Source organism: Drosophila tropicalis, unplaced genomic scaffold (genome assembly GCF_018151085.1).
Source record: "Drosophila tropicalis isolate 14030-0801.00 unplaced genomic scaffold, ASM1815108v1 contig_593, whole genome shotgun sequence".
In the NCBI taxonomy this organism is placed as follows: Eukaryota; Metazoa; Arthropoda; class Insecta; order Diptera; family Drosophilidae; genus Drosophila; species Drosophila tropicalis.
Window position 1 is genome coordinate 1,308,650 of NW_027173070.1, and position 133,021 is coordinate 1,441,670.

Genomic DNA, 133,021 nt, shown 5'->3' on the forward strand with positions numbered 1-133,021 from the left:
GAACAAGGAGAAGGTAAGCAACTGCCACTTGTCTCCTCTCTCCCCTTCGCCATTCTCTCCCACATTCTCTCTGTCTTTGTCATCTCTGCCATATGCCATGTAGATGCAATTATGCGCCAGCTGTTGAAAATCCTGCGGTTGTCTGACTCCTCGCGGTATCTGCCACCAGTGACCGCAACAAAGTGAAAAATACAGAAAGAGAGGGATGAAGAAAGAGAAAGAGAGAGATCTGATTTATATAGAGACAGCGAGAATTCTCTCTTGCTTGTGACTATATAAATTTCTTAGTCGACTCAATTTGTTAACCAACATCTAAGTAGCTTTTCGTAATGGTTTCCAGTAAGACAAGTCTCCAATTGAAGCTATTCCAATGAGGGACAAATGAAGGCTCATGGAATATCACGAATTTCTTATTAATCTTCTTAATCATCTAAAGGATGATTTCTTTAAGTTTTATTTTGAAAGTGATTTTAACTGCTTAACTTTTTATTGTTATTCAAGGGAACAAGCCAACAACTAATCTGATTTCATTCCTGTTTAATTATGCATTTAATTCACGATGTTCAACTTGAAATGAATTTGGTTGAAACGCTTCGCATTTCTTTCTTTGAGTTCTGGAAAAATTTCTGAGGCACAAGGCAAACAAAGAATTAAAAAGAATCATTTTTCATATATTTTTAGCTGAGTCCTTAGTCTTGTTTTATTTGCCTTTTGCCTTTGCACAAAAACACGAATTAAATTTTCAACATTTGCTGAGGAAACATTAGAGGCTGTGTGAGTGCCACAACCATGTGTGTGGTGTGAGTGTGTGTGTGTGTGTGTGTGAAAATCACAAAAACAAATTAGTTGCGTGTAATTTAATTTGAAATGTGCTCGCGTTTATCAAACAAAATTAAAACTGTGAAATGGAGTAACACCAACAACAAACATCAACATCAACAACAACAAGGAACAGGGCCAAATACAACCACAACTTGGTGGTCTTGGGGGGTGAGAGTGCTGTGTGGGGCGAGGATCTCTTGAGTGGCAAGAAAACGCTAATTGGTTTCTGCTTTAACATGCAAAACATCAGCGTCAGCGTTCTTTCTTCTCTCTTTCGCCCCGTTTGTCGTTTTCGCCTCGCTTTGATGGCAAAGTTAATAAACATTAAAAGCAATTATGACTTCTGCTTGGTTAAGATGTCATTCGTTCATATCAAATGTTGGGAAATCTCTTAAATTTCCTAATGGTATGCAAAATATTTGATCGATTCGATTGCAGTTGACTTGTAGCTAAAGCTCTGCATAGAAATTGCACACTCAACAAGAATGTTGTCGTACTCCAAACACAAACATTTTTTAGATAATGCAATCAACAACAAGTTTCTTTTCAATGTGAAAGTTTAGTTACTCTATCTTTCTATGGAGAGTGTAGTTGTGCTTTAGTAGCAAACAGCAAGGACTCTAGCCCATTAGCTCCTGATTAAATCTAACAAATTATGGAGTTGTTACTAATTAAGTCAATGATTAACATCGGCCACATCAGCTTACTCTTTAAAGTAACTAAATATTTAAAAATTCTATAAAGATAGCTTACATTCTCATAGAGACTCTAAAAGTTTGTTGTTTTACTAAATGAAGAAAGATAAGACCTAGTAGTCCCCAGAACTTAAACATCAAGTTTTATTTAACACTTTCAGTTTCACTTAGTTCACTAGTTTCGTAAGGGTATAAAATTGTTAACCAAAGCTTGCAAGGGGGGAAAAAAAGAAGAGTTTTCTCTTTGGTCTTTCACTTTTCCAGTTATCTCTCTCTTTTCTGTTTTTTTGCTTTCGTTTGGCAAACAAATTTGTGCTAAGATTTGTTTGCGCTTATCGAGCCAAAACGGAAAACGGAAGTTGAAAGTGTCATCAACGTCGACAATGTCAAACATTTTTATGATTTATATTTGCACTTGAGCTCAGTTTCGGCTTCAATTCCGTTCTCCTTTCCCCATTTCTCTGCTGCTTTGCCCAGTTCTGTTCAGTTGAGTTAAAGTTTGAAGACAAATGACTATTTAATAGACAAACGAAGGCCAATTAAATTTGCATTTGATTTGCGCGTTTGGGTGCAAATCCGTTGACAAGTGAAACGACAGGAACAAATAAAATTCTAACAAAATGAAATAAAAAAAAGGAAATAAACAGCACGCAAAGGAGGCGGTTGGCAACGTGCACAGTGCCAAAACCACGTAACATATGAATAAATTATTCAAATTCTTGACAAGAATGAAGCAAACTATATATATATATGTATGTCTATGTGTGTATATAGACGTGGTGCGAAAACTTTGCGCATTAGCCAAACTGCCGAATGAACTTTGTCGTTGTCGCTTGTCGGCAAATGTAATTTATCAGAGCGGAAATAAGTAAATCAAAAACAATTTAAAGCCCGTCTGCCATCATCATTAGCACGGCATATAAGAAGAAGAAGAAGAAGGCCGATGCGTAGGGCAGGGAGGTGAAATGTGATTTTTGAGAGTATTTTGGAGGAGGGGAGAAGAAGGGGAACAGCAGCAGGCTTAGTCGTCAACTGTCAGAGCAGAGACTTTAACTTAATTAGTTCTCACTGCTGCTCCTCCTTGTTCCTTCCATAGAAAAGTCACGACAGCAAACATCCTACGACCCTTCCTTCCCCTTTCCCCAACTCCTGTCCCCAAAAAAAATACCGAGAAAACCCTGTAAAGTTCTCAACACACACACACAGAGCTAATGAAATTTTCAAAAATTTTCAACAGGAACCTCAAAAGCAATTAATCACCTGCATTAAAGCGCGTTAGGTGCCGACATCTGAGACTGTTTCTGTGTGTGTGTGTGTGCGAGTGTGTGTGTCTATAATGATGTTTGCTTAAAAAGGACTCTCCAACTCCAAATGCCTGGACGGAAAAGTTTGAGTGCCGAGTTTGAGTGCTTTGTGTTATTGTTTGCCTTTGGCCAAAACCCAGAACCAGAACCAACAACGGCAGCAGCAGCATCTCAGTAGTAGAAACAGCCAATTGTGTTTGCTTTTTGGTAGTTAATCCTATTAATTAGCACCATTCTATGAGTATGTGGTGTGTGTGTGAGTGCCAAAAAATAATAATAATAATGGCATTCGAAGGTGTGAGAACCAGTAGGAAAACGAAATTGTATTGAACAAAACGACAACCAATTAATTATTAAATACAAAGAATGAGTAGAAAGGGTTTCGTTGCCAGAGAACAAAGATTAATTGAGAGTGAATGTGCGGTTTGATGTTTCCTTTTTTTGTTTGCCTGGGAGAAAATGAATTACTTACTTTATAATGTGGTGAAAATTTCATTCCAGCAGTATTAAATTCACTTGGTTTATCATTGTAAAGAGATAAGATTATTATCTTATGTAATTCAACAGTCAGGGACGGATTTAGAGAGATGCTGAACAAGTACCTGTAGTACCAACTAACTACTTTTTTTATTTAGAAATTCTTAAGATAAAAGAGTAGCACTTAAGTCGAAGGTTAGATTTATAAATTTAATGGATTAAGGATTCTAGTATACATTTTTTAATCCTATAAACTAAAATGTCCTAAATAATTTGGATATCCTTATATCTTATTCGCTATTTAAACTGGAAGCAAAGACGAATAAATAACTTATTGTATTGCATTTACATAGCAATTCGAAATCAAATTTATCGTTTAACACACTTGTGTATTTGCCTTTTGTAGTTTATGATGATTTATTGGTGTTTAAGTTGATTTTCCGTGAATTATATTTTCATATTTTAGATTTGTAGGATAAATGCATATATTATTCCAAATGATTTGATTAGCCCACTTAATCAGAATTTTGGCAAAATTTTCAAAAACTTGGCAGGCAATCGCAATTCGATTTAGGCACAAACACAAATACACACACTCATACATACATACATTAAATGAATTCTGTTGAAAGATGGCAAAAGAAATAAAGAAAGCCTGGCGACAGGAACCTTCATCATCATCATCATTGTCATCATCGTCATCATCGTCATCATCATTGTGCCATCGTGTTTGCCATTTGGCAACCTGCCGTGGATTACAATGGGTCCTAAAATGTGCCTTGTGCCGCATCATGTTACTTGGAACGATTCTCGGCCGAGTGTGGAAATGGAACTTGAAGTTGTCAGACCATAATTGGCGTAATTCAAGTGTGTGTGAGTGTGTGTGTGTGTCTGGGTCAGGACAAATGAAAAATGATCTTAGGTTAAAGCTGATGTGCAAATAAATAAATAAATGTGTCAAGTGAAGTCACACACACACACACAGAGAGAACTCTCGTCTATACCATAAATAACAAATTCGAATTTGATGGGCAATTTGCTGCCATTTGGGTTCTAGAGGGTCATTATATTCAAGCCAATTAAAAAGCTAATAAGAAGTACAAAATTATGACAAGGACAGAAAAATGCATTTGCCAAAACGTTTTGGTTTTTTTTTTTTTCTTTTCTGGCTTAATTAGCATTTCGTGTATGGGGCAGAAAATGTGGCAAACAGAAATAGGTTTCGGTTTTTGGTTTTATTTCTTTTTGGTAATTTAAAACTGTCAGCACCAGACCAGAGGAGGCAGCAACAGAGCCTTTTGGTTAAGGGAATGTAGTGAGTGAAGGTCTCTATGAGTCTTTCTCTCTGTTTACGGCACATGTCCACGGCATGATATAATTTATTAGCAACAGTCACCACATAGAGCACAGAGAGCAACTTCTTCGTCTCCTCCTACTTCTGTGCCACCCCCTGGCGCCGTTCCCCCCTTGTCTTCACGCACCACTGCTATGATAAATGGCCATTACTATATATTGGGTTACACTTTTGGGCCAACAGCGTTTTGTGCCAACTAATGAAACACTTTTGCATGCCATAATTATCAGGGATACGACGACGACAGACAGACAGGCAGGAGGACAGACCCCACCGCCAGACGACGACACACCCTTCAGCACCCTTCTATATACAAATTTTGCAGTGGCACTTTGAAGCTCAACCCTTTAAAGCTGACAACAGTAATTATTCATTATAATATGACAGTTTATTTATGCATATTTCAGAAGTATTTATTTTTAGTCTATTTATTTTGGTTTTTAAATATCACTCTATATGTGCGAGATGTCGTTTTTTCTTTTTTAACTAAAGATATAAGCTTACAGAGGAGAGAACTAGTTTTGATTTGTTTTAGAATATAAGTAGACATGTTAGGAGTCAGGGAAAGATTCCTTTTATCTACTCGAAGGTTTAGTGGCGTTTAAATGATTACTTTTCCATAAAAACCTAGATACATAAATAGAGAATAGTATTTATTTAAAGTACCTAATTATACTACAGATACTATTTGATTCTTATATAATAATTGTTTGTTTAGTTCTCTTGATGCGCCCAACAAAAGTTAAACTCTACAAAAGTCTAAAAAAGTATGAAAAGTCAAATGACATGGCCAAAACTAAGTTAGCTTACCTTGATCTCACACAAACTTGAATATTGGCAAGCACTTTAATTGCCTACTCATCCTTCTTTGTGTGACAAATGCTCTTTTAAATGCCATCACAAGGAGAGATTTATGGCCTTAGGAGTCTGTGATGGCTGGAAAATCAAAATTTAGCAATAACTGACTTGTTTTCTTTCTGCTCTTGGTGCTGGTGTTAGCCACCCTTGAATTTTTTCTTTAAACTTGAAACTTTTTCGACCAGTTGTCACATGCATTGGGTCAAGTTGTCAACGCCACAGTTGCCACGTTTCGAATTACTTTGGTTTTTTTTTTCAATTTGCTTCCTTGTGTGTGAGTGTATCTCTCTCTCTGTGTGTGTGTGTGTGTGAAAGTAACCGCCCGAGCGGCAACTTGTCGCCACTTTATTAACTGTCAATCTGGGCTTGTATTTTGTTGTTGTCGCTGCTTCCACTTCCTTGGTCTTTGATAAAATAAATTTCTAGAATGAAAAAATGCCGTGTGCTAAGCCAAGAGATCGGTTTCCAAATACTCTTCTATACTAAGGCACTTTGACTTGAAACAAGACACAAACGGTCATTAATTAGGTAAAAATTAGACATCTATCTATCTTCAGATTATTTTAGTTGAATTGTACGAACTTTAGATACAAGACTCTTCAACTTCGTTGGTTTAATTAATTAAAACTTATTCAAAATGTGCAACATATGTCAAAGACTCCAAATTTCTAATATAAAAAGGACAATTCAAGTGACTTGACGGTATAGATTATATCAAAATTAGTACTTGTTTTAGATCTCTAGTAAAAGAAAGTTTCCTTTTTGGTTTGTCCTCAAAGAATCAGAATGATATACTGACTAACTCCGTCATATAGAGTAAACAAACTTCATGTTAGATTCTTCCTTTGCTTTATACAATTTTTTCCTTTTGTTGGCTACTTAAATTTGTTGTTGTTGTTGTTGTGCCTGGTGCCTTTTAATTTTATATGACAAGGCTGGGCAGCTACATGTGTATGTATATATGTATATATGAGTGTGTGTAGCGCCTCCTGATGCTTTCCCTTTCTCCCATCAAACGTTGCCTCTTCTACCTCGGTCTCGTTCTACTTTGGCTCCTCCTTTTCCTTTCTGTTGCGCTTGACAAAACATGAAATTTAATATTTGTTGTCGTGTTTTGTTGAAAAATGAACATGATAAATGTTTTCTTTTTTTCTTGCCTCAGCTACGCACATGCCAAGAAGAAGATTCTTTGCCCTCATGCCCCTTGGTTGCGAGCATTCCGAACTTCTGCCAATTCCTGTTTGCCCATGTTACATTTGGATTGTTTGGCTATGGCATGAGGCCACGTGGGTGTCGTATCGTTGCCTTTTACTCCGTGTATGATGAAGGGCACGGGGATTTGTTGAACATCACATCAGCAAACACAACAACAACAACAACAACAATATCATATCAGCAGCAGCAACATTTTGTGCCATTAACCCAGTTGTTGCAACAAACATCAAAGGCAAAACAATGCACAAGATGATGGTGCTCGAATAAAAGAACTTGAGAGGGGGGTCTGGTGAGTAGATGGGGCAGGGGTAATGTCAGCACCACTCGGCATTGGCCGTCGAGGTAAAACAAGGAATTGAAGTGCATGACACAATTGCTACCAAAACTAAAAAAACCAAAAGCAAAGTGCAACAAAATATGGCAAATAGTAAAACAAATGTTTAAATATATATATCACTATATCAGCCATGGTGGAGAAGGCGAAGACTGAATGGGAGGGGCTTGACGAGTAACATAAGAACCTTGACAGGCAACTGAAAACGAGAAACTGTTCATATTTTATATGGTAGATATATATTTATGTGTAGAACCATATTTCACATTTTGTTGTCATGCTTGTTGTTCGACATTTGATAAAGACAGCAACATTTGCCAATGTTGTCCAAACAAATATTCGACAGAGTAATGCCAAAATGGTGAATATAATAAAAGTGATAACCTTGACTCAGTTGCAATCAATTCCTAAATGGATAAAAATGCATGCCAGATACCCACGTATCCATAGCAATGTATCTGGAATGTCGATAGCCTTGAAAGCCTTTGAAAGATATTTATACCCTATTTAAAAGTGAACACATTAGTCACTAATTTGGGGCTAATCTATTAAGTTGGCTTTAAAGTAAAAATACTGAAGAATATTCTCCTCTTTGAAAAAATAAGAGCAGTCATTATGTAAGAGAGAACAAAATTGCATAAGTAATTTGTTTCCACTTTTAACTCACTCAACTTGACAGAAACAATCTTATAACTCGCCCAATTCTCAAGTTCCCCCTCCCTGCCTGCCTTCCTTCCTGCCGCCCCCTCTGACACTCATCTAACCAGCCATTTGAGGGGGGAAAAAACTATCGTGTCTAATGAGCAATTCAAAAAAGTTTTCATTTTCATTTGCTGCTGTTTTTTTCCCTGCACCCGCCTTGCCTCCTCCTTCTTCGTAGTTGCCTTGTCATCTTTGCCACTCGTAGACCTTCTTAAGTGACAACTTGAGAGGCTAAATAAAAAAAAAACGAATGAAAGAAAATAGAATGAAAAAACGAGGAGGTGGAAAAATTGCTTCCCCCACTTTAGGATCATCTGGGCTTCTAATAGGCCTTCCGTTTGCTCTTGCTCTTGGTCTTGGTCTTGGCGGTAGCGAAAATAGTTTTCTCGGGCTGCCTTCTGCTGCTGCTGCTCTGCTTCTGTTGTGTCTCGAGTGTCTGAGTGAGTGATTCACGTCAACTAAAACATAATTCTATAGAACTAAATGAGTTGTCGTTTTTAGTTCTTTTTAGTTTTTATGTTTTTTTCCCTCTCTCTCTCTTTCTTTCTCTGGCTGCCCACTTTTGGTTTCAAGTGGGAGGCAAACTGACGACAGAATGTTGCAAATGATGCACAGTGAAGACTTCAGCAATAAGAAAATGGGAAAAACTTATGGAAAATCGGAGAAAGTTTTCCAAAGAGCACTTGCACTTTCATTTCTTTTTAGTTTAACTAGTTTTCTCCTTTTCAGGAATCATAAATAAGGATCGACAAGCTATATGGCAAAACCGACTCGGCTCAGGATTAATCATCAGAATGAAGAAATATTAAGATATTTATTTCTATTTTCCTTTTCATTGTTCAAATATGTAAATTTATAGATTATTCTGGTCTAGATTTGCCTTTCCACTCTTTCAATATTTGAGTGAATACTGTAAAACATTTGAACAAAACAAAAAAAATATATATATTTATATGTATGCATATAAAAAATATAAAATTTGTATATAAATTTTTCGCTTGGCTGTTGAAAAATGAATATTAAATTTTTTCAAGTGCTACGTTTTTATGCCTTTCTGCCCTCCAATCCCCCCGCCACACCCTTTCCCACCCTCCATTGTATATGAATCCGTTCAAATATTTGTGCTTAATTTGTAGCTGTGCAACGTTTATTAAATATTTGCAATTTTATGTTATTTTTCTTCTTTTTTTGTTGTTGTTATGTTGCACCCAACGATGTCTGTTTGCTCCGCCTTTGGCCTTCCCCACCACCCTCTGCCGCACCCACACCCTCGGGTGGGGCTTCCCAAAATAACAGACAACGAGAAGAGGGGGAAATATCGTCTTCGAAATGTATTCAAAAAGTATCCTCGGCAATCGTGTAATTAGTAATTCTCCTTGCACACTTTGTACTACATGCATTTTATATTTAGCTTCTGACTCGGTTCAGTTCACTGATTCTACATACAAATTCAGTCAGATTATGCGAAAATTGTGAATTTCTTGGAATCTTATGACTTTGCTGGTGCCTCGGCAGAGAGGTGGGAGGGGGGACGGAAACGACAACTAAATTGAGCGTAAGGCAGCAGTCACCTGGTAGCAAGGGGCGACAGAAGGCACCACATGTTGTAGTGGCACAGTGATTCAAGATCCAAAAAGAGAAGCCTGCCGCCTTTTTTTGGTTGCTAAGGCCAGTTGGGCTTAAAAACATTCCTCTTCGCCTTCTGTCAACAGCAATTTTTGGATTTTAATTGCCTGACAGGCTGATTGCTACCTCCACTTAGTTCTTTCCCTTTGCCATTGCCCATTTGTATCCTGGTCTCTCTCTCTCTCTCTCTCTCTGTACCTGTCTGGATTTTAAGGAGCTTAAGGCTCAGTTTTCCCAATATTTTTGGAAAAAATAAAAAACTTTCTTACTCCTAATAATAAATGGATGACAAGTGTGTGTGTGTGTGTTAGCCCCCATCCCTCTGGTTACTGAAAAATGCTTTACCAATTTCTTTTATTGTTGTTGACTTTTTTGTAAATCTCCTCATATGGGTTCAGAGTCACGTCTGGGGCATCAGGAACAGGCGGTGCGCCTTGCAAACATTTCCAAGTTGCCAATGCGCTACAAAATGATTCCGTTTTCCTTTTTTGTTGACTTTTTTTGGGTTGGGGAGGGGGAGAGGGGTTCCTCTACAGCTACAAAAACTATTTATTGAAAATTATGGTGTAATTTGTCGAATATTGTTTGTGTGCAGGAGAATGTCACACCGAAATCCTTAATAGGTGAGTGGAAACATCGGTTTTCAGTTTTGTGACGTGTTTGTTTTTTATATGAAATTGATTGCCATTGCATATTGCCACAGAATGTTAATAAAAACTTAAATTTGTGAAAACATTTGTGAAGTTTCCCATTGGGAATTCATTCATTAATCACTGCCAAGTGGAATTTCTGTTTTCTTTCATTCTTTATACAATGTCTGTGATATATTTTCAAAAGGCCCATGAAATTTGGACTCTAAACTAAACAATTTGTTACCAAAGTAAAGCAACAGCAACAACATTTAACCATTTCAAAGGGGTATGAAGTGCCCCTTTAAAAGATACTTCATCTACGCCTCTGTCTTCCAATTAGTTTCATATATTTAGCACAAATTTATGCACATGTATACTAGTATATGTATTATCTAAAGTTTAGATCATTCATCATGCGGTTTGAGTTAATTAAAATTTCATTCGCCTAATACAACTTAATTCCAAGCAATTCGAAAATTTGCCAGAGTTTGAAGGCTTAGCGCTTTATTTATGTTGGTCAACATAAATATGTATAAATATATATGTCTCTTTACATATATATCCACTAAAGTTGTACATACATATATGCGCCTTGTGGGTGATTTTATGTTTTTACTAAAATAACTTTTGCTGTTTGTTTATGTTTATAGTTTTTGTTCTTTGGAATTTGTATTTGTATTTTACGCCACATAAACTTTGATGACGTAATACGGGAGGAAAAGTTTGTTTCCATCCATTTTAATTTGATTTAAAAACATACAACAAACCGAAACAAACCGAAAAAAAGGGAAATGGTGAGAAAGGATAACATTTATTTCACGCTGCGAAATGATTTCATTAACTGACAACTGGCTAAATCGTTGAAAATCAATTAAAAAGACAAACCAAAATCATTTTGCACTGCCAATTGCCGGACTACCCATTGATTTCACAATTGGTTGACCGCAAATTAAATAATTTCAATTATGAACGCACATTCACCCCCCACCACCCACCTCACCCCACACACACTGCAATCCCCACCATGCTAAATGGAATGCAAAACATTTTACATATATATTTTCTTTAATTACAGAGTAAGCGACCGATGCCGATGTCGATTAAAATGCATTTTGTACTAAATTTGCATCTAATTCGTTTGAGTGACAGATTTAAAAGATTCGCTTGGAAAGTTGGATTAAGAACAATTTTGTCTTATGCAGATTTCTCTTTAAAGTTAATTAATCTGCTGGATAAAGGTTATTTTCATTGGATATCTCAGGAAATATCATAGTTCAGGGATCAAACTGTTAGCATTAGGGGTGTTCTATGACTATCTCATTTACGCGCACTTGAAGTTTAGGGATTTTACTAAATTGAAAGTCTGGTAAGAATGTTTCACCCTCCCTCCATGAGTTCCCCTGGTCGGTTCTGCTGTTATTGCAGCAACAACTTAATATATGTCAGGTAATTTTCAGTGCAACAACTTTACAAACAATTTTGGATAACCGCACATGACAGAATGTTGTCCATGTTCGTGTTGTCCTTGTACCAGGGACGCCCGCTTCAATTTCAGTAACAACAACTGAAACAAACCGCGAGTGCAATAAACAAAGCCGCAAATGGGCACAAATGGTGGCCAAGAGCTAGATGGGTGGCGACAAGCTCGCTGAAAGCAAATAATTCTATTTTGGATGCCTACTTCCGCCTGCAATTTTGGGGGTCGGAAAAGTTTTTGTGTGTTTCTTCATTCAGCTGGAGATGGGTGGGTGGAGGCATTTGGCATTGTTGTTTTTCACGCTGCGCTTAATTAAAACGCAGGGTCACGTAGCCAGCCACTAACCCAATCCCATAGTCCTTGTCACTTTTTGGCCAATGCCTTTGCGTTTGCCCGTTGGCAAAAAGCTAATTTGGTTTATTTTTTCCACTCTGCTCTTATACTCTTACTCTCAGTTGGGCTTTCCTTTTTTTGCCATGCTTTCAAATTTTTATTTTTTGTGTTTTCTGCTTTTAGCACTCTTCTTCTTCAAGGGTGTCAAAGTGCATGCCAAATGCAGTGAAAAGGAAGGGAGAACGTTAAGGAATTGCATTTTCAAACATTTGCGCAACATTAATTGCATAAATTTTTCGGTTGGACCACATCCCCTGGCTGCTGCTGCTGCTGCTGCTTTTTGACGTCAAATTAAAGAGCCGTAAAAGGAAAAGTCATTAAATGTAGTCACAGCACGCACCCTTGACTCCCTCTCTCTCTCTCTCACTCACTCTCTCTGTGGCTCTTTCCCTTCAGTCATTCCTCCAATTCTGTCTGTCTGTTAGACAGTTTGTCTATCCGTCTGTCTCTCTGTCGGACCGTTATAATTTTATGCCTAACTGTGTCAGCTTCTGGCTTTCAGCTCCTGCACTTTTCGTGCTCCATGCCACCGGCAAGTGCTCATGCATAACGCATTTTTGCGCAGCTAAAATGTATGCTATGAAAATGTAACTTATACCTGTTGCCCCTCCTCCTCTACCCATCCTCGCCAAGCTATCATTTTCTACTGTGCATCTCAGGCCTTAAATCAGTCGTCATTTCATTAAAATGCACGCACAGCGCCGCTGAACGAGAGGTCGTCCAAAGAGTCAGTGAAAGAGCGCGATGAGTTCGAGCTGGGCGGTGTTGCGGGGGGCGTGGCAGAGTGGGAGTCGCGAGCTGGGTAAAACTGTTTGCGTTTACTTAGGTTTCACCTGAATTTTTGTATGCCCTTTGTACCTGTTTGTCTGTGTGTGTGGTTATTAAATTTACCGTTATTAAACATTTTTCATGCCCAACATTTCTTCGCTTTTTTATGTTTTTTTTTTCTTCCTTGGTTGACTTACAGACAAGTTAATATAGCCCATAATTATGACAAAAAAATTATTCATTTATGAGCTTAGCAAATTCAGCAGAATAAAAACTTTTACTTACATTTTAACAACATTTTCCAAAAGCAACTGAAAGTTGCCATTAATTACAAATGTTTGGTTTACTTTAAAAACAAATGAATAAATTAATCCACACAACTTTCATTGAGCTTTTTATAGACTGATTTTCCTTGTTGTTATCGAAAAAGTCAATTAACTGTCACAAAAGCAGCACAAAAAACACATCAAAAAAGGGAACACAATGAGGTTAATATATTATTTGTTTCATGCATATTTTAAAATAATTAAACAAGTTTTTTCCCTTTACAGGATAACCTTTGTGTTTTGTGACCTTGAAATGTTCAACAGTTGTTCATGGCCTTAGGACTAACTTTGCCATCAAGTAGTTGGTTGTATTATCAAGTTAAGACTTGAAAGAAATGTTGATTAACTATTCATTTAGCTTATTCAATCCAAAGGTCCTATGGCCATAATTATTAGCCCACTCGTTAAGTTCAAGTTCCCTTCCAAGACGATGAAAAGAACGTGAATTGCATTTAATTAGTTCATTATGAAATTGTTAAAAATATTGTTAAAACAAACCGTAATGCTAAAATTATAAAATGGCACACATAAATGCAGCCACACACACACGTTTATGGTAAACGGAAATGTCCTGGTTGATGTGCTTTACCTGCGGTAAAGAAGCTTTGAATACTTTTGCCATTTGCTTGTTGACATATCAGAAAGAAAAAGAGCAAATTTTGTTTCGTTAAACCTCATTTGTGAGTAAAACATATTGTTTGGGTTGTTGTTGCTGCCACATTGTGTTGTGTGTGTGTGGTTGCATTTATTTTGAGTGGTTTTATTTGATAAAGCAACAACAATAAGAAAAAGAGAAAAAGCGCTGGCAAAAACACATGCATAGTTTTTATGCAAATTTCGACGCCATTTCGTCCTATTTGAAAGGGAGGATATGCATTTATACATATGCGCCAGGACTATCAACATGATGTGGCTGCATTTTGGTTGCTTTTGCGTTTCGAACTTTCAATGAAAGCAACAACTGCAACAGCAAGAGCAGCAGCATCAGCAGCATCAGCTAGTCAGTCAGCTCAGGTGTGTAACAGATGGGGCAGGAGAGGGAGACAGTCAGTGTGTGTGTGTGTGTGTGGGTGGGTGTGTGTGGCAAGGGGTGACAGTTGCTCCTGTTTGTCTGCACGTCTGCGTTTCAGTTTTTGTATTTGGCAAATGTCAACTTTATTAGGCATTTTTGCAGACATTGAACAAATCCATATACCAAATACAGATTCATATCATTCCAATGTCTCCGAGTATTTACTGTCTTTCCCTCTCTCTTTCTCTTTCTGTCTCTCCTCTCTTCCTATATCAGGTTAATACACCTTTTGAGCATTTCGTATTTTAGCATTTTGAATGAATATTCCTAAAGAATTATTCAGGTGAGAAAATATGGGGAAATCAAGCACAGACAAGAGAGCAGAGAGAGAGAGAGGCAGAGAAAGCGCAAGAGAGTTGACACCTGCGCAGAAAAATGCTTTGCAGACCTTTCTCACTGAGAGAAAGTTTCAAGAATTTCCCTATAACATTTTCGGACTTCAAATTGTTTTTTAAATTTCTCAGCCAAATTGAATTTGAATCTGATAATAAATATTCATTAAATCAATAATCAATTTAATGCCAAAAGAATCACCTCTTACCTGCTGTTAAAATAAACTTTTAACTGTTGCCGCAAAATTAATGTCAGTTGTAAATTGTGATATAATCTACTGAGAATAAACATTATCACCTCATAAGCATAAATATTATTTGGCTGCCCCATAAAACAAAACAAAATGCTCGGAAATCTTCACTAATGGTCGAGCATTTAAGACAGACAATATAAGAGCCCCAAAGGACTCTGACTTCTGTCTAAGACAAATAGCGAATTGTCGTTTATAATTGACCACAAGTGGGCACAGACAACCTACTGGAGGGGGGGCAAACATTGTCGGTCGGTTGTGGTTGCCATTCGAGTAAATGGACAATTATTATTAACTGCAATAAATTTCACGCACGCATAATTTACATACAAAAGCACGCGAGCGTGTCGAAGGACTTGGACTCGGACTCCGACTGAGACTTGGACTCCATCAACCAAGCCACAGCGAACCATACCAAAAACCCAAAATGAAGCCGACCGAACTGAACCTAGAGCTGTGTAGTATATGGATCCATACAGGACACGTACAAAATCATTTAAGTGCAACATAATTGTGGTGCCAACTTTTGAGGATGGAGGATGGACAACAAAAGGACTTTCCGACCATTTTGCGGGTAATTGCTCTAGGGGGGCATGGCACACACACACGCACTCACACACACTCACATACATACATAGACGAAAGATATATCTATCATTATTAAGTTTATGCATGAACACAATTAACGATAACATTAATCGAGTGCAAAAGATGAATGACTTCGTTGATAAATGTATTAAGGCAAAGCCATTTTGGTAGTCACTGTGAATTTATGAATGTAAAAAGAGGAATAAATTAAAGTTAAGCCTCAACAAACGAAACACAGAAGAATAAATTCGAAAATTAATAAATTACAATGAAAATATTAAGCAGAATAATAATTAAAAGTTTCTTGATTTAGTTAAACAAATATATTATTTTTATTGATGCATCTCTAAGTCTAAGAAATATCTCTTCAGGTATATCTTCTAATGCCTTTAAAGTTAATTTCTAAATAAACGAAACTTTTTGTCAACTTCAAAAGCAAAACGAACAAAGAAAAACTAAAACACAAAACAATCCACTTATAGTTGGAAAACTTCACCCGCCCACACATTAAGAAAAGAAGAAAAATAAATGAAATGAAAAGAAAAATCAATAATATGCTTTGTCATTGTTTTATGTTAGAGTTGTTGTTGTCGCTGTTGCTATTGCCATTAGCTTGTTGTTTAATTGAATTGTAGCAATTAAAGTGCTTCAATTGATTTTAATCGGAAATTGTACTCATTGTTTGGACAGGCCACAAATACTTACAAATGCATTCGATAGTCGTTGTGTTCAGTCAATTGTAAGGGTGGCCAGGCAAATGAAATGCACAGATAATTACAATGCCTCCAAATACATACTTAACCTTCCCATACATAAGTATATAAACTGGACACAATCTGCTTCATTAGTGTTGGCATTCAAATGGCAAAAAGGAAACGTATCATAATATGATTTAAGTCAAGTCTTTAAGTCTAGGACTATTAACTATTTCGAATTTAACTTTTGTTCAATGTACCTATTTGTAGTTGAAATTAGAACCTTTACACATACATATCAAATGTTTAGAAGTTAGAACTATTAACACTATTTAATTTGACAATTGACCCCAGGAATAAACCAGATTATTGTGGTTTTTGGCTTGGACTAATTTTTATGGTAATCGATTAAAATAATATAAAGCACATACCTATCTTGTTAAGCTTTCAACTTTTCTGGTATAAAAATACATACATCCCCACATTATGAATAAATTGAAAAACGTTTGCAACAAATAGACCTCGATTAGTTTGCTTAAATGGAATATTATTCAACTAACTGACTAATTCCCCAACAATTTGTAGCTTATCTACCTTCCATCTTTATTCACTTAGTATATCAAGGCTCAACAGGCTGTTTTTTGCATTTGTTTTTTATGTTTGCATAGAACAGGAAATTTCCCCAACATAGCAGAAAAACCCCAAATTCCCAAAAGCCATTCTCTCAGAAACATTCTCTCTATGACTCTCCCTCTCGCGGACTCTCTCTCTCTCTTTGTGTGTCACTGCACAGTGTGTCGACTGTTTGATGTCGTTTCTTGGGCCATCCATTTGATGACTGCCGCAACATTTGCTCAGTACGCAACGAACTTTGCACGCAGTCGGTTGATTTTTGGGTGACAAAATCATACAAATTTCTTGACAGAAAAGTTTCTTAACAAATTTTTCAATTCTCACAGAGATTCTCAATAATACGCGCCAAAACAACAACAACAATATATACGAAAAGCATAATATCAACGTACATATATATAAAAGAAGAAGAAAAATAAAGAAAGAAAACCAAAAATAAAGATGAAAATTCGTAAATGAACTTGTGTGTGCGAGTGTTGGTCGGTGTGTGTGTGTTTGGAGTGTGTGTTTTTAAGGCATTTTATTTTTAAGCAGTCGGCAAAAGGGGCAGCAAATGTGAAGTGGAAAATATTCAATTTAATTAAAAATAGCCGACAAAGCCGACTGCATATAACCGAAAATAAAAGAAAACCAAAGAAATCGAGAGGTGGAAAAACGGGAAATTAACTTTGCCACGAAAATTGTGAAAATGAAAGCGAAACCTAAAACAAAGCTAATGCTTCTCATTGGACTCTGTCTGAGTGTGGTAAATGCTCAGCCAACCAGCAGCAGCAGCAGCAGCTCCTCCTTTGGTTATGGCGCCTCATTCATTTCCAATCCGGCCATTTATGCCTATACCGTGGGCAATCAGCAGCAGCAGCTAAAGGATGCTGCCCCAGCAGCCATGGGGGACATCAATTTTGCCACAGCAAACTCAAATTTCAATTCCAATGTGAATGCGAATGGTAATTATCGCTTCTCTGGCACAGGCACGGATTCGGGCTCCATTTCGGACACTGACTATGGATCGGCCTCCTTATCGTCCAATCGTAATTACTACTACACCAACAACAACAACAACAATAACAACAACAATGATGTAGAGGAAACCGATACAGTTTCGGCCACGCCTACACTTAGCACGCCTCCAGCTGCAACGCAACCAGCACCTCTAACCGGTTGCACTTTGGACCGTTTGGCTGTCTATAAGGTGGTCTTGCACACATATTGGACACGAGAGCTCTTCCCCAAACACTATCCAGATTGGCGACCCACAGCCCAGTGGACCAAAACTTTGGGTAAGTGGAATACAGCTTATTAAAAAGGCAATTATTTGAAGCAACTTCAAGTTATTGATTAGAAATAGACCTTGATTAGCACTGAAATAAACGTGTCACCTTTACAAACATTTCTCCTTATAGAGCTAAGAAGTTTAAGCCTATCCAAGTCATTTTGAATGGTTTGATTAATCGACATTTTTTCAAAAGTTTTAAAGTTATCTTAAGTTTAAAAAAGAAATCATCTTTAATAGTATTTCATCTAGAGATTAAATTGAAACTCGGATTCTGCTTCTATGTCTTTAACAGAATCAATTCAACCAGCAAACAAGTATAAAGCTTCTTCATCGATGCCAAAAATACTTTGAGTAGGAGCAGGAGTCGAAGTATATTAGACAATTTATAGATTATTATTAGAATAAGCAGATTACCCACACAATTTGTAAACAAGGCTTTCAAACTTGTTAACTTTTCTTTATAAAACCAAATCTCTTGCCTTAAAATAGAATAGAGTAAGTGTCTTAACGGAAGTACTGTCAAAAAAAGAAAACCCAACATTCGGCAAAATGTTAAATTTGGAACAGTTTGTTTTTATTTTTTTGCCAAAAACATACACAAACAATATCATTTTCTAGGTCAACTATGTATTGGCAATTGGGGGGAAAAGTGTTTATCTCTTTGCCACTCAATCTCTCTTGAAGAAATTGGAGCAAATGTCTCTGTGTTTTGATATGGATCTCATAATTTGTTGGAAACTGTACAGAGCGAGCAGCAACAGTCGACGCGGGTGGGAAGTGGAGAAGTCGGAGGCCGGGAGGGAAACCTACAGACTAATTTGTCACAATGCTCGCAACTTGGCAGACATATAAAAATAAATCGAAAAGCAATTTCGCAGCAAGTTGCCTAAACATTTGGATTTTGTTTTTCTTGTTGTTATTTTGGGTTAAATCAAAATGTGTAGGCAGGCAGGCAATAGGGAAAAACGGATGGGAAGATGGAAAAGGATAGAAAAATAAGTTGATGCCTTTGGCCGCATTGGCATGTCGCTTGTCTTATCATGTTTTTTGCAGATTTAGCTGTCGATTTATAGCACACACACATACACCCACACACACACATGCAAACAATAACAAAAACAACAAAAGAGAGAAAAACCAAGCAAGCGAAAGCGAGAGAGAGACAAGTAAATCTGACAGCTAAACAAGCATAGCATACTTTCAGGCACACAACACACACACACACAGGCAAATAAAAAAGGATAAGCAGGCAGTCAGGCAGCAGCCAAAGTAGGAGAGACTAAGGCAAGGAGCCTAAGAAATGCGATTTGTACGTGCTTATGCGCTATATGCTGGTCTCAGCGTAAAAACAACAAGAAATTGGATAAAGTCGTTGAAGCTAAAGCGATTCCTTTCCCTCCCCTCCAAGTAAAAGGAAATTCCAGCTTGATGTTTTGATTTTTACCCCTGTTGCAGTCTACTTTAAGTTTATTATCATTTCGGTTTTTGTAAATAATAAATATTATCTCTCGATTTTCAATATACATTGATACCTTGCAATATATATGTCATATTTTTAACCATCCCCTAACCCATATATCTTTCTATGGCAAAGTGCTTAAGTGAGCAATTAAAATGACATTTAATGCTTATGCTTTATGCATTTCTTCATCTGTCTCTCTCTTTCTCTCTATACCTCTATCTCTTTTCCTGTCCTTTCTCTATCTTTCTCTGGGGTGACATTTTGTGTGGTTTTATGCATCTGTTTGTGACTTCTCTTTTGCGTTGTTTATAACATAAGCTTGATAATTTATAGTTCTCTCTCTCTTTGAGTTGCAACCATTGCGTATACGTGATTTATCTATTACCACATACATACATATGCTCGCTGTGCTCTATCTAGTACTTATTTTATAAGCTAAAATAATGAACTAATAAATGAATTTCTAAATCCCAATCATTGCCAGCACGACTTATAGAAATATGTATGTAGTTGTATCTTCTACTGAAATTTAGAGATGGTGTTCCTTTCTATATCATTTATAAACATTGCACAACAATCTCTTCTGAATGTCTTGTAACAACAAGGAGTTTTCATACTCTCTTTTCCCCAGGTTGCAAGTCCTTTTCAAAATATAAAGCATCTTCTGGACTGTATTGTGTGAAAAATAAGAGAGATAGAAAGTAAAAATCATGAAATAAAATCCAACGCAAAATTTACGTATGCATTTATTCTCAATTTTAATATTAAAATAGCATTTTCTATATGGTGAGAAAAGGAAAAAATCAGTCAGGAAGAAGATTTTCTCTAAGTAGCTTTCTCTTTGCAGTTTCATTTCATTGAACATGTCTCCCGGATATACGACCACAAACACCTTTCAACGATAGAAATCGTTTTATATTTCACATCCTTTACACAAAGAATATAAAAAAAACGAAACATTTCCATCGATAACTTTGAGTGTTGCGCCCCAAGGAAATGCATTTGAGAAACTATGAAAATATCAGTAGCTCGAACGGAAAGAGGCGGGGCTGGCAAGTGTTTTGCTTGTCACTTTAGCTTAAAACACACTTCCCTTGATAACCGTTTAGTTAAGCCAACGGGCAGGCTGCACTAAGCTACCCCCACTAAGCCCGAAACCCTCCTAAGACTCACAATTGCAAGCCGAACTCTGAACCCAAGCCCAGTTCCATGCCCAAGTCCAAGCATTTGGATCCGGCATGTCAGTTGGCATTAAAATTCAAGCAGCAAAAAAAGCTTAGCGTTGCACTTGCCATGCCCTGGGAAAGGGAATGTGGTGAGGTGAGGTGGGCTCTGTGGGTGGGTTGTGGGGGAGTTCTAGATAGCTGAGGTTCGTGGGCTGTGGGCCAAAGGGCAACGGCTTCCTGCTGCCTGTCATATCCTGTTTATACATATAAATTTCTGTGCGCAGCTCCAACATCCGTTACATTTCAACATAGATAGAGAGAAAGAGGGAAAGAAGAGTGAAAAGTGCAGAAAATGTTGAAAATATATACAACTATTTTCCTTTTGTTTTTGTATGAGTATGTCCTGCCATGCCTCAGCCTGTCGAAGGAGGTCGACATAGGAGTGCCTCAGCAAAAATTTATTATGAATGTACTAAAACTACAAAACAGAACAAAAAGAGGGAAAAAAACTATCATGGAAACAACTAAAGAAAGCAACTGAAAATGCATTTCTTTTGCTTGTTCATCTTTTCTGTCGCCGCCTCCTCACACTCGCCTTCAAATGTCCCGAGTCGGCGACCCAATCCCCAATGCCAAAACACACACACACCCACGCAACATCCACAACCTCGTTCCCAATCCTATTCTCAGTCTCGTTTTCATTCCCGTCTAGTTGTTAAATTTCATTTGCTGGCTGCCCAGGCGACTGTTGTCGCTGTTTTTATCGCAAATTGAAACTGAAATAAAGTTTCTTTGCTTTTTTTTGTGCCTGCTGCCGCTGCTGTTGCATATTTGTTTCGGTTGTTTTACTTTTTTGTTGCCTTCCTCACATTTTTTTGCTTAGCTCTCAATATACACATTCGCGAAGAAGTTTTTCCAACGAAATTTGTTTTCCCCTTCTTCTGCTCAGTATACTCTTTTTTGCTTCCTTTTTTATGGCTTGCCAATGCTTTTTTGTTAAGACCAATTCACAAAAGCTTCGGCCAGAAATGAAATGTTGCATTCGCAATTGCATTTTACTTTTTTTCTCCTTCGCTTTGGCCAGGCCAAGGACTTGAGTTGCAGCTGCTTGCCAATGCACACTACGCAAAACTTCGTCTGGTTCTCTGTGCTTTAGACAAACAATTCAATTTTAATGATCTGCTTCAGAACTCTCATATATCTTGAAATAAAATAATTGTTTGGGAAGTTAAGAAGTTCTTTTGATCCTTTATCGTATTTCAGAATTGCCTTTAAGCAATAAGCAATAGTCCTGTGATGTCAGAGAGCTTTATGTACTTTAGTTGGTTCAATAATCAGTAGTACTTCATCACATGAATATCTTTTCTTCTCCGCTTGGTTTTTTGCCAGTGTAGATATAGATAAATGTATCGGTTAAGTTAATAGGATTTTCTTGTTGCTTGTAAATTAACTCAGTTGCAAAATAAATAGCAAATTGATTGGCATGAGAGGTGGAAGGTGAGGGAGGTTTTTGCATTATAATCTCCGCCCCCCCAACGGCCGAAAAAAAGGAAAGAAGAGAAAGAAGTCGTTGGCTGTGCATTTTGGGGTGTTGCATAAGCTGCGGCGCATTGTGATGCCTGATGCCTTGGCTTATTCTTTTCTCCTCCCCCACTAGTCTTGCCAATGTTCGACTTTCTCGTGGTTAATTGCCATTGTGCCATTGTACGAACATTGGGGCAATTATCCAATATGCCCCCTGCCACCCGTACCTTTCTGCCTGCCTGGCTGAATGCCGTGCGGACAAAAAGGCAAAAAGGGGGCAACAAGCCGTGCGTGCTTTTATACTAGTTTCTGGTGTTAAATGTTTCAGCCGACGGCATTTTCACGCCTTATGTTTTATTGTTTCAGTTTTCAGCTTTTCGGGGCAAACTCAACTCGATTCAACTTGTTGCCTTCATTTAAAATGTAATGCCTAATTTTGCGTTTCGGCAAATAATAAGTTATAAAAAGCTTTTCTCTGTTTCCCCGTCATAAATTCCAAATAATATTTTATGCACTCAAAACACATGTACACACACATAGACTCACACTCACGCCACAGAGTTTTTTTGTCTGGCTTTTTTTTTTTTTTTGTTGTTTTTCTTCTCTCTTGAGTTCCGCTCAGTCATAACAAACTTAAAATGTTTGTAATTTTTTACACGCACTCATAGAGTGAGAAAAAAGCAGACACTGAAAAACATAAGGCAAATGTCTAAGAGCAATAAAAGACAAGAAAAGACGAGAAAAGAAAATGAAGTACTTGAAGGAGAAACATTGTTTTGCTCTTGCTTAAAGTACTCGGTCTCTAGTTGGCAGAACATTTTCCTTAGAATATAATTTAAGAACATTATATGGGAAATATATAGTCAAAGATCTTGGGCAATTTAAATGTTGGCTCGCTCATTCGCATTTCTCTATGCGTTACGAAAGGCATTACAAATTCATAATGCGAGAGAGAGAAAGGCAGTCAACAAGAAGTAGAAAAAAAATCATAGCATACATCTTAGGGTTGCTTCTCGCTCTTGCTCCCCAACAGGTTTCATCTCCGCTGCTGTAGCTGCATACATAAGTACATTAATAATAAATGTAAATTTTTTTACAGCTGCTTGTTGTTATTCCTCTACCGCTATTCCTTTTACCTTTTTTTCTGTACTTGCCGCACTATGCTCTGTGTGTAAATGAAGGGGCAAGCTCGTGCAGAGATTTTTGCCAAGCACTTTTAGGTACTTAGTCCGGCTAAAACTTAAAGTGTTGTAATTAAAAGCAGAGACGATCCTCTAGAGTCGAACCACACCCAGAGCGTATTTCATTTTGCCATCCTCACAACCACTTTTATCCTTACCGTCCCCCCGAAATCTTCTCTCCTTGCATTGGTAAGCTGAGACTTGTCCACATTTTTACTTGTCGTCGTTTGTCTGTGTGTGGGGACAAGGAAAAATCACAGCAAACAAATTTCAGAATTTTGTTTTCGTCTTTTCTTCAGCATTTTTTCCTTTTTATTTTTTGCTTTTCATTTTTCCATTTGCCGCATTTACTTGCATGAATAAATTTCCCGTCTACATGTTCTTTATGTTGTTCATTCCCTCTTTCTACACGCTTTGTGCCATGTCAAATTCGTGTCATTATTCATTCATACATGATTAGACAACACAAAATAGACAACAAACAGGGCTCAGGTCTCGTATTACAAAAGGGGCGAACGAACAGGAGACAGTCAGCCAGCCAACCAGCCAAGCAAAGCATCGCATCGAATCGTATCGAAGATGGGAGCTGGAACTAGAAACCAGACAGGCGCGGTCCTGGCCAAATGGAAATTAATGAATGAAATTTGATATAATGTCAGTTTTGGTTTCGCCCCCGTGTTTTTTGCCATACATATTATGGTAGTCTGGGTTATGCAATTTTTTTTTTGGTATTTTAATTTAATATATTTTTAAACAATTTCTAGGCAATTTAAAGAACACACGTGGCTACTTATTACCATTAGTCAAATGTTGACAGCAAAGGTTAGTCCAAAGCCAGAATAAAGGAATGTACGAAGTTAAAATGGGTTGCCATAGTCAATCACTAAGCAGCATTAACGTTGTTGCCTTTAATTAAGATATCAAGGAGGATATGATTTCTTAAACCTGAATTACAGAAAACCCTTCTAAAAATGCTCACCCATCTTTCAGGATACCTTCTAGTCGATAGGGAATCCAATCTTAAAGACTATTAGGAAATTTAAAGTATTTTTATACATATTTGTATATTTCCATATTTGTTGTTTGTCATTTTAAACGGATTTAACCCAATTTTTAATTTGGCATTTATGAAACATTAATTTTGCATTACCATTTTATTATTTTGCGTTTTTTTCTCCGTGTTTCACTCTCCCGTCGTGGTGGCATGTTTAATTAATTATATTTATATGCTGGTTTTAACAACAACGTACGGTTATGCCCTCCACATGGAGGACAAAAGTCGGGGGAGATAAAAAACTGGAGCGAAATTCAAAGTAATTTGGCATAAATTAGCCTAGGCTAATTACAAATAAATTGCGCAATTTGTTTTGTAAGCTCCTCTGGTGGAATTAAATTCAATTAAATATGAATTGCATAAGTGGAATATGTTTAATCAGTTCATTTAAAAAAATAATAATAATAAGAATAATACAATTCACCTACAGGTACACCAACAGACCGAACAAAACAATGAATTGAATACAAATTGGCTTATGTTTATGTAATAAATGAATTCATTTACATTTGCTACACACCTCTCGCTCGCTCTTTCCTTGTCTCTCTCTCTTTTTATACCCTTCCAAAAAGGATCTGTACGGTTTTCCACTTTCAGCAAGTAATTTAAAAACCTAAAAGGGTATCTGAATATCGTAATGTTTGAAGTCAACAGAGCCCTCTGAATAGTTTTTCTGCTGACAAATTAATTCGTAAAAATTATATGATTTTTTCCGAAGCAATTTTTTATAAATATATATTCTTTTGTTTTCTGATCTACCACAAGCGCATTTGCTTGTTTATTTAGTCATTGTTATTATTTTGTAAAATATTTACACATATTTTCCACGTACGTACACAGTTTTTGCATTTGTCAGCATGAAAATCTGCGTATCTTGATTTATACAGAACAATATGTAAATATAATATGTAAAGAAATTCTCTTAAAAGTAGCAACTGTCAGTTACCCTTCAAAATAGAGACAAAGAAGCCCGATTCTAGGAATTCTCTATTCAAGTTAACTAGATACATTTCTGAGTTAATCAAAGTTAGCAAAACCTTTGCGAAACTTTTTACTTAGAACAACTCATGAACCCTTCTTTAGGACAGGGTATCAAAGTGAAATCAATAAAAAATTGCACACAGACAGCAACAATTGGAGCAGCAAATTGAGATTCTAATTAACTGTCACACATAAATCAAAAGTTCAGCCATAAAAATTCATAAAAAAGGAGAGAGCAAAAAAATATATTCAAATAAAAACCAGCCGCCTCATTAATAATGCATTTACAGGAACCGCAGACAAATGAAAACCGATATCAAGAACCCTTCAACAGAATTTATGTCAGGGCACACAACCTAGGAGAGAAAGAGAGATAGAGGAAAAGTTGAAATTGTAAAAAAGTATCTCATAGATGCGCTGGCATAGTTAACTGCTAATGGCAGTCTAATTAGGCTGACCGCAGAAATGGGTCACCCACGCAAACGGGTGGGTCCTTCCCCTCACATATACATTCATACAAAAAGGGTTCTTACTCTCTGTCTCTGTGGCACATAAATTTATGCTTATTGCTGCTATCTCTCTCTTTGGCAAAGTTTAAGCCTGGCGCGCACCTTTTATTTCTGTCCTCCTTCTTTTTGGGACTACATAAATCTTTGCCAGGTGGGTGCGTGCATTTCCAACTCTTAAGTGAGTTGTTCCTTCCTTTAATTTTCTCTTGTTTTGGCCCCAGACAACTCGCAGACAACATGCGTGTGTAGCAGTGTGTGTGTGTGTGTGTGTCAATAGGCAACTCGCAAACACACAAAACTTTGTTTTGTCTGTCTGTGCCTAATGTGGTTGGTGGTGTATGTTGGTTGGCTGGTTCGAGGGCGTTTTCTTGGTTATGTGGGCGTTATTTGGTATTTGTCTGATTCTGGTTTTGCCCCTAAAGTTGTCCCAAGGCTTTCCCTTGAAAAATGTCTACAAATTATCCCTGAAAGCAACATACACAGCCAACGGCCGTTGGTTACATTTTCGTTCAAAAAATTAAACAAGGAAGCAAAAGGCAAGCAGCAGTTTTCCTTAGTTTTCTAAAAATATCAAATTACTCAAAACAGGGAAAATAAAATCCAATTAGAGTGAACTCAAGATGTTGGTTAGCTCAAGTTAAAGCTAAATGAATGTTGTTAAAATAAAATATAAAGTTGCTCAAGTAGATAGCCACTTTAAATAGAATTTTACCTGAGAAATTCATACTGTAATAAGAAATTCATCAAGGGTCTTAAAGCCAGTTGCGGTTCGATCCCCTCCCAGCTACTACGCCCCTGCTTACACGCACGATATTCCACCTATATCAAATCAAAAATGCTGCCTAATTTTCTTGGCATATTTCCCTTGCTTAGATTTTGCTACCCTTGTGAGTTGTTTTGGTTTTATTCTCATCGTCTAGCCCTGTCACTTTTCGAGGGTCTTGGTTATGCGAGAACACGCATATGGCCTTTCCTTTTGCCGTTGTGTGTTGCCCTTATCAATCGTCAACGTCATTGTCATCAACGATTGCCGAGAGTCTCTCCCCCTCTGTCCGCAATTGTGGCACTAATTAAGGCCAACGAGAAAAGAAGCGAACAAAATATTAGAAGAAATGTTCTTACATTTATTTTTATTGAGAGCTACGTGACACGTCTGAATAAATAAATATTTATGCCCCAACTTCCACCTCTCCCCATCTCTCCCTCCCTCTCTCTCTATCATTGACTGACTGAAAATGAAGTAATAAAACATAAATTCATTTAATTAAGCAATTTTATGTGACCGAAAAAAAGGAAAACTTAACAAGCGAATGGCAAATATTTGACGATAGTGAAAGCAATTTATAAGGATTATGCCCCAGGGAGTGGCAATATTTTTGTTGTTAGTGAGGAGAGAAAGGGGGGTGGGGGAGAGCTGTAGGCAAGGGGCGTAAAAAAAGATCAAAGCTGTGGAAATTATATAACTTTTCATTTTTTTTGGTTGTTTTTGCCTCATTTTTTATGGTCAAGATGCTGGTTCAATTTTTATGGTCAATCAGGCGAATAATAAGATAAAGTCATTGCCATCGAGAGAGTGAGAGAGAGAGAGACAGAGATAGATTAACGATAAGAGGAAGAAGCACTAGGCGAAAGAGTACCACAAAACTCAAGAGAAGTGAGCCGATCAAATTAACCATAACAAGTGGCTAAAGTAAGCAAACGCAATGCATTTTAAATGAGCCAAGGCATACCGTACCAAAAGGGAAACCAAAAAGGACACTCTGCTGAGTGGAAGGAGACAAAAGCGGGAAATGACACTCTCAACCGCGCAAATTGTCAACATCGCTCAGAAAAATAAACAAGAACCAGCTTGGGGGGATGGGCCCCAAAGAGCTGCCCCTGGTCTCCATTCCCATTCATAAAGTAACCGATGCCTTGAGGGCAACTGCAGGCCAACTTACCCAGATCCTGTCGAGTGCACAGTCAGAGCCCATTAAGTGTTTATAATGCGGCAGCAAAACACCAACAAAAACAACAACACGAACAAAACAGCAAACAGCTGAACGAAGGCACTTCAAAAGCTGATGAAAATTAAATGAAACAGAATTTGTAAATTAAATAAGTATTACCAAATGGAAGTTCACTCCCTTGGCCCCTCGTGGTGGAGCTGCTAGAAAAATACCTTAGCAAAAAGCTTATTTTCTCATTACTTTCTCTCTCTCTCTCTTACCTTAACCTAATCAGAGACTTTGTCCTCTCCTTCACTTCTTTCCTAGGCATGACAATGTTTAGACTAGATATAATGAGGGTGGAATGTTAGCAGGCCAATTCGATTTATTTATGAGTGCAAAAAACAGTTTTCTTTCGAGCGTGATTTTGATGGAAACCAAATAGATTTATATACCTATAATTTAGAAGAAAATTTAAAGCTGAAGCTATTAGCTGATAGTCTTTTCTTTAGGTGGAACCAAGTAATTCTAAGACCTGAAGAAATTGGATTGATTGGAACCTCACCTTTTCCTTGGTCCAGATTTCATCTCCTAAACGCAACATTTTGAAATATTGTATACTCCGTGTTTCTGTCCAAGAATTGATTGGTCAACATGTGGCCTACTGAATTGGTGTCTATTAGGTTTCGTTTTTGTTTACTAAGCTGAATATTTAAAATACGTGGGGCAAAAGTTTTGCCAATAAAAAAATTTGAAAATTTGCTAAAGCGCTAAAAAATGTACTGAGAATGGATGGATGGACGGATGCATGGGATGGAGGGAGGTGGCTGGGGATGGCTGCTGGTGGCTTGGGCGTACAGGAAACTTGGCTAAGCGTAAATAAAGCAAATAAACTTTTGGGCCACAAAACACCCAAGGAAGGCAAGTTGCTTAAGTTGTTGCCTTGCCAGGCAGACAAAACTTGCTCTTAACTTGGCTTTGAGACAGTCTCAGAGTTTGCTTAGTAGCCCAAAAAACAAAAAAAATAACGGAAAACAAAAACAAAGCAAAGCAACACACACACACAAAAACCCAAAAAGAAGCGTAGCTTACAATGGGGCGCACTTTCTCCATGGTGGCTCCTTCTTCCTCTTCTAGTTCTCCACCTCTCTGTTTTTTGGTTTTGGTGTGAATAATGCTGCTGTTATTTATGCCTCAATGCGGCACGCCTCTTTCTTATTCTCCTAGTGCCATGGCTGCTAACAAAATGCCACAAGAAGAAAAAGAAATTGCAATTTCCACGCCCAAGTTTCGGGCACTTTCACTTTATGGGAACTGCCCCCCCTGTCCTGTAGAAGAACAAGAAAAAGATGGCAACGACGAAGAAAGAGCAACCCCATGTTGCTGCTTTTTATTAAAAGTTTCTCTCATAGCCAACGAACCAACAATGGGCACATTTTTTAAAGTGTTTTTTATTGTCGCGTTAACCGACCGCAACGACTTAACCAAGGGTCCTAGGGAAGGCTATGGGGGTTGGGGGATGTGAGGGGGACCCAACTCTTACGTAAGTGTAAATTATTGTTAAGGTCAGAAAGTTTTGGATAAAAAGTTTCCAATTTCTTTTACATTCCTCTTTACACTTTAGTTCTTCTTTGCTTTCTTACCCATTCATTCTCAGTAGTTGGCCATAGACTTAATACCTTTAACTAAGTCAACGTAAAAGAATAATTTTCATTGCATTTAGCTTAATTAACAAAGTGTTAATAAAACTGCCATACTAACTTTCAATTAATTTTGCTTTCACGGCAACACAAAATTTGTTTAACTATGCTAACGACTTGACCTGGCCAGAACGTGAACCAGAACCAGAGCCTCACACGAGCCACAAGTAAAAGTAATAAACTCGTCCTTCTTGTTGTTGTTGCTGTGCATATTTTTTGTTTTTGTGGCGGTGGCCGCTTTTAAATAAAAATTTATGTCCTAGACGGTGCAACCAAAAACACTTTCACTTAAGCCTCAGTCTGTGTCCCATTCCTCGTATTTCTGTTGCCATTTTCCCTGCCCTTTCACTTGACATTTTGAAATATGTGTGTGGCCTGTATCAGCAATTAAGTGTAGGAAAAAAAAGGGAAAATGTAGTTGAAAATATATAAATCGGAGATACCCTTCAGAGACCTGATCAAAATCTTGCGAGTGTCAAAGAAAAAGTGCCAAACAAGCATTATGGGCAATAACAAAACTATATATTCTGCCTGTCAACTGTACCTACTAACTTTCCTTTTCCTGCTTGTGCTCTCTGTTATTGCTGCTGCTGTCACTGACGGTGACTGTACTTAATGGTTGGAGCGAGTTGGCATTGATGGCCCTCATATGATTTGTTGCTGACAATTTGGGAGGCTTTTCATGTAAAAAGAATTCAGAAATTAAATTGTAGCGCACCGTACCCTGTGATACCCTCTACAAAGAGTTGCAAAACGAATTGAAATCACGTTTACACTTGATTCTATCCAAATGATCCTGTGAACTTACAAGCTTGATACGTTTTTTAATCGGTTTACCCATTACATGGGTCTGTCGTATATACTCCTTAACATCTTGATTACAGGATATGAAAACGAATGAAAAAATGAGAGAAAACTGAAAAGAAAAAAAAAAATGCCGCACTAATATCGTTGGGGAGTAAAAGTCATCAAATTTTAATGCCAGGCAATGCGGCCAAAAGGTTGAAAGTGCTTAAGAAACAGAAAAAAAAAGAAAGAATGACAATTCAGCACAAATATGTAAGTACAGCAAGGGTAGAGTTTGAGGTCAAAAGGTCCCTAAAATCAAAGTTACACAGCAAAAATCAAAAGCTACTGAGAAAAGATGCTAATTTTTAATCAAAACTGCAAAATAAAAGATTCCATTGAGCTGCAAGAGATTTATTAATAGATATATATAGATGTATTTAGAATAAAACATATATTTCAATCTGTTTTAGTGGGAATCAAATCTATACAGTTGAGATGAATTTTATATTTAGCTTTCTCTTATCTGTAGAGAGTATCACAGATATAACTTATGAGTATATCACAATAATCAAAAGGTATTTTTTGGGTGAGGGGGAGGGCAGGAGGAAGAGCCATCTCATTGTATTGTTGTGGCCAACTTTTGAGTGCAAAAGTTGAGTTCAACTTGTCATACAACCAAAAAGGACATTCTAACACAAAAGGGTTGGCTCTTAAACCTCTCATTGTTGCTGTGTGTGTGAGCTGAATTATGTGCTCAGCAAACAAACAAACAAACAAACAAATAAAAGGCAAAAATTGATTGTTGCATTGCATACTTTTTGGGGCTTACTGGCTTTATAATCATGACTCCCCTTCGTGTTCTTTTTTTTTTGCTGTTCGCAATTTGATATCATAAAAATTTATGTCCTGCCCCTTTCTTTATATTCCGAAATGCCAGCACCTCTTCCTCCTGGGTGTGTGTGTGTGTGTGTTTGTAAGTAGTTGAGCATGAAATGTAGAATTTATTATGTTATCGCTTCAACGATTTACTTTATCGATTTTAGCATGAAGAAGCGAAAAAAAGAAAAAAATGAAGCGTAAAAAGGGGAGAAACATCCTGAAGCTATCCAGATTATTTGGCAGCTTCCCTTTTTTCGTTTTTTTTTTTTTCTTTTGAGTTTACCTTTAGGCTTGGCTGAGACAAATATTATGACTTGGCTTAAAGTGAAGTGAGTTTGAGTTGACTTTGATTTCAGCTTGAGGTAGGTAAACCTATTGGTTTAATATATTTATTAAGTCCTGCCACTTGTCTTATCACAGAGCTTTATGCATTTTTAATGAATCTTCTACACTTTGATGTAGCTGAAGAGATAGAGAGAAAGAAAGGGAGAGAGAAAGTTGGGAAGTTAGCTTTTGGAATTATTTTTGCAATTTTCCATCAACAACCGAAACTTTGACGCAAATCAATTTATGTTTTAAAAATTCAATCAAATTTTGCTTTGGGGCCCAAGTAGAGGGTGACCGAGGGTGTGGCAGATAGGGTTGTGTGTTTATTTATATACATGGTTAGGGTTGCAACTGAGATCTGTATGGACCGACCCTTCGTGGTGTCCTGTCACTGAATTGATAATAATTGGATTAGCGCATCATCATGTTACCCAAAGCGGAGACCAGAGCGCTGGGTTTAATAGTGGCCAAAAGAGCTTACGCCACGTTGGCTACGCATCGAAGCATCCAAGTGATATATATGTATGTCTACATAGATGAACGTTTGTATGTATGTTTGTATGTTGTGTGTGTGAATGATGGCAAAAATATTCAACGTTTGCCATATTTTTTAATATTTTGCAGGCCGGGAGTTTTGCTTCAGCGATTTTACAATTTATATGGCGACCTAAATCTACTCTTCACACACACAAACACACATCCACACAGAAATATGAAACCATAGTCACCCTGAGAGCTTCTAACCGCCGCACTTTATGCGCCCTAAAGTATTCATCACTTAATTTCCACGTGCTGCTGCCATTTTTGGAAAATTTATGACTTTGCCGAGTTTTACCACTCAATGTTGTTGCTGCTGTTGTTGTTGTGCCAAAATGGTTGCCGATGTCGTCAAATTTTTTGCAGTTACTGTTGTTGTTATTGCTGCTGTTGCCGAATAGAGAGCAAACCCCTTTTTGTTTGGCCCGTTTTGCCAGCTGTCAGCGCATAAATAGAATTATGTCAGGCTAATTGAATTTCGCCCACGCCTTGACATGGATTTATGCACTAAATGCAGTTTCGGGCTTCGCAAATGGATCTTCCCGACGGGCAGGGTCATGGTGCGGTTCAGTGGGAGTTAGTGGATAATCAAATTGCTTGGTTTAGAGTTTTCAGCTTAATGAAACTCGTAAAAGCAACTATAAGCAACAAAATTTTGTTAGCCAACAAAGATGTTACTTGAAAGAGTTTTCTGACGAATTCGTCATGGAAAAGTTAATTTAATGAGCGTGAGAAGTGTTCTGTTACTGTAGATTGAAACTGGTGTATGTACAGTCAATATTACTTAATTTGTAGGAGGTTGGGATGCTTATAGGATATAATAGGATGATTTTTCATAATGTATTTGGTTTATTGAACACCAAAAGCATTCTCATTTTACCTTTTGGAGAACTGGCTATAATGTTATAATCATAGGATAAGAATATTTGATATTAAAAATTGTGTAAAATTTTAAAACTGAAACCGTTGATTAATGTATTAATTTTACTTATTATTTATCGATTCATTTTACTCACTTTATTCTGTATGTGGGAATAATCGAATAAAGACTTAGTTAAGTAATAATAATTAGTAACATGTTTATCGTATAGTCAGTATCTGTACAAGAAGATTCTTGTACTATAATCAATTATAAATCAAGCTTCAATTCAATTAACAATTGCCAATCAGTAATCATCCCAAATACTAACAGTTATCTTAGATTTCCATATTCCCATTTAATCTCTTGTTTTCATTGTCAAGGCTTCTAAATTAAAAATACCCACAATTTGTTGATTGTTTAATAAAATTGATTATACGTTTGACTAATTGAGGAAAAATGTTCTGTTTGCATTTGTGTGTGTGTGTGTTTTTCTATGGATGATAAATGTTTCTATAGTTGATTGATTTTTCCTTGACCAATTAAATTTGCATAGACTGTGTAACAGTTGTGCCCAATTTGTGGCTTTTTGGGTTTTGGTTTACGGTCAGACTTTTAAACTGTCATTTATCTTTTTGCGGCATTTTCATAATGATCTTTCCTTTACTTTTGCTTGCCGACTGTTTGATTCTTTTCCTTTTGATTGATTTTGTGGTTATCTCTGGCAAACATATACACAGTTCCACAATTTAACAATTTTCGCATTCATTTCTCGTATTCTGTCACTTTGGACAGAACCGCATGGATGTCTGTGGATAAAATAATGAAGATTTTTCGGTTTTATCAACCAACGCTGCGGGCAGATACTATTGCAGGGGGTGGAGGGTGGGTTAAACGCCATACAAAACTGCTGGTTGCAATTCAATTTCCTTTTTTGGCAACAACCAACCAAACCAAACCAAACCAAACCAATCCAAACCAGCCACCCAAAAAAGTATGCAACACAAATTGTACACAATTATATTTTGTTATCTGAAATGAGCATGAAATCTATCGAAACGTAACGAATTTGGTATTGAACGTGCCTAACTGTTAATGCGGTTATAATACGCCAACGGATTATCATTGATTATAGATGTGTGTGCGTGTGTCTGCCTTAGTGTGTGTCCTGTGTATGCTATGTATGGGGGCAGATGGTAATGGTAGTATTGAGTTGGGGCGTTGGCACGCCCTCGAGGCACAAAAATAACTGTTTGTGCGCGTTGAGGCACAACTTTGCTCTGTCTCTCCCTCCCTTTCAGCGAACTTTGTCGAGTATGTGTGTGAGACAGATAGAAGTGGTGGAGTGTGTTTGTGTGTGTGTATATAGACATAATTTCAATTTTCATTTGGTATTAATGTCTCTGCTCGTTGTTTGTATTTGTGTGGCAATTCATATGTTTGTATGTGTGTGTGTGTGAGTGTGCACAAATTGCCGCAACGTTGTCTACTCTGTGTACATACAGATATATCCAGCGGTCTGAGTAGGTGGTTAGCTTAGCAGAAGGTGGAGCAAGAGAGACTGAGTGGGAGGTGGCAGGGGGTAGTTTGTTATATATGGCTACAAAATGCGGTATTGGCAAAATCCCAGGAGCGCGCTTTAGTTGATAGCAACAGCAAATGAGAGTAGGAAAAACTAGTTACGAGTTAGTTAGAAAATGCTATACTGAGTTACCGAGGGGTAAGTGGCAAGGACAATGCCAACAGAAAGAGACCAAGTGGCATTCGAGCTAGAGAGAGGGGAAAAATCCATTTCATTCTGATGTTTTTTTTTTTTGTTTTTCCTTGCGAGTTTTATAAATGTTTTGATAAATGGAATAAATTCATTTTTTTTGTGCCTTCTATTTGTTGCAGCTTGGAAGAGTGAATATAGAACAATTTTTATTTTATTTAAAATGTTTGTAGAATGTTGGAACAAAATGGAAAAGCTAAAATATTAATTTGAAAAAGTATAGTAGAAAGGCGAATGAAATCTGTTTTTATCTTTAGTTTAGAAAAGTTTTAAGTAATTAACAGGGGAATAGAACACAATGAATCTAATATTAACATTTCATTAGAGATAAAGAACTGAGAAATATATTCCATTAAGTATTTGGGCAAATAAAACTTAAAGAGATGGTTCAATGAAGTTTAAACATTTAAAATAGTATATAATAATCCATTGTTGTATAATATATATACATACATATATGTTCACATTTCAGTCTTCTATTGCAATCGCAGTTTAAATCAGTTTATCAAACAGTTTAACAAATTGTTTAAAATGTGGCAAACACTCAAATAATTTCAATTTATATATTTTTGTTTTCTTATTGTTATCGGTAATTAAAAACTCATCAGGAGAACTTTTTCGGCGGCTTATTCATTTGAAATGGCAATAATTTGCACACAAATGGCTTTTAATTAAAAATAAATATAAATTTTTAGAGCCTGTTGCCACAACATCAACTTCAATCAGAAAATCTCACAAACTTGAGAACCAACCACAAAATTTACATTGCAAATCAGTGGGAGGTAAAAAAATCAAAACAAAATAAAAGAAAAGACAAAGTCCTAACCTCTCCAGAGACCAAAGACGAGACGAGACGATGAGGAAGTCGACGACGAGGACGGCGACGATGATGACAACAGGAGCCATTAAGTAAACCAATCAAAGTCGAAACTTGGCCGCAAGAAAGAATTTAATAATAACAGGATAGGCCCTACTATACACTACACACAACAGGGAGAAGGGGAGAGAGGGGCTCCACCCCCGCCTCCACCTCACAAAATGGCCAAAGCAAAAATGCAAAATACAAACAGATTGTTTGGCCAGTAACCACCATTTCCTTCTTCATCTCATACCACCTACCCCAACCCCCACACATAGCTGTTCCACATCCGTTTCGAGATGAGGGCAGAGGAATGGAGGACGGGTTCGCTGGACCAGAGTTCGCCGTTGCGTGCTTAATTAAATGATCATCATTTGCGCGCAATCAACGCACAAATAAATTTCACCATGGCTCCGCTTCGTCTATGGTTTTTTTTGCTGGAATCGGAGCCCTCGTTCGGGTCCTAACCCAAGGCATCGTTTGGGTTTTTAGTTGTGTTTGTTTGCTTGGTTTCCGCTTGAAATTATATGCCGCTGCTCCTGTTCTTGTTTCTATTCTTCTCCTTCTCTCCTCTTCTCATCTCGCTGTCTTGTTGTCTTAATTAATTCCTAATTTTCCTTTGGACAAGTTTCTTTGGTTTTGTCTTGGCTTGGGTTTGCCTTTGCACTCGGTTCGGTATGGCTTTGACTCCTTTTCTGGCATGTTTAATTGAAAATTTTAGCTTCAAAGCAAATTGCTATGCTCGGTAAGGGTATTTGGTGTTTTCTTCGTTTTTTTTTTTTTTTTGGCGGGGGGTTTGGGTATTCCATGACCATTCGCCTTGTTGCCTTGTTTATGTCTTTGGCATGGCCAAAAGTGGCAGGGGATGAATGATGGATTGAGAGGGGAAGGCTGTCCTTTGCCAGCTGCTGGCCATTTTGTTTTGACAGTCACTTTTTATTTCATTTGCATATTGCTTTCGCACTTACTTTCTTCTTCTTTTGTCGTTTTGCTTTTGGTTATGGCTTTGTTTATGATTTCGTATTACGTTTCCTTTTATTAACGCATTTTCAATTGTTGGTTATAAATTTGATTACTTTTCTCCGGATCCGGATTACGACCCTTGGCCGAGTCGCCTTTCTGGGCCATCAATTAGCTGCCCATTCGACAAAAGTACCCAAACCGTTCACAAGACTTTTGCGCTGCAATTGTCGGTCGAATTGCTGAAATTTTTCGATATTAAATTTTACTACCCTACCAAATTGGGGTCAACCAGTTTTTGGCAAACAAGTGAAAGATGAAACATAAAGAGGATTATTTAAGTAGTTAAGAGTGCATCTCTTTATAGTAAGATGATCTATTTTTCTTCATTCTTCTAGCAAGTTGGCACACAAGAAATGAGTCTTAATCTTAAATTAAAATACTTCTTAAGGAAACTTTGTTCAGCGATAAAGGCAATATGTTTTTTTTTATTGATTTCAAACTTATGTGAATATAAAGGGATAGCAATCTTCTGTAAGTAATGGGTCGATGAAGTAATTCGGGACAGAAGCAAGCTAGAATCTCTGCATATCGAATAATAATTTGCATCCAATCTACTGTGACCTTCACTGGGTTAAGTTCAGTAGCTGCATATTACTCATACGCCATGTGTCATAATTTGATAATAATTTTTCAAAATGCATTTGTGCAGTCAATTGTAATTGATTTTTGGTAAACCAAATGTATATATTTTTATACGAATATGTATCCATTTTTAATCAGCATTTACCTGTTAAGCGATTTCGGTTACTGATTGGTAATTAATATCGCATAATTCAATTCATTTCACTCATACATACATCCACACACTCATACAATGAGTATATGTTTCAGTTTTTACATTTTAAGCAAATAAATGTGCAAATGTCATTAAGTTGACTTGCCATATGCATGGCCACATTTGTGTTTTCCATCTGATTGGCTTACTCATTTACATATTCACATATGTATGTATGAATGTGTGTGTGTGTATCTTATTAACTGCCTTTGGTTGCCCCGTTCTGACAATTAACCCGAATTCCATGGCGAATAAATGAGTTTTACATGCACTTCATGTGCAAATGAAGTTTATCTGTTTTCCATATTGTTCTATCTGGTTTCAATTTTTATTTTTGTTATTTCATTCCTTTGATAATCTTAATGAATTTTGCTTGTTTTGCAGTCCAACAATTTCCAATTGGTATTTCCATAATAATTCAACATTTAGTCATTAATTTTGTCAACCATTTATACTGTGAGAAGAATATATACAAACCTCAATTTCAAATTAGAAATTCATCCAAATTTTTACTTATAAATGAGAAATGAGAACTCTTAACAACTTTTGCTTGACTATTTAAATCTTAAAGTTAGTACAATTTAAAGCTGTGCCAACAATTCGTTACTAATCTACCTTTTTTTTGGTTTCTTGTTTATTCTTGACACACGACGAGAGAACCATAATCTTTTAACCAAAATCTTTTCATTATTTTTACTGTTCTGATTCCATACAAATGCCTGCCAATAAAAATTAAACAAAAGCATAAATTTTAAGCACCAAGCCAAGTGCCACCAGAGGCAAAAAAAAAAAAAAAGATGAAAATGTTCCTAAGCTAATTCTTTCATTTTGCGTTTTTTGGTTTCTTTTTTTTTTTTTTTTTTGTTCTACGCTTTATTTATTTAACACGCGCCGACAATGGGAAAAAATTGTATAAAATAGAATTTAGAAATGGCAGCCAAAACTCACATAGAAAGAGAGAGTGAGACAGTGAGAGAGAGAGGGAGAAAGAGCGAAGCAAAGGCAAAACAAGTCATAAAGATAAAGGAAATTTATGGTTGCCAGAGCATTGTGAGAAAACAACTTCGCATACGGAGGGGGAAGGGGAAAAGTCGAAGCGGAGTGGTGCGGAGTACAAGCCAGAAACCATCAGCAGGAAATTAGGTTAACGATTTTTCACTCTCAGTTGCAGCATGGAAAACTGAGAAAAGCGCTGTAAATATGTTCTTCAGTTTTAAATACCCTTGCAGAGGGTATTTTAATATTCCTCGCACAGATGGAAACAGACCGCGACCTCATTGACTGTCGTATATTTATATTCTTTATCACAAGCTATGAAAGATTTGTTCTACATGTCGTTTACCTTTTATGTTTCTTAGTTTTATAGCCAACACTTTGGCAGTTTGCATAAAGTTCAATTAGAATCAGCTTGTAATTTGAAAACTTTAGTTCGTTTCATTGGGAGTTAATAGAATGGCCATCCTGATGAATGTCCCTTTACTTGTATTATTCACACGGTTAACTTGGGAATTGGAAAATACACCAGAAAATCCTCTTAGGTTCAATCACTCTTTTAATTATAATACATGAAGTCATTATGAGGATAAAAAAGTTCCTGAAATACTTTCATCTTCATTTACCAATTGCCTATTGCTATAAAGGGCTCACTTTAAGGGTATTCAAACTTCGTAGTAATTGTAATGTCAGCATCCAATAAAGTTGGGTTTTTCTTTTATTTTTATGTAAGCTATCTTTTGTTTTTGCACAGTTTTACAGCAATTTACAGTTACAGTTTAAAGTTATGGCCCTCCTCTATAGACACCCTGATGGCCTCCTTCCACCCTTCCCCCCAACATTTTGCCACTACGACAGAGTTAACTGGCAGAGATCCTGGCATATACAAATGTCTCCCTTTTATCGGCTAAACGATGCCTAAGTGAGGCTTCAATTCAGCCCTCACCTCCCTCCCCAAGGCCCGCCAAAAAACACATTAGCTCCACAAAAAAAGGAGGAGAGAGAAGAGGAAGAGACAAGGATTCGCATAGATATCCTTGGGACCATGGTATATCCTCTTTTTTTTCTACTCTTTTGGTTGGGTTAATGTTCTTTTGTTTGCTCTGCCTCTTTTTGTGTGTTGTTGCTATTATTTTGGCCACTTTCCATTTCAGTTTGCAAAAACTGGCCAAGAGTTCTCAGTTTGCGGTTAGTTGAGAAGCAGAAATGAAATCAAAAGAAATGAAATCTATCCCAAAATAAAATTAATTAAAATTAATTGCCGCTACATATTTGTATTTGGTTTTGCTGTTGGGTTTAATTTCCTTTCACTTTTCTTTCTTTCCTTTTTTCACTTAAAGGAATTTCAACCACGTTGTTTGCTTGCGGTTGTTGTTTTTTTTTTCCTTCTTGCTGTTGATTCTATTCAACAACAAATGTAGGCAAAGAGAGAGGGCAACATAAAGGGGGGACTGTGGTGTGAGTGCTAAGGTGTATTGGCCGGGTTTTGTGTGTTAGAATATGACCTACTTGTAGGTGGCATATGTTGAGGTTGTTTTCTGTGTTGCAACAAGATGTAGCTGAAGGCTTAGATAAGCTGCCCTCGCACCGTTTCCTACTTCTGCCCCCTCTCTATATCATCTACTGACTGATGAAGTGCTGAGGTTCTTTTCCTTTCTTTTTTTTTTTTTTTTTTGTGGGCTGCCATTGCATATATATGTGTGTGTGTGTGTGTGTTCTTGGGTGTGGGAAAAGGTTGATTCTTTTGTTCATTTTGAAGTGTATAAAGAAACACAATGCCGTAACCAGAATCAACTATGAAGCAGAGTTTTTGCATTTTAAGTTGTTTTTCCATGCAGAACATAATCACAATGGATTCTTAGTTGAAGATGTTCGTTTCGAGTCCGAGATGGTTACATGATTGATATTTGACTTTATGTTTCACATGTCTTTTATGAAAACAACTAAAGAGAGTTACAGGTTTTTCTAGGAATACAAGGAATGTACAAGGAATAGCTTAGTGAAAGGGTGGGGCAAAAGTTTTTATATGAATATTATCCTAATGGTAGGCTAAATCAATCTATTTTCAAATTACAAAACCAACAACATACTTAAAATAAGACTTAATAACATGAAGCTTTAGTACTTAATTATGTACGTACCTCAATGGTATTAACTATATCCAAATATTTACTTTAAATAGAGCATTCCACAATCAGTAGGCGAAAAAAAAAAAACACAGAAAACCAAACTAACAACATATTTTTTTTACCTACCCCGCCCCCTGAATGCTTTGGCCTTTCTCTACTCACATCCTTTTTCACTTGCGGTTTTTGTCTGCCATATTGTTGATGTGGCTTCTGTTGTTGTTGGCATCCTTTTTTGTTGTTGTTATTCTGTTATTGGAAATTGAATTTTTGCCGTTTTTTGTTGGTTCATGCAGCTTGCGGCTTGCCGTTCCATTCGCTTCTCTTTTTTTAATCTTTTGCATTGCATGTAAAACGGGTATGTTCCCTTTGAGCAGAAGTTTGCAAACTAACATAATGGAAAAAGGATACCCGAATGGCCTATGGCCAGATGGCCTATGTAAGTACGTATGTAAATACCTGTCAGTTCACCAACAATAGATACTTTAAAATGGTCGTTTCGTCCTTAAATGGGTCAAATTTAATCAAACCTTAAGACATAATTGCCATAGTTATCATCTGGAACCAAATGAACTCTCTTTCAGAACCCCAAGTTTATTTTTGGGACCACGATATTAAGAAGGAACATAAAACATTTAAATCTTAACGATGATTCTCTCGTAGTTCCACTTTGTATGGTCGTTCCTTTATGATCCTTTTCATTCATAGTTTATACTGAGACTTTCCGCACGTAGAGAGCCAAAATAATATAAGAAATAAAATGTGGTAAATAAAACAGTTTAAAAATGTCAACAGCAGAAAATTAAGAACGAAAATTGATTGAAAAATTCTAAAGTATATAAATTCTTCGGCATGGTCCAAGTAAAATATTTGCCCTAGGATTTTTATTATTAAGATATGTAGAGTATATACATATGTATATACTATACACTCATACATATACATATATGCGTGTATGTTGTTGAAGCAACATTTGTGTGGTACGCAACGTTGCGAAAAGGCGTTCTCAAATAAAAAAAAAAGAGAAAACATTTAAAAAAAAAATGAAATTTTTATAAAATACTGCAACTATTTCTATTTTCCTGACCAGGACATGGAATTTAACACAGTTGTAAATATATTGGAAAAAGAAAAACTAATTTCACCTAAAATCCAAAATGGGAGTGAACAAGCATGAGGGTTTTTGTGTGTGGTTGTGTATATGTATGTATGTGTGTCTGTGTCTAGAATTCAAATTCAGAGTTATGTCTAGGATGTTGTTTGTATTTGGCAATTCCTTTACGGTCTAGTAAGCAACAGAAATGTAAATAGAAGTCAGAGAAACACACTAGAGAGAGTAAAAAAATCGAACGAAAATACAATTTCTGAATGTGAATGCAACAAACACTTGAAATATTTTCTCTTTCACACGGCGTATGCGTAATATGTACGTACATTCTGCATGCATTTTGCAAATTCACTGCAAATTTAATACAATTTACTCGTTTTAATTAACAAACGAGTGAAAGGCCATGTGCTACATACATACATACAAACATACATACATACATATATGGTATATGGTTTCGAAACAATAAAGAAAAATAAATGCGAAAAGCTGAAAAGTTGCAGGTAAACAAAAGCAACCAAGATCTGCCTGTGTGTGTGTTTGTGTGTGTGTGTCTCGAGGGCGCAATGTGTAAACAAAAGTTAGTTTAGACTTTAGTAAGATAAGCGCTCAAGTGTGTGTTCGTGTGTGTTTGTATATGTGTGTGTGTGGGTGTGTGTGTGTGCAGACGCTGACAGTTTACATGACAGCAAAGTTTCAAGAGTTTAGCCAACAAAACTGCCAAAGGAATTACATAAACAGTTCGGATGGGGCAAAAAAAATCTCTCACACACACACACCAAGAACCCAAAGACAAGCCAAGGGGGCGCCTGATTACGAACAAAATAACAACAACAATAACCAAAAAAAAAGTAAAATAAAGTACACCAACACAAAAAAAAACAACTAACAAACAAACGAATGAAAAACTTCAGGTAAAATGTCTACCCTCAAGTTATCCCAACTTTGATTAAAAATTCCACTAATAAACAAACTGTAGTTTTTGTGTTTCTTTTTGCCCCATTGTTTGGTGTTCTATTTTTTTTTTTTCTGTCATTGTTCCCAGCGCCACCTAGCGGTATTAATGGCTGGTTAACTCTAGCTCACATGAGAAACTTAGGGATGGTAAAACTATTAAAAAATTTGGAATGTATTGTTTGATAATCGGAGGAATCTTTGAATAATTCTTGGGATTAAGAAAAATAACAGAATTTTATATTAAAAAAGTCAGTTTGTCGACTTTTAATGTCTCAATGTGTGTTGATCTCCATCAAAAACAATCTTTTTTATCTTTATTTAGCTATTTAGTTGTAATATTTGAAATCTATCAAAAACTATTAGCTATAGTAAGTCAACGTTTCGAGTTCCAGGATCACGAGAAACACTTAAAACTACAAAAAAAAGTTTTCTTAAACAATTCTAAAGTGAAACAATATGTAAACTTACCGATCATTTTCCAGCAAATTGCTTCTAAGAGATCCATTTTGTCTCACGCGACCATCGCTAATTGATTGCTTCACCTTAAGGGAAAGGCCGTCATGGGGAAATCCCGAAACTTTTCCAACGCTCAATAAACATTGCGTTTACCGCTCCACTCCAGCAACAACAACAACAACAACAACCAGGGGAAAAATGGAAACTTTTTTGTTGTCTTTTATATATTTTTTAGTTGATGTTTGTGCTTTATGTGTATGAGTGCGTGTGTGTGTGTGTGTGGAGCCATTTTGCTGTGTAAACTTGTTGGCGGGTTAAAAGTTTCCGTTTCCCCCCGTCCCTACCCCTCAGACCCTTCTGCCAAAACTTCATTCCCTGTGTATTCCCTTTTGGTTTCTCTTGCTGCAGCCATTTTGTAAATTTCATGTGCATTATATTTGCAAATTTGTGTTGTTTATTTATGCGCGGCAATGCGCAGGGTACAACATGCACACACACACACTTACACAAACAAACACATAGATAGAGGAGGTTATTTGCTCGTTTGCGGTTGTGCATAATGCAATACGTTTTCTGTTAAACTTTCGACTTTAATTGCAATTCATTTTAAGCTAACGAAATACGAAACATTATATAGCCAATATGCACATACATATTGTAGGGTATGCTGTGTGTGTGTGTTGTGTGTGTGTGTCTGTATTTATTAATTAAATAAAATGCTAATTAAAGTTTGCCCATGCAATCTATATCCTGTTTAATATCCCTTGTCTCTGCCTCTGCCTGCGTTTTGATCCCAAATGCATATTTAATGTCCTGCTCTGTGTTCGTCTGTGTGGGACAAGCTCAACGCTTGACTTATTGATTGGCTTTCTAAATTTCGTTCACGTACTGCTGCTGCTACTACTTTTCATTGCTGTGGATTGGCTAGGTTCAAAATGCTAATTAATTTCAATTTGTTGTTGCAAATTGTTCAAAAGTGTGTTCAGAAAGTGCACAATGGCAAACTACACACACATACACAATTATGGAGGGGAAAAGCATCGAGATAGGATAAATCTCTGCTTAATCCAATAGATAATTGGCTTGATTCTGCCATCGGCTATCATGTATGTAAGAGTACATGTATCCATGACGTATACGTAATTTAGTTCAAAATTGTATTACAATAGGCAAATGAATTGGTATGCTTATAATTTGTAAACTTGGATTGTGCAATGGCTCTTTATATTTAGATAAGTTTCTTAGCTACATGCTAAAATTGTTCTTTTGGGGGATTTTTGGTGAAAATTTGGGAGTTGATAGGACAACTCAGGGATATTTTGGCAAAGAGGATGTAATAACAATTATTCTGTGTAATTTTTTGTTAATCAATGTTTAGGTACAACAATATGTAACTAAATAAGATAAGATAAAAACATGTTCATTAAACAATAGAATAATAAAATAAGTGCCAATTGCTTGTTGCTTTTCAATAAGCTTATTTCAGATGCATTCATAACTAGATACGAGCTATCTGCCAATCTGAGTGTTGATTTTTCAAGATGAAAACTTGAAAAATACTTAAAGTCTTTAAACTTAACTCTATTTTTAGTTTGCTTGAATTTATATTCAGCTATATTTTGTATACTCTTATGTGATAAACGAACTATGCAAATCAACAACAGACACAATCATACACTTTCACACAGAGACAGACACTGAATTTCCATTTCCACTTACTACATATTTCATTTTCTTTCAAATTTTCACACACTCTTCACAATTTGTGGCACTGTATTCTCTATTACCAAACAAGACATCAGAAAAAGAAACATTCTTATTTCAATCACCCATCCATCCATCCAGTCACTCGACCACCTATCCTTCCCTCCCCTCAACCCACAGACCATATTGCATACATCAATCGATGTGATGTGTATCTTGTTCTGGCAACTTTTATTTGTGCGTTTTATTTGTTTTACAATTTTCTTCAATTATTTTAATGCAACAAATATGTATGTTGCTGACGAGTACAACAAGAAAATTTCGAAATTCATGCCCGACTCTCCAACCCCCAACCCCCCACAAACCGCCATCAAGCATTTGGGTTTGTTTTTATGACTTTTGCTTTACGATAGCAACCCAGAGAAGGGGACGAAGAGTGGTAAAGGAGACACAACTCAGGAATTGTGTCAGTGTGTGGCCGGACTGTATTCGGTGGAGAATGAGGGCCTGTTGGGTAGGGGAGGATGAGGCTGGCGATGTCGCTGACTTGCCACAAGAAATCAATCAAAATTGTGGCAACAACAACACAAAGCACGGGGAAAACAGAACAGAAAAAAAAAATAACAAAAGGCACAGCTCACGCGATGCTCATCAATTTGTGTGTCGTTGAAGTGTGTCCTTGCGTTTGAGCATGTGTGTGTGCATGTGTGGTTGTCTGGCTTTTGTGTTTGCTTAGTGCAGTGCAAACAAAGGACAATGCCTGATGTGCCTGCCTTATACTAACTGCAGTCAGTTCCACAATCATTGGTTTGCCTTCTTCTACTTCCCTTTGTATAATGTTCTTTCCCCGTACCCCTGCCGAAGCACCCGCTTTCCGAAAATGTCTGTTTGCCATTGCAGCTTAACATGACTGACACACTTTTCATGCCACAATAAGCCATTATAATGAATGTCAACCACAAAAAAGTAAGCCAAAAAACAAACACAAAATTCAAAATGGAAAATGAAATTGGTTGAAGAAAATATTTCAATAAACTTTAAAACTAACTTGGATTACGAAAATTTTCTAACTAATTGGCCTAGACCCCATTGCCATATGGGTAAACTGAAGGCTTGGACTGCAGACACTATGTGGGACATGAGAAATGGCCAATAAGATACAAGGGGCGTTCGGTCAGCCAGTTAATTAGCTCAGGAGCGGTTGAGGAAACACAAAGGGTTAGTAAATCAATTGCTTGAATAGTTAGTTGATTGCATTCTTACTCTCACTGCTTAGAACTTAGCTAGTACATAACTATAGTAGATCATTACTAAAGAGGAACGTTTCGTAATGACAAATTCAAATTGAACTTTATTTTTGGTATTTACATTTCTGATAGCTTAACATTCGACTCTATTAATCCGATCCTGTGTTAGTTAGCGAGTTAGATAGATAGGCATCCCGAGATGCTGTGACAGGATAACTAAGTAAAGCTAAGCAACCCTCATTTGTCACATGATTTTTATAAACTGTTGTTGTCCGGCAAATCTTGCTTATTGTCTTGTTGTCTGCGTTTGCTCGGCTCTACTGGTATCCTTGTTAGCCTTGTTATGTTTTTGGTCAATTTCATTTGTAATCCCTTTAAGCCTACACACACACACACATTGTCATTTCCCATCCTGCATGTGTGTGCGAAATGCCGTCAATAGCATAGAAGTGACAACTCTAATGCCAGTTCAGTTTGTTTGTCTACATAATTGGCCAGTCAACTTGAATCCTGTCATTGTCCACATCTAATCCATACACACAAATATATTGTAAAAGGCTAATTCGCTTTAATTGTTTATATATATGTATATATTTATTATAAGCGTAAGTTTATTACAGGATTTTTATTCTCATTAGCACGACCGATTCACAAGCTCGTTCAACCCAGACTAACTCGACGCTCTCTCGTACTTCGCTCTCATTTAGAGATGAGCATGTTTTCTCTCTGAGAGAATGAGTACTATCGTCTCAAGTGAGCAAGCCTGCTACAATTCGGCCGTCCTGACAAAATAAGATCTCCTGATCTTGGGTGGTATACATTTTTTTTTCATATCTTACGAGCTATACATTTTTTTGTTGTTGTTTATATTTTACAAACTATTACATACATTTTTCCTTTACATCTTAAATCAATTATTAAAACAAAAGTTTATGATTACATTAAAGTCAACTATTTCAAGTTCTTAACCAGGGCTTAATATTTTGGCCACACCATACTCCTTGATAAGGGTTACGGGAGAGTTGAAATCCCTCAACATCTTTCAGTAAAAATCTGTTGTTTTTCAGGACTTTATCTACTACATATGGTCCTTTGTTTTTTGGTATTAATTTTCGAGACACTCCCGTTGTACTGTCGAAATTTTTAACCATGACATAATCCCCTTTTTTATATTCTTTTTGCACTGTTCTTTTACTATTGTAATACCTTTCATTATATGCTTGTGATTTTTGCTGGTTTAACGCTGCATTCTTTCTTATCATTTCAAGGTTTATTTGATTTTCTGTATTTCTTAACTCTTTAATCTCTTCTTTCAGTTCGTCTGTGACTACTCCTTTTTGTTCTATGCCAAATAGCATTATACTGGGGTACTGTTTTATACTTCTGTGAATTGTATTATTTAACGCATACTCTACGTTTTCGACAACCGTATCCCAGTAATTCCCCTTATCTGGATCTGTCAACTTTGCCAGCATAGGTCCTAGACTCCTGTTTATTCTTTCTACTTGCCCATTGGCCTGAGGGGAACCCGTTGCTATTTTAACGTGCTGCACTTTTTGTTCACCCAAAAAGGATTCGAATTCAGACGAAGTAAAACAACTTCCTCTGTCGGATATTATGCATTTCGGCCTGCTATAACTTCTAAAATACGCTTTTAAAGCATCTATTGCTTCTTTTGTTTTTGTGGTTTTTGTTGTATATAGCCTAACGAATTTCGTGAAACCGTCTACTACTGCAAGTATGTGTTTTTTTGACCTTCCGGCTTCTATTGGTCCATAGTGATCGATATGGATTAACTCGAAAGGCTTATCGCCTTTCGGTATACTGTTAAGAAATCCATCGCCTTTGCCGCATTTAGGTGAGAATGCTATGCATCTGAGACAATTTTCTATATGTCTCGTTGCTTTATCCTTAAGACTTGGAAACCAATAACTTTTGCCTATAGCGTCCAACATTTTGTCTCTACCTACATGGCCTAATTCGTCGTGGTATTTGTATAAAACGTGATTTTCCATTTCCTTTGGAACGTAGAACAATATTTTGTTGTCATTGGACTTTCGGTATAATACCCCGTTTCTCATTTCAAACAGTTTGTGTTCTGATTTTTCTAGCATTTCCTTTATTTTTTTCAGGTCTAAGTCTTTTGCTTGGCAAATAACTAGGTTGTGCTCGAAGCTATTCGGTTCTATTACCATGATATTGGTGCATCTGCTTAACGCGTCTACGTGCTGCATTTGCTTCCCTGATCTATGCGCTAACTCGTAGTCGTACTCTTGGAGTTCAAGGGCCCATCTCGCGATTCTAGGGTTTAATTCTATCTTATTTAGTGTAAGAGTCAGAGAATTGCAGTCAGTTAAAATTTTAAATTTCTTTCCTTGGACATAAATCCTAAATCTGCGCAGGGAGTACACAATCGCTAACGTTTCGAGTTCAAAACTGTGATACTTCGACTCAACCTCGCTTGTCCTCTTCGAAAAATAAAATATTGGGTGTAGTTTTTTATCCGCTTTCTTTTGTAATAAGACCGCCCCAAAACCTAATGCGCTTGCATCACAATGAAGCTCTGTATCGTCTCTGGGGTCATATATCGCCAATACTGGTGCTTCCAATAGTTTTTGCTTCAAGTTGAGAAAGCATTCTAATTCCTCTTTTCCGAATTGAAATTCTTTGTCTTTTTTCAGCAAGTCGTACATAGGTTTAGCGATTATGGAAAAGTCTTTTATGAATCTTCTAAAGTAGGAGCACAAACCTAAGAAACTTTTCACTGCGTGTACATTGCCTGGCACTGGAAAGTTTTTTACTGCATCCAAACCTTTATCGTCAGCGCATATTTTATTTTCTGTTATCTTATATCCCAGGTATTTTATACTTGGCATGAAAAACTCGCATTTGTCCATTCGTAGTCTTAATTTGTTTCTTACTAACCTATCAAAAACTTCTTCTAGAGTCTGTAGGTGCTCGGTTGTATTTGCACTGGCTATCATTATATCATCCATGTATACTAGAACCTGCCCTTTTCTGATCATGTCTTCAAAAATTCGATTTATAAACCTTTGAAAAACATGTGATGCATTCTTGATCCCCATTGGCATTCTTAGGAATTCGTATTGACCAAGCGGCGTGATGAAAGACGTGTATTTTACTGACTCTTTATCGACGAATACATGAAAATATCCATTTTTAAGATCTAATTTGGAAAAAACACGTTTGTTGACTAGTCTGTCTAAAAGGTCGTCGATCAATGGTAACGGATAGTTGTCCTTGATAATCATCTTGTTCAGTTTTCGGAAATCTATGCATAATCTGATATCCCCTGTTTTCTTTTTCACTAACACTACTGGAGACGCATACTCCGAATCGCTTGGTCTAATAATTTCTTCCCTTATATATTCGTCTAACAAGTTCTGTAGTTTTTCCTTTTCAGAATATGATAGCCGTCTTGGTGCGTAACTAAATGGTTTGAAATTTTCTAGGTTTAATTTCATTTCGGATCTGATATCTGGTTTGTCCGGTCTTTGCGCATTCACGTACCTATCCCTGACTAGCTTATTAAAACTCTGAGCCGTTTTATAATCTATGTTTTCACCAATCACGTATTCTGGCTCTGGGTTTTCATTGTCGATGTAAAAAATTTCTAACATTCTCCTCTCAAAGTTATCTTCCATATTTACTTCAGAGTCACTACGGGGTTCCTTTAATTTAATTTTTTCAATACTATACTTTTCCTCATTTGTACCTTTGATTATATTCTTTTCAAACTCTAAAGTTATTTCTTTATCTATGCATGTCCTTTTGTCAATAACATTGTATTCAACAATTTCCTTATCTGCATTAACATTTTCTGTATTAATTTTATCATTTGCATTAACATTTTCGTTTTCTGTATTACCCGTTACACTTATATTAACAATTTCATTTTCTATATGTTCTGACATCAAAACTCCAATTTCTTTAAAATTAACTTTTCTTACGTTGTCGTGGCTCTGACTAGTTACTAACGCACTTTTTTCAAAAGAATCTAAATCTAATTTAAGATTACATGATGTTAAAAAATCCCTTCCAAGAATTACATCGCGACTCATAGATTCGTCTGGGATAACGAGTAAATAAAAGTAAATCTTTATTGAATTCTTCACAACGTAACATAGTAGTTTTCCAAATGTAATGAGCGGACTTCCATTTAGCCCTTGATAAGATTGTTCAACAGAATAGAGATATGAATTATTAGGTAAATGTTTCTTCTTGATTAATGAAACTGGACTCCCCGAATCTATGAGGCACGCTGCAATAAAGGAATTACTTGGCAAATCTACAAAATGAATAATGAATTCTCTTACAAAATTGTTGCTGCTCTGGTTCGTACGGTTGAGTCCATTAGTTTCACGGCTGCCCTTCCTATCTGGACATTTGGCCGCCCAGTGCTCCATGGATCCACAGATGAAACAAGAGCCTGGTACACGATCCGGCCTGTTGCAGTCCTTCACCAGGTGTCCTCTAATGTTACATCTACGACAGCGCATCTCTTGGAGCTTGTTTGCTCTGACAGTTTCGTTTTCATCTTTAGTTGCGCGTCGAATGTCCTCTAGATGTATCTCTGCGAAAGCAGCTAACATCTGCTTAGGGTTGGCGAAACATTGGATCCGTGCTTGAGTGCGTAATCCCTTGTCAGGTATACCCTCGATAACTTTATCAAGGAGCTCGTCTTCATCGATGTTAATGTTGTTGGCTAACATTAGTTTGTCGTCTAGATAAACTGCGAACTTTTCGCCAAACTTCCAATTACGCTGTTCGAAATGACGACGCATTTGTGACTTGGACATCTTCTCTCCAAAAGCTACCATTAACTGTTCGCATAATACTGATACTGGCTCGCGAATACGTGTAACCTCCGAATGAAGCCATGATTGTGCCTTGCCTTTCATCTTGCAAATGAAGAGCATCCGTAAGTGAGTGTTGCCAATGTTATACACTTCACCGATATTTTTAAGCTGAGCCACCCACTTTTTGGCGCACGACTCTCCGTTGAAGTCCATCAATACTTCCTTCGCCAATGAAAAAGCTATACCCACCGATTCGCCGTTTGAGTTGCCAGAGTATTGGTTGGTGGCTTCGACTGTGGCGTTGCCACTGATGGGAATGCTGCTGTTATCGATAACATTGCCAGTGGCGTTGCCATTGTTTTCCAAATTCTGGAAAGATCTGCCCAAATCGTGGCCATGCTCGATTCTAGGAATCAGCAATTGAAGTTGTTGTAGCAATTGTTGTACCAACGCGACATCGTTGTTGTTGAAATTGCAGTCCGCCGCTTCTTGCTGTACGCTTCTCGGAATTGCGTCGCCAATTGACGCTTCATTTAATTGGTCTGGGTTAGGCTGCATCAATTGTATATCGTCCAAATTCTGCTCTGAATTATCATTTTCGTTCCAACCAGGTGGTGCATGACCACGTGTTTCGACTGGCACACTATACAGGCGAAGCACTAATTCATTTCTTGAGCCGTTCGTTGACATGTTTAACGTTGCTAGCCATTGCTTTAGTTGGTCGAGGGTTAAATCGGATAGTTGAACTGCGTTACTCATGGTTTAGGGTTAGGACCACTTCTGATATTGTAAAAGGCTAATTCGCTTTAATTGTTTATATATATGTATATATTTATTATAAGCGTAAGTTTATTACAGGATTTTTATTCTCATTAGCACGACCGATTCACAAGCTCGTTCAACCCAGACTAACTCGACGCTCTCTCGTACTTCGCTCTCATTTAGAGATGAGCATGTTTTCTCTCTGAGAGAATGAGTACTATCGTCTCAAGTGAGCAAGCCTGCTACAATATTTATATATGTATATGTACTCTGTATATATATTTATTTTAGGTATGGCTTCAGCAAGCATTAATTATGGGTTAGATAAAGTTGAGAGCCACAACATTGCAGGTTTTTTTTTTTTGATTCATGCTTGCATAAGTTTTAAGCACCAACAGAATTTTTGCAGCTGCTGCTGGTCCTCCTTGACGTTGACACCAAAGTTGATTAAAGTAATGGATAAATTTCATTTGGCTAGTAAACCATTTCATTACACTCAGAGCAATCACTTTTGGTTACCATATTGAAATTAGCTTGGGCCGCATTTGTATTTTGTTCAGTGCACTTTTGCGGTTTCGCCCAGAATGCTTAAGTTGCCTGTCAATTCTGGTGGCCTGGCTGGAAAAACAAAGCCATGCAAGCAGCCAGCCAAGGAGTCACAGCCACGTCCTGGCATGTTCCTACGAGTATTTTATGATGCGGTCCACCCACTCCCTTGCCTTTCTTTCTGCTTGAAAACTAGGTTACACCACGTCAGAAATGTCATCAACTTGACATTTTATCAGGACTCTTGGTTGCAGTAGTTGAAATACTAGCAAATATGACAGAAATTACTATTAACAGGCAGCTGTATGCAGTGCCACCAGTTTTTCCCCAATCTCAATCTCACTCCCAGCCCCAGTCCTAGTCCTAGTCAGTTTGGGCCTTGCTCTCTAACTTTTGCTCATTCTCGAGTTTATTGAGAGCAAGGAGAATTTCTGCATATGTCATCAAGACATGCACCAGGCTTTCATTTCTAGACATATGTATATATCTGTATAATAGATGTATTACGACAATGTCTTAGATTTGCGTATGCATCCAAGAAACAAGTTTTGCATTTCAATTGCCTGACTGCTGCTCTCTACTCTCTCTCTCTCTCCCTCTCGCTGAATGTATCCTCCTTGTTTTGCTTTAAATTTAAATTCGTATTTAACAAAAGAAACGCAAAGTAAAAAACACAAATGAAATGCAAATGGAAATTAGTGAAATCCAAATATTTATTTAGCGAAATATGATATTCATCTATATAAATAATCCGTATATTTACTTTATGTATTTGACTGGGCAAAATTTCACATCACGTATACGCCAGGTGTGCGCCAGGTCTCGCCGTTCGCACTGCCCCTCATTTTAGATGCCTTTTCTGTTTTCTTTTGTTGTAATGTATTTATAGCGTGTGTATTTTTTCAAATTTTCCATTTACCAGTACATATGTACATAGATATTTGTTCACACATACATACATACATATGACTGAACAGCAACTGACAAGCCAATTAAATTTGACATACATAATTAAGTGAGTTTGTGTGTTGTTGTTTTTTTGTCGGAAAAAACGAAAATTGAATTTTTAATTATTTAGCACAGCGAGGAATATCTAATAGCATTTGTCTAATCAATCATATTGCCAGATGCACCAAAAAAGGGGAAAACTGGTATTAAAAACGATTCATCATTCCTAACAAAATGGCATAAGAATGAGTTACGAGGTGTGGCTGTTGATTAAGTAAAGTGGCCTAACTATTTCAAGGATATGCTTGATGAGTATAGACAGTCTTTACTCAAAATGTTTCGCCCATGGTAGGAATAGGAACAGTTGAGTCAGTCTTGAGCCTTAAAGATCTCTTATCGGCCTGGTAAACATTTCCAGTGAAATTTCTTACCAATTAATAAATGAATCACATGTTAAACGGAAAAAACTTGACTTAAAGCGGACTCTTTCACATTCGATTTGTTCTTTGAAAGTTAATGGGTCTACCTTACCTGTTTGGCATCACGTTGGCCCTTTTGTGCTGACATTTCCACTTATCCTCTTGCTATTAATCCTTCTTGCATTTTATACCATTCGTTCGTTTATAGGTTCACATACATATATGCAACGAAATCGCTTGGCTATTAAAATCAAATTTATTGCCTGTAATTAAATTTTTTGGTCGTGGCAAATGAAACATGTTTTTTTTTTCTTTTTGCTTTGCGTTTGCGGAAATCGGAGGAAATTGACCATGCCAGCAAATAACAAAAAAAAAAAAAAATGATGCAAAAATTGTGTCATAAATTGAATAAAAATGTGTGTCATATTGGTTGACTATATATATGAATGAATACCTGACAGACTCGCCTTTTGAGGCGTGACGGCGAGCAGATGAGTTTGTTTTTGCTATCTTTTTTTTGCTTGCTTTCTTTTTTTGTGTGTGTGCCAATTAAAAAGCCATGGGATGAATCATGGCAAACAGTTGGCCATTTGCCAGATTGCATTTTCTAGCACACACACAATATTTTTGTTTTTTTTTTTACAGGGTATCTACTTTACTCTCACATACAAGTTAGTTCTCTCTTTGTCGCTCTGTCTCGCTCTACGTCTCTGTCGTGGTGTTGGTGGTGCGTATGTTAAGTGTAATTTATGGGGCATACGTGGCTGGGCTTTTATTACGTGCCACATAGGTCCAGGCAGTGGCAGAAATTTTGTGGCAATTTTTGGCTTTTAATGTGCATAATTAAGCATTAATTACGCCCACAAACTGAAATGGTGACCCCGACGCATTGGCATTTTTACAGAACATTTATCTGCAAACCGAACAAAATTGGATCTCTCTCCGTCGCTCTCTCTCTCTCTGTCAGCTTGGTTGTGGTCATTTAATTTGTAACCACGAGGAGGAGTTGTAGTCACTCTCTCTCGCTCTCTCTCACTTTCTCGCTCTCTCTTCCCATATTGGCAAACCATTTGCACAATTTAAGCATTTAATTGCAAATTTATTATGCTTATTTTGTGGCCATTTTGTAATTGATTGACTGTTCACAGTGTGTATGTTTGTGTGTGTGTGTGTGTGTGTGAATGTGTGTGTTTTTCACACGATAAAAGCGAAAACCAAATAAACTTTGACCTTCATTTGTGATTGCTGATAAATGCAACAAAAACTTTCCAATTATTTATCAAATATTGATTTTCATTCATTCACTTTGAAAAAACAGTCCCCCTCAAAGTATGCAACGAAGTTTGTCAATTACACAAAGTGCTGGCAAGAAAAAAAAAAAGAAATTAGCACAAAACGAAGAAGAGCAAGAAAAAGCAACAAATAAAAAGTCAGCGAAAGCATAAATAATATTTCATTTGACACAGTTTCGATTGAAGGCAGTGGACATTCCCCTGGCTCATCTCGCCCCCCTCTCGTCATCCTCCTCATCCTCATTCTCCACACTTTGACGAGAAGCCAGCGGCATTGCATAAAAGCGCAAAAGTTGAAAAGGCAAAAATATGCTTTGTAGTTGCGACTTTCATTAGTCACCAAGAATACAGAAATGAAAGAAACGCAAAAAAAACGAGAGAAAAATAAAAAGGAAAGCAAAAAAAAACTCTGAACTGGTAAATTAAAAATAAGTGCAAAGAGGAAAGTCAAGTTGAGAAAGAATGAAGAGTAAAACTAATAAATAAGCTGACACAGTGCCACACACAGCAGAGCAGAGCAAGGAGAAAAAGCCAAAGAGAGAGGGAGAGGGAGAGAAATATCTTCAGAATGAACGTCAAAAGACAAAAAGCAAGAAATGGAATAAAAAACAAAAATGAAGAAAGAAAATAAAAAACTGGCACAAGTGGCATGTTGCAATGTTAATTGAAGACAAATAAGAGCCGACGGAAACGAAAGAGAACATGCAAACAAAAAGCCACCAGGCATCCCACCAACAACAACAACAACTACAACAACATGCACAGCATCAGCAACAACATCAAAGGCGAACACAGAGGGCGTTTGCGGTCACCATGGCCGGGTTGACAGTCTTCAAGAAAAGTAACCAAACCACACTAAAAAATTGAAAAAAAAAAAGAAAAATAAATAAAAAAAAAAAACAGAAAAGCACTCCAAAGGAAACTTACGCCAAAGTTTTAAATTACTTAAGGCTTTAGGAGGTGGAAAAAGAGGATAACAGAAAAGAATTTTATAGAGTTAAAACAAAATGAACAACAAATTATAATAAAAGTTAAGCGAATTTGATAAATTACCAGGAGAAATGGAAGAAGAAGAGTTGAAAGTGCATTTAAAGCAATGTTGCTTAAAACATATGTTTAAGATATGAAAATTAATCCGTCTATTTTTATCAGTGAATATTTTAGACCAGAAATATAATACTATTTTTAAATTTTTTAACATATTTTCCTTTAATGTAAGGCATTAATTACTCCAATAATTATTATTGATTACACACCTATTTTTATACTGAAAAAAGGAAAAATACATTAATTATTCAACTGTACTTGAGGGCGTATACGTAATCCATCACTCAAACTGACACCATTCGACTGCACTAGCTGTGCGGGTGGAGGTAAAGGGGTTTTGCCCACTAATGAGTTGCTAAAATGCAAATATTTGCAAATTTGCAGCATTGTTTTATTTAAAGCTCATTAAATTTTAATGACTCACCTTTTCAAGCAACTCTCTCTGTGTTTTTTTCGTTCTGCCCGCAGGTCGTACCCACAATGCGAACTATGCTCTCTACCACATTGGACAGCCAGCGACGTTGGGTGTTAAACAATTCACCGAGACGGGTAAAACGGATCTACTGGACAGCATTGCTGGCGAACAGCAACAACAGCAAATGCAGACCCAGAGCCAGAGCCAGACTCAGACACCGACACAGAGCCAGACCCAGTCGCAGACACAGACACAGGGCCAAAATCAGAATCAGGGGCAGACAAGCAGCAGCCGCAGCGGCAAATCGCCGCCAGCTGCTGAACGTAGCGTGTTCGATGAGTTTAGCATGCCGGCTATTCAGTTGGGCTCTGGACGCAGTGAGGCGAAAGTGTTTGTCGACAGCAATCACAGTTTGGTCTCGCTAATGACACGCATTGTCCCATCACCAGATTGGTTCATTGGCGTTGATTCGTTTGAGGTAAGCGAACGCACACAATCACACACGAACACACGCACACAAAACAATGCGAAAAGAATTCGCGTGATGACATGAGACAGAAGAGAGAGAGAGAGAGAGGAAAAAATGAAAATCAAATTAAAATCCTAGAGATTTAGAGATCTAACGACTATTTCTTCTACTTATTGCAGCTATGTGTGGGCGGCACTTGGATAGATACAATTACCGTTGAGTTGGATCCTCTTGATGCGGGCACGGATAATGGTTTCACCTTCACGGCACCGAATTGGCCAACGGCACCGCAAGGTGTCATCTATAGGATTACCTCACGATATCCAGGCCATCCGGCCGGCAGTTTCTATTATCCCAAAAGCAAACGATTGCCGCCCATTGCCACGTTCCAGTTTATCAAGGTAAGTGAATATGTTGAAGGACTCTGCCTCTCACTCTCCTTCCATATACACATACATATCTCTAGCTCGTTGGCTCGAACGAAAGGTTAAACAAGTTAATTAACAGCAAATTAGCAGTCAAAATGCTCTCACACAACCCCCTAATGACTTTTCATGTGGCCTCGTACTCGAAAAAACACAAACCAGAGAGAGAGAGAAAGAGAAAAAAGAAGAAAATTACAAAAAAAAGCAAACCAAAACACAAAAAAAAAAAATCAAAGTGCTAATGAGCCATTAGCATTACAATGGCGTCAACAACATCTACCGCAAAAACCCCTGCCCGCCCCTCTTACCCACAACCCCGTCATGCTTACAACATATGTAATGACTGTGCGTGTTGGGTGTGTGTGCGTGTATACGTACATATGTGTGTGTGTTGTGTGTGCGGCTTGGGGGCGTTCTCCTTGTTAATGCGCTTTATAAATCAGCTACCACACAGCTGACGCAGAAACAAAACAAAAAACGAATATATACATAAAGATATCTGAATAAACGATGAAAAGCAAGCAAAGCCAGAGTCAAAAATATTACTAATTACATTAAAACTATTTAAAGAGTTACACGAAAAAAAGAACATCCACACACAATGTCAAAATACTTGAAAAGAGACATTAAAACACTTTATATTATTATTATTAGAGTTTGACAATTATTGCCAGGAAGCGAATTGTAATTTTAGTATATTTATTAAGGAAGGAAATGCAACTAAAATAAATTGTGTTTGCATTTGGATAGTTTATCATTGAAAATGTTATACTTAAAGAGCTTAAAAATTCTAAACAAAATATTTAATACTCCAAACAGTTTCAATGTCGACAAAAATAGTTTTTAACTTAAATAACCAAAATACTTTTGAGTGAAGACAGAAATTGAATTAAACAGAATCATGTGAAAGATGCCATACAGAACGTGGATTTGCAGAAATGTAGCATACTTTTTTAGGCATACATGTGTTTGTTGGCCAGTGACGTTATGTATTACGCTTATATTGTTGAAAAGTATTCACAAATTGTATTCATTACGTTACACAATACAACAATACAAAGTATTATGCTTAGAGATTGATTAAATCGATACTAACTAAATGCTGACTTAATTCACATTTAATCAAGTAAAATGCAAGTTAAAACATTCGTTACTTTGATAGTTTTTTCCATGCCATGGATTCTATGAAGACAACTTATTGTCAAAGAAAAAGACACGTTATTCATCCGTTTATAATGACTATCGAGACCATGTCAATGTTCTTTTTAGTCTCTGACAGCAATATTTATTTCCCAATTCAATTTAATATTGCCTTAACTAAAAAATGGTTGATCTATTAAAAAAACCTTTTACTTGCTTGACAGATGCATTTGCTTGTCCTTCACAAACACACACACACAGAAACATACATGACAATTGAACTTGGGTTTGATTGCAATTGCCCGTTTTCTCCATGCCTTATTTAATGCCAATCCATTACGTTTAGCAGTCACAAAATGAAAACGTGAACCATTCAAACTAGAATAGCGTACGGACAGCAGTAAAAGGAGTCCACCCCGTAGGGTCGGTCAGAAAAATAGCCTTCAGCCATTTGTAATTATGTATATGTAGCCATTGCCAGGGACTCGAAAGATGTCCAGAAAGTGCCGCACTTACTGTTACAATGGCCGCCGCGTAGTCCTTCCCCACGGCCATAGGCTGGATCGCTCATCAAAATTGCTTTTATGTGTGGCACATAAAATTTACGCCTTCGACTCGAGGTCCTCCCCTCCCAACCACTGTAGTCTCTCCCCCGTTTCGGCCAGATGTTTCGACTACGTTTGCATAGTTTATGTATCATTGAGACTCTTGTGGGTAGGTGGGTGTCTGAGTGTGGGCGTGGCATACACACACAAACATCCACACACAGGCACAGAGAGAAAGAGCTTTCACTGTACGTGTGGTCATTATTCTTTATTTGTTGTGGTTGTTTTGCCGTGCTTGGCTTTGTTTTGTTCTTGCTATTCTAACGCCTTTTTGACACTACTAATTTTAGTTTTATTTTCCAAGCTATTTTCCCTGTACACCATAAAGGGGGCGGAGACGTGTCTCTAGACCTTTCTTATAGTTTCACTGTGAAGGGTCCATTAACTGGGCAATCAAAAGGAAAGTATCTTTAAGATACATTTTACTTTTCTTTTAGTAAAATTTACTGAAGATACTATAAAAAGGTTTACAAAAATACTTAAGTTTCTGCTTTTATTCTATTTCAGTTTCCCTATTCTTATTATATATTAGAGAGCATTCAAATATTCACATTTTGAAACAATTATTTTTGCCGGCACTTGGTCTGGCTTGGTATTCTTTTTGTTTATGACCCAACCAAATGGAAAGTTATTTACTTATATGCGTGTCATTTTATGACCAACACATGTCCTTTTTCACCAAGTCTAGTTTTGGGTTTGTGGACAGAAGCCAGCCACAATGCTGGCTCGCATGTATATGTAATTATGTGTTGATTTTGTCTCACACACACACGCATACACAACTCACTCTCTTGAAAACGAAACTAAGTTCAGTTCTCAACTCTCCGGCATTAAATTTTCGCCTTAAATTTCTGGCATATTTCTGTGTCATTTTTGGGGGGGACGTCGAATACCAAAAGGCACGTAATCTCGGTAGGCTGGATTTTTTGTTTTGCAGAGGGTCTTCATTGTGTCTCCTCTACTTTTGGGGTAATCCACAAGGAATTTCACAGTTTTTGTTGCTGTATGCTGCGGATTATTGTATATTTTAATGCCTCACACACACACACACACACACATACACAAAAGCAACACGAAGCACTTGGCTTTCGTAGCTGTTGCTGTCGACGCATTTGCAAAAATGTAGATACAAAAGGTAGACATGGACCAAGATAAGCCAGATCAGAAAAACAAAGCAAAAAGAAATACCTTTATAACAATGCGTATTGTCTGAATGTTTGTTTGTAGATAGCTAGGAAGGTAGGTAGGTAGGTGGGTAGGTGGGTAGGTGGGCAGGTTGGTATAGAAAATGACAGCAAACCCAAACAAATAAATTAAAATGCGCGACAGCGAGCGAAACAAAGTTTTTGTGTTCTATCCCCAACTCTCCTTCCAGTGGAATGTAAATGCCTTCTGTCCGTTGCTTTGTGTCAATATTTGCCACAAATTGAAATTAGCAGCGCGTTAAAAGCACCTGTAGTCCTTCCATACATACCATATCTCTCTCTCTCTCTCTACATTCTGGTTGCTGTACCCTTAGCCACCCTCTCTGCCCCCCTCTCTCTGGCTCTGTAGGTACTATGTATATGCGGGGCACATAATCCCAGCAAATTAATATGCTGCACATGTGTCTGCATGAGAACAAACAATTCATTTTGTATTTCCTCTCTCTTTCACACACACACAATATTTGCAGCTAAAGGAATACGAACTTAGCGAGGTATTCAACATTGCTGAGGATGATCGCAAGTATGAAATGGTACAAACACAAACCCATCTGGATGCAGAGCACAATCATGTAGAGATGAACAATGAGCTCTCGGCCAGCATTGAAAGGGAGCGACAAACGGAACAACAGCAGCAACAACAACAACAACAACAACAATACAATGATGAGAGACAACGAATTCGTTCACAGCTGTTGGCCAAAATGAATCCCATGTAAGTAAAACCTGTGATAAGTACTCGGTATACAAAGCTGTAAAAATATTTTTTCAATTAAAAGGGGATAGAGAATAGTATTCCGACAGTGTGAGAATTAAATGTCGCTATGTCGTTTGATTCGACGACACTGAAATATATATAAATCTGTGACTGGTCTCCCCTTTTGTAGTAAGAAGCAATTCATAAAGGGCATGATTTTTTATATATTTTATTTTAAATGGTGTTTGCTCGTTAATAGAAACAAACTTAAACATTGTTAGATAGCAAAGACTTAAATAAAGAGGTAAGTGAATTTTATCTTTAAATGTGTCATAGTAAATGATTAATATAGTTTGGATGGGTAACTTTTTAGTTGGTTGCACTTTGGCAAATAGTTTTCAATTGAATGAAACTTTAAGTCACATGGCGTATACGTAATCAGGCTAATACCATACGCCGCCCTTTTTATCCTTTTATCCTCTTCTATCAGTCATCATCATCATCATCGTCGTCGTCGTCATCGTTGCTGTCCTCTTCTTCGTCAAAGTGCTTCAATTTGCCTTACTTAACATATGCGTAAAGTGTTTTCTTTACTCTTACCATTCAAGTCGAAACTACTTTTACTCACATTTAAAGCCATGTGAGCAATGCCTGAAGCGTAAGGAGACAGAAAGAAAGGGGGGAAAAAATAAGAAATCTAGACAAAGTGGAAGGCAGCAGCTTGCTGGTTGCGTGGCACACTTGAAAGCACATTACACCACTTTTAAGGTGAAAAAAAATAACACACACAAAAACAAAAACACGAGAAAATTGTACGAGAACACGTTCTAGGGATAAGGCTGCATCTTTAAAAAGCCTCTGCTGTTGGCCATCTTCTCGCATTTTCCCTTCCCCACTCCATTTCTCGGCACGAAACGAGAACGAGAACGAAAACTTCAACTTCAGTCAACGAGCAAAACTACAACTAATCCTGCCCTAGCCTGGGCTGATCTAGCTGGCAGTTGCCTCAGTTTCCATTCCCCCTCCACTTCCATTTTCGTGGCACTTTTTGGCTGCTGCTGCTGCCGGTGCTAGTGTTTTGTGGGAGTGGAAGTGGATTTTTGGCACCATTGGCACTAGTAACCTGCATACTTAATGACCAAGTCTACGTGTCTGAGTGCCAAAAGCCTTGAGTGTATGTATGTATGTGTTTGTATTTGCGTGTGGGCGTTGACTTTGGCTCTAGCCCAACACAAAAGGTCTGCCAAGCAAGTAACCATACAGAAGATAGATAGATAGATAGACAGAGAACTGCAAGTAATTACTATCTTATCACACAATACATACGTCATAGTGTGGAGGGAGGTGACTATAAAAGTAAAGCATTTGCCAGCAAGTGTATAAAGAGTTAACTGGACTCCATCGGAGTAGACAACAGCACTAAAATGTCCGGAGTACCACCAACATTTACTGTAATAGCAGGTGCTGCCTGCCATAATGAACGAAAACGACAGCAACAACAACGTACACAAAGCCGTAAGACCTTTTGGAATTCCTCATTCTATTAGTTATGTTTGCGATAAGAATCTATGCGAAAAAATACACAGTTTTTTTCTACTAATGACTTTACAGAAAAGAAGCAACCACAGAAGGCCACAGCAACGGAAACCAAATCAAATAGTTGCCTCATTAGTTAAGATATTAACATTAGCATTGGGCGGGCTCGCCTATCTTATCAGGGTAAAATATTTATAAGGATTTACCGGGCATGAAAATATATTTCCCATGACATAAACATTGACTATAAATTATTTGCTTTTGGCCAGACTGTAGTTTAGTTAAGCAAAGACAGCAGCAGCGGCTAGTACCATGAAAACGACTACAGTTGAGGAGACAAGTGTAGAGGAAACGATAGATATAACAACGACAAATGGTAGAACTATAGATGAAACGATTGATATAACCACAATTGACACGACGGCGGCACCAAGGCCAGCAAATCGAAGACAAAATGAAGAACTACTCGAAGAAACATTGGTGTTAGAGACCGATACGAAACAACTTCATCATCATCATAAGCACAATCATCATCATCATCGTAAACACCATAAATCGAATGAGAATGGTGAAGTGATTGAAGAGACTATAGTGCTTGAAACTCAGTCTGAGGAGAAACATCACCATCGTCACCATCATCATCATCATCATCATCAAAAGAAGGAGCAGGAAATTGTTGTGCAAGCACCTCCTCCACCACTGCCGCAATGTTCACCACCTTCATTGACACCCACCGAAGAACTCTCTGTGGATGTGGTTTGGGAGCCACAACAATCCTTTTGGATACAGCAACAAGTATCATCGCAGGCATCGCCCATTCCTCAAATTGCTGCTCCAGAATCACCAGCATCTTCAAGCACTTCCACAAATGACTTAACCGGCTTGGCATGGCAAGCAGAGTTTAATATTAACAATCCAGAAGCAAGCATTGACCAGGTTGATCTTGTTTTGGAAACTCCGCCACAAATTCAAGTAGAATCGGATCCTTATATAGGCGTAGAACAACGACCATTATCGAAAGTAAATGAAACGATTCAATTGCTGGAATCCCTTCAAGCATCTGTTGATTCGATGCCACCAATGAAATCTATGACAAAAGCAAGTGCACCGAGTTTGCTACAAACGGAAGTTATTTTAGAAACGGAGGAAATAACACCTTTACCGTCACCCACTATTCCCATAGAGCTACAACCCGAGTGGGATGAACCAACAGAAGTAATGGAAGAGAAGATTATAGTCGAGGCAGTGGAGCCATCACCAGTTAATTCAATACCCACAATATCAAAAGTTGAAGAAACTATAGAAATTCTGGAGGAGAGATCATCACCCACGCCACCGTCTGGGCCACTTCCAACAACAACGAAAGTGGAGGAAACCATAGAGATTCTCGAAGGTTTGGAGGAGTCTTCAACACCCACGCCAACAGTTAGTCCACCTCCAACAACATCGAAAGTGGAGGAAACTGTAGAGATTCTTGAGTCTCTAGAAGAGACTTCAACACCTGCGCCACCATCTGGACCCCTTGCCACCACAACCAAAGTGGAGGAAACTATAGAGATTCTCGAGTCTCTGGACGAGAGTTCAACACCTACGCCACCAGCCAGCCCTCTGCCACAAATTCAAGGCCAACGTACTTTATCGAAAGTTGAACAGAGAGTACTTCTACTGGAATCCCTTCAAGCATCTGCTTCTGTGGAAATACTTCCACCGAAACCAATAGTGCAATCGAGTTGGAGTTATAGTCGGCCAAATCTTGTGATTGAAACAGAAGTTGTACAGGAAGTAGAGCAAGACACACCATTAGCTTCACCAGAAATAGTGGAAACAGAGCTAATAGTAGAGTCATTAGAAACAACTCCTATTCCTACGCCTCCAGCTAGTCCTCCACCGCAAATTCCAGAGGAAATCGTGGAAACAGAAGTTATAGTCGAGCAACCATCAATATCAGAAGTAGACGAGACAATAGAACTTATAGAGACATTGGAGGAGAGTCCAATATCCACTCCACCAGCCAGTCCGCCGCCAGAAATCGAAATTCAAACGGCCTTCACTCAAGGTCTCGATCAACGGCCATTATCAAAGGTTGAGGAAACTATTCTAATGATGGAGACATTGCAGGCAACTGCAGGACCTGTTGCACCACCAAAACCCTTACCACAGAAATGGTTTAATCTGCCCTACACTAGGCCGAATCTTTTGGCAGAAACTGAAGTTATTCAAGAGGAGATAACCCCAATACCTTCTCCTGTTCCCAGTCGTACAGAGATAATAGAAACTGAAATTATTGTCGATTCGCTTGAACCCACTCCCACACCGACGCCACCGGCGAGCCCATTGCCTCAAGTTCAAGCTCCTGTTCAAGGAGGTTTCAATCAGCGATATTCTTTGGAAAGCATAGCTCTAACTGAAGATTCTGTGTATGCAACGCCCTTTAGTTCACCTTATTCCAGCCCTACGGGACAACAAATCATTGAGCAACCAGCAACAACAACAACAGAAATTGTGGAAACAGTATACGAAATAGATTCGGTTGAGGAATCGCCAGAGCCTACACCAACGCCCAGCCCAGTTCCTCTTCGTGCAGCACAATCCAGTTTCAATATGTCAATACCAAGACCAAGTTTTGTCCCTGCCGGAGTTGTCATCGAGTCCACTGCTACAGAAATCTTACCCGAAGAAGTCGTGGAAACGGAGCTAATCGTAGAATCAACTAGTCTGGACTCCACACCAATGCCAACGCCTTTGCCAAGTCCACCGCCGCAGCGTCAAGTGCCAACCACATTAAATTTAGGCCGACAATATCGTCCAATATCAAAAATAGAAGAAATGGTCTTAACTCGGGAGTCGCTTAATTCACAGAAATCCCTCGAAGAAACGGAAGTAATAGTAGAATCAGTGCAGACTTCTTCCACTGCCACTCCTATTCCGAGTCCCATTCCGCCCCCAGCTGTGCCAGCCGAAACTGTGGAAATAGTTGAAACTGTGGAAATTGTGGAAAAACCTGGACAACCAACAGAGGAAGTCGTGGAAGAAGAAATCATAGTTACCACAGAGAAAGAACGGTCCTCACAAGCAGCACCAGCCTCAGCCACTGAAATGGTTTTGGTTGGGGCTTTGGATACTGAAACGAACGATAAACTAGGCAAACGTTATTCAGTGAGTGCAGTGCTGGAAGAGAATGTCATTGAAGAACCACCACCATCTCAACCACCTCAACCACAGTTGGAGGACAAACACAGGAGATGTTGTTGCAAATGTCGCTGTGTCATTTCCTAACAAGAAGAAGTCGAGCGTTTCTATTTTTGAGAGGGATTTCCCTTCGGTCACTTCAGACTAGTGATTCAGTAGTCAAACAATTCATTTTTTATGTAGCTTTTCTTATCGAACTGTTTGTGGGGCTTAGGCCACAAAGTAGCCTATCTGCTATCTAATCAGACAAAAGCAAAATCACCGCAGCGATAACAAAACGTAATTGATAGTTAATTAGTTTTAAATACAATAAAAAAAAACAATGAAATAAAAAGATAGATAAGAAACAAGTCATAAACTGAATGACCACAAGGGTGAGACTCTTCACAGCGGTCAGTCACACAATATTCAAATCAAAAATGCCACCACCTGGACGTGGTTTCGGTCCCGGACCAGGACGTGGTTACGGTCCCAGCCCCGGTTATGGTCCTCCTCCTCCCCGGCCTGGCGTCAATATAGGTGTTAATATTGGCGGCCCGCCGCCACCGCCCATAGGCGTTGGCATTGGATTTGCCCCACCACCAGTTGTGATTGGAGCACCACCGCCAGTGATCATTGGAGCCCCGCCGCCGCCTGTTATAGTTGCACCACCACCCCGGCCAGCTGTTGTGGTGGGTGCTCAGCCAGCAGTTGCCACAGTTTATGCCCAACCACGTGAGGAAGTCTTTTGCTGCACAATTCTTTGACCCATGACCAAAATTTGAAAAGTTTATCTATATGTTTAGCGACTGAATGAATCAGAATATATAATCCTATAAGTACTTATAAAAAAAAAGTGTTTCAAACAAAAAAATGCTGAAAAATTAAACTACATGTGAATCAATGACTCTAGCCCTTTCTTTCAAATCAAAGGTATCAAAAAACTCCACTTAAAAGGATAGACGAAATGTTTGCTTGCTTCGCGAATCTATTCATCGGAATCTAACTACATAATATACACAACTTCTACGAAGATCTTCACTCCAGTCCTCATGCCAATTTGATATCCCGTTGTCGGTCTAAATAAATTGAATAATTCATACAAAACACTTACCACACCTTCAAAGTCTTTAAACATTTAAGTCTACCAATGCTTGGTAGATTTTCTCAGTAATTTGAGTCAATTTTTTTCAATATTAAAGACAGAAATTTCCAAGGAATATATTTTTTTCCTTCTTATTTTTGGAAGTTAGGCAAATGTAAGCAAATTGCGCATAAAATAACATTTACTTGATACATTTTGATGTGCTCATCTAATGGTAATTGCCGTAAACATGATCGAAGCAAATTGTCGCTAATAACTTCCATACACACACACACCCACACACACACATAGAGCACACACACTGGCACTCGCTCATATACACAGGCAGAGACTAAAGAGAAATAAGAAATTTCTTGTATGTACATAATTTCAATTTGTGAATTTTCTTCATTATTTTCTCCGTTTTTTTTTTTTTTTTTGTGTTTTGTTGCGAGGGGCTTTCACGTTCTTCCAATATTTTTGCCAATTTTCTTGGCTTTGCCTTTTGCTGCCGTTGTGCCTGCTTTTCCTGTTGCTTCTTCTCTTCTACTCTACCCTTGGTCTGGGCTGTGTTCTGCTCGTCTGCCTCTTGATTTTTTATTATTATTTGCGCGATTTTGCACGGCATACGCGCGGCATGTGTATGCAAATAAACGAAAGAACCGAAAAGGAGAAACTGCAGGAAACAAAACACGGATGTGCCACACGGAAGGAAGGACGGAAGGACGGTTGGACAGGCGGACGGAAGGAAGGAAACAGGCAGGCAGTCAGACCCACAGGAACATGTTGCCTTCACCAAGGCAAGGTGAAAAGCTGAAGGGAGACGGGGGATAGCAAGAGATGGGGGTAACTGCAAAAAGGCAAATTTAAATTGAAATTGTCTACAGCTGATGTGCTGAAATAACAAACGCTGAAAATTCAGTGTAAACGGGGCGTATGTGTAATAAGATTTCAGACTCCATGTAGCTGCAACATTGGGTACAGTCTCCGCCAAAAACAACAACCAGAAAGCGAAAAAACGTTAACTAATTACACAAAAATTTTTTCTTTCTTTCCAGCTACAACAACAGCCAACAGCAAGCACCTCAGGTGGTCAATGTGGTGCCAAAGAACGATAAACAAGCCCTTATGCAGAGCATTGCCAGCAGCTACAATAGACGTACTAGCAACTCGGCTGCTACCAATAATATCAACACAACCTTAATGGCATCCAATACGAAAATATCCTCCTCCTCCCTTATGGGCAACTTTTCCACTGCCAATTCATCGCAGCAACAACAACAACAGCGACGTAGAGCACAGCGGCGGCAACGGGACTGCCGTGTCAGCCATTGGTCGGAATGGACGGCCTGCAGCAAGACCTGCGGCATTGGGGAGATGCATCGATATCGCAAAGTCATCAAGCATGGTAAACGCGGCGGTCGGCCATGTCCGGCGTTGCAGCAATCGAAATGGTGCGGCACCGAGCGCAACTGTCACGGGCCGCAGAGCTATTTTAATTGGTAAGTAAAATGGATACCGGCTGGATGGAAGGACATTCAGATGGAGCCTGAAATGAATACGAATCTAATTTATACATCGAGCGTCTGCCATCTGGCGTCAAGTGTGGGAGAGGGGAAGCCAGATCTAGAGACAAATATTATACAATATGCATTTAATCAATCTCAATTTCATTCCCAATTTCCCCTTTCTCCAATTCTCAGGTCCGACTCTGATACATGAACGGGCGTGACGAGTATTGATGCCGATGCCATATATATATAATTTTAATTTAAGGCGTAAGAATTGCTTTGCACACACAAACACACACACACACACACAAATCACATCCGAAGAAGCTCAGTCCCCAAATGAGATTTTAATTTAAATTTAGATTACTATAAAAATGATATTGATTTTAAATATAAAAAGACGCATGCTAAAACAGGAAGTAAAAGAAAGGCAAAATGTGTGTTTATGAAATTGCATATGAAACAGAAGACTACTGACAATATTAAAAGAAGAAAACAAAAACAAAAGAAAAAAAGAAAACAAAGGAGAAAACATGACCACGAGGAAAATTCAAAAAAAGTTTACTCAAATATTTGGCTGACAAAACTCTAAAGAATTGAAAAATCAAGCAAAATGATACACACTTATTCCAATAATTTCACCCATTTTAGTTTTGAATATTGCTTTTCATTTTGCTTAAAAACTTTTCATTAAATGAATATGTAAAACAAACAACAGAAGAAGCAAGAGTAAAGGGAATCGCAGTTCCCTTCTATACCAAATCACAGTAGACGTACAAAAGTTAAGAGCATGCAAGTATAGTAAAAGCAAATCAAAGTATAATTAACAAGCGTGAACATTTGCATAACCAAACAAGGAATCCAGAAACCAAAAACCAAATAAAACACTTTAAACTATTATTACAAAACAAAAGTATATAAAAGGAGCTAGAAAAAAGGAGGAAAAGGAAAAAGTGTAATACAGCAATTAAGCTAACATTAGATGTAATTTAAGTTAATTAAACATTAATGGATTGCAAAAAAAAAGCCAGAACCTGCAAAAAACAACAACTACAACTGCAACCCCAAAAACAACAAAAGCATAAAGTCATCAACAATTCGATTTAAATCTAGATTAAAAGTACCTCTATATACACATAAATCCAAAATACAATTTCGGCAAATCGATCGATTTATACCCTTGCAGTCTGTCCGAATGGGAATTTTGAAAATAATTTGTAACTTCTTGAAAATTTCTTATTCTACTGATCATTACACTTTCAGTTAGATCCCACATTATACTCTGCAAGGGTTTCAACCGTAAAAGCAAATCCGAAATGAATTTCTAAATCTCAAACCACAACTAACAAAAAATCTCATTTCATTCATAATTTATACAACACACAGTTTGAAATATCAATGGAATAGAAGATTTATTCATTTGGCATTAAAAAGATAGGTATGTAAAAAAAAAAATAAGAAAGAACAACAAAAACAAACTATTTATGCAGCATTTCCTCTCCACACAATCACAAAAAACAAGGGCCGAAAATTGTGTCTAGAACGAAAGGGAGTTAAAAAGAGCAAATAAAATTAGTAATTAAAAGCAAGAAACACACTTACATATGTAATAAAACAAAATACAAATCGAATTGGATGTGCATAAGACATTTTTGTAAAATAAATCCCAAAAATCGAAACAAATAAAAAAACTATGCCATAGAGAAATGTAAGCCAAAAAGTATGCTACAATTTTTTAAATTCCTTTGGCATTGCGGGAATATCTCAGTAAGTATAGTTGATCGTTTTTTATTTATTAACAACTGTTTGAGAGAATATAAATGTAGATAATGCTTGGCTTAGGTGTTTAGTTATGATCTTAGCAAATGGCAAATTTTCTTTAACAACTTTTTAAGCGTCATTAAAATTTCATTTTCCTCATATCACATAGTAACTTTTAGCTTGATTTAACCTTTTGGTTATATATTTGTTTTTTAGAATGTCACAGGGACCTGAATCAAAAGAATCTTAAATCTTTATTAAAAAACAAATATACTTTTCACACGCTCTGTGGCCAGAGAAGTATTAGCAGATTAATTATCATTTTGAATTCGAATAATCACAAAAGCCACAGACAAATTAAAAGTGTTCGTTATCCTCAGTGTTTTCTGGGCAATTTTCTGTTTCGATACTTGACAACGGTGGGTAAAAGCAATTTTATTGCACCTGCCGACATGATGCAAACGCCAGCCAAGGCAAAAGCAGGTGTATAACTTTTAGTTTGATCCACTAACACGCCACCGATCGAAGTGCCAATAAATACACCCAGACCCATAGCCAGAGAAGTGAGACCAAAGGCATTTGTAAGATTCGATAGGCCCACATATCTAACATAGATGATGGCACGCAAGGTGGAATAAACAGCTAAGAATTTCAGAGTTGGGATTAATTGTTAAAATTTCAGTGCGAAAGCTCACCTGGTGCGACACCATAGCACAACCCGTATAGCATTTGAAACCAAATCGAATTTACCCCATAGAAAGCACTGATAAACACAGCAAAGCCGCCAAAAACCATGCCACTGCCACAAATGTAGTTGGTCCAGCTTTTAATTTTGAAAGCAACAAAACCACAAGCGATGCGTATTATGAAATTGCTGAGTCCAATACAGGGACCAATCAATGTACCATATTCAGCGGGAATATCCGCTCGAGCCTTGGAATATACAAAAGGAATATTGAAACCGATGGGATAGAGAAAGGCAGCCAATAACAGCAAACGAAACTCAAAGCTACTTAATAAATGGATGGCAAAGAGTCGACCAAAAGCTCGTTTAATTTTGCTGTGAAAACGATTATCCGGCATCTGTGGTGGATCAGCGGATCCCCGGCGGGAGCTTTCCTTAACCTCGTCATTGTGAATGTTATGCAGCCCATAGGCAGCCTGCTGGATCTGCAATGGGCAATAGAGAAGAGAAGTAACAATTTGCAGGGGTTTCTTTTCTTTCTAATTAATATCCAACAATTTACTCACATACTTTTCCGAGCCTACTAATTCTAGCTCTTTGCCGTCTAATTGCTCTATGTGATGTGGTTTCTCGTACTCAACGGGCCCAGTATAAAAGAGATCATCCTTTTCCAGTGGATCGGGACGTACAAGAAAATTTTTCTCTGAACGACTTGAAAGGCCTTTCGAAGATCTTGTCGTAGTGCTGTACCTCGGTTTTCGTGTACAACATGGTGAACAACGTAAAGCCCAATTTCTTTTTGATCAGATTCAGTTGGTGGTTCATATGGATCAATTTTAGTTGGAGACTTTCTTGGTTCCTCATCACGCAAGAAATTGTGTACATAGAAATTGCCGTAAAACTCATCTGAACTGGATGTATTATATTCACGGTGTACAATTCCGACTTGTGTTGGTGCCACCTCAACATAGGCCAAGGCAAAAAAAACGATGAGCAATATCAATAACACCTGAACACGTACTGCATTTCGCCATCCTACTTCCATAGCGAGGTATGTAAGCATTATAGGGATAACAACAATGCCAGCTCCAGCACCAGAACAGGAGAAGCCATTGGCCACTGGACGATATCGTTCGAAATAATAGCCAATGACCAACTGTGAGCTGACCCAAATCATACTCAAGCCAGGACCACCTGCAGAAACTGCAGTGTTTGTAGGTCAAGATCCGAAATAAAATAAAGTGTGGGCAACTTACCAATAAGACCATAGAAAAAAATCATCATCCAAAAGTTTGTACTGAAACTGGCTATAAGAATGGCAAGGGCAGACACAAAAACACCCAACAATGCCACCGGTCGAAATCCCCAGCTATTGATCAGAGCACTTGAGAAGGCCCCGCCAATGAAATAACAACCGATCTGAACACTGGCCACCAAAGCAATCAGACCCATGGACACGTCAAACTCTCTGCTCATGTAGGGCAAAATAATGCCGATTGAGAATAAAATACCATCGACAATTAGTTGGGCAAGGAAACTCAAGACTACGATGACCCAACCAAAGCCACCATCTGGTGGTATCACCATGTAGATCTAACAACACAAGAAAAGAAAAGAATTAGACACTTAGCCACTGACATCGGCTGACCCACTCACTTACAAAGGCTCTTCCCGAGAGTAACGAAAAGCCACCCATTCCATGATCGGTTAGATGGGGATCCTCATTTTGTGGATACAAACGATTGCCCGTGTCACTGCTAGTATACATGTCCGTAGTGGAACCGCGTAATAATCCAAAATTGGGCGATGTCTCACCTGAAAGTGGAATTTCTGATTCTGCATATTGAGAGGGTGTCGCCTGCTCACTGATAATAGTCACTCGGTTACTACGAGCACTACCAATGGCCCAATCATCAAATGAATCATCTGAATCGATAGGAGCCACTCGATTGGGTCCTATAATGAAAATTTGTTACTTTTCCGTCTATTATTTAGCTTGACGGATCTTACTTTTCTTGTAAATCTTTGTCACCTTTGTGGTCAATGGTTCATACTCATCAAGATCATAATCCATTGTACTACTCTCATACCCTCTACGTTCGAGTTCATCTTCAATTTCACTTTCAGGGAGAGTTGCCACAGTGGGAACACTATTGAAAGCTGTTAGTGGAGGAACTACTGCTGAAGAGATGGATTCTCCTGGGTCAGAGGCAGGTCTTTGACTTCTTTTGCGTCTTAATTTCGGCGGATTAGTTCCAGCATCGACTAGTTTGGGTGGCGCTGAGACTAATATAAGGCGTGCTGGCTGTTCTTGATTTACTCTAGCTTCGTCAATAGATTTGGAAACCTCTGAAGCCTCCTCATTTTCCTTTGCTTCCCGTTTATCTGCTACTTTTTTGGGTCGCTGGTTGCTTACACTTGGATCTTCTACGCGGCTGGATGTGGCGGCTTCTTTTTTTCGCCGTCTTTGCCTTGGTATGGGATCAGTCTCCATGGTAGCATCGATCGTTTCTGGTAGCCTGGTCATTGTAGCTACCTCTGAGCGCCATAGCTCTGCCAGCCTATTGTCATTTGGAGTTGCTTGAGGAGATGGAGATGGATGAAGCTCCACTTCCCATTCATCATCGTTTGCTGGAGTCTGGAGACTCAATGTATTGGTCGGCGTCCTTTTATTCTTGTCCTTCTCTTCTCTTGGGGGTGGCTTTTCACTGCGTGTTGGGATCGTGGATGGGAGGGGCAGGTGAATGGTCGTGGAATGACGTAGAAGCTAAGTAGTTGGCTAACTCACACACAAACTCACCTACCCTGGTTACGTTTTCTGCTCATTTTTCGGGTCTAGTGCAGCATTTTCCTGACATTTTTCACAAATCTCTCTGGGTCTTTCTCTCTCTCTCTCAGTGTGTAGGTGTATCTGAGTGTGTGTGTGTGTGTTTGTGTCTACCAAATCCAATCCGAGTCTTAATGTCAATGGCTGAGCGTGAACTTTTCACAGTTGCTGCAGCTCTTTAGATGAAGGGTGGGCGGAGGGAAGCCCAACAGAGGAAGTCAACGTCTACGTGCTTGTTCTGATATGAGAAATTCCTGGTTGGGTTTGCGTTTGCGAAAAACCGCGTACTCTTGACGAGGATATAGAGACGGTTCCTTTTGGCTGTCGCCAAAAAAAACCCAAATGCTGTCATGGCTGCCAAGGCACGCGTGACAGACAGTATCTCCCTCTCTCTCTCTCTCTCTGTCTTTCCTTTCGCTTCGCTTTCAACTTCTAACAGTTACTTTTTGGCCCCCAAAAACCCAACCCCAGCTGCCTGTTTATTTTGGGTCCAAAACAAAATTGCATCAGTGCAATTTCATTGATTGCAAGTAAATGAAATCATTCGCAGTGGGAGCTGCTACTGGTAACTGGCCAAAGTGCATTTTCTCCTTTAAAGCCAACCACTCGGTCCATTCCATTAAGAGAGAGTTATTTAATTTTGTCAGCCATGAGTGAATGAAGAGTCGAAAGAATGTTTCACTTTAAAGCGCAAAATTTTCAACATCTCTTTGAATATGATGAACTTTGTGCGAAAATTCGTGAAACAATCATCCGATTTTCAGCAACTCGAGTAGTGAAAGTAGTAGGCCAAGTGGCTACCCCTCTCTCACCCTCGAGAAAAGTTGTTGGTCAACAATAAAGAACAAACAAATTGCACTAATTAATTAGCCAGAATTCTGGTCCTGTTCCTGTCTGTGTATACCTCTTCTTCAGAATTCGTTGAGCGTTTTACTAGGCGTTCAGTTGGACTACTTTCTCTTCTTTCCTCACTCTCGCTGAGTGCTTCTTTTTTTGGCCTTTGGAGTGCAACGGCAATTTGCCATGGTTTCCCCCCTCTTCTGTTCGAAACGAAAAAGTCTATGCGGAAATTGTTTTTTGTGTTTGTTGTTTTTGGTTTTTTCAAAAGGTTCGTCCGTACGTGAGGGTTCAGTTTGGTTTCTTTTTTTTTGCCATTTTTTCAACTAGCATCGCTGGAGGATTGGGAATCGGGGCTTGGAATTGCCTTGAAATCGAAACGGGCAAAAGATTGCGCTGCCAAATTGTTAACAGCAATTGACCCAATTTTATGGGCCTCGCACTCATGCATACAGCAGCCAGCAGAATCAGCGGGAATAAAAAAAAACCTTGGCGTAAAAGCGAAAACGTTGGCGCACAACGCGGCGTATACTTATTGGATTGGTTTTTTTTCCCTGTTTTCCTTGTTGTTTTTTTTTTTTTTTTGGAATGGCTTTTGTTTGTTTGGCAGCAACAAAAAATGCATGAGCTTGTTGCAGAGCCTCAACGATTTTTATGTTTCTCGCGTTTTTATTGTTTTGGCAAAACCAATGTGCTAGGGTGCGAGCGGGGGGCAAAGCAACGAAGCATATGTACACTGCCAAATGTGTATTGTGAATTAAGTGGGCCATGATTCTAAACAACGAGTTAACATAGAAGAATCTCATTACACTTTTCATAAATCTGTTTTCATTTTCGAATTTTTTTTATTAAGTGAAATGTCAATTATTATACTTTCCGAAAATAAATGCTCAGGGGTTTGGTTTTATCGATTTATCTCAGCGATGCATTGTGGTTCGAAATCGTTATTAAACCCAATATATAATTAATGGACTTCCATTCCTAAGGAAGAAATTTCGATTCTTCACCCAGTCAACCATGAGAATTATTTAAGTGGCGATAACATTTTTTAGTCGACTTGGTATCAAAAATTCAAACAAAATTCTCTATAATTCGGCTCCACTGGCAAAATTTCTTCTTTTTAAAATAACAAAATGTCGAAACTTTCAATCCAACCAACCATGATAAAATGGAGCCAAAAAGTGGTCTCTATATGCAGCTTTGTTCGCTGCAGCAGTAGCCATTCATCAAACACCTGGACATCCTGCCCCAAATTAAGAGAAATGAAGGGAAACCCACCAGTTTGCCGCTCACTAGATTTGATGAAGCCAAAATTCTTTAAGGCCCCACCCAACTGTGAATCGGATAAAGAATTATCGAAATTGAATCGTAAGATATTGGGTATTCCACGCTGTAATCCAACATTCGTATTGGATAAGGATTGTAACGCCGAACGCCGACGCCGCATGGATACGCTCTACTATAAGCCAAGTCGCAGTTTGGATCGTGAGTTTGATAAATACTGGGTCGAGTGCGTCTATCAGAAGCGTCCGAAACGCCGTTGCGACACAAAGCCAGTAGAGTTTTGTCGCCGTGGACCAAGGACACCTACCTGCGTTTGCCTGGGCAAAGCATCCAAATGTAAAGTTCTCCTTAAAATGGCATGCACGAAGCTGAATGAAGTGAGTACCACAGCCTCCGATCAATGCATAAAGTATCCACTTTGCGAGTGCCCCAAAGCTTCCAAGAACACTCGATGTCGCTTGTTACCGAAGCCCGGGAAATGCCGCCGGCGTTTGACACGTTACCCATCGTTCTCCGAGTGCCTTCATGACCCTCTCTCCCCTGTCAAACTAAATGAATGCAAATGTCTACAAAGTGGCTCACTGTGTGAATTATGGAGAGCATACAAAAACTTCCGTAAACCATGCTAAAACGGAGTAGGCTATGATTTCTACTGTCAAAAGCTGCCGACAATATAAGTATGCTGGGGCCTAGGCATTATTCACTTCCAGGTTAACATCTCGAGAGTTGAGACGTGTAGAAAGCGTTCGGTTCATCCAACAATTTTTTGGTCTTATTTTTTTTTAATTGACAAAATTTTTTAGTAACAAAAAATATGGTGCTCAGTCGTTGTTCACTGCGTACCGCCCCTCTGCTGGCTCCATACCGTCAAAAGCTAGTGCAAAGCAGGAATATCACCACAGAGGAGAAGTTGCGCATGCGCTACTCGCGTCTAAAGCAAGCCAAGGAGTTGAAGGTCCCCTGCTACTTGTCCGTGCGGCGCAGCGAATACAAATGTGGCCAAGTCACTGATGACAACTGCGATGAGGATCCTTGCGGCGGGGATTCGTTGCCTCTGGACTTCGCCCACTATAGGCCAACCAATAAGGAATGTCGTTGCTATCAGCGTACGTGGTGCGAATCCATTCCGATTCCACGACCTGTACATCTGCCATTTAAGAAAATCTACCCGGAACGCAAGCGACGTGATCCCAAGAAACATGCTAATAAAAATTTGACGGCCTGCAATCCCGCCGATATTGAGGAAAAGCCACGGACAAAAGCACCTTTACCAAAGCTCTTTGATGTCTGCGGAGTTCCTTTGCCCTGCTGCAAGGTGGCAGCACCCGGTTGCAAGGAGGCGCGAAAGGATCCAACATGTGCCATTAGACGCCCACCGTCTTGCTGTGTGAAGCGAAGCACCAAGTATCCGAGCTTCTCGGAATGCCGAAAAGATCTTGGTCCACCGCATCCCATCTGTGAGTGCAACAAGAAGCCGAGCATCTGCGAAATGTGGACTCATTTCAGGAACAAACGATCCTAGTTACTTACAACTAGTAGATGATTTCAAATTTCGAAAGGAACCGACGCTTGAAATTCATTTTTTTGGACGAAACAGACTAGGAAATAAATAGAAAATTCATTTTGAATGAAGTGTATAACATTTGATAAGGCCCTGACAAATTTCGCTGGTGGATAATTTACTAGATATGATTTATAGTTCAGTGTACAATTAGTTTTCTTAGACTGCCGCGCATACTCTCTCGCTGATGACATAATTATTTGAGAAAGCTGCTTGAGTCGTCAAAGAGAGAGAGAGAGAGAGAGACAGCCTGCTACAGAGGTTATAAGAAGTTGTATTTAAGCTGAAAGGTAAATTTTCCGAAATTAATTTTCAACCGTAAATACAGCATACAAACTTGTGGACTCAGCTCTATCGATACGTCCATATCACAATCTAGGTTCTACTTTAGAACTGTCTTCGGCTCTTAAGCTGCTTTTCGGCGGAGAAGGTTTTGCACTGCTATACCTGCGCCAAAAACACCAACAGTTCAACGCAGTTCCGATCATCAAAAGCACGAATCCTACAGAAAGGAAAGCCAATAGTTTCCTGTTAATAGTTACGGTGATTTTCTTAATGTGATCACTGTTGATGTCAGTTAACCGGCGTAGAAATTCTGTTCCTTGCCAATAGTGTTTCGTTCAAGTGATCAGGGTCCATGGTGGCTTCGAGGTTCTGTATGATTTTATTTACTTGGTCAACTCATTTATTTGCATCTTGGTTTGATAGTTTATCTCCCTTGGATCAATTGTGCTTCGATTATCCTTGATTGTTCGATGTCGTAATAATCTGGTTTGCCAGTAATTACCTTCAGAGCTGACCCAAGCTTCTGTCCGTTCTAAGATGGCCATTTAATATGGACAACAGGGTTTCTAAGTGATCGCAATCAGCAGTGTCAGTGAAAATCGATTAGACAGTTTCTTTGTTTCTTCAATAATGTCGTAATATTTAGTGATGTTAATTGTATGCCTTAGGTAGCTAGTGGTGTCCCAACTAGTGGGTACAACTACCTCTCCTTCAATTATCGGAATCTACTTTGCCCTTTTTGAAAAAAGAAAAAAAGCAATACATTGTATGTTTATAAAATTCACAATACTTAAGGAGAAAAAGCTAATACCAATTTATTTAGCATACCATCACGAATTTCATCCGTCTGTTAGTCGCAAAGTAAACTGTTAAATGTTTTATTTTCGTATAGACTAAATCGAATGCCTCAATTAAATTCGCTCATTATTTGATTACAGTGTTCTTCTCTATATGTTAGGAACTAGTTATTGATTTGTGGTATCTAGAATGATATCCAATTACCCATCCATAATTTGATAAAACTATTGAACAATGCAGGAGAGAGAGAGACCCATGGCACATAGAAAAACCATCAAACTCAAGCATTTTGTTCATTAGAATTAAGAGCTTACATAGGCGTAAAGGGTATTGAAACTTCGGTTAGTTCGCCATTTAGATCATTTTTTCCTATTTCCTATTTCTTTTTAGTTTTTTTTTTTTTGTTTGTTTTGTTGAAGTGGCTAGTGGAATGGTAATTCCTAAAAGGGATTTGCATGCCGCTGAGATGTTTATCGCAAATTGTTGCGACGACTACAACGAAAAGGATGAGGATGCGGATGGGGATGAGAATGAGGAGTGAAATGTCGACGATGTTGTCGTCTGGCGGCGCACAAATGTCAACAGCACAAAGCTCTGACGTTTACATTGAAAGTCACTTTGGGTGCACAGACGACGTATAGGGACGACGACGACGTCGACGACAACAACTGCAACAGGACGATGGGGGATAGGCTAATGAAAAGAGAAATCAAAATGCAATGCATTTTTATTTAAATGCAAATGTTTAGCTTAGAATTCCAAAGCAAAATCTAAAAAAAACCCACCTTCAAAAAGGCAAAAGTGTTAATTGTAGGAACTGCCATTGACAGTGGCTTGTGTAAAAAAGGAGGTGAAGTTGGTGGTGGAGGCAGCTGAAAATTTGCCAAACATTTGTCCTTGTTGTTGTTGTTGCTGCTGTTGACTGTTGTTTGTGCCAAAGTATGCCCTAGAGTGACATTTTGCACAAATGAAATGTGTATGGGGCCTGAAAAGTTGTCTATTTCTGTGCCCAAACAAATAATTTTATTATAAAAGTTCTCTTTCCTTTATTTTTTTCTCGTATGAATGTTTGTTTGTTGGTTTGTGGTTTGTTGAGTAATAGATACGATATATGTGTGTGTGTGTGAGTGGGTGTGTCTACCAGGAAGCGGATTGAGTTAGAGGAAGGTAAAGTAAGAAATATGTCACATGATTTGCCCACAAGCACCATAAACCAAAATACAAGGAATTCGACTTTTTACATATCCTGGAAAACATTAGCAACTCATGGAATGAAGATCTCAATTCTTAATGTTTATCATCCGACACTTTTATCTTCCTAAGCCTCTTGTTATTTTGGTGCAATTGACCAGAGTCCTGTTGCCTGTTTGCCTTATATAGACCCTTGTTTAACTTGCATTCAGATGGGAGACTATAATGAGGTTTTACGACGATACAGTTCTGTCCTCTACCTGGGTTGGATTAAAAGCTTTTTTGTGGTTTGTGTAGAGGGAGGTTTTAGTGTCATGAAGAATTGCCAGCTTAAATGCATACACTACCATAGTCAGGACACTTTCTGCAAAGAGGCCTCTGGCTAAAAGAGTGTACACACACAAATTTAGTTATGGTCAAACAAAAAGTTGGGCACCTAACTTTGTTTTTTCGGTTTCCACAGCTATAGCTTGGCCAATTAGTTAGTTAGTCTTCGCTGTTGGCCTTAATTACACGTGCAATTTTAATGCATATATAGTGTACATTCACTTTCCTCTCCATTCGCTGGGCAATGCTCTTTCATTTGTTGCTATTCTCGGTTGCCCTTTAAGCTCATGTCCTTCTGCAGCACCCACCACATAACCATAAACGTAAAATGCCACAAGAATTTTTGCACATTTGTATTTTTGCGTCCTCGTCCTACACTTTACCCACTTTGGGTCGAAGGGTGTGGAGTGGGCAGGACTCCTGCTAGATTGTTAATATTATTTTATAATTTCTTTTTATTACTCCTATGGCTGCTGCTGCTGTTGCTCCTGTTGCCTGCAATTGTTTAAATAAAACAAAAAGTAGCCAACAAAATGGCAAACGGCCGTAAAATGTTGTAAACATGTTAGTCGAGCATGGATTTTCCTAGCGAAGAGTGAGAAAGAGAAGTTAAGAGGGAGTGAGAACAAAGCGGGGGTGAAACTACATCGAGTTGTTCCAATTTAGTCATTAAATTTAAAGCATAAAACACTTAGGGGGCAAGAATTTAATGCGATTGAGGCAAACAACTGGGCAACTAAAGAGTAATCTGCCATCAAACGGAATGAGGGAAACACTTTAAAGCAACTGATTTCAAAGGGGAATTTCCAGTAAGTGGCACCTACTATAATAGGTCGAATATGTATACTTAAAGTGAATTTGCATAATTCACAAGAGTTAGGCAGGCAGCTTTTCTATAACATGAGACTCAGTAAAATCAAATAGATTGAAATAATATTAAGAGTTCTTTCATCTTTTCAAGGGTTTCTTCGCTTTGCTAATTAAGTAAGATATCCTGTGAAGGGTTTTTGCAGATCTTTGAATATATAAAGTTGATATAAAACATTGTTGCATCTTAAGTATATTGGGTTTTTCTATTATATTTAGTGGTAGTCAGCTAAAATTCCTTTTTTTGAATTCTATCTTCGATTTCTGACAATTACATAAAGTCAGTTATGACATTTTTAGTTTTCAGGATGAAAGCCTACAACAAGTGAATTAAAGCTAAGGCTTCAAACGACAGGCCTCAGACTCTATCCTGAACATAATTCAATAAAGGAATTATGTTATCTCACTTTTGAATAGCATTTTTACCTACCACCTTCTCATCAATTTTTGTTTGCGGCTTGACTGCGAAATTCCGTGTTTCATCAAGTTGCTCCTGCTTATGCCACATATTTGACATTTATTGTAAATTCGATTCTATTGACATAATAGACAACAACGTGCCAGGCAATTCAAAGGCAGAAGCAGCGGCAGCGAATGCGTCAAAATGTAAATTGGCTATAGAAAAAAAGTGGTAGTAAGAAGACATCAAGTGGGAACGGAAACGGAATGGTAAGGGGAGAACGAACGTGCCTGGCTGGAGACAAATCAATTTGACAAGCAACAAAAAAAAAAAACGTAGAAAAAGTAGAAACAGAGAATACTAAAAGTGGAAAAGAGAATGAAAATTTGTAATGAAGCAAGTCAGAAGCACAAATTTTACATTGGCCATTGTGTGAATGACAATAGAAAACAGATAAAACTGACAGCCGTAAGCTGGAAAGCTGCCGAAAGCCGCAATGAGAGACAACGAGGAGCCATTGTTTCACCAGAGTCCACAATGCCATTTGGATGTGTGGGTTGTGGGTAGCCGGGGCAAGTGAAGAAAGTTGCCACACACACACATTGTGGCAGAATGGAGTTAACAACATCTGTTGTTTTCTGTCTCCAAATGCAACCAACTGCCAGAGGACTGAATGAGTTTATCATTTAAGTGCTTCATATTTAGTTCAATTATGATTTCAAATTTTTGATTCAAATTTAAGCATGTGCAACAGTTTCCCATGGGGAAACCTAAAACCATTAATAGATATTCATATTGAAAATGTGAAACATTAATTCAGTATAGAATGCATAATAAAACCATTTTCGGGGCTTTAAAATTGCCGTTTTGTGAAACATGTGCCAGCATTTATGCATATTAAATTAGTTTCTAGCTTAGGCAAAATAAACACACATGGAGATGGAAAGAAAGAAAGAAAGAGCGGCGTCAAAAAGGTTACACAATAGACCATAAACTGAACCCTTTTTTTATGGCATCATATTCTTGCATATTTCGGTTAATAATCGTGGGTTCAGCTGTCCCAAAAAAAAACATATATATATAGAAGACAAGAAAAGAAATAGTTGTGTGTTTCGGGGGCAACTTAAAAACGCATGTAGAAAACTTTTCAAGTGTAAATTGCTCTTCATTTTTTGCTGCAGAGACACGCAAACTGAAAAGGCTTTAGATGCCGTTTCGCTTTTCGGTTTTTTTTGTTGCCTACTTTTGTGGGCCAACTGAAATGTTGGGAGTGTGCGAAACTGTGTGGGTGTCTGTGTAGCTGTGTGTATGTGGGTGAGACGCAGTTGTAACAAAAAGAAACATAAAATAAAATGGCAACGGCAGAAATGTTTTATAAAAATTTATATGAGCATAATTTGTAACTGCACGACGACGTTGAAGAACAAGTATGGAAAGAAGCAAAAGGATCACGATATATATATTATCTCTGTGTGTGTGTGTGTGTGTGCGTGTGTGTGTGTGTGGGTGAGTGGACAAGACAGACAAAAGAAAAACTTGGCAACTGAAAATGGGTTGCAGATGAGAAAGCATTATGCTGAAATGAACACATTCTGCTCATTTTCTCTACGGGTATGGGTAAGGGTACGGGCGCAGCTCGCAAAAACTGAATTGCCGACAAAATGTTGGTAATTGAAGGATTTTACCACCCAAAAAGAGGACCGAATTGGTTGCAAAATATATGAAAATGTTTTTCAGTTGAGTTGAAAGAACGCCAACTGTTAATCCATCTTTAGCTGCAGCTCAGACAGCCTATTAGTGCGGAAAATGCGTGAATTTCCTTTAAAGTAAATTTAAATGGAATGAAAAAAACTTTTGAATCAGTTAGCACAAATCATTTATATTTTAAGTTGCCTTTCTCTCCATGAGTTTCAGAGCAATAAGCGTACTTATTTTAGGATTAGTTTAACAAGACTTTGCTCTTGATCCCCTTGTTCGAAGGTAAAGGACTTTAAATCGAGTTAGACTTTGAAGGCTAAGAAGTTTTCTTTCAAAATCCACGATTACCAAAGCAATCCCCTGTAAATCAACTAACATTTGATAGGTTTTCATAACCACAAAGAACTAAAATTTAAAAAAAAAAAAAAAATAATAATTTTTTACATAATTTTCTGGCTTTGCACACAATTAAAGTGAATGAAAATTGTTTCCCAGCTTAAAATCAACTTTACGTTATTCAGGCAAATAATAAAAGCACGTAGCCAGCATACACACACACACACCTACAGATACACACCTACACATATAAATACAGCCAGAGGCATATCAGTTTGCACTTTTGGCACTTTTTTTCTTGCTTTTGTTGTTGTAGCAAATGCTTAAATGTCGTTCAAGTTTTTGAGTTAAGTGCAATCGACACATGTTTGTGTGCATATGTATGCATATATATGTATATATATACATACATGGTTTGTCTGTGTGTGCAACAAAACTCGTTAACACTTGAAAAGTTTCATGGGCCTTGGGGCAAGCCGAGTTCAGCTACAGATTGAGCTTCAGTTTCAGCTTGTAGATAAAAACGACAAAGACGTGTGCAATGTCAGATGAAGATGAGCATGGATATGGAGTTGGAATTGCAGAATGGAGATGGAGATGAAGATGGAAATGGGTGATATGTAAGTAACGTAATGCGGCTGAAAAAACACTTAAGCAAAATGTATATTCTTTAACCCTGTGTGGCACCTACACACACACACACAGATATCTAGAAACAGACTTGCCTGGTTTCTTAGATAAATCAGACAGTGCACATTGGTACAATAATTTAATAAGTGAAAATTAAACAAAGTAACATTAATTCTAAGTGTTGAGAATGCTGATTGTTAGATTAAAATGTGTATTAAATTTAGTAGAGGAAAAAAAAAAAAAAAATTTAAAAATTAAAAATTTCGTCTCGAAAGACTTTCAGAAAATTTGTCTAGATTTGTCTCATTTCAAGAAAAAATCAGACATCGTTTTAAGAAGTAGACAAAAGGACTCCATAAGGACTAGTAACTTAAGCTAAGCACTTTCTAGCCACAATGAAAAGTTCTCGAGATTTATGTTTCCAAAATGAATCACTAAATGTCAAACCGCAAAGTGGGCTAATTTAACAGGGTAGTAGAAGTTCGGTCGAAAGTTGTGAACATTTTCAATAATTTCAAATTTGACTACATTTCATACCACAAATTTGACAACTTGTCCCAATGTGGTTAAGTGGAGCTGCCTTTGGCCATCATGTAAGTTCTGAACATGATACCTAAAAAAGATTGACAACAACAACTAAAACTATATAGATGGGTTAGAAAACATAACAAAACTTCAGGATATAATTGTGAAAAGCAATTTCAAAGTTGCATTCAAGGACTAATTGATAGGCTAAATGGAGTGTATACGACAAAGAAATTTTATTGCACCTTTTCATTCAGTTCAATAGTACAACAAAGTTATTTGAGTTTAATCTCCTTAGTTTGGACATAAAATTCTTATCACCTAGACAAACTATTTCTAAACAATTTTCTTTCGAAAAAATTCCAAATTCTTTAGTTAATGGCAAACTGGAAGAATGGTTTCCTGGATGCAACGTGGGAAGTTGCTGCTGTCGCCAGCGATTCTCCATAACTGCCATCGATATTTGACTGAATTGGGTATGGAGCAGTCACTGAAAGAACTAATTGGAAATACGAATCTGAGAAAGAGCAAACCAGAAGATTATAGAAAATTACGTGACATTGTAACCGCATATGGGCGTGCCAAGATGCTGGGCAGTGACATACAATTGACCCAGGATGAATATTTGGCCAATAAGGTGATAATGCGTGAGAAGAAAAAGGAATATGAAAAAGGCATTATGGATCCCACCAAATTCGCACCGGGCTATCACATCTTTCAAGTTTTGCATAGGATCAAGAAGTCACCATTATTTCATATTTTAACCCGAATGCCCAAGGGTGCAGCACTCACAACGCATGATACTTCAATGTGCAGTACGGAATTTCTAATCAAATTAACGTACAAGAAGAATCTGTGGGCCTGCACCACGAACAAAGGTTGTCGCATTGAGGAGTTTCGCTTCGCCAAAGAGAAACCAAGCAAATGCAAATTCAAAGATGGCAAATGGCAACAAATGGAAGAGGTTCGTGAACATCGTGGCGATGAGAATGTTTGCAAATATCTTCGAATACGTTTCAGTATGTTTCCCCTATCCAGTTTTACGAACAATGATCAAGCTTGGCGGCATTTTATGGGAATTTTCGCCCTACTCGATGGTCTAATACAATTTGCACCTGTTTGGGGCGAATATTACTATAATGCTCTCAAGGAGTTTTATGCCGATGGTGTGCAATATGTTGAGACTCGTTCATTGTTGCCGCAACTCTATTGTTTGGATGGCGAAAAGTTGCCCGTACGTGAAACTGTGCAAATCTATTACGATCAAATGAATCGTTTCAAGAAAGACCATCCAGAATTTATTGGGGCAAAACTAATCTATGCCCCGCTACGTCATGTTACCCCAGAAGATGTTGGCACTTATGTTAAGACTTGTACAGAATTGAATGTGAGTTCAAACGCTTCATTTCAATCAATCGATTCCAACCTTTGTTTTTCTGTAGAAAGAATTTCCCGATTTCCTGATCGGTTTCGATCTTGTGGGCCAGGAAGATATCGGTCATCCGTTGTCAATGTTTGTGGAGCAATTAATCAAATTACCGCCTCACATACATTTCTATTTTCATGCAGGACAAACCAATTGGTATGGCTCCCATACCGATGAGAATCTCTTCGATGCTGTCATATTGGGCACCAGGCGCATTGGTCATGGCTTTGCCCTTACCAAGCATCCAATAATTATGGCATTGGTGAAGAAATTGAATATTGCTCTCGAATTGTGTCCAGTGTCGAACCAAGTTTTGCAATTGGGCACTGATTATCGTAATCATCCGGCGGCCACTTTAATAGCCAAGAATATACCCTTGATCATATCATCGGGCAATCCTTCGTTTTGGCGAGCCAACCCACTATCGCATGATTTCTATATGGCATTCTTGGGCATTGCTCCTATGAATGCCGATCTGAAATTTTTGAAACGTATTGCCAAAAATTCAATCAAATATAGCGGTGTTGAGGATGAGGAAAAGGCAGCGGCCATGGTCAAATGGAAGACCAAATGGGATAAATGGGTTAAGGATATTTTGCAAAATGATTCCAAAACAAACTGAATAAAAAAAGAAACCAAAAAACAAACACACACAGAACAATGTAGGAACTTTTCTCTTTCTTACTCTTTGGAAAGTAAAATTTCCATGCACAAGTTTTCTACTACTGAATAAGGAAGGGTTGGCATCAAGAGGAAATGGTGGGGAGTGTGGAGTAGGCGGGGATGATGTGTAAACTCAATACCTAATAATAAACTCAACAAAAGGGAAATGGCCAGTATAATCCTTAAGCTGTACCGCAAATTATTTGAGTTTCCGGTTCTTGATTATCAAGAAGAAGTCAGGCAAACCAATAAGTTTTCCCTCACACACACACACATACACAAAGACGCACGCACAAAACTTTTATTGCATACTTTTGTGCGGGCAAGCATGCAAATGTCAAGAGAACTATACGACACTAACACTTCCGTTTCACTTGCTACTGGCTTTGACTTTGGTTTCTTTTGGCCTTCCAATTGCTTCTACTGGCTGCCGGCACTAATTTCATTGACTTCCATTTCCTCACACGCAACATTCAAAGTTATTTTCCACGCACTCGGTAAAGGCAAAAGGGGGAGAAGAGAAGGAGCTTGAAGGGAGAGACCGAATGCCAGTCCTTGTCTTGACGATCAAGAAACGAAACTTTTACGTTGCCTTCATTGCTTATAATTAAAAACTTTATTATTTGTTTAACTTTGCCCGCAGCTGTTGCACATTTGACAGACACACACACACCCACATATACATACATTTATAGAGAGAAATGTGGGAGCCACAAAAATTTGTGCAAAACTTCTTTATTTTTTTGTCCTTTTTCTTGTTTCTTTTTAGAAAAAATAAAATTATCAGCAATTATCGAAAAAGTTGCGCTTCATTTATCGCCTGACAGTTTCCCCTTTTTATTTTTTGTATATCGTTTTTTTGTTGTCCCTTGCCAACTAGAGCATGACTATAAGATGCCAGCGAAATGGCAAAAGCAAGCAAAGGCGAAACTGATAAATTGCCTAGTCTAGCCTAGCAAACAGTTTGACAGCCACTGGATTATTGATGTTGCGTCTGAAAAAAGGGCCAAGCCTTAACCCTAGGAAAGCAAACTAACATGATATTGCTATGGAACGAAAAAAGTTAAAGGGATTGTGTGCTGAGAAACTAAATATAAATCTTTAGTTCTAGGACCGCAAGTCCGCTGTAGTTAATAAGCAGAATAAGATTTGGTTTAGTTTTCAGTTCCTGTTCTTGTTTCAGTTGTATGGTATAAATTAGAAGGCATTTGAGATTGATTTTCATTGATTTTTTCCTTTTATTCAGAATATATACGTTTGGATTATGATATTGATCTGTATCCAACTAAATCAAGTGAATATCAAATAGGAATATATGTTAGGTACTTGAGTGTTACAGGAGAATTAGAAAGCTTTATCAGAGGCCGTACATTAGGGTAAACGAAAAATTATAAGATTAAAGTTAGCCATGAAAAATACAAACTCTTTTTAGACTGAAGTGCTGAGAACCATCTTATATAGAGGTATATAAATATAATTATAAAAATCTTTACTCTAACCAATTTTCACTCAGGTAACTCTTGAAAGTTTTTAAAGTCAGCTAACTCATATCGTCTAACAAAAAAAAAATACCCCGATTGCCTTTTGAAGGATTAAGCCAAGCGGCTCAAATCATAATTTAATGGCCAAAAACTTTTAATGAGGCTAAAAACATTTATGAAGCAGCAGCCAGCAGACGACAACAACAAAAACTGAGATGGAGGGATAAACAAGACGAGGGGAGGCAGGAACAGGAAGAGGAAGAGTAGTGGTGGGTGGAGAAGTTGTCTAGATTGAGGACTGTGTGCACACGTTAGCTAATTTGCAAAATTCATGAATATAAATTGGTTCTAAAATGCCAAATAAAATAATCAAATATGCAAATTTTTTGTGTGTTATGTGGAAGAGAAACACAAATGTCGGACATCTTTGATTTTCGCACGGAAAATGTTATTAAAAATGACAGATATGAGATTTTTTTTTTTATTTTTTTCTTGGTGTATCTTTTGATATCCGCTCTTTAGCTTGACATTGATTCAAAGCTATGTATGTGTGTTGTTTTTGTCGCATTTTTTGTTGGCCATCGGTTGCCATCGGTTTAGACGGAAAAATGACCAAATGCTGCAGTAAACAATGGTCAAGCACACAAAGACACATGCAGTTAAGCAAGAGCAAAGAACGAAATGCCAAAAGAGGATTGGGAATGGCATTTGGGGAAAGGCAACAAGGAAAACGAACAAGCCACAGAACTGGCTAACAAAAACCAAACAGCAACAAAGACAAAAAACAAAAAAGAACTTAAACCCAACTGACCGAGACACGTAAAACAAAGCGAATGGTATATGACCAAACCGACACTCATTCACATACACACAAAAAACGGTTGACAGTGATTCAAACTAAATTTGAGACCATACAATACCCATTAATGGACAAAGGCACATATTGGTAAGAGTTTGGCATAGCTTTTGAACACTAATCTCTCATTTTAAAACAGCTAACAAAGTTGACTTTTATCTACTTAAGAGCTTCCTAGCCTATAGCTTTTAGTTATATGTAGAAACTATCTATAGCAATGATGGGCAAATAATTGGTCAATAGTTCGACGATTTTGCGTTCCCTAAAAATCGTAGGAATTCAAACAATCACATGACTAACAATTTTGACTACCATAGTTAAGTGGCTAAGTGAATGATTTAACTGGGGGAAATTCTGACTTATACAGGGTATTGAAAACATTAAAGCTGTCGCATTGCTTTTCATATTTTTAGACTCTGCAGGGAAAGAGAGAAAAGAGAGATACAACTTCTAGATTGTCATAAATCCGCAAATACTCTATCACAAAAGCCTCCACCCACACACACACCCACACACACAGACTGAACACCGCCCCCAAACCAACCATATATGGATGTATGTATGAATGTAGATATTTTTGATGTCTTGCTTTGGCAGCTAAAGTCCGAAATCATCATCATCCACATCAGGAAAAAGCAGCAGCAACATCATCGTCATGATGATGGAGCAAAGGAGGCATAAAGCGCAGTTAGTTTGCATACAAATGACATTTGGAATTGTGCAAAAGGATTGCGCAAAAATCAACGCGGACATGCAGCTAGCCAGGACAAATAATGTGCATAAATTTCAGAACGGACCAAGGCGGTTGGTCAATATGTTTCACTGGTCATGGCAGCAGAGGAGTGTGTGTTTGAGCTATGCTATCCCTGTCACTGATGATGATTAGATTACTTCACACACACACGCACACATACACACACGATTGGCCACATCATAACGTTTATGTCTAGAACATTAGCATTAAGTTGGAACGGGTAAAAGAGTGAAAAATTCTTGCATGTTACATTCGGTTTTTCATTTTTTTTTTCGTTTTCTTTCTCACTCTCTTCTTGGACATGGCCAACGTTTCAAAATGATGATCAAAGTCTCGCAAATATGCAGACAGACTGGAATTTGTGTTGCGCTTTTGTTGCAAGAGCATATCCTGGATATCCTAAACTGCTTTTGACCAACGGAAACCCCCCGTTGGCCATGCTCTGGCTCTCTCTACGTATGCGTATTTTATGTTAATACATTGCTCTATCCGTGTGGTCCTTGGTATATTTGTGTGTGTGTGTGTCTGTGTCTCTGTGTGGGTGTCAATTACGCAAAGGTTTCGAAAGGACACAACACAACAATATATGCTTCAGTATACAATTCAAGTTGATGCGCATCCTGATGATGATGATGGTGATGAGGAAGAGGATGATAGAGTGGAGAAGATGAGGCTGGCAGTTGGGTGCAAAAGGCTATCAATATTCATGAGATGACTGCATACATATGTAAGTATTAAAATGTAAACAATACGCATACAATTGTGATATATTGTATTTAAAGGAAGTCTTAAAGAATGTTCCTCGCGTTTCAGGTAGATTTCCTGGGAATCCTCCAACAAACTCCTCATGACGTTCCCAGCAAAAAATATTGCATTTTGCTTAATCATTTAGAGATTTATAATTTTACAGCTTATCTCTTTTGGAAGGATACCAAAAATTCACTTCATCCGTTATCTCTCTCATAGAGCCTACTCGCTAACTCGGCCCTTCTATAGACATTTCTCTGTAGTCTTAAAAAAAGGATTTTTGTAAATTTGATGAATTTTTGCTTTTTACACTCGCTCGATTGCACATAAAAGGAAAGAAAACAGACGATAAGGAGAGTAAATGGAATATATCTGCTCTGCAAATGCCTTTGCCTCATTTCGGGTGGGACACCCTTAAAGGTTACAAAAAGAAAATAAATATACCTCATACATACATATAAAAATAAATTTGCTTATGTTTATTTTGATGAGTGGTGGCAAAAAGGCGTGAAATACGCCCACACGCACACAGGGTTGAGCACTTTGCATTAAATGTCATGTGAGCCATAAGAACCCCGACACAAAAACGAAAAAAAGGTTTTATGTCAAATTGAACGACAAGCCAAGACCCGAAACCAAAACCGGGCCCAGAATCAAGCCCAGGCGGGTAAAGAGCATCTAAAACCAGTAACACACACGCACACTCTCACTTACACACACACACACACACAAATACAAAATTTGTATAAATTATGAGTGGAGGGAAAACTCAAAATGCATGACTTGTTGTTGCTGCTGCTGCTGCTGCCAGGAATCAAGCTCTAAATAATTTATCAACCGGAGCACACAATAAAATTTTAGACCGAAACCGAAATGTCATACGCATGCATTTGCATATATGCAATTTTGTGTAACACAGTCAGCCAGGGATGCAAATTGCATTCTATTGAAATTGATGCCAGGCGCTAGGCAAATTATCCTTGTGGTTGAAAATTTACAGCATAATTTGTAAATTTTCATCCAGGTTGCGGCGAGGGTCCTTTAATAAATAAGGCATAAGCGTTTATGCCTGCGAGGGGCCATGGAACTTTTTCAATTAAAGCTTCATCCCCCTAGTGACTAGTCCAGTAAATACACGAATACATTCATATCTCATGTTTTCCCGATTTCCATAAATATTAATCAAATAAAACGCTTTGTAACATATATTTTCCTTTTCTATTCAATCATCTTTCTTTTGTCAATCTTTTAAGGTATGAACTTTTATCTGCCCTTGATATATACATAAATATTTTCGCTCTGCATTCTTCACGAAATGGCTTATGATTGATAGATCTGTATGTCCCTTGTTACTATTCGTTTGACCCTCGCATATAACTAAATATATGTATGTTTGTTGGTTGCCGGTATGGACAATGCTTATTTAGATGCAACTATTATATTTTATATTAAAATGTATGCAACTTTTGTTTGTAATTTGTTTCAAAATTCAATTTGATGATTTGCAACATTTAGTTTCATAGCTCATTTTGTTGTTAGAATTTTGACCATTGTTAGGCAACCAGAACGCTTATCCCACCAGAAACCACTCTCTCTCCCCCTCTTTCACTAGACGACAATGGCCGACTATTGTTCTTGTTGTAGCAACATAATTGCATTTATTGGCGTCAACATTCTGCAAAAAGCAATTTCAATTTCATTAAAATTGATATCACTTTTCAATATAATTCTTTGATTTCATTAAAGATCTATTGTTTATATATGCATAAAGTTTAATATGCAAAAAGAGATATAGCAAGCATATATGAGTATTTTTTTAAGCTCTTTAGTTAAGTCACGCGGAAATTTTCCTGAGAGTTACTTGCAGTTCAGCAAACAGATAAGAAAATTTATGACTAAGCGAAAAAAAGAATACAAAAAATTACTTGAAAATTTAAGAGAGAAAATATACATATGCATCTATGTAGGTAGAGATCTACATCTGTATATATACATATATAAAAAGCAATGTAATTAAAGCTAGACAAAAACCAAAATGGACAATTGGAGTGCTGCCTATGTACGTGTGTCAAAAGTCAGAGGATACTGTCTGGACTGTCTATCGAGGCCACAAATTGACAGGCAGCCATAGATGAAGAAGGAGTGGAATAAAGTGGAGTCAAGTGGAGTGGAGTGGAATAGGGAGCATGAGTGGATACTACTCGACTCTGGGATGAGTGTGAGTTTCATGGACATGGACACACAATAATTTACTACGTAATAGACACGACTCCCAAAAAAGACCGGACACTCAGACATATGCTAGACAGCTCGTCCAACACATACATAGATACGAATGTGTGTGTTCTCTATGTGGACAGACAGCAAAACAGACAGATAGACATTGGTCATGGCCCTAGTCCTATTCCTCTTTTCCTATTTCTATTCCTAGGTCCAATTGTTGCCCATGGACTTGTTCATTAACACAAACATAAGCCTGAACTCTTGGTCAGACATCATCCTAAATGATGGAGAATTGCTTTGCTCTGAAACTGAGATGAGTTGTTGATGCAACTAGAGATGATTGCGTGACTAAAAAGAGACAAAGTATCTCTAGCTAAAGGACCTCAATATTTGTCAAAGTGCCATCACGGGACTCTCTGGAGGAGAGTAACAAATCTTAGGCTTAAATTTTCAAGTGTAACCATTGAAATAGCAGTTAGTGCAACAAATTAGTAACAAACTTGTGTGGACGCCTATTCTCCCATAGCAAATATCCGTTCATTCACTTTTCTCCGGAAATTGCAATGAGACACGTGATCAAAGTAGAAGAATATTTCCCTAAAAGAAAAGAAGAAAAGACCAGCACATTCGTTTCGCCAGACATATAAATCTTCATTCCGGCTTAAACTTTGGCTGCGGTTGCTGCAGCCCACAAGAACTTCACTCACACGTAGACAGCAAATTAACACAGCTGCTGTGTTTGGCCTTTTGATACTCCTCAAGTTCAGGTGATTTACAGCCCCAAGTGGAGCAGGAAAACGGAACATTGTCTGCATATTAATATCTACTTATGTAATATGTGACTTTAACTTGGCAAACAACTTTCTCTCCACAGAGTTCAACTTGCAAAACCAAAATCCAAAAAACACACACAAAGCGCAAGCCAACTGCACATTCCCAGACATTACTTTCTACTTGGTTTCCGTCTTGGTCGTCGCATTCATTTTTTGATATTTTTTGTTGTGACGGCCAATTTGTAACGAGTGAGTGCATATAATAAAGCAAATTATATTTTATATATTCAAAATAATATTCAACAGAGCATGAGGTAGTCGTCTCAAGAGCGGGCAATGTTGTTCTCATTATAGTTGTTGTTGTTGATGCTTTTGATGTTGATGACGTTAACTTTGACTAGTAGTTCAGCAACGTGACCATGGCCTTGCCGTTAAAAATTTTTGTGTTGCTGTAAAGTATGCTACAATTATTTTCATCAGCCAAGCACAAAGTATTTCATTCCGGCACCACGCAAAAGTGTCGAAATTGTTGTCATCCGCCATGTTGGCCAGAGATAGACACAAATTTGATTTATTTCTGGTTTACTCAATCTCAATTTGTTGGGTATGGTAAAAGAGAGAATGAGAGTGAAAAAGGTTGGTGTACTTCAAGGTGAAGGTCGGAGATAGATTGATGCCAAGGCAGTTTAAATAATTGAGCACCAAAAAGTATTATCTTACTGATGATCAATTTTGTTATAAAATACTCTGCCCTAAAAAGTATGCTTCATTCTGAAGACTTTAATTTTTGTCGCCCGTTTTTCTTTCTATATGCATGTATGTATGTGTGTGTGTGTGTGCGATGCACATCTACAACATGTAACAGTCAAAGTGAGGCTCGGGGCAAACAACAAGCTAAAATAAAAGTGCACTTGAAAATGTTGATGGGGACACAACTAAGCCGCCGCACCACCCAACCTCACTTTCTCTTGTCTCTACGAAACAATTTTGCTTAGCAAGTTTCCTTTTGTTTTGCATTTTAGTTTCAGATCTCCACCAAACCTTCTCCCTTTTACTCTCTCAATCTCCCTGTCCACTTTTGACTCCTGCATTGTCTGACTGTCGTTTACGAAAAAGCATTTCAAAAATGTCCACGACACAGAAGTTTTTATACACACACACACGCAGATGCACACTCACACAGAGTATGTGTATATTCTGGTTGGTCTGCAATGTTGACCGATGTTGTTCTCGACATCGTTTGTGGCACATAAAGAGCGACAGTCCGCAGGACATTTTATATTTAATTTACAGTATGACCGCACTCTGCATGAGTATGTATGCGTGCGTATGCCTGTGTGTGTGTGTGTGTGCGAGAGTGCATTTAATGAAGTACAATGCGGTAAAGTGATGCGGTGCGAATAGTGGGTGGTGTAGGAGGTTATTGTATGCTGACTGGAATATCCTGATTGCATGATTTCACATCTCCACATAGAGGATTCATCGCATTGATTTGGAGGGAAGGGAATAAACGTGGAAGGGTCCAACAATTGTTATTGTTGTTGCACTCACTAAATGTTTGCGTTTAGCCACAGAGTCAGAATTTAATTCCTAATTCAATTTTGATGTTCGATTGCATACCTACTTTCATTTTTTGTTTGTCTTTCCTTTTGCTCTCTATCCATTAAATAAACACTTGAATTTTTTAACGAAAATTACACTAAATAAAGTATCAAATGGGCTTTTCGAGTACACCAAAGTGGTGGGATTAACGCTGGCTATGGCTCAATCACAGTTGCCAAACAGAATTCGCTTTCCGGAATAAAAACCCAACAAAATCTCCACATAGAGTAAAAAGAATTAAAAAACGAGAAACGAACATTAAATTTTTCTATACTCTATCTATAAAGATATTTCACTTTTGCCTTTTCATGATACAATAATAAATACTACTAGGATGTCAAAAGAAGAACCGATAAGATAACATCTTATTTCCACAGTTAGAATTTCAAAGTGTTCAAACAAATTTTAAGAGTTAGATAAGGCTGCTAAACTAACTAGCTCTATAAATTTAGACTCTGAGTCTGATAGTGCAGCTTATTTAAATGTTGTGAGTAATAATTACTTAGTGAATCACAATGATTTTTATCAATTGGCAGAACAACCTCTTATTCGCTCTCTCTTATCTGTTTCTTATCACCTTTGAGACAACCTACCCAAAAGCTTTTTGCCTTGAACTGCATTTTTTCTGCGGATTTCCTGTACACTATTTGTTCTTCTTATCGCACTTTGCGACTTGTAATCAGTCGAAGTGCCTAATATAACCTGTCCAACATAGAGTCCAATGAAAAGGCTAAAAAAATTGATTGCAGTTTTGATACAAGTTGTATACCTTCTCGATGACTAAAGTTTAGAATAACGCCAAAAGGCATTATTGAATCCATATGCCAAATTGCCTAGAGTATTTATGAAAATGAACGTACAAAGCCCAAAGCCAAAGTGCGCTTTTCAATTATTTTTTCCTGTTTTCCTTATTTCTTGTTTGCTTTTTTTTTACGTCCACTCGACAACTTTATTTTTTTGTGCCTTTTTGGTGGGTGGATGAGAAGGCAGAAGATGAGGCCAACAAGAGCCTGAGTGCTTGCTTGCTGGGAAACTGGCCCTAGTCCAGGGCAGGGCCCATTCAATGTGCAGTCGTCTACACTTTTATTGCTTTAATTGCGCACTGAAGCGCTACAGAAACACACACTCACATAATAAATATATACATATATACTCATTCACACACACACACATACACACATAGAGATACATTTAGTCCACAACACTGGACACATGTTGCTAATGAAGTTTTCTAACAACATTTCTCTTATGTCAGATCATAAGCTGTTAATCTGCGAGGTAGTCATTTTTCCCCACAATCCAAACTCTCTCTCTCTCTCTCTCTGTCTCGTTACTCATTGATTTTGGTATGATGAGAAATGGCAACTTAGAAAATGAAAATAAAACTCATCACAAAAAAAGACACTCAATCGAACAATGAGAAGCAAATGGCAGCATCAATCTGTCATTTTTGTGTCAATATTTCTTTTGTTCTTAGCAAATTATATCTACATTTCTTTAAAAAAGATTTGTCGAAACTTCTTGTCTTATCAAGATGCACTTATCAGCAACAAAGACTTTTATTATCTCAGTTCATTATCATATTATGTGGGTTAAATATGTAAGTTACTCTATTAAAGTGGGTTACATAATTTACTCTCGTTATTTTTTTCTGACCAAGGTGTCCTTTCCTTTTGCAATAACTTTAGTTGTACACCGACCAGTTGATGTCTCTTTTTTCTGAACAAGTGATCGTTTCTCAGCTATTGGAATCAATCGACGAGTCTCTATTCGTTTTTCCTTGATTACGTTTTGATCCGGTGAAAAGTGCCGATCAATCGATACTCTTCTCTCCTTGATTTCAGTAGGTGTTCCCTTTGAATTACCTTTAGACTTCTCAGTCACAATTTTTTTTTCTCTAATGAGAGTAGGACTTTCAGTTGATGCACCAAAGTACCTTTCAGTCGCTATCGTTGTTTGCCTGTCTGGTCGGCAATCAGTCGATGTTCTTCTTTCTTTGATCAGAGCTGGTCGTCCATTTTCCCCAACTTTAAAGGTTTTTGTAGTTATTTCACGCTTGCTTAGTTGACCATTTTGTGGTGCCCTGGACATATTTATTTACTACCCTCAATCCGGAATCGGAGTAAATTGCTGCTAAATAAATAAACCCGATTCGTAGCTCGATCAGTTTTGAACTGCGCAAATAGAAATTCCACGATTGTTACTATCGTAAGCTCGCTATTAAAAGCGAACAAACATTAAGGGAGAGAGATAAGTATTATATATCAAATGGGAAATGACGAAAGAGTATGAGCTCAAAACATGCAATTACGTACACATTATAATTGTATATTGTATATCACGAAACCGGTTCTCTCTTTCGTTATTTACTTAGAATGTTTCAGAGAATAACTTTGCTGAAATGACTAATCAAACATACTAAAAATTTATACTTCACCAAGAAACATTTTTTTTTAAGACTATCTAGCTAATTCGATCTCTAGGCTAAGTCTCTGTTTTTATTTAAGTTTAGAAAACGTAAATGTGTTTTTTAATATTTTTGCTGGGACATTTGATTCTTTGGAAATTATTAAATAAAACTGGAATAACTGTGGACTTAGGCCATTTTGGTTTGTTTAAAGAAAAATTTATTTTTTTTTATTATTGTAAAAAAGTTATAAACATGAAAAGTCATCGGTAAAATATAACAAACGTAGCTAATATCTAATTGGACTAAAGACAGAAATATGTTCAAACAATATAGCAATTAATTTTTTCATTTTCTCCTTTTTTTTTTTTTTTTTTTTTTTTTGTGTTGTTATTGTGTAAGTTAATTTTAATTGAATAATTATTTTTGTTTGACCATGGTGAGCTTTTTCTTTAAAACAATTGCAGTTGTAGACCGACCGGTCGATGCCGGTTTTCTATTGGATTCGATTAGTCTCGATTCGCTTTTCCTGGATAGGATTTCCATCTGGCGCGAATTTTCGTTCTGTCGACACAGTTTTTTCCCTAATTTGAGTTCCTTCATTTCCGGCAGCAGTCGGTACCCGATCAGTCACTACTTCTTTCTCCTTGATGAGGGTGGGAGTTTCTGTTGGTGAATAGAACTTATCAATCGTTATCTTCCTTTCCCTGTCGGGTCGGCAATCAGTCGATGTTCTTCTTTCTTTGATCAGAGCTGGTCGTCCATTTTCCCCAACTCTAAAAGTTTTCGTAGTTATTTCACGCTTGCTTTGTTGACCATTCCGTGGCGCTCTGGACATATTTATTTCTTTTTGGAACTGCCGCTAAATAAATAAACCCGATTTGTCGCTCTATCAGTTTTGAACTGCGAACTGCAAAATTCCACTGTTGCTATATATCGTAGGCTTGGTTGATAAGCTTTAAATATCAAATGGCGCTTTGCAAAAAAAGCTCAAAATGTTTAGTTCTATGCACTATCTTTTATGGTACATAAACACGAGAAGAGCGAAAATTGAGCAAAGAAGTTTTTTCACACGTGATTTGCTATAATATAGAACTTTGCTTGTAATTAAATGTGTTCGTTTGTCACGCATCGGTTTTCCCGACTTCAATGTGAAGGAAATCACCAATGAATTTCCCGGAATAAAATAAGACTTATCATGAAACTCCACAAAGAATCATATCATTCATTAATGACTCCTTATTGATTGCTTAGGATATGGCTTTATGATTCTTTCTTTGGTCTCTAACAAAAATGTCCCAGTTTTTACCATCAATTATTTGCAAGTTAATTTCAATCAACCGGACACATAATTTTTATCCAATTAATATTGATGGCTTAGTGGCTATGGCAAAGCATTAATAATATTCCATGCAAACACAAACAAACAAATACAAATAAACAAATAACGATGCATTTGAGGCACATGTCAAAGCAAACAAACAACATCAATGCCAATGGGACACAAGCGAGAGGGGGTTGTATTGAATTAAATTAGGGGTTGATAAGAGGGGAGGGATCGCTGGGGACGTTTGGGGTGCGCCTGTCGCATTTGCTATTTGTTGCGTTTACGCCTCGATTGTGTTGAAAAATAAACATACCTATTGACGTTCAATGACGTCTAAACCTGGCTATATTCACACAAACCTGTCCAGTATCTGCACATCAGTGTGTGTGTTTGTGTGTGTGTGTGTGTTTTAATTAAACTTGTTTTCGAAGGCATTTATCAGATGCAGACAGGACACGCCAGACCAGGTGTTAAGCATAGAAGGAAAAAAATATAGCTAACAGTTGCAGCTAGACAAAGGCTACAGTCCTGCAACCAACGAGTCAAGCAAAAATGCTTTACTGTTAATGGACTTTCGATATTTGCAGGAAGTTATGACAGTCTGATTTATGAGTATACACTGCAAGAATAGAAGACTTTTTACAACTTTAAAATATTCATTTTTTAGTTAAGCAAAGTCAAATCGTTATCAGAAATCATTTCAGAAATAATCTATGTTTATAAGAAGAATTATTATCAACCTTTTATTAAAGCGCGTTTTTATACCCTTGTTATACCCTTGCAAAAAGGGTACATTAATTGGATGATGTGGTTCGCCACAGACCATAGCTCCCATAAAATATAGCCCAATGAGAATGTAGTTCACAACCAATCCGACACCGGAATCTCCATTGCATGAATTGTCTCATGCCGTACTCCGTTATGCTTTTGAAATGCCTGGAATTGCAAAGTTCTGGACCCCAGAATGGAAGATATATGTTCATATTTCGACAATCTTGCCTAGTTTTATATGGATCGATATCACCGAATCCGGCGACAATTGCAAGCGTATCTTTTGGATAGATGGCATCGCTAGGAGCCATAGTAATTATTTGCACTTTTTCATTTAAGCTGGTCTGCTTAAGCGAATCAGTCCAATATGTTAATCAAACGTCTCATGATTATACATCGGGTAAACGATGAATTCTTTAGGAAATAATGCTTGTCCAGCGGTGTCTTTTAAGTCGACATGTATAGGTGTTTATGTCGTGGATAATGCAGTGCGCACATGTAAGGACAAACAACTCCGAAACCAAGGAACCGCCAGCCATATAAGTCTCATATATGTGCAAAGAGATATGATGGGGAAACATTCCTAAACGAGCAAATCGCCCGCCCATGATGCCAATGACCCCGACAGTAGAACAGATAATAAGTAGCAGGCGAAAAGAAGGGACCACAGTCTTGGTTGACCACATGCTGAAAGTTGACTGTAAGGAGCACACCCAAGGCAACTCTACTTATGTAGGAGCGGGAATTTTAAGTTACCCAACTGTAGTTAATTGTAGTTGATTGGCGAATCGAAACTTTTTTTCTAATTAATAATGGTATTGGTTAAAATATAGCAAAACCAGAACGCCGGGGCTAACTACAGATCTTAATGAAATTCGGCACAGCTAGTTTGGGTATATCAAACTGACAAATGTTTACTTTTATGAGAGAAGTTTAGAAAATAACGAAACAACAAACGGCAATTTTATGGAGCTTTATGATATAGCGATCCGATCCTGCAGTATTTAGAACCCTAAATGCAAACATATAAATGCAGAAGATATATATTTTTATTCTCTTTCAACATAAAAGAAAGAGTGCGTAACCAGCACTTAAATCGGAGGTGCCGATAATAACTTTCTTCGCGATGATATGCCCCACAAATCAGTGCGCAGCGGTAAGGACAACTGACTTTGATCTCATAGAAGGATTAGCGTCATAGAAGAATTAGCGTCTTATGCTGATTAAGAATAAAGGTATATATACACCATGTTCGATCCAATACTTTGTGTTTTATATAGTAAGATATTGATCTATCCACTTACGCAAACGTGGCACATTTGTATACACAGTCGGCCGATGGACTGCGCCACAACCAAACCCCCACGATACAATTCCGACGAGTTTGTTATCAATAACGAATGGGCCACCGGAGTCGCCTGGGCATGACCCTTGCTGTCCGCTTGGAAGTCCTGCACAAATCATGTTTTTCGTTACCCTTGGAATATTGTCACCATTACAATATTCGGGGCCCCATAACTGAACTCTGACACATCTCAGTTGCGTTGTCCTCTGTTTATACTCATTGATGTAACCGAATCCACAGGTGGTTCCTATTGTGTTGGGCAAGTAGAAGACGTGCTCATCAGGCAATGCAATACTGCGCACATTCTCATTGAATTCAACTGCCTCTGTCAACTGGAGCAAGGCAATGTCGTAATTCTTGCTCGGAGCGACGTATTCTTGATGAACGATAATTCTTTTAATATCAAATCGTTGTCCGTCATCAGAACTTAAATCTACGGTGCCCACAACAACTTTTATCGTATTTGTGTTTTGTCCATCAGTGCAGTGTGCAGCTGTTACTACCATGGTCTTTGAGATCAATGTACCGCCACAATAGTTTCTAGGATTTACTTGCAAGGATACCATATACGGATATTCTCCAGCACGGACTAGTTGCCCACCAATAGTACGTAACATACTATAATTAAGGGCAGGAGCGATGGCGAAGAAGCTACTCATTGTTAAAGCAAGTAACAGCATGATGAAAGCTAACTATATTGGCTATCTCTCCATCATACCATTATATACAGGCTAGTTACGACCATAACACAATTGGTCTCATTTGGCGAATCTAAACGAATCAATTCTCAACGATTGACATTAAATTAATTATTAATTATTATTGTATTCGAAAAACAGCAGGATACCAAATCAGTGAATATTGTCAAGTCATGGATCTATATAATAAACTCGTTTGGCAAATATGAGCTTAAATACTGATAGGCCATTAAATTTATTAAATTTATTGTTTTTTTTCTCGACTATCGGACTTGCTATAAGAGTTTTTTTTCTGATCTAAAGATTTTTGAACCATTTGAATGCCATAGTCAAGTGAATTGATGTTGAATTTATTATTGTTACATATTATATGAACTATCCACTCATAGTGGACGGGCACAGATGAATAAACCGTGGGAAAATGTGGTCTGCCACAGTCGTATCCCATGAAATATACACCAACGAGAACTTTCTGCACGAAATGTCACGGACATCCTGAAAACCTCCTCCTCATTAAAGCCATCAAATTTTAAGCAATTGTATGGACTCCATAGTGGAAGAACTGCCCATTTCAGACAGAATTGCTTAGTTTTATGATCATCCATCCATAGATGAATCAACCGATATCAGAATATTTAGGAGATTCGGGAGAGATTATTATTCTCTCGATATTCTCTCGATATCTGTCCTACTCTCCTCAACGCTCAGCATCGACTGATTCACATGTCGTACGCTCTAAACTTACCTCGCTCTCAGAGAGTGATTCAAAATACCAAGATACAACTCGGCCGTCTTGACCGTAAGATCTCTTGATCCTTACATAATTAACGTTAGCTTAAGGTGAAATCTTATAACTACAAATTAGTTAAGGTACATTACCTGAAACTCTATTACAGTTATCATTATTATCATTTGCTTAAGCTTAACTTTTAGTCACTTATTCAAGTACCTGAGGAAACCAACACGTTTTCGAAATGGCATCCATTGCTTTATGCCAATATGACCTAGTTCATTTCACTTGGTACACAAAACAAGAACCTTTCGTCATTGGTTTTCCTGTAAAAATTCCGTTTCTCATTTCAAATAACTTTCGATCGCAGTAAGCCCCGGCCCTCCGGTTAAAAATCACTGTCAAGAAGTTGCATTAAATGTAAATAATAAGGTAGTACCTGTTACTAATATTGTACTATATTGTAATAGACAAAGTGGTTGAGGGACTTGGATTTAAGGACAACTGTATTAGAGATTGTCTTACATTTTTTCAGATTCTGTTTTCTGAATCAGTTTATTCTTATAAATGTATTATTATTTTAAACTAATTGAATAAAGCAAATTGCTTTTTTTTAAAAAGGCTTTAAATAAATCTAGTCTTATTTTTAGCCCCTTTGAATGTAATAGTTTGCGAAAACTTTAAATTTGAGAAAAATTTTTATTTATAAAATATTAATAATAAATATTTAGATTCCTTTACTAGTGTAAATCTTCTGTTTCTTTCGCCTTAACCCCTTTCTTTATCATTCAATTGACATTTGATTAAAGGAGGAGTAACGAAAATGCAGATAAAAATAAAATACGAAATAGCCTCATAAAAAATTAAGGTTTAAAGTTCTATTTGTTCAATGACATTTCGATTTCTTACTTACATCCAATAAAATAACAAGGAACGCCGTGGAAAAAAAGTAAATCATGAATTTACGTCTTTGGGCCATAAAATTTATTTGGCTAACGCTGTAGAAATCAAAGTAAGCACCTAAGCGGCTTATGCAAAAGACAATCGAAATGTATTTTGGTTGTTTTCTTTTTCCTCTTATTTTTTACTACTCTATTTTACATTGCCAATAGGCAAAAGTGTTAAACAAATTTTTGTCTGGCGTTTATTGAGTGTAAAGCGTCAAGGAGAGACGAGGAGAAGTGTAAAATGAAGATGAAGTAGTAACCAGGCAGCAGACAAAAGTAAAAGCAAAAGTTTAAATTACTTTCCATGAACATTTTTTCGTCGTTTTTATTATTTTTTATCCCCCCTTCTATTCCGGTTGGCGCAGTAAAAGTTTTACGCCAAAAAGATTAATGCTTAAAGCGTTACGACCAAAAGTAAAGGGTAAAATGTTAAAATACATAAACTTTTACTTTAGCAATGGAGTCGTTAGACTTGTGAAAATTGCATAGTTGCAGAAAAAAAAATTCTATGTCTATGTCTATATCTATGTCTATATGAAATTGTCAGCAACTTGCGAGCCAATATTTACAGTCACTGCAAAAATAAGTTCATAAGTCAATTATACAAAATGATTAATTAACACTCGAATAGTAATAGTGATAAATATTGTTATCTAGTCAAGTCTTCAAAAAGTGCAGTGGAAAGTTTTGATTGTTCTAAAGTCTTCTAATTCCTTTAGAGAATGTCTAGGTTTACCATATATCTGATATTGGTTAAAAGACAGGAGTCTTCTTTGGGATGTTATTGAACTAAATATATCTAAGGGGTTGTCTATAGATTGCCTTGACTTATTTGCAATTTCCAGGACTCAAAAACGTTTCTTTTTCGTTTTTTTTTGTATTTGTAAAGTTCATGTTCTCAATCTGCCCACAGTCTAAAGATTATGGAATAGATAAACAAAACTTGGTCACACATCCATAGACAAACGGCACACACTCACTCACTCACACCCATGGAAATCCACATGAGTTTTCTTTTTTTCTTTTCTCTGTCATCTGTTTTGTTTTAGATACTTTGAAAGTTCATTCGTTTGTAAATAATGTTTAGCCCCCGGCAAAATCGATACTTCACATAAGATTTTTGCATACAAAAATTTCAAGGGAAAACTCTATCGCGGGGAGCTCTTTTGCACATTTTGTCACGCATCAAAGTTTCAAACAGAGGCCAAAGTTATATATGCCGATAATGCATAGACAGAAGAAAAGAATATAACAAGAGGAAATGAGAGAAAAAGCCCAGCAAAGAGGAAAACATAATAGGCAGTAGCTAGACAAAAAACAAACAAAGATGAACAAAATATATATATATAAGTTTTACTATTAAAGTTTCTCCAATTCTGTCTATTTTCCTAGCACTCAAAGAGATGAATGGATAAAGGATAATTTGTTTGCTTGAAACTCATTGGGAGGACAAATATTTGGCAAGCAATTAAATGTTTACCCTTTTTTATGAACATATTTTTATTGTTGTCTTTTTCTACAATTTTATGGCTTTTATTAATCATACGTCTCGTTGCCGACATGGCGAACGATTTGGTTCATATTGATTCATATTTTTTATCTTCTAATAATCTTTTTCTAAAGAGAATTTACGGTGACGTTCTTAAACTTACTTTGTAAACAAATTTCAACTCCTTCCCCTGTCGTCTGTCACATCATTTGTCGGTTTATAACATGCAAATTAATTAACAACATTTGCCGCTGTCCTTATATGTGGTAAATTATTAATTTAGCCAGACATTACGCAATGGCAGGGAGTACAAAAAAAGGGAAAAACCGAAACCTGTCCAAAAGCGTGCGAAACGAGCCACCAGCCGTGAGCCATTTTAATTACCAGACAACAAGGCAATAAATGGCAATTGGGAGTTGGTAGAGAGAAGCACGCGAAATGTCTCACACACACACAAACACACACGCACATTTTAAATGCCACAAAATGGCAAATTTCGTATATGTGTACGTGTGCGTGTTCCTGAGTGTGTGTGCATTTTATGACATTGCCAATTTACAAAATTTTCATAAATATAAATTGGTTTTAAATGTTAAAATAAAACAATTAAAATGCACGTTTTGTAAACCGACAAATTGACTATATTTGCACATATGACTGGTTAATAGCTCAATGTCCTCAAATCGGGAGACCAAACTAATTTAATATAAAACTCGAGTAAACGAGCCAATATACAAAAACAAAGTAAATTGTTAGGGTGACCATGGAAATAATTGCAAAGAGTTACAAGTACATATATACAGTGAAACCTCGATATAACGAACTTCGTTATAACGAAAAACCCAATATAACGAATTTTTTGTTAAGTCCCTTGAAAGGACTAAGGTCTTACATTTCAGTACCTATAGCGAATCAATAGATATAACGAATAATTTTGCGATCCCCCTCAGATTCGTTATATCGAGGTTTCACTGTATATGGATAGATTAACTTATTGTTAGTCATTCGATCAAACAAGACAATGACATATATAGTATTGATTGGGTGCACCGAAAAATTTATTACTCATTGCAGTTCTCTGATATATACCAACGTCTGATCAGTCACAAATTTATGATAAGAGCTTTTTATACTTTTCACTTACACCTTTACATTTGTCTGTATGCATTTCAATATAAGGAAAAACTATAACATGTACAGTAGCTGTGTAGTGTTGGCTCTCAAAAAAAACTGACACCATGATATTACGATCTTACAGCGGATCGGGACCCTAATTTGTAACCGTAGCTCTTCCGGGTGGGATGGGTTGTTGCTGCAGTTTTCGAAACATCTCGCTACATATAATTTATTATAGAGTCCCTATGAAACTAAAAGAGAGAATTGCATTCTCCAAAAAAAAAACGAACAAACGTATGGACTTTTAATGTCGCAAATAACAGGACAAAAAAAAATACCACTAAGTTAATCAACTAGCTATCTAACGCGAACTCCTCCCAATGTATGATGTCTAGCTCTAGTATGGCTTAGATGTTGGCTGCCATTATGCATCTATACCCTCCCGTCCATGGCCAATAACAAAAGACAAAAAATTATGATATGTTAAAGGACCCCAAATGCACATTCTATTTCATCATTTTTATATAATCATGTTGTGGGAACTTAGACTTCTATTCAAAATACATTTTTCTTATTTACTTATTCTTCAAAAACAATTTCATTCGCCAAGGCATTTTCTTCTCATCGTATATAAATTCTCCCACTACTTTACTTAAATCTACGCTTCATTATTAACTATTGTATTACATGTTTTTGTTGTTTACTTTAAATTTTTTTGTTTTTTTGTTATGATTATTGTAAACTATATAAACGAACAGATTTTTCCCTGCATTTAGACTGATGCAATATAATATAAAATTTTTTCCAAAGTTATTCAAAAAAATTGATTGCGACACCGAATGATTGATAGCACTTATATCTTTTAATACTTTTAATTCAATTAATTCAAAATTTCATGATTTTTAGTGTAGTTTGTATGTGTGATAAAGGCAAATAAAATTTAGAATGCATAAGACAAATAAAAGAAAACAATAATAGCGAGTGAGCAGCATAAAATAGGTATATGTGGTTGTCAAACCTTTTTTCTTCTTTTGCACTTTAGTTTTAATCACCATATGTTATGCGCTCTTGCGGTAAAAAAGGTAAAAGAGATAAAAAGAATACACTTACATTTTGGAAAGTCCACCGATGAAGGCCTTCAGCAGCTGGATCGTGTGTTGATTTTTGATGTTTTTAAATATATTTTTTTATGGTTTTGTTTTAAAGAATTATGCGATTCAATTAGTGTTTTAAATGCTTAATACCGACACACAAACTCACAATAAAAAAATTGACTCTAACATAGGTGCGCTGAAAAAGGGTATCTTTCTATTCGTTATCGAATTGACACTTTTAATTTCCATAAAAATTTTCGTTTCTTTTGCAAATATAATTTTTTTTTTTTTTTTTTTTGTTTACAACCCCGACAACTAAAATTAATAATTTTTTTTTTTTTTTGCTAATAATTTTTGTAACTGATTATGTTCTGTTTGTTCATTTACAAACAAAAATTTTCTGTATGACCACTTTATAATTTTCTCTCCCTTTTGCACACAACTTTTCGCCTTGTGACAGCTAACATTCCAACTGGCAAAACTATGACGTCACTGTTGACTAATGTTTAAAACCAGCGATTTAATTTTCTCCTTCTGTAGAGTTTGGTTGAATTGTCGTCTTGGCCATGTGGCGTTGGTGATAGGCCTATGACGATTTATGCCAAAATTTATGTAAATTTTTCCTAGATCGAATAATATGATTTTAGACGAATGTCAAAAAAAAAATTTTTCTAGTCGACATACCTTATGAAATGAATATAATGACCTATGAATAACCTATGGTTATAGGGTTCACCACGAGGTCTTTAGGTTAGGCTTACGCCTCCTATGCCTCTAGGTCGAGATTTTGTATCCAAAAATTTAATTATTCCAGCTGCCTTTTTCTTTTTGGCTTGTTGCTGGCTTACGAATATTTTATTTAACCCGAGTGAATTTATTTATTTGGTGATTTTCACCAGAAAAAAATTTTAACTGTTCACTTTATTTTTCGGGGAACGAAAGCAATTCGTTGTTAAGCCAGAATAATGAAAAGAGGTGGAAGTGTGGGTGGAAGGTTCTTATATACCCTTTCCCTTCTATTCTCAAAGCCCTCCCTTTATGAAGTTAGCTGCGGTTACGCTGCAAAGCTTCTGCAGAGATGCATTATTACTATAAACGGTTATGAATTCGCCGTATATTTTTGATCGCACTCGATAGTTTGCGATAAACTTAAATATGCGTCGGATAATTAGTATTTAAATTTACATGCAACCATTACAAACACAGGTAATTCTGACAACTACCAGGCGGAAGATTAACTGGAATTTTAAGGTCGAATATCCTTCGCATGATAAGTTCCAATTTCTTTCCCCTGCAAAGTTTCCAATAAATAATACGCATTTCCCAATTTCTTCTTAACTCGACATTGCGAGAACTGAGGTCCTAATTTCTTATTATAGTTCTGACTAAAATTGCTCAAGTTAAAATTTCTTTTAAAAACTTCTTGGCCGACCTTGAATGAAACGGGACTGGATCTTAAATTGTATTGTCTTACATTACATTCGTATGCTTTTTTACTATTGTCTAGAATATCCTTACGAATCAAGGTAAGAGTATCTGTTCTACTAAAGGGTATGGATTCTTCTAACAATTGTAAATTTCTCAAAAGTTTATATTCGTCGCCATGATTAATCATATTTATTCCAAATAGAGCCTTGTATGGTGAACATCCTAGAGACTGATGAAGTGCTGACCTAAGAGCACAAGATATATTTGTTAAATATTTATCCCATTCTCGTTGATCCTGTTTTAAATATGACCTCACCGCGGACAATAGCGATCTATTAACTCTTTCAGCTGCGTTACTCTGCGGTGAGTATAGCGCAGTAAAAATATGCTTAATTCCGTATTTAGATAAAAAGGCTTCAAAGGCAACCGCCTTGAACTGGGATCCATTGTCGCTGATAATAATTTCTGGTACTCCATAACAGTGAAAGATTTGTTTTTCTAAAAATTCCTGAATCAAATTTGATGTAAATTTTTTCATTGGGCAAAGCCAATGGTATCTGCTAAAATGGTCAAGAACTATGAGCAAACCAATATGTCCTGATTTACTTCGCGGGTATGGTCCTAGTAAGTCAATATACAATTTTTGAAACGGTCTGACTGACACACTTTGTACTCCCATGGGAGGTCTTAATATTTTGTTAGGAGCTTTCGTTTCTTTACAGGTGACACAAGTGCTTATGTATTCTCGAACCTGTTTGGATAATCCTGGCCAAAATAAATTTCTTCTTAATCGCTCTATAGTTTTTTGAACCCCTCCATGTGCCGATAACATGTTATCATGAGCTTGTTCTATTGCTATTAATCTTAATTTCTCCGGTACCCATAATTTCCAGCAGTATGAATTATCTTCTTCGCTTCCACATGAATATTCGGTTCGAATATATACAAATTTGTCCTTCACTTGTAAGTCTGGGAATTTTTCTAAATTCTCACAAACCCTTTGTTTGAGTTCTAAATATTCCTTATCTAAAAAAGCTGATGATTCCAAATCTATTATTGGTTCCATCTTTTCCAGAGATTCTATGTCTGCTTCCCAAATTCTTGACAAAGCGTCTGGAACTACCTGATCTTTTCCTTGACGGTGTGAAATCGTAAACTTAAACGCTTGTAAACGTAATATCCATCTGGCTAATCGTCCTGATACGTTTTGTTGTCTCATTAGCCATAATAAACTGGAGTGATCCGTTACAACTTCGAACTCCTGTAACTCCAAATAACATCGAAACTTTTCTATGGCTAGAATGACCGCTAAACATTCTCGTTCTGTTACGCTATAATTTCTTTGCGCCTTGCTTAGTTTCTTAGACATGTATGCTATAGGTTTTTCTTCTTGATTATCGGACAACTGAACCAAAACTGCTCCAACCCCTTTATCGCACGCATCACAATGCACGAAAAATTTCTGTTCGAAATTTGGATTTGCTAATACCGGAGCCGTGGTTAAAAGAGATTTAAGTTTATCCATTGCTTTTTGTGCCTCTAAAGTCCACTTAAACGTTCTTTTTGTAGCCAGTATATCAGTAATCGGGCAGCTAATTTCTGCAAAATTTCTGATAAACCTTCGGTACCAACCGCAAACTCCTAAAAACCCACGAACTTGCTTCAAACTCTTCGGCGTTGGCCAATTTAAAATACAAGAAATCTTAGCAGGATCTGTGGAAATTCCTCCGCTACCTATTACATAGCCCAAATAATTTATTTTTGTCACACAAAATTGGCTCTTGGCCAAGTTAAGCGTCAAATTGGCTTTACGAAATTGTTCTGCTATTCTTACCAGAACTGCTAAATGAGACTGAAAATCTGATGTTACAATGCATAGGTCATCAAGATAACCAAAAGCACAATGCCGTAACTCTGGTGGAATAATTTCGTCCATCAGGCGACACATGGTTGCGGCGGCATTACATAGTCCAAAAGGCATAACTGTAAACTGATACAATGGCCTTCCCGGAATTGTGAATGCTGTTAACGCCTTTGATTGCTCTGTTAGACATATCTGCCAATAAGCGTCTTTTAAATCTAGTTTTGAAATGATATTTGCTTTCGGTAATCTAGCAAATATACCCTCGATGCTTTGCAATGGGTATGCATCTTTGTGAGTTACTTCATTCACCTTTCGCGCGTCTAGACATAACCTCACTTTGTTAGGCTTCACTACCATTCTCATTGGAGAGCTCCAAGCGCTTTGAGATGGTTCTATTACTCCTAGGCTTATCATTCTATCTACTTCTTGGTATAAAAGCTTTTCTACTGCAGGACTTACCGGATAATATCTCTGCTTTACTGGTTTGGCCTCACCTACATCAATGTGGTGTTCTAGCAACGACGTGCGACCAAGGCCCTGTTTTTCAAAGTTAGGAAAAAACTCCTTGACTATCTCTAATTGTTGCAACTCTTTTTCAGTTAACGGACATGTTTCTGTTTCTTTATCTAATTCAAACTCAGATACGCGTTCTACTGAACTTATAATTCCTGGAGCTAGATTAAAAATTCTCCAAAAATCTATGCCTAGTATCAGACGTTGCTTAATAGAAGGTATAACATATAATTCCATATCTTTCTCTTGGTCCTTATATTGGAGCTTTACTGGCATAACCCCTAAAACCTTATGCTGCTTTCCATCAGCTGTTTTCACATTGGAACCCAAGCTTTTAAATTGTTTATATTTGGACCATTCTTGCTGGGCTAAATCTGCACCCACGCAACTTACATTTGCACCAGTGTCTAACAAACCCAATTCAGAAAATTGTAAAAAGGAGACTTGTGCATAACTACGCATATCAGTTTTGTCTTGGAATATTGTAGATATAAGTATCTTACTTTTAGCTCTTATATTTTTAAAAAACTTCCTCCTTCGGTGTGTATTTCTTTTTATTCTATTTTTCGGTGCTTCAAAAATTCTGTTCCTAATTTCTAAATAGTTTTTCCATTTTTCGTGATAAGGCAAAAACCTAAGGTTATGATTAACATGTGAGCTATTCTCTATTTGACTATCTGTTTTAGATTGATTCAAATAATCGGATAGGCTTGGTTTTTTGGTTTCTATTGGTTGTGGGACAGCCTCACTGACTGGGATGCCCCTGCTTGCCGGTTTTCCGAACGCTTCTTGCAGTTCACACAATTGGGCTTATAAATGTTAGGCGTACCGCACCCGTAACAAAATATTCTTCTCTCTTCTAAACAATCTTCCCACTTATGGCCTTGAATACAACAGTTCCAACAAGATAACTTCTCAGTGTTTTTCTGTAGAGCTGCTACTTGAGAATGACCTTCAATTGTGCTTGCTTCTTCTTCTACTTCCTCTAATGCATATACTCGGTGTGATCCTATCTCTTTTCCTCGTGTATTTGAAAACTTGATACGACTCGATTCTTTAAGAAAATTCTCTCTTTTGTACCAGATGACGTAGGTGACTGATTGACCGTATTTCCTCGAAAAGTAGTCGATCCTTTAGATCAGCCAATAAATTACCTTGTACAATTTCTACTAATTCGTCTTCTTCTAATCTTGTAGGCAATCGATCCATTAATTGACATATTGCTTCGTAAAAACCTTCGAAAGTTTCTCCTGGTTTCTGTTTGCGAGCTCTTATTTGTTCCCTTATTTCATAATTGGACCTACTGTCTTTATATTGATGGCGTATCGCCAAACAAAACTCTGACCAGGTAAGATGGTCAATTCCCTTATGGTATCGCCAGTACCAATCTTTAGCTTTGCCAATCAAAACAATGTGTATATTCCTACATAAAGCTTCAAAATCTCCTCCTAAATGTTCTCGAGTCAACGTTTTTGCTCTATATAGAAATTCTTCCACGGGTAACCCGTTAGAAGATCCATCAAAATGGATTCCCCACTTCTGAATCACCTCAGCCACTTTATTTGTGCCTATTAATTGATAATGAGTTCTTCTGCTACTACTCTGCGATCTGTTTAGTCGAATATGACTGTTTTGTTGCGCGTTGCTACTTATTGAAGAAATAACCCGTTCTACTGTCTGCTGAATAAGAGATTCCATTTCCGCTCGATTTATTTCGTTACGTAAAGGCCGATTAACGGGACGTCGTGTGTTCCTTCGACGACTTGGTCTACCTCTCTGACGAATTGGTCTGGGTATTGATTGCGGAACTTCTCCATGTTGCGTACTATTCCCTGCATCTAAGGGTAATAAGCCGGCTTGACTTGTGTTGTGTATTTGTGCTTCAATAACGTTTACGTTTATGAGCTCTTCTGTTCTTGGGTCTTCATTTACGCTACGTGCAAAGGATCTGGTGACGGGTCTAACTTTTTTTCCTTGCTGGTTTATTTTAATTACCTTTAAGTCCTTCTCCTGCACTTTAGTAAAACACGCTGGACATTCTTCTTTTTCTTTTATATAATTTAGGATACAAGCTTTGTGAAATGAATGCTTGCAATTAGTAATAACTCTGATCTGCGCTTGTGTTTGAGTTTCGCTACAGACCAAGCAAATATTTTCCCCAGAATTTGCGGGATTATTTACTTCCTCTGTACTGTGTTGTAAAGGCATTTTTTTTTTTTTTTTTAATTTTTCCCACAGAACAAGAAAATATAATATGTGAAATAGATTTTAATTTTTTTCTAGAGCTTTTTATCGTTTTCATAGATGGAGTTTTAATATATTTACTATTGAATCTAGTTATCTGATTTCAAAAGTGTTAAGAAATGTCTTCTAATAACTATGCTCATCTTTGGACAAGTGTACGCTTAGGCATTACCTTGAGATTCCAAAGGATTGTGCATGTATGTATCCTTTCAAACATTATCTTTAACTAACAATTTTTTTAATCAGGGTAAGTACAATTTAAAATTTTTCCTATGCGAAACGAAAGTAACTTTTGACTTTAGTTTATACCGGTAACATTGGTCGATGGTAATCACATGCGCAATCACTCGAATTCCGAATGTGTATATAAATCAAATCGCGACTACTACGTGTCCTATTCAAAAAATTAAATTCACTCTGAAGGCAAAACGAGCTAATTGTGATACGTCTAGGCTTCAAACCTGAGCGAATTAAAAAAAATGCTCTATATATTTTTTGGTTCTTGAGTTTTTTAATTAAATATTTTTACTAAAGTGTTGGTTGACAACCATCAGCTTCTGCTAACTAGCTCAAATTCCATACACTGTGCAAATAAATTAATAAAAAAAACTTCCCTTTGACGAGTCACATTATCATGAGCCACTCAAGACCAAATCCTTACATTTAATCTTTCGATTTATACTTAATATAAACGTTGAACTTGACCTGTGTGCCCCACGTTGGGCGCCAAAATTATGTACAGTAGCTGTGTAGTGTTGGCTCTCAAAAAAAACTGACACCATGATATTACGATCTTACAGCGGATCGGGACCCTAATTTGTAACCGTAGCTCTTCCGGGTGGGATGGGTTGTTGCTGCAGTTTTCGAAACATCTCGCTACATATAATTTATTATAGAGTCCCTATGAAACTAAAAGAGAGAATTGCATTCTCCAAAAAAAAAACGAACAAACGTATGGACTTTTAATGTCGCAAATAACAGGACAAAAAAAAATACCACTAAGTTAATCAACTAGCTATCTAACGCGAACTCCTCCCAATGTATGATGTCTAGCTCTAGTATGGCTTAGATGTTGGCTGCCATTATGCATCTATACCCTCCCGTCCATGGCCAATAACAAAAGACAAAAAATTATGATATGTTAAAGGACCCCAAATGCACATTCTATTTCATCATTTTTATATAATCATGTTGTGGGAACTTAGACTTCTATTCAAAATACATTTTTCTTATTTACTTATTCTTCAAAAACAATTTCATTCGCCAAGGCATTTTCTTCTCATCGTATATAAATTCTCCCACTACTTTACTTAAATCTACGCTTCATTATTAACTATTGTATTACATGTTTTTGTTGTTTACTTTAAATTTTTTTGTTTTTTTGTTATGATTATTGTAAACTATATAAACGAACAGATTTTTCCCTGCATTTAGACTGATGCAATATAATATAAAATTTTTTTCCAAAGTTATTCAAAAAAATTGATTGCGACACCGAATGATTGATAGCACTTATATCTTTTAATACTTTTAATTCAATTAATTCAAAATTTCATGATTTTTAGTGTAGTTTGTATGTGTGATAAAGGCAAATAAAATTTAGAATGCATAAGACAAATAAAAGAAAACAATAATAGCGAGTGAGCAGCATAAAATAGGTATATGTGGTTGTCAAACCTTTTTTTCTTCTTTTGCACTTTAGTTTTAATCACCATATGTTATGCGCTCTTGCGGTAAAAAAGGTAAAAGAGATAAAAAGAATACACTTACATTTTGGAAAGTCCACCGATGAAGGCCTTCAGCAGCTGGATCGTGTGTTGATTTTTGATGTTTTTAAATATATTTTTTTATGGTTTTGTTTTAAAGAATTATGCGATTCAATTAGTGTTTTAAATGCTTAATACCGACACACAAACTCACAATAAAAAAATTGACTCTAACATAGGTGCGCTGAAAAAGGGTATCTTTCTATTCGTTATCGAATTGACACTTTTAATTTCCATAAAAATTTTCGTTTCTTTTGCAAATATAATTTTTTTTTTTTTTTTTTTTTGTTTACAACCCCGACAACTAAAATTAATAAAATTTTTTTTTTTTTTTGCTAATAATTTTTGTAACTGATTATGTTCTGTTTGTTCATTTACAAACAAAAATTTTCTGCATGACCACTTTATAATTTTCTCTCCCTTTTGCACACAACTTTTCGCCTTGTGACAGCTAACATTCCAACTGGCAAAACTATGACGTCACTGTTGACTAATGTTTAAAACCAGCGATTTAATTTTCTCCTTCTGTAGAGTTTGGTTGAATTGTCGTCTTGGCCATGTGGCGTTGGTGATAGGCCTATGACGATTTATGCCAAAATTTATGTAAATTTTTCCTAGATCGAATAATATGATTTTAGACGAATGTCAAAAAAAATTTTTCTAGTCGACATACCTTATGAAATGAATATAATGACCTATGAATAACCTATGGTTATAGGGTTCACCACGAGGTCTTTAGGTTAGGCTTACGCCTCCTATGCCTCTAGGTCGAGATTTTGTATCCAAAAATTTAATTATTCCAGCTGCCTTTTTCTTTTTGGCTTGTTGCTGGCTTACGAATATTTTATTTAACCCGAGTGAATTTATTTATTTGGTGATTTTCACCAGAAAAAAATTTTAACTGTTCACTTTATTTTTCGGGGAACGAAAGCAATTCGTTGTTAAGCCAGAATAATGAAAAGAGGTGGAAGTGTGGGTGGAAGGTTCTTATATACCCTTTCCCTTCTATTCTCAAAGCCCTCCCTTTATGAAGTTAGCTGCGGTTACGCTGCAAAGCTTCTGCAGAGATGCATTATTACTATAAACGGTTATGAATTCGCCGTATATTTTTGATCGCACTCGATAGTTTGCGATAAACTTAAATATGCGTCGGATAATTAGTATTTAAATTTACATGCAACCATTACAAACATTTTATCATTAGTCTGCGTCCAACTGCCGATCGGGATAGTTTCGTGTTAATAAACTAAAAATTAAATTAATTAACCTCGTTGCAACACAGAGTTTGAGAGTAAAGTAAAGATGTCCATGGTCCGACGCACCCAACATGACAGTGACAATGACTCCTCTGATGATGACGACCAATCCTATCAATTTAGAAGGACTGTCTCCATGCAGTATGATCCACGAATGGTCACCCGAAACCGAACATCAATGGCGATTGGACCATCAAATCAAATTGGGCCCTATGGCGTTTACAGAGGATTCGCCAGTGGTGGACGACTCATACAGACGGACAAGCGTTACAAGCTTAAACCTGATGGAACTCCTTATCTTGTATGGGATAGATCGGTCGACTATACAGAACCTGATACGCCAACATTTATTTTAGGTGGTTTCGGTTGGCGAAACAAATAAACCAACTGCATCCGGTTCGTTATTAAACGGAAACTTCGAGAAAACCAATTGCAAATTTGTGCCTACAAAAAAAAAAGGGAAAACAAAGATGTTGCAGGGAAAGAGTTCAAGAAAAGAATAATATATAATCAGCGTTTTAACACAAAAACAATATTTTAAAAATTGTGTCAACAAAAAAAATTGTAATGGATATTTGCTTAATAAATGAAAAATCTGTATAAAAATGCAAAAAGGGTAATGAAAGGACCTGAGATCACATACATATGTATTCAAGAAAAAGATAGCATGTTCTCTCAACTGCGGGACAATGGAAGAATAGGTATATTCATATGTACTTTGGCGCTCTCTCTTGTTTTTGTGATGGCTGCTTTTCTCTTTCTTTCCGCCTTTGTCTGACGTAGCACCTCTTACGCTCCAAAAGTCGAAATGGGCAAAAAAAGAAGCAATCCCACGAATCGACGAACTTCTTGCAGTGCGAGTTACTAAATGTTATTTAGCTGAATGTTCTAAGGCATTTGAACATAATTTTATAGGTATACATACTTACCACCTACAAAACAAGTTTTAATTTAATTGTTGGTTATATGAGGGTTTGAAAACAAACGAATCTTTGTCCGTAGTATCCTCAGATTGTGGTTTATTACAAGTTTATATAAATGTGATACAATCAATTAATTAAGTTCATTTATTTTGTGTTCCTATATTTCTTTTGAAACGTTGTCAATCGCGTGACATTCCTTTGACGTAGTCGTGGAGAATCCGGTTGAAAGTGCTCAAATCGATGTCTTGGTATTCTTGGAAACGATCTGCGAGCCAGTCTATAGAGCTCTGGCATAAACCGCCCTCGATCGTTGTGGGGGTGTTCATTTCTGCTTTCGTCGGACATACTCCGCGCAACTGGCTAAACGACTAAACTTTATTTGCTCTAACGTTAAACTTATACCAGAATAAACTCTGGTGCACGACTATAGCCGCACCCTGTTTTTTCTTATAACTCAAAAACGAATAGACATAGAAGAAATCTAAAACTACCGTTAGATAAAGCATGAAGCAAGATGTAGAAATAAATAATAAAAACAACAACATTCGCACAAAATAACTGTAATTTTTCACATTTCGTTTTGTTCTAAGTGCATAACTATAGCCGCACTTTTCATTTTTGACCTCTGTAATCACTTTGTGACGTTGTTCTCATGAAATCGGTCGTAAATAATTAGCTGAGGAGACTTTAATCAATATGCCAAAAGGATCGGTCCTATCAGATTTTGAAAAAGGACAAATTCTTGCTCTCAAGGGTGAGCACTTTTCGTTTCGTGAAATTGCCAGAAAAATTGGTAGATCAGACAAAGTCATTCGAAACTTTTATAAAAATCAGTCCGAATATGGACAAAACAGAACAGGTGGACCGAAATGCAAAATAAATTCGCGTGCCCAGCGTCTTCTGGAGCGTGCTGCAAGCAACTCCTTGCTTACAGCTAATGAGTTAGCTGCTGAATGTGGCCTAAATGTATCCCGATGGACGGTTGCACGAGCATTAAAAAAGTCTCCCGTCATTGTGAGACAAAAAATTAAAAGTGGCTTCCAGATTATTGCAAAGGCATAAAGAGGCTCGGGTGAAGTTCGCTAGAGACAATATGTCAACTGATTGGAAAAAGGTACAGGATTTGTTTTCTTATAAAAAGATACTAATTTTATATTTTAGATAATTTTTTCGGATGAGAAAAAATTTAATTTGGATGGTCCGGACGGATTCTCATATTATTGGAGAGACTTAAGAAAAGAACCTGTCTATTTCTCGAAGAGAAATTTCGGTGGAGGATCTCTCATGGTATGGGCTGCTTTCTGTGAGTCAGGATGCTTGGAGATTGCATTTCCAAGCACTCATATGAACTCCAGAGAGTATATCGATTTACTAAAAATGAATCTTCTACCGTTCCTTCGCGCACAACGAGAAGATTCATTTGTTTTCCAGCAGGATAACGCATCAATGCACGTCAGTCGGGAGACCCGGTCATGGCTTGATGAGAATGGAATTACACGATTGATGTGGCCGGCATGTTCTCCAGACATGAATCCTATGGAGAACTTGTGGGCTTTACTAGTGCGTAGAATTTATGCCCGTAACACAAAATTTAGCAATGTTAATAGCCTTAAACTGGCTGTTATTAAAGAATGGGAAAATATCTCCCAATTAGATATAGATAATTTTAGTAACTCCATGCCAAATCGTATTTTTTGAGCTTATTTCAGCTAAAGGTGGTTACACTCATTATTAATATAAGTAGGTTGTTATAAATTTGTTAATACTTTGTTTTTGTTTATAAAAAATGAAAAGTGCGGCTATAGTTATGCACTTAGAACAAAACGAAATGTGAAAAATTACAGTTATTTTGTGCGAATGTTGTTGTTTTTATTATTTATTTCTACATCTTGCTTCATGCTTTATCTAACGGTAGTTTTAGATTTCTTCTATGTCTATTCGTTTTTGAGTTATAAGAAAAAACAGGGTGCGGCTATAGTCGTGCACCAGAGTTTATATGCTAAATCACCGGCCCCTATCTTGAAATTGATAAGATTCCTGATACGAAGGTAGAGAGAAGTTTACTCGAAAATAGGGGAAATCCAGAATAATTTGCACACTTTGTGCTATAAGAGCAATAGGGGCAGAGTAACCGATTGCTGACTTTCATTTTGTCTATGAGAAGTGCAGTGTCGGTAAGGTATAATTATATAGGCATCGCAGAAGGCTTTAATGAGCGAAGTCGAACTGCTTGCAGCGGCCCAAGACATATGGTCGTTTCACTAATTTATAAATAGGTAAAGGTTCATTTATAATCCGAAAGAAAACTTTTATCAATATTATTTTACTTCAATCGAGAAAGGTTAATTTGTGAAACGCCAACATAATAAAAGCAACATATTGATCATCATTCTAACTAGAACTTTGCTTTCGCGAGACCGGAGACACGGAAGCTGACATCTGCCTGAAGAGAAAGTCACAAAGAGATCGAGTTAGATGCATCATCATCAAATTATATGATCGATTCAAGATAGTTCTTTGCCTTATTAAATCACTGCGAACATCGACGCCACACATACATTCATACATACATAAAAACATAAACAAACAAAAACAAATTTTTTTAGCTGATTTCTGATAAGTTATTTTTATTTTGCATTCGAAAGATCTTTAAAATCGGGGAATTCCCCTTAATAAGCAGAACATTTTAAACATTTTGCGTTATCAGAGCAAAGCAGAGAGGGAAAAGTTTAGTCAGATGACATCATTTTCTTGCATTATCTTATCGCCTACTTTCCCCTGCCTTAGGTCAAGTTTTTACGCTTTATTCTACTTACTAATACAAGTCTAGTGGCAAATAATGTATGCATGTATTAAGTTAATCAGAAATCAAGTGTCAATTTGATGACTAACTTGTCAAGTCAACTTCTCATCATCACACTCACCCTCACTCTTTGGTTTTACTCAACTGACTGTCTATCTGGATGTCTGTCTCTGTGCCACTATGGAGTGTCCCCATCATTTTGTATGTTGGTACGCCTCTCGCATAATCAATTATGCGTCTGCAGTGGGCCCCAAAGTTCTGTAAACTTGGCAATTTATTTGCACCGGAAACAACATAAATCAAACTAATTTCTCCAGGGATTTTTGAACACAACGTGTCCTTTCTCCTTCTCTCTCTCCTTCTAGCCCATACTCTTTTCGTATGCTTTTGTTGTTTGTTGGTCACGTGTTTACTTTTTGGGGAAAAAGGCATGGCAAATTGAATTTGTCGCGCCGTGTTGCATAATTTGAGAGCGCATTGTGCTTCTAATTGGCCAGAAGCTAAGGATGAAACGAAAAGATATTGAATAGAGTTGAATAAAACGGCGAATTGTTGTTTTTTTGTGTTGTTAATATCCTTTGATATTATTTGAATTAGTCCAACTTAGTGTTGAAGGCAAAAACTTAAAACGACAATAAATATCAAGCAGTACAACAACGAAAAAATAGATTCAATAGTAAATAGAATAATGAAATGAATTAAATTAAATAGAGGGAGTTAGTAGAGAAGTTTTAGAGTTAGAAGAGCTAGAATGAAGAATCAAATGGGTTAATGATGAAGTCATTGAGAAAGTGTTAAAATGCATAATTGGAGATCTGAACTCAGAACAGTGGGAATAATTAGATACTTAAAAAACCCAGCTAACTAGGTAGGCTAATTTACTGTCATCATATAATGTAAACATTTTTAGTATAACCAAAATTTTAAGTCCATTTGCGATGAGCCAAAGCAAGACAAGGGAAGATAATGAATTGCCACTTGAGTCTAGCATACCTGTGATTAGCCTGAATAACTTTACTGAAGGCAGTCATTTAATTTTTAATAATATCTCACTGAATTTTGAGAAGAAACACACGATAATAGAGGAAATTTCAGAGTTCTGGGCTTCCAATGAACATCCCGATTTACTGGTCTGCATTGGCAATGAGAAGTTCCCATGTCACCGCCTGCTGCTATCTGTATACACAGATGTGGTTCAGTTGGCCCAAGGGAGTGGTAAACTAGAACTTCCCGCTGATCAGGTACCTGCAAAGGGTTTTCAACAGGCTTACAAATGGATGCTAGACGGCAGAACAGATCTAGAGCAATCACTACTTGTGGAAATACTTGCGGTGGCCAAATTTCTAAATATCGATGAACTAGTACAGGTAGTCTGGTATTGGTTGGATAAACCTGATCTTTTCTATGAGGATCAGGCTTTTCTGGTGGCCCACAGGGCTCTATTGCTGGGCAGAGTGATGAATCTCGACACGCTGATGATGCAGCGCATCAAGTGTTTCTTTCTCACCTTAGTAGCCAGTCGGGAATTCATCTCTCTACCAGTGGAAAATGTTTGTGCCCTTCTTCAATCCGACGAACTGGCCGTTAATACCGAAAAGGAAGTATTTTTTTCAGCTATTCGTTGGCTAACACACCATTGGCCAGCACGCAAGGAATATGTGACCACGGTCCTGAAGACAGTGCGTATGGCCCTTTTGCCATACAACTTTCTAAAGCAACTTCAATCACCACCAATACCTGATGAGCCGGAATTGAATCTCATCAGTGAGTTGCCTGAAGTCGCTTCCTTTCTGAGGGACGCCTGGTAAGAGTTTAAATTAAAGTAAACTTCATTTAGTTCTTCATTTTCCACACAGTTTTGCACAAACATTGACGTACTACAGCGATGGAACACATATTTTTAATCAGATCTGTGGTATTTTTGAATTCCAACCACCTGTGCCACGTAAATTCATCTGTCATGATCTGGCATTGCATCACAAGGCTGAGCCAAATGAATCGCAATCTGAATTCTATTACAAGGCATTTCTACGCTATTTAGCCATATTGCAAAATCTTAAACCGTATGCTTGGCGTAAACTGCAACCACAGGACCTTGAGATTAGCTACAAACCCTGCTGACGAGTTCACGAGAGCTGAAGAGAGCTCAAACGCAAAAATGTTGGAGCAGGTGGAGCTAAGAAAATTTCCCATTTCCCATTACCCATCATCCAGGCAACCTACCAGCCAGCCAGCCAACCAAACAGGAAACTGTGATGCTATGATGATGATGATCGGGTTGTTCCAGTTACAACAAATTTACATTACACGGCCATGTGTTATGTGCTGTTCTTCTTGTTGTTATTATGCTTATGGTGAATTTAACGCAAGTTTTACGCATTTCCTAGAGGACCAGAGGGTGGCTCTTGAAGTTTGTGTCGTTTCTTTTTTGTTTTATATAATTAAATTATAGAATTTACGATTCAAAGCACCATGATTATTTTTTATAAGCGAGGAAGGTAATTAATATGTACAAACGCACACTGGAGCGCAGCCGTTAACAAACACTGGCTTTAAAAAGTACTGTTTCGTCGTTATCCAACACCGAAATATCAAAGACTCACATTAAAACGATTTTTGTAAGTTTATTGCACATTTGCACTAAAAATCATTTTGATTTTTTCAGCAGATTTCACAAACCTCAGACACGACTCTCTCTCTCTATCTGGCGTGTCGTTGTATTTTTCTTTTTGTTAATTTTGAAAACAATTTCCTCATCGGGTGGAACCACACAGCCAACATCATCCTAGTCGTTGACGATGTCGTCGTTCCTGTTGTCGTCATCAAGCCACGTCTCCTTGTTTTTGGTTTCCATGCTCGCGGCTCTGCTTTTAAGCTTACAGTGCATACACCAAACAACCCCTACTCGTTCATCCCCCACTCGAGCCCCTTTTGAGTGCCACCTTGTACACCTGACGTGGTTGGCAAATTGAAAATGTTTGCTATTTCCTCTTCTTTCTTTTCGTTTTGGTTTTTCTGAAAAGTTCCTGGAACGAGATTGCACTTGCTCCTAGCTTGATGATAACAATGATGAAGATGCAGTTGATGATCTTTGGTTGTTTTCACCAAAATAATAACTAAATTTATAAACATTTGCATAATTAACATACACGAATGGTAAGAGAAAAGGTTACATCGTCTCCATCATCATCATCATCATTGTCGTGGTCTCAATGTGTTCAACACTTTGCGGCTTGTGTGGGAGCTCTTATTAAATTCATAAATCTGCATTAAGCGTAGTTAGATATATACACTGGAAAAAATAATTAGTTCTGTCATTGTTCACAATTCAACTTTGGCTCAAGTGTGTTCCAATCAAACTAAACGTGTCAATAAGTGTGATCAACGTTGGTAAAATGAGTATACAAAGATTTAGAGACAGATCGCAGGATGTAGATCCTTTCGAGGAAGGAATCAATGATATTGTAATGATGCTTTCAAATACGAGAATAGGCGTTCGAGCAGAATCTAATGGAAGAACTCGGCGAAGAGAGCAACGTATTATAAGAATGGGTGACAATAGCAGAGGAGAAAATGTCGTCAAGAAGGTTGAGATAATCATCGAGGAATCTTCCGATTGGCCAGACAGAGCTGAAGTGGAATGTATTTTAATGTGAATTCAATAAATGAACACGCCTATTTTGTGAATATAAAAGTTATTCAAATGTGATTTCATTTTAATATTGGATTAGCCATCGATTTCCATTTCGTGTTGCTGTGGTATGTGAAATGTGTATTAAAAGGTAATAAGTAAACCAATCTGAGAAGAAGAACAACAACCATCAATTTAACTCTTATAAGGCAAAATTGCAAATGATTCATAATCAGCACCAACAGCCGAGACGACTCAGACATTTGCGTTTTGTATTCGTTTGATCTGTATCTTGTTTAAAATACAATCAAATCATGCTCAAATGTCGGAATTTATACTTTTTATGAGACATAATGGTCACGGAGTTAAAGTTGACTATCTAATATATATATATATATTTTCTCATTTATTGCAGTGTAAACACATGCATAGTATTATGTATGTATGTATGTGTAGACATGTGTACGTGTCTATGTATATGTTTGTAGGAATGAGTCTAGCACACAATACTGCTTTATGTGTGGGCTAGGGCAACGCATTTTTCATTTCAATTTTTTTTTTTTCGGGCTTGTTCCGCTCTTTTTTAATAAACTGTATTTCCCTCGTTTCCCCATCCCCAGCGAGCTATCTCCTAAGCTCGATTTCACATTCACAGGATTTATGCAATGTAATTTATTTCCATCACATCCAGTCTTACACATTTCCCCAGTAAGGCAGCAGAAAAAAAAAATGATTAAAAACCACTTTAATATATTTTTTACCCAGTTGACACTTTTGCCTGAAGCCCGTAGTCCTTGCCCGGCTGGTGGGAGTGAATAATAATTTAGTTTAGGTTTGGGTAGTAAAAATTCCAAATGTGGTTTAGTTAAACTTCGCGTTTTACACTTTTCTTGCCAATCCATGTTACATTTACAATTCGGTGAATTCATCTTTAGCATTCCACTTAAATAATTGCAGATAATTAGAGGATATCCCCTATATAGAATCAATTAATTAACTAAATTAACTAAGCTCGTTTTAAAAGCACCATTTATGAAAAGGGCAGTGAAGTGAATGGTAAACTAAACATAGATAATTTAAAACTAAAAGACAAAAACTTGTTCTAAATTGATGCCATTTTCCATGAAACTATTTGATAATTAAGACACATTTAAAAAATAAATAATAAGTTCTAAGCTTTTGACTAGTTGATTCGAAAATTCGGTAATTTCTTTTAGCTTTTGTGTTTTGCATGTTTATCTTTAGGAAATACACTATTTTATCCGTAATATTATTCGTTTATCTGGCACATGGTGCGTATACGTTACTTATTGCTGACTAGCCTAAAGTTGCATAAGGCTATCTTGCAAGGAATTCTTACACATTTTCGCACAAAAGCAAAACCAAAAAAGTTATTAAAAAACCTTTTTAATATATTTTTTTTTAACTGTTGACATTTTTGGCTGAAGCTTGAAGTCGTTGAGAATGGATCTTGAACCAAGTGCTAATAAACCAAATGTAATAAAACGAATATATGCAATTAATTTCAACGTTTATTCAAAATCGTGGCGCTCCAGGATTAAAGGGAGATGGCTTCATATCGAAGGGATTCCAATATACTCCGGGTGGTGGTGGCGGTCGTGGATGCGGCATTAAAACTCGGGCTTCACTTATTCCTGCCACAAATAAAATGGCACAGAGTAAAACACAGCACAGCCGATACATGATTCGATTAGAACTAAGTGAAATATTCTGCGGCATTTCTCTTAAATAATTTAATGAAATTCAAGAAAGTTCCCCTTAAATTTTGAATAGAATCAAGCCGCTATGGATGATGATCTCATTGGCTTATCTCCGGGTAAAGCACCGCAATGGGTACTTTTTCTTGCTTTATAATCTTCTCAATGATCTTGTGATGCTCTAAATGACTTCGAATTATAGCAAAGTATTTTTACTTAATTTAGTAAATATTTTGAGTTAATGAACCAAATAATTTATTGATTGCCGGCCAGCCATCTTTGTATCTATCCAATCTAATATACAATTTTCTTGTTCATTGTTATTTTGTAGTTGCTTTTGTTGTTATTGTTGTTGAGTAAAAGTTTGAAATTACAGCGCATAGTTGCGGTCAATTGTTAGTGTAAAATACCCCAAACAATTAGAAACCACAATTGCTGCTTTTGCTCCGCTACTCCTGATCCAACGAGCAACTTTTCATTTTTACTGGCACTTACCCGTAGCCAGTCAGGACCTGAAATGCAGCAGTTACCCCAATGGCTCCAACTCCTTCTAGTTCCCTTCTCTTGCCCGGACCACAACACAACGGCAATGGCAATGGCAACAGCAATGGCAGCTGCAAATGCATTTTGAGGTTAATGCTCGCAGGCAAACGAACCACCAACGCCACCACCACCAAACACCAAACACCCAACACTGGGGGAAACCTCAGTTCAGTGCATAGTCACCCACTCACAATCAGTTTGGTTTATAAACTTGGCCCCACTTGGCCCACCCAAAAAAAAAAAAAAAAGAACACATTCTGAACTGACAGTACATTGGGTAGAAATTTTCTTTCTTTTCCTGAAGCTCAACTTTTCGTCCTTCTCTAGCTTCTATTGCCGGCTGCCCTGCCAAGTGAGGCGTATATAATGCGATTTTAATACAGATTTTCCTGGTCCTTCCAGCCCAACCACCTAAAATGTCTAAAAGTCTAAAGTCTGTCATGTTTCTAGCTAGTCTATGTATACTTTGTGTGTAATTTATAAGACTTTTAACTGTTTATTTGCTGGATACAGAGAAATCACAAGTAAGTACGTACATATGTACATATTGACAACTGAAATCGAGAGTGCATTGATATTGAACCCGACAAAACCACTGCAAATTTTAATCATTTAAGCTACTTAAATATGGTTTGCTGCTAGATACCTACTTAAATTGTAAATATAATTTAATACCTAATACGATATTTGAATGTTTTCCATATCTTTGTATCCTTTTTTCACTTGCAGATTTTAACCCTCATTCACATTGACAAAGTACTCAAAGTACTCATGACATGAAAAATAAAGGTTTTACCCGATTATAATGCGAAATTTTATTAAATTATCGGATGTGGTTTATCTGATCTTTATTATGTTGAGTAATGTTTCAAAATTATTTCAATGCCGCTTAGTAACGCCTAAAAGTACATAAATTTTATATTTCAATTTCGGGCAAATGCACTGTGATTCAAATATCAATGTTTTTGGCGTAAATTTAGACATTAAATTTATAATCTGAACCGCAAAATGAAAGGGGGAAAATCCACCCCTTTTTTTATATCTTCTTATATTTTTTGAAAAGCCTTGACTCAAAATTTGGTAAGTAATTTTTCGATGTTTTTTAAATTTTGAAAGGGTGCTTACACCGTGGAACGCGCCTTAAGCCAAATGTGGTCGACATGTTAATGTATATTAACAAAAAACAAACCATTTTCGACGAGTGATGAAGAAAAGTTAATTTTCGAACTTTGTTTAAGAATAAACATCGTGTTCATCTGAACCGGCTTCACCAAATCAGATGCACTAAAGAAATTATAATACAACTGTAATTTTGTCACAAACAAGTAATCTAGCATATGACTAGAATTACAATCAGCCACACACATTGTAGAAAAACACTTGTAATTTTAAACTAACCCAAAAGATTACAACGGTGTGAGGTCATGTGGCCGAAGCCGTGCCCAAGATAATAATAATTTTCAACCCCCGATAACGTGGGATTTGAGTTTCATTAGAATAAGATATTTTAAGAACAATTGTTATCTCCTAGAGCCTAAGATTCCCTATATAAACTCCATACTTTTGTTAATAAAATCAGTTCATATTTTGAATTCAACGAATGAAGATTGGGTTATTCTTCACCTCCGGAATCCCTATTCAAACTTCATCAGTCTATTTATCTTTAATCTTTAAACGACAATGACTCTTTGTTACAAAGTTACATCGATGTTTTTTCTAAAAACACCAAAAGTTTCATAGTTTAAAAAATGGATGTTTCTTTACCTCTACTACATACATACGTACGTATAAAGAATGAGTCACTGTAATCATTCCTTCTCGACTTTCACCGTGTGAAAGTTATAACAGTGAGTACAAAACGAATACAAATATTTTTCCAATTCTATTCTTTCGCCGAGTTTAATATACCCATCAATACTAATCTGCGGGAAAGTCTTGTCTGTTTATATTATACATCTATGATATCAGACCTTGACAGACCCTAGAATTGTTATTTAATTGAAATGCGTCATATCCTGAAGTTAAGAGGAAGACATACATTTTTTTCTGTTATACTTCTTATCATGTCGTTTAACTGTCGTTATCATGATATTTGCTGCGCGCAGAACCTCACGTACCTTATACAATGTAAAAAATGCAATACATCGAAATGGCAATAAATGTAAAATTTTTGATTAGATTAGTGAAACGCCCATATTCTATTTCTATTTTCAGTTGTCTGTAATAAAGACAATATAAAGGGTGACATTACAAAGCTCTTGACCAAAACAAGTCCGTTGCCCACAAAGACAACATTGTTACCTTCAACTAGCAGTTATGAGTAAATCAGCACAAAACTAGTTAAGAGAATTAGATACTTCTGATGATGAACTTGAAGTATCGGATGATTTCAACAAACTTATAAGTATACAATTGCCAAAGTGTGGATTGTTTGTCTATGAAAGTGGATCTATCACAACTCCACAGAAGATAATACGAAAAACAAAAACTAAGATAGATAAGAACGGAATTCCATACACTGTGGTGATGGAAAATATTACTATGCCGGGTCATATCGCTGGAAGAACTCAATACGGAGTGGTTTTCAATTGTGAAATATTTGGAAAAGGCAAATGAGGCTTATTTTCAACGAAAAAAAGTATTTGTTTGTTAAAATTGAACTGAAGTACTTGTACTTAGAACTTATCCTGTAGATACATAGATATTTCAAATAAATTTTGCTGACTTTTGTATTCTTGAAATCAATGTCAAAGTCTTTTATTCTTACAAATAATAATTAAAGAGCAAGGACGAACTAAAAAGTAAAATATGAAAGGTAAATTACCTTAAACCAACAAACAACCAAATTTAAAGAAAATTACAATTTCTTAAAAATTTTGGTATTGGCGCTTTGCCTAATATAATCAACAGGTGTCTTGTTTAACCATTGCAAACTCTGGGCAAATCGAAATGAAGAAAAACTTTAAAAGCACAATCGACCGACCACAAAACATAAAACAAAGTTGAACTAAGTATGTATGTAAGTGCGTGAGTGTGAATGAGTCTGAATGGGTGTGTGTGTGTATGTGTGTGTGTCTGCTTTCACAATCCTATTAAAGTATCAGACAATCTAATCAAAGTCAGGACAATGGCATGGGTACGGGCACGGGCTCAAAAACCGCGTATCCCTTTGCACAGGCGCTAAATGTTGCCGAAAGGACGAGATGCCGTTCTATGAAGCGGCTAAGTGTGGGAGGAGTGTGGACAATATACACAATTGCTGACAGCTAACCATTCTAACCATTTGCTGTACAACTAAACATGTAGATAGACAAGCCAGATAGACACAACAACAACAATAAGAGGAACAACAACAATCGTATTACCAGACAAAATGTCCACTAAAATCTACGCCCAGAGGGGGGCTTTGGGTAGTTGGTAGGCAACTTGGGCAAAAGAGTGACAGAGAGAAGCCAAAACCATTGTCTGTTGTAGTGACTCTTGCCATTGCTGATTGTTGGTCTGCGTCAGTTTAATTTGAATACACTTAAGTGTGTTGCGGTCTACCCAACAGTAGCAGGAGTAACAGGAGTAGCAGCTCCGTCACGTCACAAGAATTTTCAATTGAAAATCACTTCAAGTTTAATTTGATTGCCGGCTGCTTCTTGTGGACTAACTAAGTGGAATCTTTGCATTGCTTTTTGGAATCCACCCACATACATAGTCCGTCTGTCTCTGGGTCTTTCATTTTGATTTTTAATCACATTTCGCATTAATATTGATGAAAAGCTTGTTACTTTTTGCATAATTTCTTACCCGAAAAAGAAATAAAAATAAAGACAGGTAGACAATATTCCTTCACTTTTCCAATTGGGTAAAGTTTCATTACATACTTGATTATTTCCACAACAGAGAAAAGCAGCAAAAGTGAAATGAAATCTCAAGAAAACCAAGCAGAAAAAGTAGACAAGCAAAAATGGCAAACCAGACAACAAGGCCCAGGAAAAAAAAGTTAAAGGAAAAGATTTGTACATGTTCAACACAAATTTGCAATACTCTTACCAATTTTAAAACATTTTTTACTGTGAAGTCATTCGGAAAAATGAAAATGTCACACAAGTTAAACTAAAACTTTTGTTTGTAAGGTCGAAAGTCCGTTGGACTAATATGCCCAACTAAAGTAAGTGTAGTAGAAAAGAGAAAAAAATATGATAAAATTGGATTTTCATTATTTACAGCATACTACACACACTCACACACACACACACAGAGTCCTGATGCTGCAGCCCTTGACTTGATGGCTTTAAAGGCATGCCCATTCAATTATATGTGTATATATATATAGAAATCGTATATCGATAGGCACATAAGGACTAAGTTTGTTTGGCTGCAACGTGACGTATACGCAACAGCAAATAAAGACTCATGCATAATATACCCACACACACACACACATACACGCCACTACAGAAAGGAAGGGGGAAAACAGGAGAAAAAAGTGAAGAGAAGACAGAAAACTGACAGCCTAGGCAGGATGGCAGCAACCGAATGGACCCTTTGGGCTAGGAAATTAATTAAATTAAGTCAACGAAAAGTGAAACGCCAGGCATACACACACACACACACACACACACACACACTTGTACTTGTTGTATTATCCTGTTATCCTGGCAGCAGGAAGCATTTCTGCCCGCAGGACACAGTCTTTGACATTCGTCGTAGTCGTTGTCGTCGTCGCTTTTTGATGCCGCCCTTTCGCGATAAGCTCGCTTCGTTATAATCCTAATTAAATATTTAGGTTTACTCTATGGCTGTATTTACTCTTTCTCTTCACTTCCCCATTCTCTCCCTATCTTTTTCTCTTCTCTCTGGATTTCCTCTATCATCTTGCCGATAAGCAAACTGACAAGGATATGCTACGCAAGGGTTAATTGCATTAAAGTTATGACAATTGCCAGTAAATTTGCCAAAACAAAATGTTGTACAAGGGCAAAAAGGCATCAAATCAGATTGCAATAAGCAACTGAATTCAACACAAATGTAATTAACTTGTCCATCAAGTACAGTTGCGCACAAAATTCAACTAACTGTATGTACACACATATAAAACGATGCTGTGAAGACAACCATATAATTGAGCCCAAAGGCACGACTCTAAGGAGATTGCTTTAGATATAATACAAAACATTTCCCTCTCTACCCAAATCAAAACTGATAGAAAAATACTTCTGGAGCTTCGGGAGAGCACATTAAAAATGTATGAAAAATGCAATTCCTTGTCTGCCCCCTTCTGGCATTGGTTAGTTGGAATAAAGTTTTACAAGAAGCCGCTTAAAGTCTGGCCGCAATCTACAACCTACTCCCCGCATATCATTCGCTATTTCTCCGCCTAACTCTCACCATGTTTATTCTCTTTGTCTGCAGCGCACAATTTGTTTTAATCAACAAAGTCAAAAACGGGGGCCATGAAGATCACCATTCTACACCCAAAAAACAAACACGACGACAAGAACAAAAAAATTAAATAAACTTTGCGTTGGTCCAACAACAATTTGCCTAGCGTCATCGTCTGCGGTTTTGCCAGGACTACATAGAGGATATCAGTATACCAACTCCAGCCAACTCAAACCAGCCTTAGCTCCAACTCTAGCCGCTGGTCCTAGGTCCAGACACAAACGCTGACGAGGACAAGAACGTGACTAGCCGCCGGCGGCTACATAGACACAGAGCCATACTCTGGGCATCCTTTCAACTGTTGCAACAATTGTGAAATCCTTTAACTGTTTAATTTCTCCAACGAAATGAGAAATTACATTATGTACTGTCGGCCAATGAAGAAAAAGAACCCCTTTGTGCAAACAAGTTCAACCAAAATGAACTGAAATTGCAAAGCCACCAAACAGAACTCCAAGCTCAAAAAAAGGTACAACTATTTTATTGGAATTATCTAGTAATGCTCTGTTTTATCCATATGTCCTGGCAGCTGAAAATGATGAAAATACCTCAGCGAGCCATAAATTATTACAAAAGGCTCTTTGATATATATTGGCTGACCACAATATGGCCAAAGGACAATAAGAAAACACTAAATATAAAAAAAGGAAAATATTTCAACATTTTTTCATTCAATGAAAAACAAAATAAATTCACATACATTTTTATTTATATATATAGAGCATAGATACTCTTCAAAGGAGCTTATATGTAGGATTGAGCATTAAAATAAAAGTAAATTAAATATTTATATTTATAAATGATCTCACTATATGAATAATATAATCTTTTTCCAACTTGACTTGGTATATACCTAAAAACTTGACTCTTATCATGTTTGCAGTATGTCTAATAAAAAGTATTTCCGGTTTGTAGATGGTCATCAAGATTATATCAACAAGTTACTATATATATATACAATACAATCTTGATAGTCTTTGGCCAATCAGTGACAAATCAAAGTGAAATCAAGTTGACAGGTAATCAGATTAGTCGTTAATTTCAATTTCTTATTGAGCACTCGTAATCTTGGTGCTTTCAAAGTGGGATGAGTCGAATTTAAGAATAAAAACTTACAAATTGTGTGAATATCATTAAAGTTCTTTTGTTTGGATACATAAGCCAAGTTAAGCCCTAGAAAACCAATACACCAGGCAAGGATCTTTCAATCTCTATTCCATTCCGAAAAAAAATAATGGAAATCGTTAAAGGGATATTTTGGAAATGTTCTAAATATATACACTATTTATTCTACAGTTTCTTTTACAAGGTTGTAATCTTTATTGATTAACACCGAAGTTTAGACACCTGGAAAGTCCTGCAAAAGGAATGAGGAAGAGCTTATTAAAAATGTATTTCTATTCAATTCTTTCATATTTCGATGCTATTTTAGATGAACTAGAAAAAGGCATATAAAGTTGTTTTGTTAATGAGAGGACCGACAATTAAACGATCCTTTTAAAAAATGCACTATTTTGACCATTATTTGAAAGTGTATAACAATTTCGATTTCATGGATCAAGTCAAACATTATTTTTTAAACCTAACTTTTGCCATTGTGTGTATTTATTAGTGTGTATGTAATCGTGTGTGTGTTATCAATAAAGCAAATTGAATTTTGTGCGGTGCAAAATGTGTCACTGAGGTCGATCAAGATAAATGTCAGCACACACACAAAACACACACACCACAAACACAACAGACAAGAAGACAAACAACAAACAGACAGCAACGTTGATTTTCTCTGAATGAAGATATAGAAGGCGACCAGAGCTAAGGTCATTGTTTGATGTTTGATGATTTCGTGATGGAACCGAAAAGTGTCTCCACAGCATTTGAAATGGGCAAATTAAATTAATGTTTGTTTGTATTTATATGTATGTGTGTGTGTGTGTGTGTGTGCTTGTGTTTCTTTGGATTGTCTTGTCATTTGCGGCATTGATAAATGAAAAGGTTAAATGGATAGGTAAGTTAGGTCAACACAATACCTTAGATTAATACATGGCCAAAATGAGAGAACAAAAAACAAATTGTAGCGAATTGGGATATTTGAACATTTCGTGGTATGAATTCCGTTCACATACTCCGAATGCAATGAATCATAGCAAATCATTTTGCTGCTTGATTTATTATGCTTCAGATTGAGGCATGGCCATGGATATGGAGTGGGCGTGGTTATGGTGTTTCATAGCATTGGCATTGTAGGCCATGAAACATGAGGCTTATTTGTTATTTCAGGGTTTTCGTTTTTATGTAAGTTGGCCAAAAAACATACCCAATCGATTGTTAACAAGGCTCCAAACAAGAACACACACATGACAAATGGCCTTGAGCATTTTTGTTTTTTATGTTGCCTACATTTGTGCTGACATATCATCTCGTTAGATATAGCTAATTAAGTTATAAATCTCAATCAATTTAGATTGAAAACATAACAACAAACTAATACATTAGATCAACGGTTCTGCTGCAGTTAAACTTTAATCAAAACGAAACTTTTTAGTTTTACTGACCTCTGACCTCTTCAAATGGTCCTCATGATATTGAAATATTCTATGTGAAATGCTC

General features: G+C 37.2%; 9 protein-coding genes across 13 annotated transcripts; 6 read left to right on the plus strand and 3 right to left on the minus strand.

Moving 5' to 3' along the window:
- The first annotated feature begins 16,799 nt into the window (after positions 1 to 16,799).
- Positions 16,800 to 69,551, plus strand: mspo (M-spondin). Its single transcript, XM_068289491.1, has 6 exons — positions 16,800 to 17,831; positions 56,045 to 56,469; positions 56,640 to 56,861; positions 60,306 to 60,550; positions 67,379 to 67,822; positions 68,024 to 69,551. Exons 1-6 carry the CDS (start codon positions 17,243 to 17,245, stop codon positions 68,040 to 68,042), a joined length of 1,944 nt encoding a protein of 647 aa, XP_068145592.1. The 5' UTR covers positions 16,800 to 17,242; the 3' UTR covers positions 68,043 to 69,551.
- Positions 49,970 to 51,450, minus strand: LOC137577638 (uncharacterized). The gene is made up of 2 exons (XM_068291159.1): positions 50,080 to 51,450; positions 49,970 to 50,024 (listed from the first exon to the last, which is right to left on the minus strand). The coding sequence occupies exons 1-2, from the start codon at positions 51,319 to 51,321 to the stop codon at positions 50,013 to 50,015; spliced, it is 1,254 nt and encodes a 417-aa protein (XP_068147260.1). The 5' UTR covers positions 51,322 to 51,450; the 3' UTR covers positions 49,970 to 50,012.
- On the plus strand, positions 61,923 to 65,363 carry LOC137576326 (uncharacterized). 2 transcript variants are annotated; one of them, XM_068289363.1, is made up of 2 exons: positions 61,923 to 62,047; positions 62,119 to 65,363. In XM_068289363.1, the coding sequence occupies exon 2, from the start codon at positions 62,381 to 62,383 to the stop codon at positions 65,342 to 65,344; it is 2,964 nt and encodes a 987-aa protein (XP_068145464.1). In that variant the 5' UTR covers positions 61,923 to 62,047; positions 62,119 to 62,380; the 3' UTR covers positions 65,345 to 65,363. The 2 variants fall into 2 exon arrangements, with proteins under 2 accessions (XP_068145464.1, XP_068145465.1); XM_068289364.1 differs by having other exon boundaries at positions 61,924 to 62,047; positions 62,144 to 65,363.
- Positions 65,602 to 66,140, plus strand: LOC137576327 (submaxillary gland androgen-regulated protein 3A). The gene has a single exon (XM_068289365.1). The coding sequence runs from the start codon at positions 65,620 to 65,622 to the stop codon at positions 66,001 to 66,003; it is 384 nt and encodes a 127-aa protein (XP_068145466.1). The 5' UTR covers positions 65,602 to 65,619; the 3' UTR covers positions 66,004 to 66,140.
- A 276-nt stretch (positions 69,552 to 69,827) lies between the features above and the next one.
- Positions 69,828 to 73,435, minus strand: Targ (Tarag). The gene is given in 8 exon segments (XM_068290449.1): positions 69,828 to 70,234; positions 70,288 to 70,762; positions 70,844 to 71,082; positions 71,085 to 71,471; positions 71,534 to 71,870; positions 71,938 to 72,233; positions 72,288 to 72,985; positions 73,078 to 73,435. Coding segments are annotated over 8 exon segments (2,724 nt in total). The 5' UTR covers positions 73,104 to 73,435; the 3' UTR covers positions 69,828 to 69,968.
- A 1,543-nt stretch (positions 73,436 to 74,978) lies between these two features.
- Positions 74,979 to 76,853, plus strand: LOC137576651 (uncharacterized). The gene has a single exon (XM_068289887.1). It carries the CDS (start codon positions 76,040 to 76,042, stop codon positions 76,745 to 76,747), a length of 708 nt encoding a protein of 235 aa, XP_068145988.1. The 5' UTR covers positions 74,979 to 76,039; the 3' UTR covers positions 76,748 to 76,853.
- Positions 76,854 to 84,073: 7,220 nt separating this feature from the next.
- Adgf-E (Adenosine deaminase-related growth factor E) lies at positions 84,074 to 85,915 on the plus strand. 3 transcript variants are annotated; one of them, XM_068290427.1, is made up of 3 exons: positions 84,633 to 84,807; positions 84,882 to 85,230; positions 85,286 to 85,915. In XM_068290427.1, exons 1-3 carry the CDS (start codon positions 84,782 to 84,784, stop codon positions 85,889 to 85,891), a joined length of 981 nt encoding a protein of 326 aa, XP_068146528.1. In that variant the 5' UTR covers positions 84,633 to 84,781; the 3' UTR covers positions 85,892 to 85,915. The 3 variants fall into 3 exon arrangements, with proteins under 3 accessions (XP_068146527.1, XP_068146526.1, XP_068146528.1); XM_068290426.1 differs by having other exon boundaries at positions 84,074 to 85,230; positions 85,290 to 85,442; XM_068290425.1 differs by having other exon boundaries at positions 84,094 to 85,230.
- Positions 85,916 to 100,145: 14,230 nt separating this feature from the next.
- On the minus strand, positions 100,146 to 100,724 carry LOC137577696 (trypsin 3A1-like). The gene has a single exon (XM_068291231.1). The coding sequence runs from the start codon at positions 100,722 to 100,724 to the stop codon at positions 100,146 to 100,148; it is 579 nt and encodes a 192-aa protein (XP_068147332.1).
- Positions 100,725 to 119,931: 19,207 nt separating this feature from the next.
- Positions 119,932 to 121,550, plus strand: LOC137577422 (kelch-like protein 1). 2 transcript variants are annotated; one of them, XM_068290886.1, is made up of 2 exons: positions 119,932 to 120,893; positions 120,946 to 121,550. In XM_068290886.1, the coding sequence occupies exons 1-2, from the start codon at positions 120,028 to 120,030 to the stop codon at positions 121,208 to 121,210; spliced, it is 1,131 nt and encodes a 376-aa protein (XP_068146987.1). In that variant the 5' UTR covers positions 119,932 to 120,027; the 3' UTR covers positions 121,211 to 121,550. The 2 variants fall into 2 exon arrangements, with proteins under 2 accessions (XP_068146987.1, XP_068146988.1); XM_068290887.1 differs by having other exon boundaries at positions 120,973 to 121,550.
- Positions 121,551 to 133,021: the final 11,471 nt, after the last annotated feature.

Coding starts and splice junctions, on each gene's coding strand:
- mspo (XM_068289491.1), top strand. CDS start 17,243: ATGAAAGCGAAACCTAAAACAAAGCTAATGCTTCTCATTGGACTCTGT. Junction 17,832..56,044: donor CCAGTGGACCAAAACTTTGG/GTAAGTGGAATA, acceptor TTCTGCCCGCAG/GTCGTACCCACAATGCGAAC. Junction 60,551..67,378: donor TTGGCCAAAATGAATCCCAT/GTAAGTAAAACC, acceptor CTTTCTTTCCAG/CTACAACAACAGCCAACAGC.
- LOC137577638 (XM_068291159.1), bottom strand. CDS start 51,321: ATGAGTAACGCAGTTCAACTATCCGATTTAACCCTCGACCAACTAAAG.
- LOC137576326 (XM_068289363.1), top strand. CDS start 62,381: ATGAAAACGACTACAGTTGAGGAGACAAGTGTAGAGGAAACGATAGAT.
- LOC137576327 (XM_068289365.1), top strand. CDS start 65,620: ATGACCACAAGGGTGAGACTCTTCACAGCGGTCAGTCACACAATATTC.
- LOC137576651 (XM_068289887.1), top strand. CDS start 76,040: ATGGTGCTCAGTCGTTGTTCACTGCGTACCGCCCCTCTGCTGGCTCCA.
- Adgf-E (XM_068290425.1), top strand. CDS start 84,238: ATGGTTTCCTGGATGCAACGTGGGAAGTTGCTGCTGTCGCCAGCGATT. Junction 85,231..85,285: donor AGACTTGTACAGAATTGAAT/GTGAGTTCAAAC, acceptor GTTTTTCTGTAG/AAAGAATTTCCCGATTTCCT.
- LOC137577696 (XM_068291231.1), bottom strand. CDS start 100,724: ATGGTAGTAACAGCTGCACACTGCACTGATGGACAAAACACAAATACG.
- LOC137577422 (XM_068290886.1), top strand. CDS start 120,028: ATGAGCCAAAGCAAGACAAGGGAAGATAATGAATTGCCACTTGAGTCT. Junction 120,894..120,945: donor TCCTTTCTGAGGGACGCCTG/GTAAGAGTTTAA, acceptor TTTTCCACACAG/TTTTGCACAAACATTGACGT.